Genomic DNA, 144,179 nt, shown 5'->3' with positions numbered 1-144,179 from the left:
TGTTTGAGAGGTGTGGGGCGCATGGAGGCTTTTCCTTCTCCTGGCCCAGGCAGGATGCCGTGAGTGTTATTGCAGACCCACCCAGCAGTTGGGAGAAAGCTGCTCTGCTTCCCCACCCGTGGAATGAGGCTAAGAATAGAAGAATGTAGGGGCAAGACGGATGGTCACACACTACAGCAACTGCGACATAGACAACAGCGTCAGTATGGGTGCAGGATATACGCACGCACACACACACACAAGTTGTTTGTTCTCCTTGATTGCTGAAACTATCAAGTGTGGCTACATTTACAGGGCCAAGTGATTGTTACTTTTCTTATTATGACAAAGTTCTCCATGATATCAAGATCTAATATAAGTATCACACATGGTACAGCACTAGCTCAGTACAGCAGATGAACTTTTATGGGCTATTACAGACATCATAAAGATTATACAAACATTTTAAAGGATCTTTCCTAACTGAACCATTTTATTGAGTTTTTCAGTTTCCGTTGCTGTAGTTTAAGGTATACCCTGAGATTTGCTATCAATCAAGGCTTATCTGACTCTTCATGTAAATCGCAGAGCCTAGATAGTCTCTGATTCTCTCCGACACATCTGACTGACTAAAGACTGTCAGTATCCACACAATGAGAAGTAGGAGAGAGATGCAGGAGAGCTGGCAGGTTGGGTAGTCCAATAAAATAGTATAATTTAAGCACAAGACACTATGGAAAGTATAGATAGTAAAATATAGTAATTCAAAATTAGATCATTGGTCAGTCAAGACATGAAGTATTTCATTTGTTTCAAGTTGCGCTTCCAACTCTGGCACTTTCCAACTCTCATACTGTACTGTGTATCTCATTAAACAGGAGAGAAGCCCAATAGATCAGTTGATTGGGTGCACAGACGGTATCATTAGTCATGCTGGAGTCTGCTTCACAGCAGAAGGAAACAGAGTGCCTGTAGCTACTGACAGAATATTACTGGTTTTACATGACGGCCCCGTCTAACATCACACAAAATAGGTCATCATCACAGAGCTTTCTATTTCCTCCCACCTCTGATGAGAGGCCAGCACCCTGCAGTCCACTCAAACACACGTACACACACACCACATACACATCCACACACACACGCCACACACACAGCACCCTGCAGTCCACTTAGTGCATGTGCACATGGAGCAGCGCAGTCACACAGTGACTGCCATGTGATCAGCACTTACACCTACTAGATAGCATCTGATTACCTGGGAAGATTGAATGTTAGAGGGACAGCTAACAGCCAGTGTGCTCACAGTGTTATCAGAGCAGTAGTAAGCTGAGAGGCATTTATATACTTCTTTTCTTCCCCTCCTTTTTTCACCATGGAAACTCTTTCCCTTCTATTCCATAGTGAACTCACATGTGATAGCAATACATTTATGGTTAAAATGGATAATAATTTAACTTCAAGACTGCTTTTAGTTAGCCATGTAACCTTCCTTGGTTTAAACAAAGACACCCTCCCCACCCCCAATGGAATGCTAATGTGCTGGTTAAGGACTATCAGGTACACAAGACAAAGGATGCTACCTTGATATATAATGTATCCATGCGTCATGAAATGTAAATGTATTCATGTTTGGTATCATTCTGATAGTCTCAGTACAAGGATTGTAATGATTTGTTTGTGAGAATGTTTGGAACATTCTATAAGTGATATTTCTGATATATATGATATCTCCCCTCATGCTATTCTGATAAGAATGCATAGGTGTGAAGTGGGTGTGAGTAGGTGTGTCTGATGCCAACTGGAGAACCAATCATGTGGGATTGTTCTTGGCGCCATTTTGTTCTTTGTTTAAAGCATTTAAAAGTAACTAAATTGCAATGTTTGTCAGATTTAGATTTCTAGACTTTGACTAAGGATGTAGCGGAAGAGAGGATAAGTTGGCTACAGGCCAACCTAGGCCTTTCAGGCCTGGGCTAGGCCTACATAGACCATAGACCTTTTTGTACTGTTGTAATAGAATAAACTTGATTTCTGAGTTTTTCCTGAAGTTCGCCAGTCTAAGATTAATATTAAGTAATTATTCACTACAATTACTTTCACATGGAAATCTTTCTGTCAACCCCACAAAATATCTCTCTGCCCTAAATTATATTGTAAAACATTTTCATATGGAACATTCTCTGAGGAAGTGATTAAAAAGTCATTGATGTGGAAAGAATTAAATAAACAAATTGTATGTTAAAGATTCTTGGCCCATATTATTTTCCTTAGGAACCTTAATCCACTGAATAATTTCTCTAAACTGTGAAATTACTACCTTTAAATGGATATTCCACCATTTGGGGAATTACACTCATTTTCCACCTCACCTTAAGTTAAACAATTGATTTTTACCTTTTTCCAGTTCATCCAGCCGTTCTCGGAGTCTGGCGATACCACTTTTAGCTCCAGCCTAGCATAGATCACTGAATCAGATTAGACCATTACCATCTCCGGTAATTTTCCTATTTAAAACTTGTCTACTCTCAAGTTAGAAAGTGTAATAAGACCAACGGAAAATGAAACGGCGATTTTTTTAGGCTGATTTGACATGAACTATACTCTCCTTCCAGCGTAATAATCAAGGAACACCACGGGCGCAGCAGCACAATGATATCATGCAGCACCTGAAAATAGTCCCTGCAGGCTAACTTCCAGCAACAAGGTTGAGCTGCAGCAGACGAATTGGTTAGTGACTGGATTGTTTGTATTTATTTATTTGTTGTGGATAAGATGAAGGGTCTGATAATGGAAGGCAGGGCTGTACAGTGCGACATATATGTCGCACTTGCTACAAAAAAATTAGTTTGTGCGATGGATGATTTACCAACGTAGCACTGGTGCTACAGTAGGCCTATACAGTTTTGCTTATGGCAATACAATGCATGCGTGTGAGACTGACAGGGAGGGTACAGCAATTACCTTCTACTGTGATCAGTGCAACTGGCTATACCAGATGTGATAGCGGCGCGTAGGCTACGTAAAAAAAAAAAAAAAATAGACCCGTCTTCTGTTTTTGTGCGTCGCGAACGGAGCTCTTCGTTACGCGCCCGGTGTAGGCTCCCGGTGAAACGCTTGTTTGTTTGTTTGAAGTGCGTATGTACAGACTACTTCTGTGAGAGGGGAATCGATGTAGGCTACTTTGATTTCAACTTAGTTGCAGTCTACGCGATTAAAAACTATGGGCCCTATTTTAATGGTCTAAAACGGAAGTGTCTTTGCGCAAAACGCAATTCACTTTGTGGGCGGATCTCGGGCGCTGATGCTATTTTACCGGCGGGATATTTGACTGTTGCGCCCGACGCAAATCTAAAATGGGGTTGTCTGAAGTAGCTACATTAATCATGGGTGTGGTTTGGGCGTAACGTGCAATAAACCAATCAGAGCGTCATCTCACATTCCCTTTAACAACAGGCACGCTTGTTCCATAGCTGATTGCTATTATGGTGGCGTATTTGCCAGGCGCAGCCAGGAGCGTTCACAGCGCTATAATCACTGTTCAGTTGGGAACAGTTAGCTATTGATTTTTCATCTTGACAAAATGTAATACAGAATTGTCACAAAGACATACTTTCCGATGTTTTGGGATCATTCTCACTGAATCACGAGGTTATGAATGCATGGTGATATATTTGCAATGTACAATGTAATCTAACATTACCTCTCTATAGACAATGCATATCTTCTGTCAGTTAATCTCTTCTCTCCCGTGCTGCCGCTGGGGCATTAGGGTTAAATGGCATCGGCATGCAGTTCAACATCACGTCTCCTTAAGTCCTCTAACATTTCCTAATTTATGTCATCAACACATCAGTGATTCGTGAAAATGTGTAGGCTACGCTAGATTTATGCCTATTTTTTCACATGGACACCACACTGATTTCCCTCGAGTGGTAATATTTTTCTTTGAAATTATGTATGGTTTACAGAAATGGGAACTACATTGTATAGATGAGAGGAGCTGCGTTGAGGTGTGCGTTGCGCAGCACAGGCGGCAAAGCAAGGGCTTCGTTTAAGTTGACCTAACTTTCAACTCTGCACAGTATCCCATTAACTGCGTGACAGTAGACTATTTACAATATTTTCTGTAAAGCAGAGTTTTTAAACACGTTATCATCAACTTAATTCACGCACAACATTTATTTGAGCAGGAGAGAGAATAACAATGAATGGATGCAGCAACTACAAAAAATTTTACAGAAATTGTAACCATACTTGCTGCTTTCTTGTACTATCTGTTGCTGGTTAACAGCACATGAAAAGCTGATTTAAGCTAATTCACTAACTCAAGACTTCAAGGCCATCATGGATATAAAACGTTTTTTGAAAATAACGAAAGGATGGAGGGAACATAGCAAAGCTTGGAGTTATTTCAGATGGGCTACAACAAGGTAGGCAAAATTATGGTGCTTAAAACCTTACACAACGGTAAATTGGAACAAAACTAAAAGTAACTTTAGCCTTTATAGGGCTGTAAAGTTTTCCAGATTAATAGGTCATAATTAGGCGTTGTTTTAGCCTAAAGATATTGCATGTAGATGTTGTACTATATAGGCTACTAAATATTTAGGTCACCAATGCACGAACAAAACCGGGAAATGGACAAATATTATCAAGGCTTTGAATGTTTCCGTCTGTGCACGGCGGTGTCTGTAGATTGGTGTGCAACGCATTCATTCATGCAGGCCTGTGGTCATGCATGCGCCCTTAAAATAGCATCTGCATTTTCGCCACAGACTTTAGACCAGGGAGTTCCTGGTCTGTGGCGGAATTGTTTTCTGAAACTGCAAAATATCAACAGTGAACGTTTGCGCCGGAACACGCCCCGTCTTTTCGCTGAACCGCCCCCGTGGGCGCAATCGAATTCCCTAATTTACAGGCATGTACCTGTGGAGGGAAAATTCCAATATGCGCTGACTGCAAAATAGGAAAGACAAACGCGCGAGTATACAAAGTCAATTGCGCCGGGACGGAAAATAGAGCCCTATGTCTACTTGTTTGTAGGCATAGTATCCAAACAATCCAACTCCAAATCAAACAACACCTTGCAAAATTATCCTCGCGAATCAAACAAGTGAGAGCTATGTTTAGCCTAAAGCGAAAGTATCTTACGACCGGGCCGGGCTGAGGTGATTAGATTAGGCAAGCAGAGGTAGAAGTTTGTGGCAATCGCCTTGTTGCTTTGCATTTTTAGTTCAGTTCAAAAACGAACAACTTATCCAAACAACACCATTCAGATCTAAAACTTAGAAGAAAAAAGTCCACCGGGACGTTCGCTTCTATCTGTCAAATATGAGCCCACTTCATGCGCAACAGTCTTGTTAGTGCTTAATAACCTTTACAAGATCGGTTCCGAAAAAACCTTCACGACACTTTAATTAGCCTACGACTGCGTTAGCCACAGACCTTCAGCTATCTTTAGTAGGCTACCTATTGTAGCCTATGTGTATGGAACAGTCTAGGGATGCATTTGACATGTCAGTTAGCCTACTCATTTGCACCACTGGTTAGATGTAATTACGGTATTTCACTCGTGCAATGAATGACAATAAGGTTGAATGTAGGGTTACACTAATCTAAAAACTTAGAAATATGAACAAAACGTGAATTAAATCTTAGTGGAATAAAATCTTCAGCATATCTTCTACTTATTCAAAAATAAATGAACTGACTTCCAATGCATGAATAAGAAAAATTAACAAAAAAATCAATGGCATGACCTGTCTTCCTGATACCCATTGAAAAGTCTAACTGCATGGAACTGTCATGGATTGTTTTTTTGTTTTTACGAAAACACAACAACCAAATAACATATCATGCTGATAGCTTTTGTTCATCTCAAACACAATGTAGCCAGGTGAGATGTTTACAACTACATGACCTTTTATCAATCCAGTTGCAGTAGGCCTAGATCGATCCCAACCACAATTGATGAACTGTGATGAACTGATTGTTTTTAGAGATTTTAGAGGTTTTATATCGATGCTACAGAATTTGTGGCTGGTGCTACAAAACTTTTAACCTCTGTAGCACCAGTGCTTAGGGCTGTAACGATATACGATTCGAAACCGAAATCGCGACATTCATATCAACGATACTGTGTCGCGGTGTGAAAAGGCAGATTCGCGACACACCTTTCTAGTGTTTCACGCAGTGCTTTCTTACGCGGCCGCAAAAGCAACCCACATCTCCCGCTTTACTTATCGGTAGCCTACGTTGTCCAAAAACAAACAAATAAATAAATAATAATTTCATACCTCTCCTTGCTTTCATTGTAGACTATGTGTGCAACTTTACCAAACAGTATAGAAGTAAACCCCCTCTCCTTGCCCCTCTCTCTCTCTCACTCTCCCTCCCTCTCCTGCTCAATGAACACGCGCGACTTAAATAAAACATTCACAATCGTGAAAGCAAGGACGCATAGAAGAAGACTAGCTAAATTACTATTAAATCCGCTTAACATCATTAGCATGCTGCACATATTTGTTTAAAACTCTTGCATTGAAGTTGACTGATCATCTCAATACCAACGTTTCCCAAAAGGACCTGTCCCAAGGAGAACAAGTATTACCTTGAAACTGAAACACACATGGGAAAACTGAACAGTCCAATCAGTAGACTATGATAGGCTAAGCTAGCCAACTATGCTACTTTGTTTACAATATTTCCAGGCTTCAACCAGACAGCTGAATTAAAGAGGTAGAGTTGTAATAAAAAATAGCAGGCCTAGGCTATAGGCTAATCTGCATAAAGTGTGCTGTCATAAATATCAGTCATTCAGAAAAATATTTTTATATCAGGATATAAAATAATAGATATATTATATTGTAATCCTCTGGTGTTCTAAGGGAGGCTAAAATGTTATTTAATAAAATGTCTAGCCCCCCCCCCCCCAAAAAAAAAAAAAAGAAAAAGAAAAATCGAGATTCGTATCGAACCGTGGGTCAAAAATCGTGATACAAACCGAATCGTGAGGTTGGTGTATCGTTACAGCCCTACCAGTGCTACTTGCAAAAAAAGTTAACGTACAGCCCTGATGGAAGGGGGTGTTTGCATTGTTTTATTGTGGTGTTTTCGGTCTCTTTAGATAACACAATCAAAGCTACCTCAGGCCACCTATTCTAACGGTTGTTCCTTACATAGCCACTAGGATACATGGTGATATAGTTCCACTTAGAAATACAGGTAATCCGGATTTCGTAATCCTGAAAAGGTTGTATCTGGATCAGGCTGATCCAATCCTCAGGCATAAAAGAAACATGGATTACCTGATCCTGGATTGTAAAACATGGGATTTCCAAATTCAGATCATTCTGATCCAGTTTAAACGTTTTGAACAACTGGGCCCTGGATACTGCAATTTTACCCCACTTGTCTTTGAAAAACTGCCAGATTGGAAGGGGATCGGATCGAACAGCTCTTTTTAAGTTACTGGAGAGTAAATCTTCTCCCAAGTCGTAGTTCTCTTGCAGACTGAATCACATTGTGAAGATGAACATCAGACAATTGTTTGAGAGGTGTGGGGCGCATGGAGGCTTTTCCTTCTCCTGGCCCAGGCAGGATGCCGTGAGTGTTATTGCAGACCCACCCAGCAGTTGGGAGAAAGCTGCTCTGCTTCCCCACCCGTGGAATGAGGCTAAGAATAGAAGAATGTAGGGGCAAGACGGATGGTCACACACTACAGCAACTGCGACATAGACAACAGCGTCAGTATGGGTGCAGGATATACGCACGCACACACACACACAAGTTGTTTGTTCTCCTTGATTGCTGAAACTATCAAGTGTGGCTACATTTACAGGGCCAAGTGATTGTTACTTTTCTTATTATGACAAAGTTCTCCATGATATCAAGATCTAATATAAGTATCACACATGGTACAGCACTAGCTCAGTACAGCAGATGAACTTTTATGGGCTATTACAGACATCATAAAGATTATACAAACATTTTAAAGGATCGATCTTTCCTAACTGAACCATTTTATTGAGTTTTTCAGTTTCCGTTGCTGTAGTTTAAGGTATACCCTGAGATTTGCTATCAATCAAGGCTTATCTGACTCTTCATGTAAATCGCAGAGCCTAGATAGTCTCTGATTCTCTCCGACACATCTGACTGACTAAAGACTGTCAGTATCCACACAATGAGAAGTAGGAGAGAGATGCAGGAGAGCTGGCAGGTTGGGTAGTCCAATAAAATAGTATAATTTAAGCACAAGACACTATGGAAAGTATAGATAGTAAAATATAGTAATTCAAAATTAGGTCATTGGTCAGTCAAGACATGAAGTATTTCATTTGTTTCAAGTTGCGCTTCCAACTCTGGCACTTTCCAACTCTCATACTGTACTGTGTATCTCATTAAACAGGAGAGAAGCCCAATAGATCAGTTGATTGGGTGCACAGACGGTATCATTAGTCATGCTGGAGTCTGCTTCACAGCAGAAGGAAACAGAGTGCCTGTAGCTACTGACAGAATATTACTGGTTTTACATGACGGCCCCGTCTAACATCACACAAAATAGGTCATCATCACAGAGCTTTCTATTTCCTCCCACCTCTGATGAGAGGCCAGCACCCTGCAGTCCACTCAAACACACGTACACACACACCACATACACATCCACACACACACGCCACACACACAGCACCCTGCAGTCCACTTAGTGCATGTGCACATGGAGCAGCGCAGTCACACAGTGACTGCCATGTGATCAGCACTTACACCTACTAGATAGCATCTGATTACCTGGGAAGATTGAATGTTAGAGGGACAGCTAACAGCCAGTGTGCTCACAGTGTTATCAGAGCAGTAGTAAGCTGAGAGGCATTTATATACTTCTTTTCTTCCCCTCCTTTTTTCACCATGGAAACTCTTTCCCTTCTATTCCATAGTGAACTCACATGTGATAGCAATACATTTATGGTTAAAATGGATAATAATTTAACTTCAAGACTGCTTTTAGTTAGCCATGTAACCTTCCTTGGTTTAAACAAAGACACCCTCCCCACCCCCAATGGAATGCTAATGTGCTGGTTAAGGACTATCAGGTACACAAGACAAAGGATGCTACCTTGATATATAATGTATCCATGCGTCATGAAATGTAAATGTATTCATGTTTGGTATCATTCTGATAGTCTCAGTACAAGGATTGTAATGATTTGTTTGTGAGAATGTTTGGAACATTCTATAAGTGATATTTCTGATATATATGATATCTCCCCTCATGCTATTCTGATAAGAATGCATAGGTGTGAAGTGGGTGTGAGTAGGTGTGTCTGATGCCAACTGGAGAACCAATCATGTGGGATTGTTCTTGGCGCCATTTTGTTCTTTGTTTAAAGCATTTAAAAGTAACTAAATTGCAATGTTTGTCAGATTTAGATTTCTAGACTTTGACTAAGGATGTAGCGGAAGAGAGGATAAGTTGGCTACAGGCCAACCTAGGCCTTTCAGGCCTGGGCTAGGCCTACATAGACCATAGACCTTTTTGTACTGTTGTAATAGAATAAACTTGATTTCTGAGTTTTTCCTGAAGTTCGCCAGTCTAAGATTAATATTAAGTAATTATTCACTACAATTACTTTCACATGGAAATCTTTCTGTCAACCCCACAAAATATCTCTCTGCCCTAAATTATATTGTAAAACATTTTCATATGGAACATTCTCTGAGGAAGTGATTAAAAAGTCATTGATGTGGAAAGAATTAAATAAACAAATTGTATGTTAAAGATTCTTGGCCCATATTATTTTCCTTAGGAACCTTAATCCACTGAATAATTTCTCTAAACTGTGAAATTACTACCTTTAAATGGATATTCCACCATTTGGGGAATTACACTCATTTTCCACCTCACCTTAAGTTAAACAATTGATTTTTACCTTTTTCCAGTTCATCCAGCCGTTCTCGGAGTCTGGCGATACCACTTTTAGCTCCAGCCTAGCATAGATCACTGAATCAGATTAGACCATTACCATCTCCGGTAATTTTCCTATTTAAAACTTGTCTACTCTCAAGTTAGAAAGTGTAATAAGACCAACGGAAAATGAAACGGCGATTTTTTTAGGCTGATTTGACATGAACTATACTCTCCTTCCAGCGTAATAATCAAGGAACACCACGGGCGCAGCAGCACAATGATATCATGCAGCACCTGAAAATAGTCCCTGCAGGCTAACTTCCAGCAACAAGGTTGAGCTGCAGCAGACGAATTGGTTAGTGACTGGATTGTTTGTATTTATTTATTTGTTGTGGATAAGATGAAGGGTCTGATAATGGAAGGCAGGGCTGTACAGTGCGACATATATGTCGCACTTGCTACAAAAAAATTAGTTTGTGCGATGGATGATTTACCAACGTAGCACTGGTGCTACAGTAGGCCTATACAGTTTTGCTTATGGCAATACAATGCATGCGTGTGAGACTGACAGGGAGGGTACAGCAATTACCTTCTACTGTGATCAGTGCAACTGGCTATACCAGATGTGATAGCGGCGCGTAGGCTACGTAAAAAAAAAAAAAAAATAGACCCGTCTTCTGTTTTTGTGCGTCGCGAACGGAGCTCTTCGTTACGCGCCCGGTGTAGGCTCCCGGTGAAACGCTTGTTTGTTTGTTTGAAGTGCGTATGTACAGACTACTTCTGTGAGAGGGGAATCGATGTAGGCTACTTTGATTTCAACTTAGTTGCAGTCTACGCGATTAAAAACTATGGGCCCTATTTTAATGGTCTAAAACGGAAGTGTCTTTGCGCAAAACGCAATTCACTTTGTGGGCGGATCTCGGGCGCTGATGCTATTTTACCGGCGGGATATTTGACTGTTGCGCCCGACGCAAATCTAAAATGGGGTTGTCTGAAGTAGCTACATTAATCATGGGTGTGGTTTGGGCGTAACGTGCAATAAACCAATCAGAGCGTCATCTCACATTCCCTTTAACAACAGGCACGCTTGTTCCATAGCTGATTGCTATTATGGTGGCGTATTTGCCAGGCGCAGCCAGGAGCGTTCACAGCGCTATAATCACTGTTCAGTTGGGAACAGTTAGCTATTGATTTTTCATCTTGACAAAATGTAATACAGAATTGTCACAAAGACATACTTTCCGATGTTTTGGGATCATTCTCACTGAATCACGAGGTTATGAATGCATGGTGATATATTTGCAATGTACAATGTAATCTAACATTACCTCTCTATAGACAATGCATATCTTCTGTCAGTTAATCTCTTCTCTCCCGTGCTGCCGCTGGGGCATTAGGGTTAAATGGCATCGGCATGCAGTTCAACATCACGTCTCCTTAAGTCCTCTAACATTTCCTAATTTATGTCATCAACACATCAGTGATTCGTGAAAATGTGTAGGCTACGCTAGATTTATGCCTATTTTTTCACATGGACACCACACTGATTTCCCTCGAGTGGTAATATTTTTCTTTGAAATTATGTATGGTTTACAGAAATGGGAACTACATTGTATAGATGAGAGGAGCTGCGTTGAGGTGTGCGTTGCGCAGCACAGGCGGCAAAGCAAGGGCTTCGTTTAAGTTGACCTAACTTTCAACTCTGCACAGTATCCCATTAACTGCGTGACAGTAGACTATTTACAATATTTTCTGTAAAGCAGAGTTTTTAAACACGTTATCATCAACTTAATTCACGCACAACATTTATTTGAGCAGGAGAGAGAATAACAATGAATGGATGCAGCAACTACAAAAAATTTTACAGAAATTGTAACCATACTTGCTGCTTTCTTGTACTATCTGTTGCTGGTTAACAGCACATGAAAAGCTGATTTAAGCTAATTCACTAACTCAAGACTTCAAGGCCATCATGGATATAAAACGTTTTTTGAAAATAACGAAAGGATGGAGGGAACATAGCAAAGCTTGGAGTTATTTCAGATGGGCTACAACAAGGTAGGCAAAATTATGGTGCTTAAAACCTTACACAACGGTAAATTGGAACAAAACTAAAAGTAACTTTAGCCTTTATAGGGCTGTAAAGTTTTCCAGATTAATAGGTCATAATTAGGCGTTGTTTTAGCCTAAAGATATTGCATGTAGATGTTGTACTATATAGGCTACTAAATATTTAGGTCACCAATGCACGAACAAAACCGGGAAATGGACAAATATTATCAAGGCTTTGAATGTTTCCGTCTGTGCACGGCGGTGTCTGTAGATTGGTGTGCAACGCATTCATTCATGCAGGCCTGTGGTCATGCATGCGCCCTTAAAATAGCATCTGCATTTTCGCCACAGACTTTAGACCAGGGAGTTCCTGGTCTGTGGCGGAATTGTTTTCTGAAACTGCAAAATATCAACAGTGAACGTTTGCGCCGGAACACGCCCCGTCTTTTCGCTGAACCGCCCCCGTGGGCGCAATCGAATTCCCTAATTTACAGGCATGTACCTGTGGAGGGAAAATTCCAATATGCGCTGACTGCAAAATAGGAAAGACAAACGCGCGAGTATACAAAGTCAATTGCGCCGGGACGGAAAATAGAGCCCTATGTCTACTTGTTTGTAGGCATAGTATCCAAACAATCCAACTCCAAATCAAACAACACCTTGCAAAATTATCCTCGCGAATCAAACAAGTGAGAGCTATGTTTAGCCTAAAGCGAAAGTATCTTACGACCGGGCCGGGCTGAGGTGATTAGATTAGGCAAGCAGAGGTAGAAGTTTGTGGCAATCGCCTTGTTGCTTTGCATTTTTAGTTCAGTTCAAAAACGAACAACTTATCCAAACAACACCATTCAGATCTAAAACTTAGAAGAAAAAAGTCCACCGGGACGTTCGCTTCTATCTGTCAAATATGAGCCCACTTCATGCGCAACAGTCTTGTTAGTGCTTAATAACCTTTACAAGATCGGTTCCGAAAAAACCTTCACGACACTTTAATTAGCCTACGACTGCGTTAGCCACAGACCTTCAGCTATCTTTAGTAGGCTACCTATTGTAGCCTATGTGTATGGAACAGTCTAGGGATGCATTTGACATGTCAGTTAGCCTACTCATTTGCACCACTGGTTAGATGTAATTACGGTATTTCACTCGTGCAATGAATGACAATAAGGTTGAATGTAGGGTTACACTAATCTAAAAACTTAGAAATATGAACAAAACGTGAATTAAATCTTAGTGGAATAAAATCTTCAGCATATCTTCTACTTATTCAAAAATAAATGAACTGACTTCCAATGCATGAATAAGAAAAATTAACAAAAAAATCAATGGCATGACCTGTCTTCCTGATACCCATTGAAAAGTCTAACTGCATGGAACTGTCATGGATTGTTTTTTTGTTTTTACGAAAACACAACAACCAAATAACATATCATGCTGATAGCTTTTGTTCATCTCAAACACAATGTAGCCAGGTGAGATGTTTACAACTACATGACCTTTTATCAATCCAGTTGCAGTAGGCCTAGATCCCAACCACAATTGATGAACTGTGATGAACTGATTGTTTTTAGAGATTTTAGAGGTTTTATATCGATGCTACAGAATTTGTGGCTGGTGCTACAAAACTTTTAACCTCTGTAGCACCAGTGCTTAGGGCTGTAACGATATACGATTCGAAACCGAAATCGCGACATTCATATCAACGATACTGTGTCGCGGTGTGAAAAGGCAGAATCGCGACACACCTTTCTAGTGTTTCACGCAGTGCTTTCTTACGCGGCCGCAAAAGCAACCCACATCTCCCGCTTTACTTATCGGTAGCCTACGTTGTCCAAAAACAAACAAATAAATAAATAATAATTTCATACCTCTCCTTGCTTTCATTGTAGACTATGTGTGCAACTTTACCAAACAGTATAGAAGTAAACCCCCTCTCCTTGCCCCTCTCTCTCTCTCACTCTCCCTCCCTCTCCTGCTCAATGAACACGCGCGACTTAAATAAAACATTCACAATCGTGAAAGCAAGGACGCATAGAAGAAGACTAGCTAAATTACTATTAAATCCGCTTAACATCATTAGCATGCTGCACATATTTGTTTAAAACTCTTGCATTGAAGTTGACTGATCATCTCAATACCAACGTTTCCCAAAAGGACCTGTCCCAAGGAGAACAAGTATTACCTTGAAACTGAAACACACATGGGAAAACTGAACAGTCCAATCAGTAGACTATGATAGGCTAAGCTAGCCAACTATGCTACTTTGTTTACAATATTTCCAGGCTTCAACCAGACAGCTGAATTAAAGAGGTAGAGTTGTAATAAAAAATAGCAGGCCTAGGCTATAGGCTAATCTGCATAAAGTGTGCTGTCATAAATATCAGTCATTCAGAAAAATATTTTTATATCAGGATATAAAATAATAGATATATTATATTGTAATCCTCTGGTGTTCTAAGGGAGGCTAAAATGTTATTTAATAAAATGTCTAGCCCCCCCCCCCCCCCAAAAAAAAAAAAAGAAAAAGAAAAATCGAGATTCGTATCGAACCGTGGGTCAAAAATCGTGATACAAACCGAATCGTGAGGTTGGTGTATCGTTACAGCCCTACCAGTGCTACTTGCAAAAAAAGTTAACGTACAGCCCTGATGGAAGGGGGTGTTTGCATTGTTTTATTGTGGTGTTTTCGGTCTCTTTAGATAACACAATCAAAGCTACCTCAGGCCACCTATTCTAACGGTTGTTCCTTACATAGCCACTAGGATACATGGTGATATAGTTCCACTTAGAAATACAGGTAATCCGGATTTCGTAATCCTGAAAAGGTTGTATCTGGATCAGGCTGATCCAATCCTCAGGCATAAAAGAAACATGGATTACCTGATCCTGGATTGTAAAACATGGGATTTCCAAATTCAGATCATTCTGATCCAGTTTAAACGTTTTGAACAACTGGGCCCTGGATACTGCAATTTTACCCCACTTGTCTTTGAAAAACTGCCAGATTGGAAGGGGATCGGATCGAACAGCTCTTTTTAAGTTACTGGAGAGTAAATCTTCTCCCAAGTCGTAGTTCTCTTGCAGACTGAATCACATTGTCCTCCAGGATTTCCATTATTTTACTGAATTCATTTTACTTTTACCTTTACCAGCCTTTCAGGACCTGCTGTCAAGAAGTATCCCCACAGCATGATGCTACCACCACCATGCTTCAAATTAGGGATGGTGCGTTTTTGGTGATGTGCAGTGTTTGGTGTCCACCAAAAATGGTATCTAGTCTGATGGCTCAATTTGAAAAGCTCAATTTTGGTCTCAAAGATCAGAATCGACGACAAAACACTGCCAAAATTTGTGTCTGTAAAAAAGTTTTGTAGCATTGTAGATCCAATTTGCACACGACCGATGTATGTCACACTTTTCCTAATTTCTGCCTAATTGTATGCACAAAGACATAAGTTCCTTTATTGCCTGTAACTATAAAGCTGTTCCACACATGTTCAAACTAAATCCCAGTGGACAAATGTTTTTCACATGTGCACAAAATATTTCTGCAGATAGGGCTTTTTTTTGCACACAGACAAATTAATTCCACAGCTACAAAACGGATCTACACATGTGCAAATCATATCCTCGAAGACAAATACTTTTTGCACATACACACAATATTTCTACAAGTACAAAGTTTCCGTGCTCAAGCACAAATTGTTTTATACAGCTGCAAAACTCTATTACACATATGAATAATATCTTTTCACGTGCACAAAATATTTATGCCGTTGTTTTGACTCCATATTGGGTGCGTCTAGATTTCTAGGCTAGTCAAGCGGTACAAAGTGGAAATTGTCAATGCATGTCAGAGTACTGCTGCAAGGCAACCAAATAAGCAGTTCCATGTCTTCTGATTGGATGATTAAAGTTTTCAAGAAACTTGAGGTTGGTATGGGGGAGTGTATTGTGTGTGTGAGTAACCGTGAGTACACGTTACTCATCTTGCACTGGATCATCTTCCTGAATCTCAATATTCTGCTCACAAAAACTCGGGGCCAATTATCAAGTCAACATAAGTCAGAGGCTGCATTCATTATTTTGCACTTTTGGACAATTGGTTATTTGTTTTACCAAAACCTATAGAGTCCCGAAGTGTGACGTAGCATTTCCATGACGGCAGAATCACTGGATCTAAAGAAACTTTCGAAGTGGCATAAATAGCATTGAATGTAGACATGTGGCATCATTTCTAGCTAATACAAATAACTATATGGGTCATTCCACGTCAATTCAACCAGGGCCCACGCACTTAGGTCTCAAAAAATTCTGAAAAAATTACCAGGTGTACCTATGTTACCCAGGAGACACACTGTAAAATTACTCTTATGTAAGATCAATACTTTCCAAGATACATCCAGTTTTACAGGGGGAGGGGGGTGTCGATTTTGTTCGGCCTCTTTTTTTTGTCAAAGTTCACAAGCCCACAGCGCAAGAACTAAACCATGTAGGAGGCCGGATGCTAATTTGCACATGTTGGGCAATTTGTGTAAATGAACTAATTAGCATAAATTAGCATAATCACCTATATTGATGATATTATAAGTGCGTGGGCCCTGGTTGAACTGTCGTGGAATGACCCATATCCGTTTAAACGTGTTTTACCTGCTAGGCAGCAGCTTAGCCACATAACACGAATTCCCTGGCAGGTGTAATAGAAAGAAACAAAATTCCAGTGGATATTTCACGTCTTCTCAAAGACTGGCGGCTGTTAAGATGAATTACACGTCCGTGAATTTAAGGATTTTAACCGCATGCTGTGAAGTTACATGCAGGTCTCTTTTACGGAAGAAACCCATGCTAAAATAAAACTCTGTAGTCACGAATTTGATCGTGTTTGTATGAATATATGTTGTAGTATGTGATTCCTACAGTTTAAAAAAAATATACTAACGTCTTAGAAACATTGTAAAATGGTGGTGGTCTGTCCACCACCCCCTGCAGACTCAGGCACTGCTCTTGTTTGCGTGCCTGCCTTACCCCCACTTTCCAGCCTCCCAGTCTCTCCAGCTCTGCATCCCAGTGACACCCAACAACCTAAACCATCATCACCTCACGCTCTGCCCCCGCCTGACGCCTCCTTGCCTGTGCCTGTGGAGGCGTCCACGACTCTGGCAGCCTTGACAGGGACATCAACGAGGTGGTCATCCCCCAGCCCCCACACCCCCTCAATACCAGTGCAACACTAACCCCCACTGGATATTGCACCCCTCCCCCACACGGTGATCACGAACAATGAGGCGACAATGACCTCAGTCAACAGCCATCAGACACACAGATCCCAGATGCACCCCTCCCCTCCCCTTACACCCTCCATCGTCACAGCAACTCAAGTGAGAGCTAAACTACAGAAACTGCACACGGGTAAGGCAGCGGGGCCTGACAGACTGTGTCCAAGGCTACTCAAGGCCTGTGCTGCTGAGCTGGGGGAGCCACTGAAGCACATCTTTAATCTGAGTCTACGCCTTGGACAAGTTCCAACACTGTGGAAGACATCATGTCTCACCCCTGTCCCTAAAAAGCCACATCTTAGTGAGCTTAATGACTACAGACCTGTCGCTCTAACATCACATGTGATGAAGACAATGGAGCGACTTGTCTTAGGTATGCTCAGACCCCAGGTATGCCATGCACTAGACCCGTTACAGTTTGCATACCAGGAGAAAGTGGGCGTGGACGATGCCATCACTTATCTTCTACACAGGACACATTCTCACCTGGACAAGGGGAAAAGTGCTGTGAGAATCATGTTCTTTGATTTCTCAAGTGCTTTTAACACCATCCAACCCCTCAGACTGGGAGACAAGCTCTTGCAGATGGGTGTGGACACTCACCTGGTAACCTGGATCACAGATTACCTGACGGAGTGACCACAGTTCGTCAGACTGAAGAACTGTTTCGCTGACACTGTGATCAGCAGCACCGGAGCACCACAGGGAACTGTGCTCTCTCTAGTCCTGTTCACCTTGTACACATCTGAGTTCCGCTACAACACTGAGTCATGCCACATGCAGAGGTTTTCTGACGACACTGCAATTGTGGGGTGTATCAGGAACGGGCAGGAGGAGGAGTACAGGAGCCTGGTGGAGGACTTTGTGCAATGGTGCAAACTCAATCATCTTCAACTCAACACTTCAAAGACCAAGGAGATGGTGGTGGATTTCCACAGATCTAAGCCCACTCTGCTACCAGTCTCCATTGATGGGGTCAATGTCGAGGTGGTAAGCACCTGCAAGTACCTGGGTCTCCACCTGGACAATAAACTGGACTGGTCAGCCAACACTGATGCACTCTACAAGAAAGGGCAGAGCAGGCTGTACTTCCTGAGGAGGCTGCGCTCCTTCAATGTGTGCAGCAAGCTCCTCAGGATCTTCTACCAGTCTGTTGTTGCCAGCGTCCTCTTCTATGCAGTGGTATGTTGGGGAGGAAGCACAAAGAAGAAGGATGGGGGGCGACTTGACAGGCTGGTAAGGAAAGCTGGCTCTGTAGTGGGAGCTGAACTGGAGTGCATCACTTCAATATCTGACAAAAGGACCCTGAACAAACTGATCAACATCTTGGACAATGAGTGTCATCCACTCCACAGCACTATTGTTAAGCAGAAGAGCCTGATCAGCTGGAGACTTCGCTCACTGCCTTGCACAACAGACAGACTGAGGAAGTCATTCATCCCCAGGGCCATTGAACTGTTTAATGCATCACTTAAGGGAAGAGGAGAAATAGACTTCTCTGTATAGTCTGTCTGCCTCTTCACCACCTCCAATGTCTTGAACTGTCTGTCCACTAGTCACTTTACATTTGTCTTCTGCCTCACTGTTTGCGTGCTGTATTAGCACATATGCACAACCCCTCCCTCCATGCCACATACCTTTCTTAATATAGTTATTTATATATAGATATATAGACTTTATTCTTGCACTGTTGCACTGTTTGACTTACTCATTTGCACCATCACCATGACACTCATTCACACAGAGCACCTTACCTTACCTTATGCACTGAGAACCACAGGCTCAGTCCCTGCTTCAGTCATTGCAAGCGCACCTGATTGATTATTCACCCACTATGTGGATACTGTTTTTTAGAATTGATTTTGATTAAGTTTTATTTAGTATAATTTGTATTTTGTATATTTAGTATATTCTCTATCTTCTACAGTCCTTATTGCTTAGTTGTGTTTTTTATATTATATACTTTTTGTAGGTCCGTTTCCAATAAACAAAACTAAGAGGAGTCCTATGGCTGACGCGTGTTCTTACAGAATATTGTCTTCAAGTTGTCTTTTGTATACACAACTGACACGGTCAGAAAAACCGTGGAACTCCTAACTTCTCACACCGTGCACCAACCTAATATGTTTAATCATGTTCTCATTTAAACTTACGTCCTTAAAGTGACATGCACCTAATTAAACAAACACATCACCATGGCCTACAGTGTAATCACACTATGTAAAGTGAATCAGAAAATTATATTAGAAAACACCAGAATCAGTAAACATATTAAGTCTTACATTTAAAATTAATTATTAATTAAACATAAATTCGATGAAAGACATTTGGCACCTACATTACCGGCCCCTAATTGTTCTAATAATGCAATCACTTAAGAACAATTATCACATTTCTATTGAATCTTGCCATACACAACATGAACAGGCATTCACTTTCACAAAACACCGTCCAAAAAAGTCCAAAACATGAAAAAGATGCCATCAAAAGGCACATTTTTGTCTTGTCAACAGCTTCTGAAAAGTTATTAAGTCCATTGGCAGTCCATCTGCAAAGAAAGAGAGAGCGAGAGAGAGAGAGAGAGAGAGAGACAGAGGTTGCTAGCACAAGGCTCGTCGTGGGGGCTTGGTCTTTACCACCTGCCCATCAAGATTCCACAAGTAGACAGATCTTCGTAATGGGTCTGTCCAAGATATTAGTCTTTGTCTTTATCCGTACTCTGCGAACAAGACCCTTCTTGTCTGGAACTGCTTCAATAATCTTTCCCATTATCCATGAGTTTCTTGGCACACAGTCATCCACGAGAAGAATCACGTCTCCTTCAGCGAAGTTTCTTGATGCTGTGGCCCAACGCTGACGCTCCTGAAGTTGAGGTAGGTACTCTTTTATCCATCTCTTCCAGAATAAATCGGACATGTATTGAACCTGTTTCCATCTACGTCGCGAGTAGAGGTCATCCTTGTCGAACAGTCCGGGAGGTAATGATGGCTTTGTTTTCAGCAACAGGAGGTGAGTAGGTGTCAGTGCCTCCAAATCATTCGGGTCACTTGATGCCTTTGTGATGGGTCGACTGTTGATGATCGACTCTGCCTCACAAAGAACCGTGTGAAGGCTTTCTTCGTCAAGAACTTGTTCTCTCACGGTGGAATTCAGCACTTTCCTTACTGATCTTATCAACCTCTCCCACACTCCGCCGTGATGTGAAGCTGTGGGAGGGTTGAATGTCCACTTGATTCCATGTTGGTGGAATAGATGCTGAAACTGTGATGCGTTCCAATCGGCAATGGCGGCCTTCAGCTCACGATTGCTGCCAACAAAGTTCGTCCTTCACTTGTCCTCTCCGTGCAATGAAGCGCCGGATAGCATGTATGCATGAATATGTGTCTAATGATGAGGCAAGCTCCAGATGCACTGCACGAACAGCTAAACAAGTGAATATAACCCTGTATCTCTTTATGAGGCTCCTTCCACGTTTCACCTCAAATGGTCCGAAATAGTCCACTCAGAGAGCATGTGATTGCGCCCTCCGTGCCCAGTTTCTTCATGGATTTGTTGGAGGAGTAGATTGGTGATGTGAAAGTCTCTAGACAAGATGACAGGCTGCTTACTACTTTCTGGCATAGCTGCCCGGCTAAGCCTTCCACCTACTCGCAACAGACCATCTTGAAGTATGGTGTTCAACTTATACAACTGGCTGCTGCGCTTCACATTCTGTCCTTTGAGTAGGGTTAAAATCTCAGAGAACTTCTCCTTCTGACAGAATTTGATGATATCAAGCTCTGCCTGATCTAGGTCTTCCACTGTAATGCGTGTGCACTTGAAGCTTAAAACTGTCCATTTGTCTTTGTCGCAGCTGTTGACCATTATCTAGGCCATCTTCCTTGTTGGCTGCACACAGCTCTCTACGCCTTTGACAGAGACCCAAAAGTAAGGCCTTTAGCTTCAAAAACCACGACACAGTTCTTTTCAACTTCATCCACGATGAGAAGTAGTTGATCAGTCTTTTCAATGGAGACACATTTTCTTCCACATTAATTAAGTTTACTGTGACTCTTTTAACTTCAGGATCGTTTGAAGTGATTTCTGTATTGCTCAATAGAGTCTTTGGCCAACACTGAACTGGAGTGCAGAGGAATTCCGGACCTGACACCCAACTTGTGTTCTCTAGGAATTCGTCCACCCTTTGCCCTCTAGAGGCGCAGTCGGCCGGATTCTTGTCGGTACGGACATGTCTCCGTTGTTCCACGTCAGAGCCTTTCAGAATGGCTGCAACTCTGTTTGCTACAAAGGTGCGGAAACGTGTGGTCTCATTCTGGAGATACTTGAGTACCACCGTATTATCCGTCCAAAATATTGACTCTGCAAGATCCAATTGTAGCTCTCTTCTCAAGACACCATCCATTTTCACAGCTACTGTAGCAGCAGTCAACTCCATACGGGGAATGGTAGGAGGCCTAAGAGGCGCCACTCTGGACTTGCCCATCATGAACGTGCAATGCGTCTCGTTTTTTATGTTCCGAAAGAGAAGGTAACTGACAGACCCATATGCATTTTCACTTGCATCGGCAAAATGATGCAATTGCGCAAATGCATAATCTCCAAATTCTTCAGGCTTAAAACACCTTGGAATTAAGAAATGTTCTAAAGCAGGCAGACTGGCTAACCAGTCAGACCACCGCTTCTTGATGTGTTCAGGTAAGTCATCATCCCACCCAATCTTCAGCCTGCACCAGTCTTGTAGGATAGTCTTTGCTGGCAAAACCACAGGTGCCAGAAAGCCCAACGGGTCATAAATTGAACCGAAGACTGAAAGAAGACCCCTTTTTGTGAATGGGCGGTCTGATGGAGATCTTAAACTTGAATGTGTCTGATTCAACACACCAATTGAGACCGAGGGCTCTCTCCATAGGGAGTTCATCCTGATCAAGGTCCAAGGTTTTCATCTCTCTTGCCAGCTCAGACTTTGGAATCGAGTCAAGCACTTTTTGACGGTTGCTTACCCATTTGTTGAGACGAAAGCCTCCGTTGGCACAGATTTTCCTTAAATCCTGACACATTGATATCGCTGCTTCATCTGTAGCGAAAGACTTCAGGCAGTCAACATAAAAATTCTGTAAGACTGTTTGTACAACTTCAGCTTTGAACTGTCCAATTTGATCTTCGGCGCACTTCCTCAAAGCGAAACTGGCGCAACTCGGGGAAGACGTGGCTCCAAACAAGTGTACAGTCATCTTGTGTTCAGTCAAAACTTGATTGTAGTCGCCACTTTTCCACCAGAAAAGAGTCATTATCAGGCACTTTAACCTGGTGGAACATTGCTTCCACGTCTGCCATGATTGCCACAGGTTCTTGTCTGAATCGTATTATGACGCCAATTAGACTGCTAGTCAAGTCTGGGCCTTGAAGGAGTTGATCGTTCAGTGACGTACCTTAATAAGATGCTGCGCAGTCGAACACGACTCTCAGTTTCTGCTTCACGGGGTGGTAAACTGCGTGGTGCGGTATATACCACACTTTCCCTTCCTTGAGTGTCACTTCTTCAGACACTTGCACTGCATAACCCTTTTGTATAAGATCATCCATGAAGTCTGAGTATTCTTGTCGAAAGCACTCGTTCCTGATGAATTTCCGCCTTAAGTTGCGTGCTCTCTGCTCGGCAACTGTGCGATTTTTTGGCATGTTGACCAATTTGTTCTTCAGAGGCAAACATATGTTGTAGTGGCCGTCCACTAGTTTGGCAGATTCCATGACCATGTCCATAAACTGATGGTCTTCCCTAGACATTTCCACTGCTTCATGTTTTCCAGTTGCTGCTACTGGAAGAAACTGTAATCCATGCATTTCCACAGAATTATTTTTGGAATCTGATCCCTTATCATACCTGTTCATTCTTACTCGTCGCTCGACTTATCGTGACTAAATTCAAGATGGCTGCAAACGCTAAACTTCGTGAAGATACTGTCTGTATAAATCGTCTTGTAAGTAAACTACCAGTGCTTTTTCAAAGTTCTCAATGTCTCGTTTTAAATGTCAGGGCCCTCGGAAGTCTACCAATGAAGTGTGGAGATACATTGAGCCTCGTAAATGGTGTAAAACAGTGATTTATTTGCATGGCTGTGCCGATGCCGAGGCACCACCATTGACCGCCTTGTTGGTAGCATCGGCTAACTAGCGCCAGATTTCGGAGTGCAGGGGACAAGCCGAGATGGGCTATGAGACATACGTTCACACTCGGTATCATGTTTCAAAACACTTTAGGTCAAAATCACACCGGAATTCTCCTTTAACATGGACTGTTAACACTCAATATGTTCTGAAGAAGTCCAGACAACGACTCTACTTCCTTCGTCAGCTAAGGAAATTCAAAGTTTCTACATCCATCATGAAGGCCTTCTACACTTCAGCGGTTGAGAGTGTTCTAACTGGTAGCATCATCACCTGGTATGGGAACTCCACAGTTAGAGATTGTAGTACTCTGCAGAGAGTAGTGCGCTCAGCTGAACGTACTATAAGAACAACTCCCTGCTCTACAAGATATCTATTCCAGAAGAGTACTCCTAAGAGCCCAAAAGATTCTGAAGGACTCTTCTCATCCTAACAATGGATTATTCCTACCGCTGAAATCAAGAAGACGCCTATGTAGTCACAAAGCCAGAACTGAGAGACTCAGGAGAAGTTTTTATCCCCAGGCCATCCGAACTCTGAACTCACACTATACTGACTTTGCACACATTCACTCCTCAGCACTCTCAAACATTTCCCAACTCTGAACTCACACTATAATGACTTTGCACTCATTCACTACTCAGCACTCATGACCCACCCCCCCCCCCCCCCCACACACACACACAAACACACCTACAAGACTTTTAGCACTTCTACATCCCTCTCCCTATGCTACAGACCTTTTATTTATTTTCTTAATTCATCACACGTCTGATAGCAATAAATTTATGGTTAAAATGGATAATAATTTAACTTCAAGACTACTTTTAGTTAGCCATGTAACCCTTCATAGTTTTAAACAAAGACCCCATCCCCTCCCCCAATGGAATGCTAATGTGCTGGTTTAAGGCCTATCACTTACACAAGACAAAGGATGCTACCTTGATATAATGTATCCATGTATCATGAAATGTAAATGTATTCATGTCTGGTATCATTCTGATAGTCTAATGTTTGGAACATTCTATAAGTGATATTTCTGATGTATAAGATATCTCTCCTCATGCTATTCATATAGGTGTGAAGTGGGTGTGAGTAGGTGTGTCTGATACCAACTGGAGAACCAATCATGTGGGATTGTTCTTGGCGCCATTTTGTTCTTTGTTTAAAACATTTAAAAGTAACTAAACTGAAATGAGATTTAGATTTTTTAGATTTGGACTAAGGATGTAGCGGAAGAGAGGATAAGTTGGCTACAGGCCAACCTAGGCCTCAGGCCTGGGCTAGGCCTACATAGACCATAGACCTTTTTTTTGTACTCTCGCTCAGCTTGTAACATAATAAACCTGATTCCTGAGTTTTTCCTGAAGTTCGCCAGTCTAAGATCAATATTAAGTAATTATTCACCACAATTACTTTCACGTCAAAACACACAAACACACACACACACACATATCTGACTTTCTCCAACTTTTGCACATCTCCATAGAACTTTTTATTTATTATTTTTGATTTCTCCTCCATCTACCCATGTCCTTGATTGCCTAGCCTTTCACTGTCATCACTCACATACATCATACAGTACTCTGCTTGCAATAGTAAGTCCCTGCCCCCCCTCCCCCCTACATACACAGCACATTATTTCATCAGGAAGCTTCTCCAACACACATCCCCAACATACTTACAGCACACTGCCCACACACACACTACACACACACAGTCACTGCTCCACTCCCCTCCCGCCCACACACACATCTTCACTGTCATCACTCACATACATCATACATACAGTACTCTGCTTGCAATAGTAAGTCCCTGCCCCCCCCCCCCCCTACATACACAGCACATTATTTCATCAGGAAGCTTCTCCAACACACATCCCCAACATACTTACAGCACACTGCCCCCCCCCCCCCCCCAATACACAGCACATTGTCTCATGAGGAAGCTTCTCCAACACACTGCCCTCTCCCCACATACACAGCACACTATCCCATCTCCCCTGTCATCCCCCCAACACACACACCAAGCCCCCTGGCAGTTGGGTTAGCCCCTTGAGCCGTGGATCTGCCCAAGGTTTCTTCCTTGGTAAGGGAGTTTTTCCTTGCCCCTGTTGCTCTTGGGTGCTCCTTGTTGGTCCCCAACCCCAATCCTCCCCCACCTTTTTTATGCAGCCCTTGCCACTTAATCTACTAAACCCCTCTTCTACTGCACTTTTTACCCCCCCCCCCCCCCACCCTTCATAGTTTTAAACAAAGACCCCATCCCCTCCCCCAATGGAATGCTAATGTGCTGGTTTAAGGCCTATCACTTACACAAGACAAAGGATGCTACCTTGATATAATGTATCCATGTATCATGAAATGTAAATGTATTCATGTCTGGTATCATTCTGATAGTCTAATGTTTGGAACATTCTATAAGTGATATTTCTGATGTATAAGATATCTCTCCTCATGCTATTCATATAGGTGTGAAGTGGGTGTGAGTAGGTGTGTCTGATACCAACTGGAGAACCAATCATGTGGGATTGTTCTTGGCGCCATTTTGTTCTTTGTTTAAAACATTTAAAAGTAACTAAACTGAAATGAGATTTAGATTTTTTAGATTTGGACTAAGGATGTAGCGGAAGAGAGGATAAGTTGGCTACAGGCCAACCTAGGCCTCAGGCCTGGGCTAGGCCTACATAGACCATAGACCTTTTTTTTGTACTCTCTCTCAGCTTGTAACATAATAAACCTGATTCCTGAGTTTTTCCTGAAGTTCGCCAGTCTAAGATCAATATTAAGTAATTATTCACCACAATTACTTTCACGTCAAAACACACAAACACACACACACACACATATCTGACTTTCTCCAACTTTTGCACATCTCCATAGAACTTTTTATTTATTATTTTTGATTTCTCCTCCATCTACCCATGTCCTTGATTGCCTAGCCTTTCACTGTCATCACTCACATACATCATACAGTACTCTGCTTGCAATAGTAAGTCCCTGCCCCCCCTCCCCCCTACATACACAGCACATTATTTCATCAGGAAGCTTCTCCAACACACATCCCCAACATACTTACAGCACACTGCCCACACACACACTACACACACACAGTCACTGCTCCACTCCCCTCCCGCCCACACACACATCTTCACTGTCATCACTCACATACATCATACATACAGTACTCTGCTTGCAATAGTAAGTCCCTGCCCCCCCCCCCCCCCTACATACACAGCACATTATTTCATCAGGAAGCTTCTCCAACACACATCCCCAACATACTTACAGCACACTGCCCCCCCCCCCCCCCAATACACAGCACATTGTCTCATGAGGAAGCTTCTCCAACACACTGCCCTCTCCCCACATACACAGCACACTATCCCATCTCCCCTGTCATCCCCCCAACACACACACCAAGCCCCCTGGCAGTTGGGTTAGCCCCTTGAGCCGTGGATCTGCCCAAGGTTTCTTCCTTGGTAAGGGAGTTTTTCCTTGCCCCTGTTGCTCTTGGGTGCTCCTTGTTGGTCCCCAACCCCAATCCTCCCCCACCTTTTTTATGCAGCCCTTGCCACTTAATCTACTAAACCCCTCTTCTACTGCACTTTTTACCCCCCCCCCCCCCATTAATGCACAAATAGGCTGACACCAGACATAATTCCACTGCATTTCTTACTTCCAGTAACTATATGCATGTGACAATAAACTTCCTTGTATCCTTGTATCTTTGTTCTCTTTGTGTGACTTGCCTCTAAGCTTAACACATGACTCTATGGCGTGTTCACCTTTACAGAAGAGACATGTCTTTGTTGCAGGTGTGACAGTGTTTGTATGCTCCATTGACCCTGTGTTTTTCTCTTGATTGTCCAACTGTATAGCAGTGGTGGTGAATGACTTCTTGATTACACCCTTTTTCTGCTCTTTGTAATTAATTTGTTTATTTGTGGATGCTTTAGCTGGTGTGCTGTCTTTTATGTCACCAAAGACTGGGTAAAGCACAATTTTGGCTTTAAACTCAACCAGATCCTTAAATCTGACTCTTCTGTCTCGTTGCTCTTGCATGCCACACACAACAGTTCTCCACCTTTCACGTAGCTTGTATGGAAGCTTTGCTACAATAGCCTTCAAGTTTGCAACATTATCAAGCTCTTCCATGTAACTCACTTCAGCCATTGTGTTACAGCAGGCTGTTAGAAAGAGTGAAAAGGCATTTAAAGCCTCAGAGTCTTCTGGCTTGATAGGTGTCCAATTCAAGACCTTGTTTGTGTAGGCTACAGGAATGTAATCATTTCTGAAATGCTCTTTGAGCAGCTGTTTGGCCTTGCAATAACCTGCATCTGGCTGCATATGAAGGCAACTCTTAATTAAATCTTTAGGCTGTCCACTAGTGAACTGCTCCAAGAAATAGAGACGGTCCTTAGAGCTTTCAGTGCGAGATTCTACGCCATGCTCAAAGGCTCTTACGAAAAGGTTATAATCTAGGGTGATCACCACTGAAAGTAGGGATGTCTAATGGTGGCAAAGTCATCATTTTCTGTTGTTTCACCATCAACTCTGTTATATTATTCTGGCATGTCATTAGGGGTGTCACGATTCTCCAAATCCTCGATTCGATGTAATTTTCGATTTTAAAGTCACGATTCGATTCGATTTTCGATCTTTTTCAAATATTACTATTAATGCATATGTTATTTACTCTTTTTGGTCTTTTCCTTTTCTTTTTCGGGGGGCTTTTATTTTGAAACCGCTTTAAAAACGATTTAAAGAAACGCTTTAAAACCGTTCCAACCGCGAGGTTGTAATGTAAACAGAATAACATTAGGCTAAAAAAGAGACGTACATATTGAAATGAAACAACACAGAATGTTAATTTGATTGTTTCAGCACACTCCGAAGAAGAGACCCAAGGTTAGTGTTCATGGAATATGTAAATGTGCATTTTAAGCCTTAAAGTAACTTTGGACTGTAATTAGACCATCTTTTCACTTGCTAAGTTAGTTTTAATTGACGTGAATTAACGAATACTTCCACACCGGTGATTTCAAAGTAGCAAGAGGGGCTTTGATTTCGGTAGGTTGATGTGTAGGCCTATATTTTTTAACTGGCTGCAGCCTAAAATTAGAGTGTTGACACTGCAGTTCAGCACGTGCATGTGTGTTTGTGCGTCTGGGCATACATGCTGGACGTGACATTGGGGGTGTGGCTGCATCATCGATTCTACTTTTAAGTTCGAAGTTCGAGATTGAGATGTAATTTCGATCGATTTCGAAATAAAATCGAAATCGTGACACCCTTACGTCATGACACTGCAGAGGGTGTCTACTGCATGATCATCAATTACAAAGTTAGAATTAGGTTGAAGTGGCTTGAATTCACCATGTCTATTGTCTATGTTGATGATTGGAATTTGACTTGCAGGTAACGGTAAGTATCCAGACTCAATAGTCATTCCACATGCAGGGTAGCCTGGCGGGCCATCCTATTTCATTGAAATGTATAGTCTGGAATCGAATCATTCACCTGCTTAATCCAAGGGGCGGGCAGAGAATTGTCTTTCAAACTGCCTAGGCATGCAATAGGCCAGCGCTACCACCATATCCGTATCCGGTCGGCAAAACGGCAAATACATCGTTCTTCGAAAGGAATGACTTAAGTGCATTGTGTTGCTCTACTTTCAAAGAAAAGCACAAGTCCAACTCCTCCAAAGTTGACGCCAACGCCAATTCAAACAACCGCTCTTCGTTCGCCATAGCCACCTTCCTTGTTGTTCACCGTCGCAGGATGTTGTTATCCTGTTAAGGCCGCCTTAAGACTCTCTAACGAAATAGAGCGCTGTGATTGGAGAACATCCACGGTGTTAAGCCAATAGAAATTCCTATGGTTCGATACTAGACGTACAGGCTGAGCAAATTAATTTGCCGCCGCTAGGGTGCGTCTAGATTTCTAGGCTACATGCAGGGCTCACTTGTGATAAGTGCTCGTTTTGGAAACTGTCTAAAACTTTGAGTTTAGCGTCAGAGACGGCAATAGCAGTTTGCAGATCTAGCTGCTCCATTTTTGCTTTCAACTGAGCTTCCTGACGTTCAAGATCTTGTTTTTGTTTGAGAGCTGCATCTTTAGCGAGCAATGTACCTCTCTCCACGTCAGCTTTCACGCGGGCTGAGGAAGCAGTAGACGATACTTTGCTTCCAATGGCTGACCCACGCCTTCTGCTCTTTGTGCTCGCAGCGACGGACACCATAGACACGCTGTCTGTAGGCTGTACAGCTGCATCACAGAGCCTAGCCTGTTCTGCGCGCTCCTCGGCAGCTTTAATCCACATTTACACTTTTTGCATAAATTTGTGAATATGATTTATATTAGGCTCATACCACGAAGTTTGATCTTTACTAAATTCTTCTTCATCCATTAATTGACTCAAACCATAATTTATCTTGCTTAATTCTATGAGCGAATCTTGATAATTCAAAAGCAATTTCTGTTTCACTGTGTTTACGTTAGCGTCATCTTCCATTAGCAGTAGACTTCTCCAGAATATATCCCGCCTCCTAACTTCCGTATCCATCCAACTTCCGGGCGTGGATTGTCTATGGGAAATAACATGGCGTTTTGAAAGATCGTACCTGTCAAACTCTGTAGGTGACAAATTAAAAAAAGCTGCTGGGCAGATTGACCTACACACTTCTGCCATCTAGTTTCCACTGGATTTTTTGATTTTCGGTGCCGTTTAAGTAGTATAGTCTATAGTATACTACTTAAACGGCACCGACAATCAAAAAATCCAGTGGAAACTATATGGCAGAAGTGTGTAGGCCAATCTGCCCACCCCCTTTTTCAACTTCGCTACCTACAGATGTTTTACCGGTATGATATTTCGAAACGCCATGTTATTTCTCATAGACAATCCACGCCCGGAAGTTGGATGGATACGGAAGTTACGGAGGCGGGACTTATTCTGGAGAGGTCAGTTCAAGCTGCCTAGCTTGGCTAGTTAGATGACCTAGCTTAGCTTTTCGAGATTGAGTTAACCTGTTAAATTTTTCCTCAACAGCCTTCTCTGTCATTTTCGTTTGTCTTTTTCCACAAATTAGCTCTTCGTAACCATCGTCCATTATGTCAGTTTTCCAGAATTAACAAAGCTAGTTTTCACTGCTTACCGTGCTGCTTTCCTTTCCTTTCAATCCACAGTGCGCGGGGTAATCTTCGAAGATCCAAGCAAGCTCCAGCAGTCCACAGTTTCCACGAGCCTTGTATCCTTTCCAGTATTCCCTTTTCACATGGAGCAGGAGGTTTTTCTGACTAAAATGTAGGTCCGTTTCCAATAAACAAAACTAAGAGGAGTCCTATTGCTGACGCGTGTTCTTACAGAATATTGTCTTCAAGTTGTCTTTTGTATATTTATTGTAACACATGCCACATGAACAGATATTTCATCCAAATATAAATGTCCTAATGCAATCCACGACAGGACACAACTGACACGGTCAGAAAAACCCTGGAACTCCTAACTTCTCACACTAGAGCCCTGCACTCCCGCGGGAGTCCCGCGGGACTCGCGGGACCCAACGCAAAGCAGTGCGACACGGGACAAATATTGAAAGCTCCTTGCGGGAGCGGGCGGGAGGGAGAGCGCACAGCGCGGGTGCGGGCGGGAGCAGTGATAAGCGGCAGTCCCGCGAATTAAAAAAGTGTTTTAAAATGTAAAATAAAATCATAAATTACCTATTGGTCAATGTATATCATATATATAACACAATGTGCTGGATATTATATTTGGTAGCCTATCTATTAATAAACATTTTTGAATGTAGATTTGCAGATGTGTAATCTCGCACACATTTCCGATTCCGTTCTGCTCTTCCGTATTCTGGCTCTTCCGTTCTGCTCTCCGATCATGGCAGAAGAGCAGAGCTCCTCTAGCGAAACAACACACAATGCTTCAGAAATAAGTGCTGGTCTAAAGAGAGGTACATTCACCGTGAAAAAATCGAAAGTTTTGAAATCAGATATTTGGAAGTCATTCTCACTCGTGTATGACGCAGAAGGAAATCAGTGTTTAATTCCTCAAACCAATGTCAATAACTGTCTTGAGCAGTAGGTGAACGTCGGAATCATGCGGGAATTGCGGGCGGGAGCGGGACAATGTATTACAGTTGCGGGCGGGAGCGGGACTGAAAATCATAATTCTTTGCGGGAGCGGGCGGGAGCGGGACTGAACACTGCGGGAGCGGGCGGGCGCGGGACTGGAAAATCTGTCCCGCGCAGGCCTCTATCTCACACCATGCACCAACCTAATATGTTCAATCACGTTCTCATTTAAACTTACGTCCTTAAAGTGACATGCACCTAATTAAACAAACACATCACCATGGCCTACAGTGTAATCACACTATGTAAAGTTACATTCTGACATCAGAAAATTATATTAGAAAACACCAGAATCAGTAAACATATTAAGTCTTACATTTAAAATTAATTATTAATTAAACATAAATTCGATGACAGACATTTGGCACCTACACTTTTAATTACTTTTTCTGCTGTTATTGAATGTGTGTGTGTGTGTTGTCTGTATGCTACTGTGACCTTGAATTTCCCCTAGGGATCAATAAAGTATATCTATCTATCTATCTATCTATCTATCTATCTAAAATTATTGAAATAGAGTAGGAAAGCCACCGCTATGGTGATTTCTAATGGTAGACTGATTTGTTTAGATCCAGTGAAATTGCTGCCTTGGCAACGCTACGTCATGGCTTCGGTACTCTATTGGCTATTGGTTTTACCAAAAATATTTGGCAGTATTTTTAAACTACAAAAATACACACCTATAAAGTATTTTGATACAAAATACAAAGCCATTTTCTTCGCCAAAATAATATACAAATGACAACATACTATTTTGTATTTGAAATACTTATTACTTATTATATACATGTATAAGAAATGCTGTCTGTTGGCTGCAGCAACTTAAGCTAGGTAGTACAGATTTTTTATGTTTTTGTTTTGTGTTTATGTCAATTTTGATCCAATTTGAGTGTTTTGCTATGTTGCCCACCCAAAATATCTACCAGCCCACCCAAATGTAGTAGGCTAGAACCGGCCCTGTATCCAACGGGGGTAAATACTTTTTAAAGCACTGTCAGTGTGTGTTTTACTTCACTGTATATAGGTAAACAACACATAAATGTAATTTTGTGAAAGTGGTCATTGCAATTCTTTTGGAGTGTTATTTAGGTTTAAACAGCAATTTTGGTCACCCAATTCTAAGCCCTTCTTATGTAAGCTGCTTAAAACCAGGCGAGCAAGCAGCCAGCTGACTTGTCTGTACCTTACGTGGTGGTGTTCCAGCATACAGCAGACATGCTGAAATGTAGCATTCATGCCTGGAAGTTAGTGTTGCACTTGGTTACAGAACTCGGAGTCAATTCATCAATTTGGGGTGACTTCTAGCCAAGAGGGTTGTGCAAGAGGCGGTCTGATTTGGGGTGCACTGACAAGATGGGGATGAAAGAGAAAGAAACAGTGTGCAAAGAAGAACATTTCACTGAGTCTACAAGACTGTGTGTGTGTGTGTTGGGGTGGGGTGGGGGGGGTAAGATTTGTATGCTTTTTAAAGGTTCCTTTCCATTCATTTAACTTCTCTCTTTGTAGACTGTGAATTTGATTTTTTATAGGAATTTTAACATGTTTCCCAAGTGACTGGGTTAATTAGATTTATTAACAGATTTATGTCTGGTAGAGTGTCTTTGATACTGAACAGTGATGCGTGTATCTTGCTTGTCATCCTGCTTAATTTTGATCTCTGTTCAAGCCACAGTTGCCACACACTTTTTAATTCAATATTGCTCCCAAATAGTAGTGGGGTGCCTGTTGTGTTGTTTAGGGTTGGGAAAGCAGTAAGCAGTCTGCATTGCAGCTGTCCCTTCTGTCTTTGCATTCCAGCTCCATCTGTCCAGCACTTCCTCCCTAATCCTAGTTAACTCAGTATCTCTCTCTCTCTCTCTCTCTCTCTAATTCTAGAGTAGAGTATAGTAATATAGAGTATGTCTACACTTACTATTTTTCTGAGCCCCCTTATTCAGAATCTTACCCCCTTCCCAATAAGGTAAACCCTTGAGTATTTCACCCCATACTACTTCCCTTCACAAAATTGGCTGTTTAATTATAGATGGATTCCCAAAACAAATGGCTGTACACCATGCAGACAGGAAGTGGCCCTTTGCTTTATATCCTCATCACATGTCACTGCTTTAGATCCTCATCTCCTCTCTCCACGTCAGCAGTATCAAGTTTAGCCTACACATTAAACTGCTGCGACTTAAAAATAGAGTGGTTTCAAGCATGTTATTTACATCAAAGCCTAACGAGAGACTTGACTTTAAATTACTCCACACACAATTATACCTTTGAAGTAAAATTCAGATTAATTGACTTGCACATGGGGAATTACAGTGCCCTCTAAGTGTCAAGTGTCTGAAATACTCCTCATCTACTTTTTGTAAGGCTGTGGGCAAAGTAAGACAGGGTACAGCTTCATTCTATTGTCCCAGGTTTCCTCGAGTCCGGCCAGTTCTTATGTAATGCCACACAGCCATCAAAGGCAGTAGCCAATCCATCTGCTCTCCCCTGCACGAGGCCCTGGTGGCGCTACACTGAAAAGCAACTTGCTTATTGGCCACGAGGGCAACCCAGGGTAGGCATTACTGAAAGGGGCCTCAGAAAAGCTGGTTGTTGCTGGCTGACACCAGCCCTCCTACCACTTCCTCTGGCTGGCCCCGCCCCTCCAAGTTGATCAAAAGACACTTTCTTTCCCCATCTTTTGTTGTGTTGCATGGAGGCGCATGGGCATTCCATTAGGGTGGGCTTGGGCTGGGGTGGGGGGTTGGGTGGTGGGGGGGTTGTGGTACTTGGGTCTACTGTGTACCCAGGGCTGGTCAGACTCACAATGTGGCATCTATGCAAGCCACTACCGGAACAGACAGAGAGTCCATTCTACTGGTCCAGCAGCTCATTGTCACCCACCGTGGCCAGTGAATCTGCTGGCCTCCACGCTTTCAGCCTCTCATGCCTCTCCACGTGCCACATACATAACAGTTCGACTCTCCGCTCTAATGCACTCTGCAACATTAAGATAACACGTGTGAATTAGAGGCAAGTGAACACCAATAAAGAGCTGGGAGTATGTTGGTGACCTTGGATTATGTAACTGTTTCATATTGGTTAAGGTTGTTTTACCAAAGGAATGGGTAGCCCCTTTCCTCTGGTTCGTTGGGTTAGCCTAGCTTAGGTCTAACCGAGCCTGAGTCTCCTTAGGCTATGTTAGTCAGATGATCAGAAGGCTGAAGCATATGTGTTCATGATCAGAGAAAACTCAAAGCTTGTATGCATCTGCTAAAATAAGACCCACCAACACTGCCTTCAAATAGTTGATGCACATTACTCCCCTCAGGCATGATGTCTTAAACAGCACATTCTGTGAGGCATTCATTCACGTTGGAGCCAACTGAACCCATTATCACTTCTCACGTGCTATTGATTTACAAGAGAAAGGTGATGTAAGGTGCTGGATCAGGAAGACAGCATGAGGTATGTACAGCTATGGGTAAAGCACAGGAAAAAAATGTCTTGCATGTACAATTCCTTATCTTTTTCACTTGCAACCTCAACTGATTTATGGGACAAAGTGTCTTGTTCTGCACAGTGGCCTGTGAAGTGTCTTGTTCTGCACAGTGGCCTGTGATCCAGGATAATGGTGGTTTGAGCACCACATCATAAGGCTCCTTGTGTTGCTTTCTTTTATGGTCCTTATTCCCCCCAATTATTTTTATACTCACAATGCTATGTCCACTTTCCCAAAACTCTTCATACTGTGTACAAACACATGCCTGAGGACATCAGTTAACGTTTGGTGCTAAATGCAGAACTCTTCATACTGTTCCCCCAGCGCAGTATGAAGAGGCAGCTCACTGCTCCGGGTTAGTGTGTGCTTCACCTCACTGTGTGCTCACTGTGTGCTCTGTCTCACTAATTCACGGATGGGATAAATGCAGAGACCAAATTCCTTGTATACGCAAGTATACTTGGCCTACAATTTACAATAACTATAACATGTTGTCTACCATAAACCTATTTTGTCAGTCAGTGTGTATAATTAACTAAAAAACACAAACAATTTGAACCACTGAAAACTGCACATATTATAAGTGCCAGTAAATTAAACAATCACTAGATATATAGCTTTAATGTTGATCCATAGTGTCCTCTGAATTTGGTGTCAATTTTATATGAAGCTGACATACACGGTATCACATCATCCCCATCGTAATTTTAGAAAGGAACATTCAGCATGTTTTATGTAAGGGATAATGTATTGTCCGCCTGTAATTATCAGAAAATAAGTCCCGACAGGGAGAACAGAACCCTGACGCGCAGCGTGGACATGTGTGTGTCCAGGTGAAATTAAAAGTTAACTGTTTTGAACAGAGTATCTAAATGTCTGCTAAATTTGCACCAGAGTTTTGATGGTGATGTATATTGACCTTAGAGTCAAGGTATTCATGAATTTTGGAGGAAGTGGTGATTGACATAGTTTTCTGACATGGTGAAAGTGTTTGCCTATAAGTGTTTCACAAAGATGGACATGGTATTTAGACAAGTGTGAAAATGACCGGGGGGTGGGGATGGTAACAGGAATCACCACTTCACCATGCATTCTTGACCAGCACAGAGGGTTTCCCCTGACATCTGATCTGTACTGTGGGTTCCTTGCATCAGCCACTATGGGTTTGCCCCACAGATGTCCAGTCAATGATACATGCCTTATCATCACTTTACACCTCAGCAAAGTTGCACTGTTACAGAACTTTCCATTCTGCTCTTAACTTTCTAGTGATGGTTTACCAGAATGGAACAGGGTGTATTTTTGGCTGCTCGTCCCCTCAGTGCCGTGCCGTGCCATCTGAGCCCACTCATTAGGATGCAGCCCCACAAGCTACCCTCAGCCACCTGTTTCTGACTCTTCCTGAAGAGCATGCCCATGCATGCCACTCCACCCTCTTTTTCCATTGCCAAGCTTCAACCCAGGCAGTGCTCCTTCACCTCAGACCGTCAGTCAGCTCTTCCACTCACAGGAATGTTGGGTTAGAAAAGGGCTGAGCCAGTGAGAGTGATGTGTCTAATTGAAAATACAGGGAGATCATTTCTCCTCATTACACAATCAGTTTATTCATCTATCTATGGCCCATTTTAATCTTTTACAAGTATATGCTAAACAAAATGTACCCTGAACCTAAACATGTTGGTGAGTCAAAGCTGACCTCATCTTATACCTTTTTGAACGATCTCTTTATAAACTTTTCTGATGACAGATACTGTATGTCCTTAAGGTAAGGGAGTGGTAATTCCCCTTCTGATGGCCGGCAAGCTGATATGCTCTGTATTGTGCTATCCTAAATCAAATCAAATGCATTATATTTTAAGATGAGCAAAGCGGTAAATTGTGACTCTCAGAGTTGACTTAAATATTTCTATATATTTCCCAAGGAAATATTTTGGGTTAAGACTCATGACTCATTGGGTTAGACATTATTTCAATGGCCATTTACTGGCAAAACACCTTATCTTGGACCTTGGGTTACTTTATGCATGTTGTCTTAATTAGCCAGTCCATGCATGACTGTTTCAAAGTCTGAATATGTGGAATGTTCCTAACAAATGGTAATCCTCTTGTGTTCCCCAACAACCCTGCCATTCGGGGGTGGTCTGATCTGATCACATGGCACTGAAAAAAAAAACACAGGACCCCTTCCCTGTAAATATGGTGTGATTACACGTGGAAAAAGCTACTGTAAATGCCATGAAACCTTAGCTGCCATTTTCCTTTCCTTAACTGCCGTTTTCCCATCTTGAAATATTTCTATGAAAACAGTACAAGTTCAGTGTATTTAGCCCATTACGGCTATTGAGTCTCAAAATCATCTCTGGCTCACATTATATCTTTTTGATATTTTTGTCATTGTTGAAACTGTATGTGAAAAAATATATATATATAAACCATCATTCTATTTGTTTGATCAAACATTTCATGTCTTTGGTCACCTGTTTTTAAAATGTAATTTCTTTGTTTTCATCTCGAGTAGGCCTATGTCTGTGTGTGTGTGTGTTTCTGTGCGGGTGTATGTGTGTGTTTGTATTGGAAAAAACAAAAAGATGGAGTTAGACAAATGTTTTTGTGCTGCTAAAAAAGATTAGCTTATTGTATTTTTTCAGTGTCAATTCAACAATCCCAACACAAGGGCAGGAAGGGACGTGGTCAGTTGCCCAAATTAGAGTGTTGATGACTGATTTCATGATGACATCTCTCAGGGTGTTCCCTCCTGGTGATCAAATCTACTCACTATTGTTATGGTAAATCGTAGACCTACAATATCTTACAAAGAGTGGGAAAAAGAAAAAGTTATTTGAAAATTACCTGGGACTTATTACGTCAAAGGTAACCATAAACCAGGTTGTCTTCTTAGAGACCTTTGACCATAGCCTGGTGAGCCAGACCCACATTATAATGTAGGGTCTGGGCACTCACCGTTCGCAGTGCTCAGTCCGAGGGTCGGGATAATCAGTTGTCTTTCAAATTCCCTCTGCACGCAATAGGACGCAATAGGATATTTGTTTTCAAGTAGCAGGGAATTCAAGCCAAACCGTTGCAACTCTGCCATCAATCATTATGTTAAGCCCAACAAACGACTCTATACACGATTTCAATGCCAGATTTAGTTTCGATTTCTAGAGCTCACAAGTTAATGGAGAGTTGCTAGACTGCCGCTAGGGGCGCGTCTAGACTTCTAGGCTACTTTGACCATGTGTACAGTAGGCTATGCTCAATTAATTAACAGTTATTGAAAGTAGAAATCTTAACACTTTTAAAGCATATTCTGAGCGATTTAACATGCCAAATATCACTTTGGCTAGTCATTATAATGCAATTACATCATAAAGCTAGGTAGCCTGATGTCTTTTTTTTTTATCTTTAACGTATGCAGAATGTGTAGGCTACATGCTAAAATATGACAAAATGTGCTTGTGCCAGGAATACATCCAGCCACGTAGAACACCTTTCCAAATGCAACACTGTTACAAATATGCAACACTTTTACAATAAAGCAAGCAGATAGTCCTATCATGTGTCTAAAGACATATAAAGAGTAGCCTATGGCACGTTGTGATTACGCATTAATACTTTTTAGTGATACCTGCTTGGGTCTGTCAAAACTTCGATTACAACACAAAGGATCAAAACTACAATACCCTGCAAGTATTGGCTGATATAATCAGGCTCTGTCACTTGACACCGATAAACCGAATAGCCTACTCTACAGAACTCTCTGATGAACTTTCGGATAAAGAAGTTCTGATGTGGCAGGCGCTGCTGGGCGCACCAGTACCGGTTGGTAATTCACTTGACACAGCTCTTAGGAGATTCACAGCTCAGCTCAGGCTATGCACTGGGTTGGTCTTATCCGTACACGTCACCACATCTCATAATTATTCAATAAGGAGGCAGCGGCAATAGGGAACTGGCTGCTTCTGGTTCCAAGGCACACATAAATACAAAGCGCAGCCGGAGACAAGGAAAACACAAAAGGACGAGAGCCACACTCACGTGTAAAGCTGAGGACTAACAGAGTCAGGTAACGGCCGTTTTACAGTCATGTTTATGTTACTTAAGAACGTTCCGTGTTAGTGTCATGGTCGCCTAGAATGTTTCTGTATTAACCGATACCCCATGTAAACATCAAATAGCCTGGTGTATTCCAAGCTGAGAGGGTTAGGTCTTGCCATTATTTATGCAACTAAATATCGTGTGTTAAATAAAATTACGATTTTAGAGATGAGCAGCTTACGCCAAGGCAGTAATTAAGTTTCAATGGGCTTATACGTTTTCCACTTATTTTACTGTGAAGATTGACTGACTGACTGCGAAGGTTCTGACAGACTCAATGAAAACTTTACACGACTCACCGGCTGTGAAAATAATTATTGCTGATGCTTCTTTATTTCTGCGTTTGTGACGACAAAGGGTTATTCGTCCATGGCATTTTCTGTCATGCTAACCAAATTAATTAAACTGAATTGTCTAAATCTGGGTTGCTCTGTACTAACACAACTTACGTGGCAGTTGTGATGACTCGACTTTATAGGCGATATTACCTCTTGTGCCTATTTTGCGAACTTGGAGAAGTAAGCCAGAGATTTCTTTGACTGAAGCGGTATCTTCCTAGCCTACTGTTTCCAAAATGTTAAACGTCCTTAGTTCATATGGTTCAATTTGCCACAGTGGTATATCTGCAATTATGACCGCTATGTCTATTGAGATTTACTTTTGCACATCTCATAGCCTATAATTAGGCATAGTTCTACTCTTACGCGACTGTACTATATTAATTATGGATCCGCTAAGTTTTGTCATAGACTAGGCAACCCCACACAGTCATCCTCGCGCTCACACAGGTGACGACCTCACTATGACATCGCACCAGTCGCACCCTCATGCGAGGTTTAGACTAAACACACAAACTACCTAGAACAGTGTCGGTGGGATATGAGGGGATTTTCAGTTTATTTCGCCCATAAGCACACGATGACTGCATTTCTGGATGCCATAAAAGAGAGAATCCATTACTACTCTGATAAACCAACAATAGCCCACTCTTTGTCTACTCTAGCCAGAGTAGCCTATATAAAGGGCGTATGGAGTATGTAGGTTGTAGTTTCTAGGTCATGCTAGCCCCCCACTCCACCCCCCTAATCTGGAGAGAGCAAGAGAGAGAGAGATAATACTCTTTACTCATTTACTGTACACAGTATGCAGGGAGCCGATTGCAAAAAACAATTAATGATATGTGGCCAAACCCGGCAGTTGTAGCCTAGCCTATCTTAAAAATCATTATGCTACTAATAGAAAACATAGCCTAATGGTTCTGATGACAACTGATCATTCCATAAAAGTCTGTAATGGGCAAATATTAGGATGACATTATGATAGATTTTTTCAGCCAATACTGACCATGGGTCAAGAGTTAAGACCTCTTCAAAAAAGCTTTAGTGGTGCCCTACGAATGTTTCTGGGACAAAAAATGGGTCTATTTTAGGTATTTTACCTTGTAGGGTGTCAGTGGGGAAGAATAAAAGGAAATATGCTGTTTCTTTATCTCTTTTGTTATTTCCCTTTCCTGGTCTGCCATGGCCTTCCTTGTATACTCAGATTTTGCCTTGAAGGAATGAATAGAATGAAGGAAACGTACCTTTTTTATATTAAACAACTCCTTCCACATACTTTGTAAAAAGTGGTTGTCTTCTGCCTGGTCCCAGATGAGATGCTGGCCAGAGTCAGGACTCTGGAGTGAACCGGTACAGCAGAACTTGGCCCAGAGAGTCAGAGAGAGAGGGTAGCAGAGCATATCCTGTTAGTGTTTCCAAAGGTGTCTGTTAAATGTTACAGGTGTCTGTTAACTGTTACATATTCTAGTCTGTTTAACCTCAAGCGTGCCTTTGAGATGGAACTCACTACCAGTTCTTACTAGAGCAGGGACATCCCTCTCCATCTTCAAAAAAACTCCTGAAGACCCAGCTCTTCAGATAACTACTCTCGTAGCACTACTTACAACTAGTCTTGCTGATCCTAGCACTTACCACCTGACTAAAACTGACTCTTGATTGTTTAAAAAACAGCACTCACTGATGTACTTATTCTTATTGTACTACTTGTTAGTCGCTTTGGTTAAAAATGCCAAATGTAATGTAATCTCTGTTAGGTGGTCATCAGTCACCCAAAACCACCACAGCCATCACTACTGCCTTGCTACTGAGTGCCACCGAGACACATTAAAGGACACCGTTGACACCAGCCCTCTTAGCCTACCTGCACGCTCAGCCTATGAGGACAGTCGCATATAGAGGATTATTGTTATTAGAAATGGGTCTCGTGTTTGACTTTTTCGTCCAAAGCCTTGGTTCTAGAAATTTATAATTCATGGTTGGTGGTGGGTCAGCCTGAATAAGGTTGCCAGTGAGCATGAATAAATGACAGTATTGCAAATGGAAAATCCAAGCATTATTATTCTTACGATCCCTCAGGTGGTTAATTGTTGTTGTTATCATGTAAGGTAATCTCCTTCTACCCGGATTTGTTGAAACTTGGGTTTGTTTAACACCAAAGACTGGTTTTTCTGGCTCCAGAAACTTTACACCAAGGGGTTGAAATAGCTAGCCTGGAGGAGAACATTACAATGTGTACTTAAGTATTTTTTCATTATGAGCTTGAAGTGTTGATCTGCTAATTGTTGATTTATGATGAAGTGCTCTGGAAGGATTAGACAAAGCCCTTATCTTTAAGTTATGCTCAGGACTGTCCATTTAGTGATGATACCGTAAACAGCTACACACAGACCAGCTTATGGTCATAAGCCTGTTTATTAATTTAATGCATCCATCTAATAGTCCAGTATGTCTTTGAGAGAGAGAGAGAGAGAGAGACAGAGACAAGGCTCCATGCCATATGTCTGTGTGTGCTGCCATGTGTCCAGTGTTGCTGTGGTGATGGTTTGGGCTCAGCGGCAGGATAGGGGTAGGCAGGGAAGAGTGGCATGGGTGGACCTCTCTTGACGGGCCTACGGAGACCTCTCTAATGATCGAAGGGGCCTACGGAGACATGTTTAGTCTTAGTTAAGCTCACTATGTCTCTTCCCCTTTTCTCTTACCATGAACCTCTCTGCTCTGTTGCCTGTGAATTGTCAAAGATGCCTTTTCTCCTGCTCAGATGTGTATGAATGAGAGAGAGAGAGAGATAGCTTGTTTCAGCTTGTTAGGATAAATAGGGGGGAGAGCCTCCCTGTCATTTATGTCTTGTTTTTTGTTATTTTGTTACTTTGTTTGGAAGAAAGATTATATTTTCCACATCAGTTCTTTCAGCCATAATGTGTGTAGTTTACAGATTGCAGCCTACAAGTTGACTGAGGACATGTCCTCATGTTTTTGACATCCTGTTTTCTTAACATGGTGGCAGCAAAGTGATAGTACATTTAATTCATGTCCTGGAAAACTCAAACAAGGTGGCAAAATAATCTGAAAGAGTTCTGGAAAAACAAGTAGATGCAGACTGGCTTAAGGTTTAGTCCTGGAAACAAATGATTGGACATTTTTGTTTCTTCAGCAGAAATTCACTTGAAAATACTAAAAATGCACTACTGAAATACACTATTGTATGTTGTTACACATTTGTATGTGGATGGGATGGATTGTGTTTTGATGCATTGGTTTATGCTCCTGAAGAGGTTGCTGTTGCATTGGAAGTTCCACTTCTGGTGTTGGCAGGGCAATGGCCTAACAGGAACAGGCCCACACAGTCTGAGTGAAGCCAAGCACTAAATCGCTTAATCTGGAGTGTCAGAATGTATCGATGTCATAAAGGCTTTGTTTGGAAAAGGGGGCTTGTGTGCTCTGCGGCCCTTTGAAATATAGACTAGAGTCAGTGGAGTGAGTCTGACCCACTGAAGCAAGCACTTACCGTTAAATACATTTGTTTGTGCATGTGGTAAAGCGCATTGACAAGAAAGCAAAACATTGTATTGTTTGTGTTCATCTCCCCTCTTCTTTGTCTCCTCTTCAGACGCACTAGAAGAGGAGCTTGGACGGCATGCAAAGTTGTGAAATATCTTCAGACAGCACTGATGATCCCCTTAGTAGTGGCTTACGACGACATCGACAACCACGAATAGTAGTGATTGGCGCTGGTTTGGCCGGCCTCGCTACTACCAAAACCCTACTGGAGAACGGCTTCACCAATGTCACGGTCCTAGAGGCGTCTGACCGAATTGGGGGCAGAGTGCAAAGTATTCAGCACGGTAAGGGAACATAAATAAAAGCAGATAGTGCCAGAAGAACTTATTAGTGCCTTATTTATTTTAGATTTGTAGTCATTAAGGTATCATCCTCCATATGATCTTCCCTTGTTTTTGCTTGGCTGTAAGACTCATTTACACCTTGTTTTAAGGTAAACGGCCAATGTTGAGTTTCTACAGGCCATAGAGATAATAGTGTTGCAGTACTTGCGAATAACTGCTGTATTACAGTTTGTTTGCTAAATGAAATACAACACATTTCACACAGGTAACGCAATTCTAGAACTCGGAGCTACCTGGATCCATGGCGCCAATGGCAACCCAGTGTACCACCTTGCGAAGGACAGCGGTCTCCTGGAGCACACCACGGACGAGGAGAGGAGTGTTGGCCGCATCAGCCTCTATGCCAAAAACGGGGTGGCACACTACCAGATCAACAATGGCAAGAGGATCCCCAAGGACCTGGTGGAGGAGTTCAGTGACCTTTACAACGAGGTTAGGGTGTTCACCAGTTATTAGTGCATAAGAACACTTGATACAGTTTGGTTGAGGCATGTTCCCTTATACAGTGGGAAGTGAATCTGTTGCTGCTGTTCAAAGTTGCAGTCTGTGATTCTGGTGAAACACTGTTGATATTGGAGCTCAACTGGACTGTATAAACACCAATTCAATGTGTCAGTACACACACTGAACGGACAACTAGGGGACTGTAGGGAGCAATGTGATGAACAAAAAGTTAACTGAAATAGAAATGCAGGCTGTGCCATTAACTGAGCTCTGCAATCATCACTGTCTTCTGAAGGCCATCGCACACTGGCGATGTCATTCGCATCTATGGATTTGACACTTAACAGATAGAAACATTTTCTAAATGTTGGCATCGGTGCGTGTCAGACGCCACCAGTGGGCTCTGCTCTGTTAAAAGTAATGGAGTTCTAAAGTTTGGCGTCACTTGCCGCCAGTGTGTGTTGGCCTTGAGGGTACTGCATAGTTGTGTTGGCCTAAATGTATGTTGCAAATGTCTTTTAACATCTTTTTAGTTTATATCTATTTTAAAAGAGAACTGTTGAAACTTAGTTGACGTTTGCAGCAACTCATCACAGACTTTTGGCTAACATCAGCACACAGTTTCATCCTTTCATGTCAATTTTTTTACAAATAAGTACTGGGTCTGTGTTTTGTCCAGGCCTTTGAAACTCGTGCCCATGGCACCTCACCTGCTCCCGCTGGCACCATGTAGCCAGGGCCTGACTGGGCACTGCTGTGCCCTCTGTCTTAGCTCGCTTTGACATCCGCTGACGCATCTGCTGTGATGCACTGCAGAATTTAGAACCCTTTCATGCCATCCCCGGAGCACAGGATGTTGCATGTGGCCCACTTACTTTACTGTAGGTAACTGTGATCATCCAGTGGCATCCATGCCCACAGATGGGGTCGCCTCTTGTGGCATCAGGGAGCTGTCCTGACACATTTGCCAGATCATCTTTATGCCTGACAAGACTCAATGTGTGGATCTGAACTAGCAGGTTCACCTCTGGTGCTGGGTCAATCCTTTTGATGTCATAACCCCTGTTATTCCATGCACAAAGCAAATCATGGTGTTATTACTGCATGATCAAGACCAAGCATATCTTCACCATCTACAGTATATATTTCATAAAGCATGAACATTATTGTTGTCAGACTTTAGTGGAAATACGTATCTATTATACCTTACTTATCTTAACTTATCTTCGTGCATATGCTGTGCAATATGTCACAATAGCAGTTAAACATATTTTGTGATTACTTAACCAGTTGAAACTGACAACCTTGTTTTGTGTATGGTAGATGTAAAGAGAATATGATATTAGATTGGACTCCACCATGATGTTAAATGTTGGTTATTGTCTGAGGCTTTGACTAGACAATAAAAAAGCCTTGTTCAGACATGTCAGTGGTGTGGTCTCCTAGGTGATAATTTTTCAGTTCATGTGGTTTAGTTCCATCAACAAAGGAGTTCTTTTCAGTACAACAGCACACCGACATATACATTACACTCTAACACAATTAGATGGAATATACATTTGCAGGGAATATCACTTATATCAGCATGACCAGTTGATTAAAAATGGAAATCAGAACATGACAAATTGCTGAAAAGTCACTGGTAAAAGTTTTTGCCTTTTCACTTTTGGTGTGTTCTGTGAGAAAAATGCCTAAACTCAGCTAATAATATCTAGCTTCAGATCCCTTTTTTTCCGACCACATCGTCTTGACTTATAGTGACCTCTGGCCTTACTTATTTTCCATGGAACAGCTTGCTCAATCAGTCTCGTGACCACCTCACGTGACAACCATACTTGCCCCAGAAACTGAATTTCTCAGTTTTCAGCTCAGCATTACCACTCTCCAAATCATGTTCCCACAGTGGGTTACAGCCACGCTGAACACTTTTCAGCTGTGACTCCATCAGCCATGAGATTTTCATGAGGCGAACAGCGTAGCTGTAGAGGTCAGATTGGTCTGTCATTGAGAATAATGTGTGTTCGAGCCACCCAGCTTTGCTACTTGTTTACAGGTCTGCAAAGCCTGATCTGGGTTATGAAAGCTGGTCGTGCTTAAATCAGGAATTTCAAATCTTGTTTTCCCTTTGCACATGCTTTCAGTCTTCTCTTGTGAACAATGTGTGCTTTGTTTTCAGTGTACAGTTTGTGGTATGTTTTTTCTTGATATCAGTCATTGATCAATATTTGGAAAGTAAAGGAGTAGAGTAAAGGAATTTTATTGCGTTCTCATTCATTCTCCTGCTCTCTTTCTCGCTTTTTTGTGTGTGTGTGTGTGTGTGTGTGTGTGTGTGTGTGTGTGTGTGTGTGTGTGTGTGTGTGTGTGTGTGTGTCAGGTGTATGAGCTGACTCAGGAGTTCTTCCAGAATGGGAAGCCTGTTGGGGCTGAGAGTCAGAACAGTGTGGGGATCTTCACGCGTGATGTTGTGCGGAGGAAGATCATGCTGGACCCTGACGACTCAGAGAGCACCAAGAAACTCAAGCTCTCCATGCTACAACAGTACCTCAAGGTGACGCTCACTCTCTAAAACTGAAGCTTATATACAATATTTTATATTGATCAGTTACACTATGGAAGAAAAAGATGACAAGCTGTGTCATGCCTACCTGTGTCATGCTAGGAAAAATTGCTTTTTGTTTACAAGCATGAGAAATATTGAAGCTCTGATGTCACTTCCTGTAAGTCTAATACCGGCATTGAATAGGAGTTGATCGGTTAATATGAAAGAATTTAGGAGAGGAATTCCTCCCTTATATTACACACCCAGGATGTCAGAGCACGATCAACAAGAGCAATTACCTCAATTTGCATTCGCCCCCATAGTTTCACTGACTCTCCCTTTTTAAAAAAATCTAACCTTTGTCCTACATCTGAGAATGCATGTTGCATCATGAGTCTTTTTACTTTTTTAATCACACATACTTGTGCGTAGTTCTGGTATTTGGTCTTGTAAATAAATACCAGTGAATGTGACGAGAGCAGCTTCTCTAGTAAGCCACTGTAGTTCCTCTGGGCATGTTTAGTGATGAGCAGCAACAGCAACAGGAAGGTGCTGCATATTGTTCAGATTGTCCATCGGGATAAATATGTAAACAGGGATGTGCGATTAATGTTGTTCATCGTGTTTACGTGCAGTTTTCTTCCATGTCTGTTTTTTTGTCTCTCTACTAACAGTAAAGCATCCTGTGATATAAACATCCATTTTCTAGTAAGCACCCTAAACATCCTGGTTCTTTGTTTATCCAGTGGTTGTGTCGATAAGTAATTTTTGAGTAAAATCCTAAGTATCACACATATGTTTGAAGTGTGTGTGTGTGTGTGTGTGTGTGTGTGTGTGTGTGTGTGTGTGTGTGTGTGTGTGTGTGTGTGTGTGTGTGTGTGTGTGTGTGTGTGTGTGCGCGCATGCAGGTGGAAAGCTGTGAAAGCAGTTCCCCCAGTATGGACGAGGTCTCGCTCAGTGAGTTTGGTGAGTGGACGGAGATCCCGGGTGCCCACCACGTCATTCCCGGCGGCTTCATGCAGGTGGTGGAGCTGTTGGCCCAGGACATTCCGTCCCGCATGGTCCGCCGGGGCAAGCCTGTCCGCCGCATCCACTGGAACTACAGCTTCCAGCAGGCCGAGGAGATCACCCAGGACGAGCGCGAGCATGACCACAACCGGGACTGCTGGCCCAGCCAGGCGCCCGCACACGTGGAGTGTGAGGACGGCGAACGCCTCCCCGCCGACCACATCATCGTCACGGCCTCGCTGGGCGTGCTGAAGAAGAGCCACGAGACGCTCTTCTCGCCCGGCCTGCCCCGCGACAAGGTGCAGGCCATCGAGAAGCTGGGCATCAGCACCACCGACAAGATCTTCCTGGAGTTCGACGAGCCCTTCTGGAGCCCCGAGTGCAACAGCATCCAGTTTGTGTGGGAGGACGAGGCGCAGCTGGAGCAGCTGTCCTACCCGCAGGAGCTCTGGTACCGCAAGATCTGCAGCTTCGACGTGCTGTACCCGCCCGAGCGCTACGGCTACATGCTCAGCGGCTGGATCTGCGGCGAGGAGGCGCTGCTCATGGAGCGCTGCGACGACGAGACCGTGGCCGAAACCTGCACCGAGCTGCTGCGCACCTTCACAGGTCAGAGGGGCAGCACACTGCTCTCAAAGGGGACAGAAGGGGTCTTCTACTTCTGATATTGTGTGTTCCAGGGTTAGTTTTGCCGGACCAGCTCTTTAATGGTTATTTATAGGCATAAGTGTTGTGAAACAGACAAGGGGCAAGTGACTACTCGCGTTGTTTAATTCCAATGGAGTTTACCTAATATCTTATTTATTGAGTGAAGCAGCCAGTCAGCTGTACATATACTGTCTCCGAGGTTGTAAATGTCAACCATCTCAATGGCATTTCAAATGTTCCCTCAACAACACCATGACACTCTCACATTTCACATTAGAAGATGACATACACAGGGATCAAATTACTATATCCACATAGTGGTTTTAGCTGTTATATATCAACATTCAGATATGCTGATGTTTTATTGTATCTTATATACTCAGCTAATTATTCAATCTACCTGTCAGCCAGTGATGAGATTCATTCATCATGTGCTTATGCAGTAAAACATTCCCATGGTTACACCAGTATAGATCACTGCCAGCACCAGCACTGCAGTACACAGTGAAAGGACATCTTAAAAAGCAATACTCATTAAGGTCGACATGAATAGTAATATATATATATATATATATATATATATATTATTACATATTATTATTATTACAATATATATATATATATATATGTAATAATAAATAAATAAATTGTATTTATTTTCTCCACTATGAACGGTTTACATGTACAAAACAGGTGGTAGCTATCCATATAATAATATGATAGATACTCCAGGTCGATATTCGCTATAAACAAAAACCAAGCTGCAATCTTCCACAACCTTTCACTGCAGACCACCATTGAAATGTTGTGGTCAAAATTAATCCAAGACAACTGGTGTGAGACTGCAGCTTTATTCACGACGCCGGGAGCATGTTACCCACATGAAATGTCAAAGTAACAAGCCCACACATCTGTGGGTGAAGTCAACTCTTATACCCTTACCCACGGAAAATCACAAGTTGTCACCCACCAGTGATCACTCAACCATCTGGTATTTTAACAGAGATAAGAAATGTTTACGACCCTGAGGGTTACCCACAGTTCGGTGACACAGGGGTTATCTTAACTTTCCTAAGTCAAAACATTCCAACATAGGAGTTTCAGAAAACACAAGAGTCAGAGTAAGAAGATGGCAATTAGATTTCACTGCATGTATATAAGGCATACTAAACATTCAATGAGAAAAATAAAAAATTATCCCACAATGTACAATAGTGAGCTGAGGAGTTGTCTGAGATGGTGGACGGCAGAGTGGGTGAGTCATGTTGGTGTAATTCCACTCGTGGGCCTCTAGATAGAGGAAATGATGTCATCGCAGCCTCTCTGAAGGCAGAGAGGCCTTTTAGCACATGAAGCGTATTTGCAGGTTGAGTCATGTATTACTAAATGCCTCAGGACGTATCTATACACATATGACTCACTCAGAACTTTGTTTACTAGACCGGGGTGAAACGCTGGTTTAATTTGCTAATGAATATCCTAATCCTAATGTGTTCTTATCAGGTTCCCAGTTTGTCATGCAGGCTGTAAAACTCACAGAAAACATCAAATTCTATTTGAAATGCATGCTTTCATTCTTTGCTATAGCCGTTGCCTTGGGCATAACACGGTTACATAAACCATTAGTCACAGTTCTGCTGTATGCATGCATATGTTTTCATGCCTCTGTGCTAGTGAATACACCAGTGAAATGTTTTGCAGTTGTCAGTTGTCCATCCCAATCTCGTGAACTTGATATCTCAATATCTCAACTCCACAAGGCACGTGCTTCAAATTTGGTAGGAATGTTCAATTGGACTCAGAGATGAACTAATTTGATTTTGAAGGTCAAAGGTAAAAGTTTAAGGTCACTGTGACTATGAAGTCCCAAGTCCCATTCGTGTGAACGCTACAGGTATATCTCAAGAATGCCTTGAGGCACGTGCTTCAAATTTGTTATGAACATATGACTAAAACTTCAACTGGTTAGATTCCTTGCAACTCCACACACATGTATGTCATCCAGACATTGACATCTGCGCGAGGCATACGACCACAACGCAATAATTCAGATATGATGAGAATTCACATTTAGGTTTTGTAATTGTCTCACGTTGAAACCGTAGAAATGGATGAGGTTGTCCAAGAGTGCTGTAACTGTGAAAGAGACCAGATGTGACTGGAGTCAGGGTGGTGACTAGATTATCAGATTATCTCCCCCCTCAAAGCAGGCAGGCACCCATCAACAAGCATGCCCTTCTTCCTTTGTGAATGGGCTTTATACATCACTGTGAAGAGAGAATGCTCCACATATGGGAGCATAAAGAGCTGAGGAAGGTTACTGTAAAGTAATGGCTTTAGGGAAGCTCATAGCTTAGCATGCAGGTCAGCAGTGAAAGCCCCTGGGCATCACTTGGTTAGAAGTCAAGGTCCTGTGCCTCTCCTCCCCTCCTCCCCCCCCCCACCCCCCCGCTCATTGTCTTTATTGAATGGAGAGGCCAGGGAGTCAGCCTGCCAATGACACGAGGCTTAGGCGGTCAGAGTGGTCTGTAGTGCAGTGGCAGGCTGTCTGTGATGTAGGTCAGGCCGCTGTAATCCTCCTCTGGGGCCGACTCATCACTGCTATCCCCTTGGCCCGGCCCACGACTCCCCCTGCCAGTGGGGCTGCACTTAATTAGTGGCCTGAAATTGGATTTGGATTACTGCCTGCCCATGGTTCTCTGTTCACATTCACTTCACCTGGGCAGAGAGTGGAGAGACAGGTGTGTGATGAAACAGCCCTGCCTCTAACGCATCCATCAGTACAATGGCTCCTTATGAGCTGACTGCCCCTTCTTTACCCATCTTGACTCAGAGAGGGAGCTGGATGGCTGAGCTCGGTTGATCCAAAGAGTAATCGTTGAGATCGGAGACGAGTTGGAAGCCTCTTTGAGCAGTTACTAAATATCATCTCAGAGCTGCAGGCGGACTGGGTAATGGGATCTGCAAGATAGGTCATGGACTGGTTGAGGGCTCCTGATGCATGCTCAGGCCATTGATATGTTGACCTGATAACATGCCCTATTCTCCAGGCAAGCTGAAAGAGCTCTCTGCTTGGTTTCTAGCGTGTTTATTATTTATTAGCAGGCAGCTTTGTTCATTAAAGTGAAGTGTGTGTGTGTGTGTGTGTGTGTGTGTGTGTGTGTGTGTGTGTGTGTGTGTGTGTGTGTGTGTGTGTGTGTGTGTGTGTGTGTGTGTGTGTGTGTGTGTGTGTGTGTGTGTGTGTGTGTGTGTGTGTGTGTGTGTGTGTGTGTGTGTGTGTGTGTGTGTGTGTGTGTGTGTGTGTGTGTGTGTGTGTGTGTGTGTGTGTGTGTGTGTGTGTGTGTGTGCGCGCGTGCATGAGTGTGTATATGTGTCTGTGTATGTGTGTGTGATGAAATTTATGGCAATATTGCTACTAGGCTCTTGTCTGGCTATGAGGGAGTTTCTTGGCCAAGTACTGGGTCTTGGCAGACAGTCTCTCGCTTGGACGGAGTAGAAGGGACACCTGCGATGCTCTCTACTGCTCCGCAAGATCCCCCTCCTCCACTGTTAGAGAGAGAGAGGAGGGAGGGAGGGAGACGGCTGCATGGTTGAAATCTCAGCAGAATAGTGGGATGTGCCAAACATGATAGAAAAATTATTGAAATGAGAGAGGCCCTAATCTCTCTCCATGCACACACAGCCATTACTGTGATCAGCAACTGACTTTGCCTCATGTGCCCTGACTCGAACTTGGACTTGGACTCTGACCGCATGCTTTGCACTCTTCCCCCTCTTTAAACCCCAATAGGGAACCCCAACATTCCGAAGCCGCGGCGAATCCTGCGCTCGTCCTGGGGCAGTAAGCCCTACATCCGGGGCTCGTACTCCTTCACCCGCGTCGGCTCCAGCGGCGGAGACGTGGAGAGGCTGGCCATGCCACTGCCTTACGCCAAAAGCACCAAGGCTCCGGTAAGCACCACCATGAACACTTTATAAAGGACACAAACAACTCAAAGAGTGTCAGAAAAGATTAACCTATACAGTGTGAGACTACATTTCTCCTTGGAAAGAATGGCAAAAAATAGTTTCAGTTTTTGAAAGAAGCTACTGTGAAGAAACTCTCTGGCTGGTGTTTGTTGATGTTTACATGTCTGTCATTGAGCCATGAGAGGAAGGCTGTTGTTGACATCCATACGAGGGCCTGCTAAGTATGTCTAAGGGGATCAGATAGTGTGGTGGGTCTGGGATGCTGGTCTGGCTGCCAGTGGAACGCCTGTAACCTGAGTGGAGAGGCGGCCCAGCTCTGTGGCTTCCTAGCGAGGTGGGAACGCACTGTGGCCTATTACGGTTCTGAAAGGAACAGCCTGACCTCACAGAAAGAGCAAAGCAGTCTTCCTCTAGAGGTGCTTAAGCTGAAAATAGCTTAGTGGATGTTGTACTTCATATGTAACAGAATACAAACTTAATCATCCTTAACTGAAAACAACCCCCCTCTCTTTTCTCTGAGGATTCATTTTGCTTTTCATACACATCTCTTTGCCTTGCTCCTGATAATCAACTGCTCCTCAATATTCTCTCCTTTGCCCTCCCTCCCCTTTCCACTCTTCTCCCTGCTGTGTTTGTACAGCCTCTGCAGGTGCTGTTTGCTGGTGAGGCCACGCACAGAAAATACTATTCCACTACCCATGGTGCTTTGCTGTCAGGCCAGAGGGAAGCCTCTCGCCTGATTGAGATGTACCAGGACTTATACAATGCAGAAACCACAAAGCCTAATATGTAAAACGAACCACTGACTAGTGAAACTACCTTTCTGTTTTTTTTATGCTTTCTGTACTTAAAATTACTTAAATTATATATATGTGTGTTAAAAAAACTTGTAGGGGCATTAAAATGACAATTGTTTTAAAATCATGTTTTTATTGTATGTAGATTTTAGGTCTGTAGATTTCACTTTGATATGTACATTAAGAACCTGCCAAGTTGCTGCCATTTTGTTCTTAGCGGATTTTTTAAATCAAGAAATTGATATGTTTATAACACATCTATAATTTAACCTTTTGTAAGTGCCTTCTGTATTAAATGTCATGTCAATGAAGCAACAACAGTACTAAATTAAACTGTATATTAATGTGAGAGGTTGTGTGCTTTCTCCCTCTTGTACTGGCCCCAACATTGCTGATAAAGAGGATGCCCTGTCCCCGTTGCATTAAGCTGCCGAGTCTGTCTGTTTGCCAAAAAATTGGGATTTAGATTTTATCCTCTGTAAAGACTACTATAATTTCCTATAGTCCATATAATGGCATTGTTTTACCTTGCATCACAAGTCAAGATTGCTGTGAGAGTAAGAGATCAATATGTTTTTTGTCACATTCTTTCCTCGTATCATTCCATCTCTTTAAGCCTGCATTCACACAAATTAACACCTCTGGTGTCAATCTTTCTTCCCTTTGAAAAAGAGGGTTGTCCTTGCTGCTGCACCCATATGCTTGCTACTAGAAGCCTACAGCCAAAGCTCAATGATTCTCATCATTAGCACTAAAATTAAACCAGCTAGAGTAGTTTGTGTGTGTCACAGAGCGGAATGCTGTCAGCATAATCATTCCGAAACAGAGTTATGTAGATTCCTGTCCTGGTTCTCAACACTGCTGTTCTGACACTGAACTAACTACCTCATAAGTCCCAGCACTGCTGGTGGTGTTGATGTCTGAGCATGTCCTGTCCTCATCTTACTGAGACTGAAGTACTGTGAGTGGTCTGCCCTCCTGTGGCGAAGCGGTTGAAGTGCAGTCTCTTGGAGGTCAGACTTACCAATTAAATCCACCATTCACAGTTAAGTGAAGATTGACACATGAACCCTTGAAAAACATACACCCAGCTTACTCACACCTAAAACACAAAAGCCATTTACAGACTGTCTAAGCTGTTCCTCATCACTATAAAAGGCGTATTGATCCCTGATGATCTGATGGGTCCTAAATCTGCTCTTAGTACAGCTGAACTACATGTTTGATGCTCAAGAAAAGTGGCATTAGCGAGAGCATTAGTACAGTCTGTTACAACCATGAATGTTTCAGTCACAGCCACTAGAAATTGATCTTGTTATTTTATCCCTGTGGAAAATGTATCATTATAGTCTAGTTGACAGAAAGGTGAACCTGAAAATGTTGAGTACACCAAAGTTTTATGATAGAAATATATAGTATGGGTCCCCAGCATGCAGAAACTGCAGGATGCTAATTTGCATATGTTGGGCAATTTGTGTAATTAAGCTAATTAGCATAAACTAGCATAATCGCCTATATTGATCATATTATAGGAGCTGCTTGGCCAAAATGGACAATGTTAGTATGTTTTTAGGGGTTACTGGAGATGCTGAGTCCATATCTGACATTTTCAAGACTCAAAATCACTATTTAAACATGGTTTGGTCACGTTCTTACTCTCATTAAGCTGATTTTGCTGAGTTTTTGGGGGCGATTTAGACGGATTTTTGGAGGATAAAAATGTTCAGTGTTCAGGAATAATTTCATCCCTGTCCTTTTGCTCTTTTAGCTGTGTATATATATATATATTGCAACATGTAACATCACTGCCTTTGCAGAAACAATAATTAGCACTTTCCAGATACATGTATACACAGTTTTAACCCAGCTTTGCAGTTACAGCTGATAACATCTAACAAATCAGGAGGAGCAACAGGACTTGAATCAAGGGTGGGCGAGTTCCTCTCCTTTCTTAATACCTGTCCTCTTACTCTATCCAAACGCGGTGATATCCACAGCCGGTGGATCAGGGCGGTCTGCTGCTTTCCAAAGCAGCACCTGTAGATTGGCACATTTTCCATGGAGGAGTAAGTTGCGTTCTGTAGGAGACAGTGTCTTCAGTGCTGGAGGAGTCGGGAGTGGGAGGCCTCACCGCCAGGGATGGATTACTGCACGGGCCTACCGGGCCCAGGGTCAGGGGGGCCTGAAGCCCAAGCCTTTGCATGAAATCATTGCCTCAATATCAACACATCAGGATGTATAGTGTATGAATCTGATTGAATTTAGTCCATCCCCAAAATGCACCAGTATACAGGAAATCACATCAAACAAATTAAAACATTTCTGAGGAAGGACCCCCAAACCCCCCTTCCACATGCGACAATTAGTGGGGGGCCCTTAATACATCTGGGCCCAGGGGCCCGAAAGTTCATAATCCGTCCATGCTCACCGCTAGGTGGAGGCCCATGCAAAAGGATCCGAAGAGAGCCCTTGTAAGGGGTACTAAGAAGCTTACAGAGGCCTTCAGTAGAAGCTGCGGGAGGAGACCAGCCGTCGCCTGGGCCTGGCTACGGGAGGAGTGCTAGCCTGAAGAGGATCTCGATGCAGTGGACACGGCGGAGAAGGGCTTCACGCGACCGGGAGAGCGGCCTTGGAAGATGAGGTGGTGACGCCGACCTGGGTGCTGACTTCACCGTGAGAAGACCTTGAGCCCCTGGCCCCGCCAGGCAGCTATAGGTTGGAATTGGCGGTGGCCCTGTCTGCGGAGCAGAGCAGAGGTGGAGCGGCAAGGAGGTGGTGCCTTGAGGATAGACGGTTGGCGGAGCCATTTGAGGCACGACGGTTGGGCAGCTCCGGCGGATGGGCCCTCTGAAAAACGGAACTCTAAGCCTTTGGGTGCGTGTGGGAGGCACCATGCTGTGCGGGCGCCTGTTCTTGTTGGCCTGTTCGCCGGCGCTCTTAAAAATAAAGGGAAAAAAAGTTTGTTGTGAGAAATCTATTGGCACGAGCCAGAGAGAAGGTCTAGGCCTTGGCGCAACTGTGGCGGAGTGGAGCGGCCGGGAGCAGCGGAGGACCGCTATGCGATGAGGCAGCAGAGGAGGGATGCCAACGTCGGTAGCTGTAGCCTGATTGCGCAGCGTGGTCCGGCTACGATGGAGCTGGAGTCTGCTGCCTCAACTGGCGAGACGACGGAGCAGAGCGTCGGAAGTGCGGTGCCAGTTACGGTGTTCAGTGGTGGGGAGTCTGTGCCAGTGGAGGCTAAGCCCCTCCAGGTGTTGAAGGAACGTCGTGGTGGTGCACACTGCGAAAGTGCGACCTGAGGGCGTTCTCTGAAGGGAGTTGGGGACAAGCGGCGACAGGCCAGGTGACTGCCAGCACTACCCGCATTGGGCTGCTGGTGGTTGTGGTTCCCCTGGGTGAGTAGGGCTCTTGCGGTGTGTGCACCCCACCTGCTGTGTGGCAGTACCAGAGACTTTGCTGGACTGAATGTGCCGTGGACGGCAATGGCTTGTTGGGGGAGCTGTTTAACGTCAGCTTGCTGGACTGTGCTTGAGATTCCAACAATGTTTCGCGCTGGGGATTCTGGGAGAACTTTGGGGTTATTATGCATGCTTGTGCCTGTACTGTATAGTGCGGCTGCGTCCAACCCTATGTGTGTAAGATGCCGGTGTTCTTGACTTCCCTAGCGTGAGCTATGTTCTGTGCCGATGTCCCTGATCCCGATCAAAAAGCTTTTGATTAGACAACGCTGTCTCATCAATCATTACACTATTAAATCTGCTTAGCATCATTAGCATGCTGCACATATTTGTTAAAGCTCTTGCATTCAAGTTGAGTGATCATCTCAATACCAATGTTTCCCAAAAGGGCTTGTCCCTACGAGAAGAGTATTACCTTAAACACACATGAGGAAACTGAACAGTCCAATCAGTAGACTATGATAAGCTAGCCAACTATGCTTCTTTGTGTACAATATTTCCAGGCTTCAACCAGACAGTTAAATTTGTAATTTGTAAAGAGTTGTAATAGAAACAGTAGGCCTAAGCTATACGCTAATCTGCATAAAGTGTGCTGTCATAAATATCAGACATTCAGTATTCTCTCTTTTAATATCAGGATATGAAATAATACAGATATATTATATTGTAATCCTCTGGTGTTCTAAGGTAGGCTATTGAAATGTCTAGCCCGACCCCTCCAAAAAAATCAAGGTTCATATCAAACCGTGGGTCAAAAATCGTGATACGAATCGAATTGTTAGGTTGGTGTATTGTTACAGCCCTACTGTATATCGCTACAGCCCTATCCTCCAAAAATCTGTCTAAGTTGGACCCAAAAACTCAGCAAAATCAGCTTAATGAGAGTAAAAACGTGACCAAACCGAGTTAAAATAGTGATTTTGAATCTTGAAAATGTCAGATATGGACTCAGCATCTCCAGTAACCCCTAAAAACATACTAACATTGACCATTTTGGCCAAGCAGCTCTTATAATATGATCAATATAGGTGATTATGCTAATTAGCTCAATTACACAAATTGCCCAACATATGCAAATTAGCATCTGGCAGTTTCTGCATGCTGGGAACCCATATATATTTCCATCATAAAACTTTGGTGTACTCAACATTTCCGGGTCCACAATGGGGCTCTATGGGCTGTCCACTGGACTATTACAGCATTTAGTGTCAAATGTAATGTAATGTTCTTCAGTAAATTGTTTATTGACAAGTATCAGATGACCTACATACTGTATATACCAGAGCAGAGGTCATTGACACCAGCCACTGAAACCTGATTCTATACTAATTATGTATGTTTGTGTACATTCCCATGTTTTTCATTCAGTGGGGCCTGAATGCAGCATCAGATGAGATGCTCGTGCTGGTGTCTGGTGTGGAGAGTTGTTAAGTCTTTGCCTACGTGCAAGAAGTCCAGCTGCAGAGAGAGGGATCATAAGCTACATACTAAATGCTGAGCTTCAACATAAACAAGATAGTGAATTTAGAGAGAGGATATCCTAGTGCCCCAGAAAATTAATGTTGTCCTTACACTGTCCAGACATCATTAGTCTCCATCATGGAATCAAGTGTTGCTTTATTTAATTTATCAAAACCAGGAGCTTTCTTTGGCCGGAAGACCTAGAAAGTAGCATTTCCCACGATGCATTTTTTCCACCAATGTTGAGCCCAACTCACTGCTGCTTTCTTAATAAAGCACAAATATTTGATATATTTATCACTTCATGTTCACTTTGTGTTGATATGCACTGGAAGCCTGCCTGTTCACGTAAATAAACAAAAAGGTTCTGGAGAGCGCTGTGATGAGATATTTCATATAATGCTGTACCAATGAGCTCACATTGTCTCAAGGATGTAATTAGTCTATTACACAGTGAACTTTTGAGCTTCTAGGTGACAAAAAAACAGGAAGTAAAGATCTAAACATTCAGATAGACAAACAGTTATTTTCCCCCCTTTTTTCCCCTCAGAAACAAGCCTGTGTTCCCAGAGTCTTAGCTATCACTGTTTACCCCATTCATTTGATAAACAGCCACACCAATTCCAAATCGGTCCCCAGGGGGACTGGGGGTTTTTTAGGGTCAATGGAGCACCTACAGTTTATAACATATGCAGAGGGCAGGACTCTCTACTTGTACAGTACTTTTGCACTGAACACCATACCACGTTTGTTTCTGCCCTTGAAGTTCTGATACTGTCTTCTTATATGAGAAATTCTCCTGATGAATTAAATTTTTACATGTCTTCTCAAATCATGACTGGTAAGCAGAAAACATTTATTTTATCATTTTAGTCTTGCAAAATTTGTATTTTGCTGTGTAATATATTTAATCTTGCCTTGACAGTGAAAAGGTCATATTCTGAGAAAAGTCATTGTTGTGACTGATTTTTATCCCAGAAAATACTATTGTGTCAAAGCGATTTGTTGCAACTTCTGTTACTTCTCTCTTAATGCCACATCGTTTTTGGGTTAAACTGCTTTGGGTACCTTGCAAGTAAGAGTGTTCAGATTTTCAAAGCTGTCACACATCAGATTCCTGCAAGGAAAACACTATTGTGTTTTTTTCTACATTAAATTCTGAAGCTTATGTACGGAACATGCGTTTGCTTGTTGGTTTCTGTGGGCACAGTCATATCCCTGGTGCTGCTTGTCTTACAGCTTTGGTAGGATTTGTCTACAAAACAATTCTCCTTCTACTGTTGTGTGTGCAACTGAGTTCCAGCTCAAAGTTCACCCTGCTGCTGTCCATGCCCAACACCTCCATACCCTTCAGCGTGGGGCGCATGGGGGCGGGAGCGCTCATCGCCATAGATACCATCAACAGCAGGCCAGACATACTGCCAGGTCAGTCGCCTAAGGCTACGGCAGTGAGGACAGACATTTGTACATAACTGGACAGAGATGTGTTAAAAACAATGCAAGTTGTGTTGTTTTTAACTCATTTGTTTAAGAGTGTACTCATAGTAAACAATAGCCTAGTAAAGAATGGATCTACTACCATTTTAAAACAAAAACAGCAACGTTTCAACGTCTGAAATTCATGTTGCCTGAAGAAGACCCTGTCGGGTCGAAATGTATCTGCTTTTTATCCAAAATGTGGGAGATACATTGTTTGGTACAGTGTTTGGTAATTTTTTATATGCTTTTTAACCGAGGGTTTGTGACACGTGTTCATTTTTAGGTAGGCCTATATATTGGATTTCTATGTGTACTTGTTCTCTAGGTAAGGACTTCCTTTGAAATCAAGCACTTACGAAAAAGAGTCCTTTTGTCCTCCAGGTCATCAACTGGACTACCAGTATGTGGACGATGAATGTAATGATTTGACAGGTCCTGGGAAAATAGTGGAGCTTCAGCACAAACACAACTACGCTGCCCTCATTGGCCCTGCCTGTTCACAGGTGTGTGTTTTTCCTGTTCATTCCATCCATGCCCTCACATGGCAAAGCCAACACATTGTTAAATGTAGGTCAGTGCACAGTACTTTAACAGTGGCTTCTGGTATAGTAGGCCTGTCTTTAGTGCCGTGAAATGTAAGGCATTGTGGACTAAATGCCAACTAATTACTGTTCTGTCCCAGGTTTGTGCAGTGACCTCCAAACTGGCTGCTTTTTGGAACATCGCTGTAGTCAGCCCTGTGTGTGCAGAACAGCAGTTTCTGGACAAAGAGGTGGATTATAAAAACACTATACAGAAAAATATAATGAAAATATAATTGAAATGATGAATAAAATGGACATGAAATGATAGGGTAATTGTATTACACGTGTCACAGAAGTTGAAAATGACTTAAAGGCTAAACATCTACCCTTCGTGATGCAAGCTGTTTGAATTTATACAGCCTAGTAAGGTTTTGCACCTACATCATAATGTCATGCGACCGTTTGTTTACAACTGAAGTGGTAGGCAGCGCGGTAGATATACAGCCAGGTTACATATGTTACACATAGGCTTACTGTGACAAATATCTTCAAAATTGAATTTTATTATCGAAACACTGACTGAAAGATGCCGACCACTTGCGTAGCAGTTGGTTGCTACAATAGGAAGAAAAAATCCACCCAATTCACTTTGTTGTGGAATAACTTACAGGATTGCAAATTTGGGTCACTATCTATCACTTTAAAGTGTGTAGTAAATCATTAATCAGGTATTAAAGGTATACTATGCAGGTTTAGGTATTTTTGATGAGTTTACAGTCGTGATATATTTATATGTTACTCTGCTATTGTAAATAGCAAACTTCTTGCGACTTATCCCTCCTGTACACAATGCAAATGCTTTTGTTGTGAAGATGAAGGATTCTCCAAAGAGCTATCTACTGACAAGGTATTAATTACAGATTCTTGCGAGTTTTGGCGGGGTGCCACTCTTAGAAGTTGCATGGCTGGTTTTCCTCGGTATGCTGTATAGCTATGCTAGGTGAATGATTCGCCTGTACAATTTCGTTTACCATCAAATTGGCTTCATAAAGGTGAAAATCTTATCATAGTGTGTCTTTTAAGCTTTGTCTCTCTGCCCTTCAGCACAGCAATTATTCACTTCTCACCCCTGTCCTTGTCTCTGAGCTACAGGCTTACCCCACTCTCACGAGGGTGTTTGGGCCCTTCACAAAGATGGGCTCCTTCTTTGTTGAGATCTGTAAGGAATTTGGCTGGCGGCGAATCGGGATCATCCATGAAAACGACACTGTTTGGACTATCCCTGCAGAGGGGATCAGGTAGGGAGAATGAACATGGATCCAGCTGAGGGGTTTCATCCCAATTATATGTTCTGGGTGGACAGAGACTTTTACGTTTACACTGTCAATTTGACAGGCACCTGGTCCCATGCAAAGATTTCTGGATTTGTTGTGTTTGCCAAAGGTACCAGGCAGAGATCAGCAACATCACAATCGCCAAATCCCTGGAGCTGAGAGGGAATTCCTCCCACACCTATGCTCTGGCTCTGGCAGAGATGGCCGAAGTTAGCAGGAGTTTGTGAACTCTGTCATCAACATCGTCACCACACAATCAGACCCTTGTTGCTTTGGCTCTGCATGGTGTGGGATGATGTCAGAGGTGCTCATGCTTTTTTCTCCTTTGTGTGCAGTCATTGTGATTTCAGCTCAAGGAAATGTTGTGCGGAGGGTTCTCATAGAAGCCCATAGAAAAGGTCTCACCAATGGGGAGTATGTCTTCTTCTGCTTCGAACCATACAAGCATGAAGACCTGTTTGGCAACTTTGACTGGGAGCGAGGTTTTGTTGCACATGCATCAACATTATCATACATATTCCCATATATACACATCAATATCATAAAGCACACATCCAGAAATGTGCATTTTTCTGAACCTTTGTTTCAGGAGACGCGTATGATTCTATGGCCAAGCAAGCTTACCAGGCCCTTTTCCTCCTCTCCCTCTACAAGCCCAGCAATGACAAATACAAGGAGTTTAATGAGAAGGTCAAACTAAGGGCCAAAGAGGACTTTGGCTACCTGTACTCTGAAGAAGAAGAGGTTGGTAACCTTCAAAATATGATTTTGAAGGTTATGAAGGATATGAACTTGATGCTTCATAGGGAATGTTGCTGTTGTCTATTTGATTTTTTTTTACATGATTTACAACAGGTGTCTGTTTTGGCTGCTATTGCACATGATACAGTGTGGCTGTATGCACAGGCACTAAACGAAAGCTTGGCAGAAAATGGAAACCCATACGATGGCTTCAATATTACCCGCAAAATGTGGAACAGGACAATTACCGGTCAGCAAGGCGGCTTCTTTCAATTCGCTGGGATAAGAGGAATGTTGCTCTTAATAAATTTGAGGTCAAAATTGAACTTATGTTGAACATTCAATTGCTTTCAACACAGGTATCCAAGGAGATGTGACAATTGATTCAAATGGTGACCGTGAATCTGCATACATGATGAAACATATGGAAGGCAGTGGAGAATTTAAAGTGAGTTTCCAGAAAGAAATGAATCTTCTTATGTCTAAATTCCAGCCCTGTATAGCAGAATTAGATGTGAATTTACTTGCCATGGTCAATTGCTGTTTCCTAAACCTGAGGAAAACATACTCTGATTTTAGGTTAAGGGTTGACACTATAAGGTGCATCCGACCTTCCATATACAGAATATGTTCTGTTCTACAAAATGCATTCAATTACAAAATACAAATACAAACCAATGTAACATATGTATCTTGTCTAAGGGCAACAAACATCACATTGTTACATAGCCTAATATTGACACCAAAGGTCTGTTGGGCATGGCACCCCCTATGGCACTAGCTATATAGCCTTATAGTATAGCCTATATAGCCTACTATATAGCTATATAGCCTTAACCCCTCAGGACATTGCTGAGTAATGAATTTCATGTTTGATTTGTCCTTGCTTGAGTGGTGATTTTCCCCCTGTGCAGGTGGTTGCTAACTACTCTGGGACAAAGAAGGTCTATGAGGCAGTTAGAGGGGTCCATATTCTGTGGCCTGGGAGCCAGGCAATCCCGCCCGAGGACACACCTCAGTGTGGGTTCAGAGGGGAGCTCTGCATCTACACTGGTACTGCCACTGTCACTGACTACATAACTACACTATCATAGTAGGAATCAGAAGGCAGAATGAGTGGTTTGTGTTGGCTGATAAACATTTTGGTTGATTTATCTTTTCAAATCTTTAAGATAATGTTCTCGACTCTGGAGTATTTGACTGACACTGCCATTTCATTCTGAACACTGCAGTAAGAGCCACTGAATCCTTGTTCTACCTGCCACAGTGATAAATTAGTGTGTAATGTTTCAGCTGGCAACATCAGCATGATCCCAGTAGAATAATCAATCAAACTCTTATGAACCAGCAGGGTGAAGACCTACAACATCATTTCCCTACAGGGAGATCTAGGATAACATCCCGCTAATGTCAGCACATTTATCTACGTAGGCCTAGCATCTCATAACCTGTATAGGCAGACACAGCCATTGTTGTGAGCTGATTGGTTATCATATCAAAATTGCCTTTCTGTCACTTGACTCCACATAAACTGTTTAAAACAGCACAACACAAAGGTGAGCAAAAAGATTAAGGTAAATGTGCTTAGCAAATTCAGATGCGCACATCTTATCCCATTTAGAACAGAATGCAAAGATCAACAAACATGTTTGCCATCTGCACTCTTGCTCATTTCTGTTGCTTAAAAACTATTTTGTTTTGCTTTGAAAATGTTTCTATTTTTACTATTTTGTTCGAGTTGTGGTAAGGACTCAAAAGTGAGGGACAGGTGCAAGTTAATTTTTAAAAATGTTGAGTTATGATTTTTTTTCTGCCATTGTAGCATTATTGGCAATAATGTCATTTCCACACTATTCTTCACTGCAGCAGCCTAGGAGGAATTCTACTTGACTCTATGAATGAATTGTTGTGGTAATTGGTAGGAACAGATGATGAAGCCATTGACGCATATAAAATATTTAATGCTATACATTTTGTGTATTTTATGTATTACATGTGATGTTTAGAGAGAGAGAGAGTGCGCAAAAGTGAGCGCAATTGCAGAAACACCGGGTATTCCGTGGCCTACAATAGCATATCAAAGTAACAACTAATGTGGCTTTTAATGTTTAAAACAAATCCGTCACATTTGAAAAACTTCTGCAGTGTTAAAAGGGAGACAGTAGGGGGAGCTGTTGTTCCACAAGGTGTGTGTTGGGCATGTGGTTAACTACTGTAATGCATGCTCTCCTGCACGGACACACCACACACCTGTGTTTTCGGGGTCAGCACTGGGGTCACGGAGCTCATTACAGCTCTGTCCCAGACCCCCCTTAAGAAAGAAAAGATAGAGCAGCCAACACTGACTGAAGCCACTATGAATTATTCACTGGTGCCTGCCAGACCAAAATCACTCTCTGTGCTGATATGTGTTTTAGGGCAGGCCTTTATTGAAGTCCTTGCTGATATCTAATAATATCCTTCAGGAGATTACAACACTGTTCTTTTGTCTTTTGTTGGCTGGGGTTGTCATTGTCATTCTGAGTGTTCTCTTTGTTGACTGAATTTCAACTGACTTTTCGTTGGGATAATATTCTCTGGGATAATATTCTCCTCATAGATTTGTAATTAAAAACATCTGCCACATTCCACACCCTTCCACATTAAGGCCAGTGACTTTGGATGAGTGCTTAAACCATATATCTAAATGACTGAGTTATTTCATCTTCACCACAGACAGAAAATTTGCTATTGCTGTGGGGCTGATATCTGGCTCACTGACAGCGGGGATTCTTGCTGTCTGTATACTGTACAGGTGAGATAGCACTGGATCATTATGTAATTTTCACTGGTTTATTATTTGCTCTAATTCTTGAAAAGAATTAGCCACAAGATGTTGGGAGGAATTTTATATTATGTTAATAGGCAGATTAGCAATTGGTATTGAAAAAAAGCACGAAGGTGTTCAATTTGAATATGATTTAGCATATGTGCCATGAAATCAAATTAATTCTCATTTTAACTTTGACAGTTTTTCCTGTCCTATTTCGAAAAGTCTCACTTTTTGAGAATGTCCTAAAAATTCATTACCTTCCTTTGTAATTGAAGTCATATGCAATCACTGCATATCCTTCACTGCACTCCTGGTTCACTCCTGCTCTCTCTGCAGGAAGTACAGGCTTCAGGAGGAGGCGTCCATGATGCTGTGGAGGGTCAGCCCTGGTGAAGTGAGCCTGATGGAGCTGCATTCCCCTGCCACAGCAGCTAAGGTGGGGCTCACAAGGGCTGTGCTCCCAACACCCCTCATATACTCTTTAGCATCTTTAGGTCTCCTCTTCAGGCCTTAAAGGACTATGCCAACTTCTTGGAAATGTGCTTATTTTCTGGAAGTGGGTATCTTCTACTGTCTATGGTTACACCAGTTAGCCTATAGCTAGGCTATATTAGCCTTTTATAGCTAAAAGGAAGCTACAGTATAGGCTAACTGGTGTAACCCACTTCCAGTGAATTATGCTAAAATAGGCTAACAATGGCAGACTGTGTTGTTGCACACACAGAGAAGAGAAGGGTATGTATCCTTTTATCTAGCTCAGCTAATAAGCTGATTTCCCAAAAAGTTGATGTAAATCACTCCATATATCCAGTTTTGGGCACACTAATGGTCCATTGTGACTATTTGCCATTGTTACAGTGTTAACTAAATATATTCAATAAAGTGTCCACTTAATTATATATTAATATGAATAAAGCTGTCATTAAATGATATTCATAAATAACTAGATGTTTAAAAAACCCACACACATTTACATTCATTTACATTGTTCGTCTCCAATAACTTAACATTCATGTGACACATTATTTCTTTAACCTGCAGGCATGCGTTGGAGAGTTTTGAGGTGGTAAATGGAGTGTAGTGAACTCTAATCATAACTTTCAATGGTGGTGTACAGGGGGGAGCATACCTATGTTCCCCGGGTCCTAAGTTCCCTGGGTCCTATGTTCCCCGCTTTGTAGGCTATGGGACCGGGGGAACATAGGACCCTAACCCTAAACCTAAACCTAACCCCGAGCGGGGAACATAGGACCCGGGGAATATAGGGATGACCCCGTACAGGGATACTTAGCGTGAAGCAACAAAATCATTAGCACTGAATACCTGCCTACTCAATATGCTGCTCAGTGAAAGATAAAGGAATAGTTCAGAGAATATTTGTCGATGGAAAGATGTGGAGGATTAGCAGCGGTATATTTTTATACATCACTTTGGCTGCATAAGTTAATACCAAAGATGTTAGACCAGAGCTTAGCACTCTAGAATCTTATACCATTCACTCCTGACTATGACCAAAAATGGCCATATAGTTGATAAGTAGGAACTGCGTAAGCAGATCTGCACCCCTAGTTTCACCAAAACCACACTATCATTAATGGGTCATTAGGTCTTGAACGTTCGGAATTCTTTGGTAAGCACAAGAGAGCAAGCAAGGACACAATGTAAACTCATCCATTCATGAAACCAAAGGTAGAACACAATGTGTTAGTTGGAAGATTTAAAGGGATTTGTTGTTGTTGTTTTCATGTGTTATGCCTTTCTTTTGTAAGGTTCCTTACGTGAGGTCCAGAGCCTTGCAAGCGTCTGTGGAGTCCATCATTGGCCATGTGCAGGACCACTGCTCCTCTCACAGGCCTGCTGTCTATAAAGTGAGCGCACCACCTGGCCCTTTGGATAGACAGACTTCCTCCCATGGAAACAGGCATTATTTTAAAAGATTTAATAGGCTATGGGCCTATAATAATAGGCTGTGTTCAGTTTTGCCGCATTTCAGCTAAGTCTGTTATGTAGTTAATTAGGTGTGCTGTCTTGTGGATGTGGGTATTGGAGTCCTCTGAGCTCATCTGTGACGTGTCTGTGGCTCTCAGGAGAATGTGTGTGCACTGCGTCTGCTCCACGTGAGGAGTGTGAGTCTGAGCAGCGAGCTGCAGACGGAGCTCAGACAGGTGGGACACGGGGGACACCCCACACAACACATCGCACCCACGTGTTTTTCTCACCTCACCCTTGTTATTGCCACTAAGGCCAGGGATCTACTTGCTTTTAATAACGTGTACACGAGCGCATGCACACCATGGCTGCCACACATATCCTGTGTCCAATTCGCGACAGCGAGATGCAATATTCACATGAGTTATGGGGCCGATAGTATGGGTGCAGTACATGAGCATGCGAGACCGGATTTATTTACGACTCTAGGTCAAAATTCTGTGGTCTGAACTCTAGTGGAGTCATCCAGTAGCACTTGTAGTGCTTGCATAGTACTTGGGCAAGGTGTCGTTCACAACACAGCCATTTATATACGTGAATGTGCACAAATGTTTTGTCAAAAAACAAGTATATCCCCAGCCAAAGAATGTTATGCTCTGTCAGTGGAACAAGCATCTTGTATCCTCCCTGAATTGCCATTTTGTGTGTGTGTGTGTGTGTGTGTGCAGTGTAGGGATTTAACGCACCGAAACATCTGCAGTTTCATAGGGGCCTGTCTAGAGTCTCCCCAGCCCTTCCTCCTGACTGAGTACTGTCCCAAAGGAAGTCTGCAGGTAGGGACCCTCAGTTATTCGGTCATTCATTTGACCGATGCTCTTATCCAAGGCAAGTTACAAGTCTCTCTTAAATTCAGCCCTCTTCACATGCTTGTGTGATTTTATGTACTGGACTAATGTTTGTTTTTGTGGTGTCTTTAATCTCCCAGGACATTTTAAAGAGCGAGTCAATCAAGCTAGACTGGAGTTTTAAGTACTCCCTTCTGCTGGATATTGTGAAGGTATATAGCTCTCACAACATTCGGTCATTCACCCCGATTCTCCCCTTACTTTTAAGTGGGGAGAGACAAGCTGCCATAAATTGCAGTTTGTTTTGGAATGACTCACTGCTGGGTTGCATGTCTCTGTATTGGCAGACGGCTGTCTAGAACGCCTGTGATTGTGCCTCTCTCTCAGGGGATGGACTACCTGCACTGCAGCCCACTGCGCTCCCATGGTCACCTGACCTCCAGGAACTGTGTGGTGGACAGCCGCTTTGTGCTGAAGGTGACTGACTTTGGCATCAGCCCCCTGAGACGGGTGAACTCCACCATTTCCCCTGACAGCCCTGGATACCACCAGGGTAAGAGCCCTCACAGGCCACCTCACTTTAAATCTCTAGGCCACGTGACTGTTAGTGTCAGTGAACACTGCATGTCTGGAGTACACCAGATTCTGAACCCTCAAACCTTTTTAAAATTCAAGTCTGTATGGCAAACATCTGTCGATAAGTGCAGTTAAAGAATAGTATGGATGTAGGTTATATGCAGTTGTCAAGAGCAGTGTCCTCTCTCCCAGCCCTGCTGTACAGGGCCCCAGAGCTTTTGAGGCAGACGATGCCTGCTAATGGCACCCAGAAGGGAGATGTGTACAGCTTCAGCATCATTGTTCAGGAAGTTGTGTACCGCCATGGGCCCTTCTACATACCAAACACCAGTCTCAAGCCCATAGGTATACACACACACACACATATACACACACATAGTGTCTAATGTTACCTGGTGATTAATAGTAGTAGTAATAGTAACAGTAGTGATATAGCATATGCATGTGATGCAGGTAATGATTAATGATGTGTAATACCCCATTCTCCATCAGTGTTTATCTTTATCTGGGCTCTGTCTCTCTCAGACATAGTGGAGAGGGTGAGGGCCGGAGGCAGAAGCCCACTGAGACCTCACATAGACAGGGTTGAGTGCCCCGAGGAGATGGAGGCTCTAATTAAGAACTGCTGGAGAGAGAGGCCTGCTGACCGGCCAGAATTCTCCTCCCTCAGAGTGACCATCAAGAAGCTCAGCCCAACTGGGTCAGTACCATACCAGTACTCAACTGGTTTGAAAAGGCAGGCAAATCCAACTCCAGCCCAACTAGTTACTGGAAAAATAAGAATAAACCAGATACTGAATCTGTTGGGCTGCATATAGATTTGGCTTTAGATGCAGGCTCTTTCTCTGCAGTTTAGATGCATCTTTCTTTATACATTTTTACAGAAGCATTTTGAATTGAAAATCAGTACAGCCTGGACTGTGAGATGCAAAATGCTATCAAAAGAGACAGCAGTTTATTTCAGCTTAGCCATTATTTGATTGTCTCAGAGATTCAATTGCTGAGCCTTGTTTTTATTTAGCTTACATCAATCATGGGTCGGCAGGAGAATATTAATGGCCTATTATTTGAGTTTGCTCGAGACAGATAACACAGTCTTACTTCAGAGTGAGAGAGAGTGAGTCAGCGAGAGAGAGAGAGAGAGAGAGAGAGAGAGACAGAGAGAGAGATGGTAAGGGTGTGCGTGGGTGCATGTTTGTGTGTTTACCTCACACATTCCTGTGTGCACCACCTTGCCACCTCCTTTGATGGCAGCCCAGAGCGCTGGCTCGTGTCTCCTCTCTGAGTGACACACTGAAAGCAGGTGATTGGCGGATACCTGTTCCTGAGTAGCAGGTGACAGACTTCAGTGGAGACGCACAGCCGAGAGGCCATCGAGCTCATTAATAACACTTAGCGATGACAGCTCCTAATCAGCTACACAAACACGGCGGCGTGATGACCAGGCTCTGGGGAGATGGCTGACACGCTGCTCAGCGGTGAGACCCGTCCCCTGAGAGAGGAGCTGTCAGCCTCCGGGAGCACCCACATTAATCTGAGAGAGTCGACACCACACACTTATGAAAGCAGAGAATGAGAAACACTGACAAGGAGATAAAAAGAGAGGAAGAGGAGGTCGCAGGGGCGAGGCAGTGGAAGGGATGACACAGTGGCAGGAGAAGAAAGAGGAAGAGGAGTACTATGAGAGGATGACAGAGGAGGACAGGAAAGGGAGGAGGGAAGGAGGTCCACATTCCCCTCTCCCACAGACCATCATGTAAATCAGTGGTTCTCAACCCCCTGTGAAATATTTGTTTAGCCAAGTACCCCCTAATCAGCGCAAAGCATTTTTAGTTGAGAAAAAAAGACTTAAAACAGAGCACTGTGCCATCAGTGTCTAATTTATTAAACTTTGGAACTGATAAACACATACAAAATTCAAACATTTTGAAAAAAACTATTTTGAACATTTTCAATTTTAATAATCCATGACTAAATTTATTGCAAATGATTCAAACTAATGTAGTGAAAACAGTGACCATATAACCATTTAAAACTATAAAATGAAATATTTAAAACTCTATAAATATGCAAAACACTTATTTGTAGTGTTCTCTCTTGAACTATAAATAATATCTAATATGTATTAAATAATTGTTTTAAAAGTATTTTTGCATGGATTCTACTTTTTAAATATATGTATATTTTAAAATCTCACATACCCCCTGGAGTGCCTTCACGTACCCCTAGGGGTACGCGTACCCCCATTTGAGAACCGCTGATGTAAATGACTACTAATCCTTGATGCATTTCATCTTCATTTGCTCCTCTGGGTACCACTGGTTGGGTGTCCCAGTGAACTGGACGTCAGTGTTACATGCTTACTGCCCATGACGCAGCACATGCTTACTACTGCATGCTCATATCGATAGGTTAGATGTATTAATGGTTTGGCACATAAAGCCACACAATGGAAACACATTTATCCTTTGACAAATAAACATTCTAGTTGACTCTTCATCAGGTCAAACTAACTTCCACCTCACTGAAACACTGCTAAAATCATCACATTTCATTTACTACATTTTGTAAATTGCTAAATTGTGTGTGCGTGTGTGCGTGTGTGTGTGTGTGTGTGTGTGTGTGTGTGTGTGTATGTGTGTGTGCTCCAGGGGCAGTGAGCACATCATGGATGACTTGCTGTCCCGTCTGGAGCAGTATGCGTGTAACCTGGAGGAGGTGGTGAGTGAGCGCACCGCTCAGCTCCTGGAGGAGAAGAGGCGGGCCGAGAGCCTCCTCACGCAGATGTTGCCACGGTAACACATTAGCTGCGCACCCGGCACTGTCATCTGCCATGTAGATGAGATGCTTGCCTCTCTAAAGCCCCTCTTTTTCACTCTCTCTTTTCCTCTCATAATAGTGTTGTATTTCTTCTTGTATTAACTTTCTTTATTGTTTCCATAGTCCTCTTCCTACCTGTATACAAATGTGCAATACAAGAATGTACTGTATATAAGTACATAAGTACACATATACAAGCGATTCTCCGATGAAACATTTGTATACAGTACATGAGTACCCCTTGTCTGCTTTGATGTTGGTATATGTTGCAAAAGATTTCATGATGCCTTTGGTCAGGGGGCAACACTGTATTACACGGCAGCCATATGCACATCAAAGAACTTGGATATGTTTATTTTTGTGTCTCTAAAACAAGTGTTTTGTTTCTGTATTTTTAGGTCTGTTGCTGTACAGCTAATCGCTGGAGAGACCGTGCAGGCTGAGACGTATGACTGTGTCACTATTTATTTCAGTGACATTGAGGGTTTCACCGCCATGTCTGCTACTCTTACACCGATGCAGGTGAGAGACTTACCCAGCTACTGTGGCAGAGAGAGGTGCTTAGAGAGATGTGAGATGTGAGAGAATGCAGAAAAAGAGAGCAAGGGAACATGGCACAAACAAACATGATGTAACACAGGAATCCTCCTCTTTGGTAGTTACACACGCTATTGTGTATCTCACATACTCAGTCAGTGAGTTGTTTATCGGAATGCATGTAGTGTACCATGGTAACTACAGTACGCCTACCCAAGCCCTATTCAATGTACGAGCACTTAGGAGCTCCCCTATTGGAAGAGAGTTTGTTTTGAACTGTGGTTGTTGTTTTGCTACATGGCAACAGGTATGTGTTGCCGGATGACCTACAACACTGAACATGATACTATGGCTGTTAATGGATCAATACGTCAAAGAGCAAAGGATAGATTGGTAGATGGGCAGATTTATGGAGTTGCAAAGAAAGAAGTGATATATTTGGACAGGTTCTAAATTAAGTTTGGACAGTTTTTTAAACGCCTTTCATCATTTATCACCTAGAGGTTTCAGTGAAGTGTCTGAAATTGCTGACCAGGGCCCAGCACGGTGGACTGAGCCTCCTCCTGGCTCCTGTGCTGTGGCGGTGGTTACTGGGCGTCTGCCTCTGGGCACTGTGGCGTGAGGGCCTCTCAGCACTGTGTGTTGTGGACAAGCTTCTGTGTGTCAGGTGTGCATAGTTCAGAGGCGTGACTGGGGGCCTCAGTGGAAATAATGCATTGTCACATGTTTATTTTGGTGCCTTGAGTGGAGACACAGCTGTGGCTCATTGGAAAAATGTTGTCTGTGTATGTCTGTGTGTGTGTGCGCGTGCGTGCGTGCGTGTGTTTGTGTGCATGTGTGTGTGTGAGTGTGTGTGTGTGTGTGTGTGTGTGTGTTTATGTTCATGTGTGTGTGTGTGTGTGTGTGTGTGTGTTTATGTTCATGTGTGTGAGTGTGTGTGTGTGTGTGTGTGTGTGTGTGTGTGTGTGTGTGTGTCCATTTTGTTTTTCAGGTCGTGAATGTACTGAATGATTTATATACATATTTTGACAACATCATTGACAACCACGATGTTTACAAGGTAAAGAAATTCCAGTCTCAGACATTCAGTGATCATTATGAACAAAATGCTCTGCTACAGTGGGCTGCTATATCATTTAAAACACACATAAAAGGCACTTTAGAGCATATGAAAACACTCTGCTTTGCACTTTACAGATAATTGAATAGGTTTCATTGTGATAGTCTCATTTACGCTCACCTCTGTTTCACCCATAGGTTGAGACCATTGGCGATGCCTACATGGTGGTTTCTGGTCTTCCTATTAGGAATGGAGATGCTCATGCTAAAGAAATAGCTGGAATGTCATTAGCCATAGTGCAGGGCATGGCCCAGTACCAGAGTCCTCATGTGCCGGGGCAGCAGATGAAGGTCCGCATCGGGCTGCACTCAGGTACCACCCCCCTCAGACTGCAGTGCCTTTGCTGTAATCATGCATATTGTTATGTTCAAAATAAAAGCAGATGAAGACGCATTCATTAGAGTAATTGCTGAGGCAACCTTCCTCTTATTTATTCCAGTCATTCTGCTTCAGGTCCCTGTGTAGCAGGTGTGGTTGGCCTGAAGATGCCACGCTATTGCTTATTCGGAGACACAGTGAACACTGCCTCCAGGATGGAGTCGCACGGTCTGCGTAAGCTCATTTGCAACTTGTGTCGGCTGTTTTATCTCCATTTCATTTAACTCAACAGATCATCAGCAGAGTATAATAGCACAGTTGACAATGACTAAGTTGACTGTGCCATCCAGCTAACTTTTTTTTCTTTACTCTAGCGCTGAAGATCCACATCAGCGGCTCCACGAAGGCTCTCCTGGACACGTTTGGGACGTTCCGCTGTGAGCTGAGAGGAGACATCCTCATGAAGGTGCCTGTGCCTGTGCTGTATTCCAATCCAGTCATGCTGTTCACCCATTTTATGTGGGATTTATTACATAGTGAAGTTTGAAAGCCCCTCTTAAAGTGCCCTGTGTATAGTTATATTGACAGGTACAATATATCTCATGTATTTTCACATGCTGTAAGAAGTGTGCTGCATAGTTATGACTAGGATAGGATTAGAGATTGGTTCATGGTTTGGGCTAGTGCTTTGTAATAATATGTGCTCACATGAGTGTTACATAGTGGCATAAGGATATTTTCCCATTCAGTTAGTGTTTTCCTCATCTCAGTAATAATGGCACATAGCACGCCAATTTATTTCATGGTAAAATGAAAGATTTTGTATTCAGTAGGTATTTATAGTGAATAGAGCACAGCTGGTGTGGACGTAAAAATAGCAGCCATTTTCACAGTGTCTTACTGACAGACTCTTATTGAAAGCAATTCCAAAGTTTCTACACGGCGCTCATTTCTTAATTTGTTTCCATTACAGGGAAAAGGGCTTGTGAGGACATTCTGGCTTTTGGGAGAGGACCAGTAAAAATGTTTTCCCAGCGTAATTTCATTTTCTATCCATCGAAAGCAATGGCCTGTTTCTTTTTTCCAGGGACCTAATGTCTTATAAAGCAACTTCATTAGTTATCTATATTAGGTTTGGTGCACAATGCAATGGTCCAGTGAATGTTTTGCTAGATTGAAGTGATTCAGAGCTGTTCTGAAAATTACACATTTTTTCTACTCTCTTTCACTTTGAGATTACTGTGCACCTGATTGCATAAAAATCTAATTACAGTTCACCTTGAAATGATCAATTTCTGTTTCATGCTCATTAAAGACATGAAGGAATAGACATCAACTTTGTCAGACATTCGTGTGCTCATAAACCCACACAGAAAATGTGAATTGAAAGTAACAAGTAGAACATTATAATCAATAATGAATAGACAGTTCGGATTTGTGTTAGTCTCATTAGTCCATTACCATCACAAAACGTGTGTACTGCCTATCTGCACTATGCATCAATGATTGATGTCCTCTGATTGCCCCTCCAGCTATCATGACAAACTAATTTAGGAAAAGTTGTTGGAACATGTTGACTGCTTTGGTGGCGGCGCTACCACCCGTTCATTTGTGCACAGCTGCTAGGGCAGCCCCTGGAAGCTTTGAAGGCTGCGTCCTCTCAGAGCCACTTAAGAGGAGCCAGATAAAATCCTCAGATTGCATTGTTGAAATGTGTGCCAGTTTTCATGTGTTCACTTGCTCTAATTCACGTCTTAGACAACAATTGTTTGGTTATCAGCGTTCTTAATCAAGCAGAGTAGCTAGCTGTTTGCTTTGAGTGAAGACAGTATGAGTAACAGGTCATTAGTACAAGAGCAATCACACACAACATGTGGCTCTATGGAAAGATGCTGGTGTTGTTCCAGAGATTCATTTCTGATCATTATCCTGCCTTGTTTTGTTGTACCCTCCACAATACTTAGCAACATTGAATGGTGTTAACACTGAAGCCCAGATGTTGCCTGACAATCACTGTTGAATGCAGACCTTCTACTTTCAGGGTTACAGGCTTATTAAATATAATTCACTCTCAGTTATATATAAAAAACACAATTTACTTAAGTTGAAAACAATTTAAAAACAATTGACTTAAGTTGTTTTTCTACAGTTGCTCTCTTTAGGGATTAAATAGTAAAATAGACGCTTTATGTCTGCACAATGCTCTTTCATTTATGCCAAACACATTCACTGCATTGCCATTTTGAAACCCCAAGCCTGGTCACTCAGCACATCACCTTTGTGCTGAGAAAATGCTATATTCAGTCACATGACCATAAGTTATACATGACATTACTGAGGTAGCAGATGGTGTCTGTTCTGCAGTCAGTTGTTCTCCAGCATGCCTTACCTTTCTGTGACTGCACAGCCTGTCACATCTTATTGTTGAAATACTCATTACTATGATCCAGTGGTGCAGAGGCAGCAGAGCCTGGTCTGACCTGGTGTAGTTGACATGGTGTTGATTCTCAGGGTTGGAGAGAGGCTAGAGTGTGTAGGCTTGGCTGTGCTGCTCTCGGCCTCTTGAACTGGCTCCATCAAGGACCATCAATCTTCAGCGGCTGTCAGATCCAGTCTCGCTGTAAGGATTGATGGTCATGCAACAATTAAGGTTTGTCTTTTTTTCTGGAGGCTTTAGCCACAGATGGCTGTCATCAGTAGCTTGATCATGCCGAGTTATGATCAGACAAGCTACTTAGGCAAATCCTGATTAAAGGATATTGTCAGTGTTTAAAATAGTCTTAATAAATAATAAGATGAAGCTGTGTTAGAAATGCACTTTCACAAGCAAGGATATTCAAGAAAAGGGGTTTAAAGCTGCGATGGAACAGTATAAAGAGGGGCAGATTCTCAGCATGCTGCACATCTTGGGAAAGAGATCCCAGCTAAACAAGTGCTGACCGCTGCATCCAGCCATCCAGAGGGCTGGCGCCGCCCCCAGGTGCCAAAACAGCCACTGGCTGACCTCCTCACCTCAAACTGAACCCCGGCAAGGCGACAGGCATCTGAACACTGCGTTCATGCAATGGCATGCGACGTCAAGTCCATTCAAGTCATTTGGCCCAATTCCCTGTTTATCATTTGGTCATCGAAATATTTCAGATTTAAAGTGATATTTAAAATACCAAAGGAGGTTAGGAAACTAGAATGACATAATTATGTCAGAATATTCTGAACTCATAAGGAGAAACCAAAAAAGCTACTTGATGTATGATTAAAGTAAAGCACATATTTTTCTCAATATTCTGTCATTTCAGTTAATTGAAGCTGATACAGCAGTCTTAGTTGTCTTGCCAGATATGTATTATTTTACAAAGGGAATAAAAACATTATGTGTTCAGAAACAAGTGAATTAAAATACTAAGCGAATAAATGAATAAAGCAAAGCTGAGCATATGGCTTCACTGAATTAGAAAATCAGGGCTATTCAATTTCTGTGGGCAATGTTTTGATTATATTCTTGATTAATTTAACAAATCACTGCAATCTATCTCCTCACCTGTTATTCAAAAACCCAGATGTGCTCTAAATGAATGCTGGGTTAGGAGACACTAATCAGCCAGTGGAGGTCCCTTTCATGTTGGGTTTAATTAACGCTCCCTCATGCCTAATCAAAACACACCCTCTGCACTCATGCAACTGATGATCCATAAGCTGAAGCTTGCGGTATTTTAAAAGCTGTTATGATATACTGAGAAATGAGAGGAGTTGAAGTGGATCTTATGCTAGAAGAGCTGTTGAAGTAACAGAACACTCAGAAGCCTGGTAAGTGCCCACTGTGTGTGCTGAAACAGTGAAACAACTTCAGCAGGGAATCAGTACTGTTTCAGAAGGTATTCTTTAAGAAATCTTTTGGATCATATTGTTACATTTTCAAACTATATTTTAATCCATCTATCTATCTATATATCTACATCATGTATCTATATGTATGTATATACTGCTCAAACAAATTAAGGGAACACTTCAGTCATACACTGAACACTTCAATCATACACTGGATCAGTACTCTGACACTGTTTGGTTCTGAGCACAAGTAAAACTTTTGAGACGAGTATTTTATTTTGCAACAACTGTCAGACACTCTGTGAGTGCAGTTTGAGAATGGAGAAAAGGGTGGAAGGTTTCAACTGTAAGTGTTCCTTTAATTTTTTTGAGCAGTGTATATTATTATTAATAATAATCATAATTTCATATCTCTTAATGATATTCATAACTTTAATAGAAGTGGATATACTAAGCACTATATGCAGTACTTGTTATGTCCACTTACATACATATACATATATTTAAAAAAACGACTAACGATTAAAAAGGAGATCACAATAGTTGTCAGAACTAAATGAATCTCATGCAATCATATATGTTGACATTGCACAACTCCAACAGGCATATAACAAGACATTGTTCAGGTTTACAATGAAGCTAGTCCTCTGAACAGGACTTCTAATGGTTCCATTAGTGATGCAGACAAACTAATTCAATGTGGATGAGCAGTGCTTCATTTGCATCCCAAAGCCCATCATGCATGCCCCCCCTCACCCCCTTCCACAAGCTCCATGAAGAGGACTGGTTCAGATGTAATTAATGTAATAGTGGCATACACACTCACCAACAATTACACACAACACACACACACACACTCGCATCTCCTCTCCTTGCCAGCATCCACCTACCATTCCATGGAAAGGATTGCATCAGGCAGGTTAATTCGTCTCTGTGGCTATCACAGACAATGGAGGAAAAGGACCGCAGTCACACTATGGAGACATAAAGCATCTAGACGTTCATTGATGTACTGAGGTGAGTGGATCTCAACTCATCCCATCACGCCACCTCATCTTATCTTATCATGACAGATGAATACACACTTGCTAACACTGATTAACTGAGAGACTGATTTGTTTAAAATGTCTGTAATGTTTGCAGACCTATTCCAATGAAAATTCAGATGTAGCTCTTTAAAATCATGTTGATGTAGCTTCTTTTCTAAAAAAAATCCATGTATTTAATTTTTCTGTCTGTGCTTCGTAAAAGCTCAACTCAACTTTATGGCTCAGTGTTAGGGCTAATGGCTTTACACATTTGAAATGGTTCCGAATAATAGTTCTCTGTTGACCTCTGAGTTGACCTCTGATTCCTGGCTCGTTTTCTCGGTGTAAGGATTTTTGTCTGTAGGTGATGCTATGCTTTAGAAATAGTGTAAGTGGATACCCATGACAGGCTGGTGAACTGTGCTTTCATTTTCTCCACTTCAGCGTAGTCTGTCTCATTCACTGAGAGCAGGAACAAGACATACTTTCAGTCTCCTGGCAAAACAAATAGTTTAAGTGACTCTACTATCTGTTTACTTTTGGAATTGGAGAAGGTGAATTGGTGGAAGAGTGTGCAGTTGCTGTAGAGACTAAGCCCTTCTCCTCTGAATGAAGATTAGAGGGAGAAATCCATTAGTATCAGTCAGATGAAGCCAAATAAATGAATCAGACATGGGATTAAACTCTGCTTTCAAACAAAGCAAATCTAAACGTTTTATAAATATGCAGTTTGGTGAATTGAGTCAAACACATTATCCAACACAGCCCAGTAAAGATACACTTAAACTGCAGCACAGTGCATTATGTCTGAGGTCATCATCCTGTATGTCTTTACCGCCTGTCACTAACAATCTCCTGCTGTGTCTGAGTGGTCAGGTGTAGGGGACTGGAACAGGAACTAAGGAAGAACTGTGTATGTGTGTGTGTGTGTGTGTGTGTGTGTGTGTGTGTGTGTGTTCGTGTGTGTGTGTGTGTGTGTGTGTGTGTGTGTGTGTGTGTGTGTGTGTGCGTGTGTGGGCGGGGTGGGGGGTGGGGGGGTGGTCTAGAGTCTATGTGCCTCTGTATGCCAAAGGGCCAATTTTTCCAATAATTTCAGGAGCACAGACATAATCTAAAGTATGTTATCCGTTGTCTTCTCTATTCAGACTCACAGCCTGAGGCTGAAACCGTTCCAGCTTGTATCTTGTCCAAGTCCTGACTCTGTGTAGCTTCACTCTCTCTCATCAGACAATGGATTCCAGCATATCCTAGTGACAGGTTATGTGAGGTTTGTGACAGGCCACCTCATTTTTTTAGTCAGATATGAATTTTAGACGAGGTTGGAAATTGTATTAATGTCAGCATCTAATAATACTTTGAGCAAGAACCATACTGGAGGGCAATGATATGGCTATTTTCTGCTGTGGCCATCAAGATAAATTAATGTGAACCACTTTCATTTTTGTCTAAATTAATTTTACATGAATGTGAGCAATTTGTTTGGTTTTTTTACCACATCCATATGCTTCTCATCACTTGGATAAGGGAAAGGTTAACGCACCTTTACCATGCACCATAAACACCCATCGTCTGTTGCACGACCACAGCCTGGGAGCGATGAGAAGAGTGATCACTCGGAGCCCGTCTGAGGGAGCAGTGGAGAGCATCACTCGCCTCAGTCCCGCTGGCATTAATTAAGATTCAAATGGTACTGAAGGAAGACCGTTTTGTTTTCTTCCTCGGTCACACTTGCCAGCTCTTATCTCCCATCATCCTGGCCTCGCCCTGCCGTTCCCTCACAGGCTGAGTTCCAAAGCTGCCACTCATCCAACCCTCTCTCACAGAGCCAACTTACAGCTTCTGCCACACTGGATTTGACTGCTGTAAACTGCTGTTAACAAAACATATTTATTTTGTTTATTTCTGGATGAATTCATACCAAAGCCCCAATACGCTTTTTATTGATATGACCAGATGATCACCAAAATCACAACTTCAGTCACAACAATCCACCATCAGTTATTTAAATCCCATTCCCTTAATAAATGATGATATAAATTGTCCCAGTGGTTACTGTCATTTCTGTCGGGCGAAAAAATGAAGCGGTTCTAAAATGACTCAAGAGTACATGTGATAAGTACAAGAGGGGAAGGATCCTGGTGAGCTCTATCATCAGGTTTGGGGAAGACAGCTGGCTTGACACCTGACCTCGTCCATATCAGCAAAGCTTATGACAAGTATACTCAGCGGACTATTCTGGAAGGAATGGTCCTTTTGGGGCTTACTGAGAAATCCCAATCAAATTCAGGACAGAGCCACTCTGACTGACTGAGTGTTTTCCTTTTGTTTAACGGATTCCCAGACTGGCTGGATCCAACCCACTGCCTACTGAAAAACACTCCACGGAATCAAGTGACATGTTGTTTGATTGTTTTGCTTGTGCTCTAATGCCTGCAGCAAAAAACTGCCTTAGGGTTTATGTGACCTGTTGATAAACTCTAAGCTGTCTGCTTTTTCTCACTGGACTGACTAGATCTTTGTCAGGATAAAGCTTAAAAACATGTATTACATAACATGGTGAGCCTCAGCCTTCTGATCTCACCAAATACTTGAGCCAACAAAATCTCTTTGCCCAGACCAGTTAATTTCTTTACTGGGATATATGAATACAGAATCTCAATAGATTCTGTCTCTGTCCTAACCCACCATCAGTGTTCTAATTCAATGAAACAAGGAAGGTGCCTGCTTGATAACCCCAGTGAAATACTCACAACATGTGTTTTATTGGTGATGTGCTTTTCTTCTATTGTGGCTCTTTGATTAGGCATTCAGGCAAATGTTAGCACACCACTGGGGCATAGGCACTTGCTAAAGAAGCGTATTTGTTGCTTTGTTGATGATCTTGTTTTGTATTGATGCTGAATCCCGCGTCATGCTATGTGAATTGGGCTTTTTGATCGGCCTGCCTACTGTATACTACAAGGAATATGACTCCTTTCCTGTGTATGTCTGAAATGAATGACCCTTTTCAGAGCACTTTTCAGACTCTAAAAAAATATTTGTGTGGTGACATAATTATTTGTGTCCAAATGTTTCTGTGTTTTTTGTCTGCTCTCAGGTCAAAAGACACCAAGATGAATGTGTCCTGGCAGGAGGAGTTCAATGCCTCTGTGTCAGGTGAGCCAGAGTCCTGTGCCATCTTGAGAAACCCCAGCTCACGTATCGCCCTCTACACCTTCCTCTTAGCTGGCATCATCTGCACAGTGGTGGGCAACTTTCTGGTGGTCCTGGCCATTGCGTATTTCAAACAGCTCCAGTCTCCCACCAACTGTTTTGTGATGTCACTGGCGGTGGCGGACTTCCTTGTGGGGCTGCTGGTGATGCCCTCCAGCATGGTCCGCACGGTGGAGGGCTGCTGGCACTTCGGCGCCACCTTCTGCCAGCTGCACTCCAGCCTGGACGTCATGCTGTGCACCGCCTCCATCTTCCACCTCAGCTGCATCGCCTTCGACCGCTACTACGCCGTGTGCAACCCGCTGGTCTACTCCTCCAAGATGTCGCCCGGCCGCGTGGTCCTGCTCATCGTGGTGTGCTGGGCTGTGCCGCTGCTCATCTCCTTCGGGCCCATCCTCCTGGGCCTCCACAAGGCCGGGGTGGCCATCCCGCTGCCCGAGAACGTGTGCGTGTTCCTGGTGAACCGCGTCTACGCCGTCATGGCCTCCATGGTGGCCTTCTACTTCCCCATGGCCGTCATGCTGGTGGCCTACTGGAAGATCTACAAGGCGGCCAAGCGGCAGGCCGTGCAGATCAGTGCCATGGAGTCGCAGATGGCCGCCGGGGTGGGCAGAGACTCCAGTAAGAAGCAGCGTCACCGCAACTCCCTGAGGCGGGAGCGGAAGGCAGCCAAGATTCTGGGCATCATCATGGGCGTCTTCCTGATCTTCTGGCTGCCCTTTTTCACCCTCAACATCGTGGACCCTTTCATAGACTACAGCACGGCGGGGGTGGTGTGGGACGTGCTCCTGTGGCTGGGCTATGTGAACTCCTCCCTGAACCCGTTTCTGTACGGGCTCTTCAACAGGTCCTTCCGCAGGGCCTTCTTCATGATCATGGGCTGCAGGATCTGTCTGCCTGGATCCAACCCCAGTATGGACCTCTCCCACTCGAAAAAAGACGGGAATGACCATCAGTAGATACAGCCACTATCAAGGCAGCACTGTTATTGACATGAATCTTATGGAGGATGTGTCCTTGCCACTCTTGTCAGTTACATGTTGTGACACACCTTTGTGAAATGGTAATGTTTAGGTTTCGAGGTCACAATAGTTTTTCTACTCTAATGTAAAGGTGGTGTGTCCTGCACAAATGGATTTTTTTTATCAAAAGTAACAAGCAATGTTATTAGCCTAAACCCGTTTTTCTGAACAACTGTGGTTAGAAAATGAATTTGTCTTCCTAAACCTCCAAACAGTCTGGTTTGAAGCAGTGCAAGAAATTAAATGTGCTCATTTGGTGGTGGTCTTCATGTCTAAATGCATGCTTTCTTGCTTCCTGTTTGTGTTCTCTGTGCAAATAAAACAAATGCTAATATGTTTTTTTCCCTAAATCTTAATGTTCCCATAAAAAAACTGCATTGGCTTCTGACTGGTTTGAGTGCCATCTGTGTGATCCCCTGTGCTCATGGCACAACAGCCCTGCTTCGGACATGTTATAAATATGACTGGTATGGAATTGCACTTCACTTGTTTTCATCACCCAATGCACCCAATGCAATGTTTATCAGATTTATGTGTCTGACTACATTTTGGTGGCAAAAACAGACACTTGACACTAACTATACAATTTCACAGTAAATTGCATTTCCCCATTCTCCTTAATTGCTGTACATGAATAATTAGTAAATAACGTAAATGTAAATGCAAAATTTGTTTAACTTTGTTCAACTTTGTTTCTTTGGCAACCCTATATTGTCATATGCCTTTGTCTACAGTATATATTGCACTGTGATGTTAATAATAATATATAAATACAATGTGATCTCAATTTTTTGTGAAGGTTTTGTGGTTGTGAAATTAATAGGATAAGCCAACCATAAGCATGGCCAGGAGAACAGGCATGTTGCTGAGCAAATAAGTCTCTTCTAATCTTGACTCGGGTTTAGGACAAGAACAATAAGGTTTAGAACTCGGACTTACTTGTTCCTTGACTTCTGACTTAATCATCAGGACCTCAGACTTGTTGCTTGCCAAAAAAATATACCAGTTATTTCATCAGCTTTTTTTGCCATGGACATAGTAATTGTATCCTTACACTGTGAAAGTGTGAGGACATAAAAGCAATTACAGTACATACATAGCTAACAAACTTCATATACATGTCTGTTGGTGAACAATATGTTGTACTCTATAACTATAAGTGTCAACAGAAAATTATACAAATAAAAAAAGTTAAAGCCTTGTCATTTCATCTGTCCCCATACTGGCAAAATTAGTTGAAATATTTATCAAAGTATATTGGTATGTGTTGTGTTGCGTTAATGCATAGCCTTAGAACACATAACATCACATGAGGTCCCACTGAGAAAAGATCTAGAGGTGTCTCTCATTTCACGCTCTGATGGGCAGACTTCTCCCGTGTCCATGCTGGCCCTCACACAGCATTAGAGAGGTGGAATAGTTCTGTAAAAATAGAATTTGACACACAGCCCTCTTATTCATGCTTATGAAATTATTTTTGTCTAAAACTGGAGAGACAGGGTCAAACACTGGCACCAGCCTGACCAGCCGACCGGAATAATGAGGGAGGGGGTGGGGGGGCAGACGGAGATGGAGACAGAGAGAGAGAGGGACAGAGGGTAGGAGGATAGGAGGGTGACTGAAAGGGAGGATAGAGTGAAAAAGAAAGAAAGACAGCAGGACAAAATTATAGAAAGAGAGAAAGGGAGACTAAGAGTAGCTGAAAGGGCAAAATCAGAAGGCAAGAGATGTGCTGAGAGATTCGGTTTGTGTTTTGGTCATGAATCACTGTGTTTGGCCCCCTCTCCCAATGATTGCTGCGAAACGGCTTCATGGGTGTGACTACTTTCTAGTTTCCAGTGTGCTTACTTGACCCTTGCATTACGTTACAGGAAATGGACTGACATGCCCTGCTGTGTTCCTGTGTTTTTGGACGCGAGCTGGACAGGAAGTCTTAGCGTGGAGTATAAACACATGTGTTTTTGACCTATCTAGTTCACTCATGTCTATAATGATGAGAGAACACAAAGCATAGACAAGATGTCTCTAATGGGAGAGACAGGAACAAAAGGTCCAAGCTTTTGACAAGCTGTGTTTTTTAGATTGAGCTGTTTTCAGATTAAAATGCTCAGCGTGCTTCATAAAAAAAGCACCACTATTAAAATATGATGGAGCAGAAATTGAGCAACAACCATGGCAATGCTCTGTAGATGATTACAGCTGAGGCTGTAAGGTGCTACAAAAAAACATTATGATTTCAATTAGAATTGCATCAGATTGAAGACTAGTGGGATATAAACAGGAAAATAAATGGCTAACTTTAAGGTCAAAAGAGCACTTTAAAAGACAAGTGTGCCTGGGGACCTCAACTGCTGTTGACTAAATTGCATGAAGACTTTGGAGGGCCATTTGAACAATTTTTTATCACCAAGCACTATGAATTCAAATGATCAACATATTTCAGTTGGTTGACTTGATAACTGTTTTAAGGCTTCATTACATGTTCAACTATCAGTGTTGGGAGGGTTACTTTCAAAACGTATTCCGTTACAGAATACAGAATACATGCCCAAAAATGTAATCTGTAACGTATTCCGTTACGTTACTCAATCTGCGTAACGTATTCTGAATACTTAGATTACTTCCGCATTGAATTGGATTTTATAAGTGTAGGAATGCGGCCATCAAATCCTGCTTAGGCCTACTAAACAGGCCTATTCTGGTGTGTTCTTCTGTTCCAAATGGCTGAAGTGTTAGGCCCACAGGAGAATGTAAAGTCAACTAAGCTACCTGATACAACTTTAAAATAGCAAGGTGACCACTAAAACTACTGTACAGCAGGCGACTAGGCTAATTAAAACAAACTAAATAAATAGGCTACTTTAAGGGCGTAGCCAGAAAATATATTAGTGCCTGTGAGATTTTTCGGTGGCATCAACCCAGTACAAGTGAGGGGCGCATATGACAGGTGGAACGCAAATGACCTGTAAATGTAAACACTATCTAGGCTACTGTATATCAGTGCTCTCAAAATGAACGTGATTGCGTAATGACAATCAAAAACCGCACGTTAAAATATGCTAGCCTACTCGCAAGAATAATTCTTCAGAGGCTCCACCATATAATTCATTTTAAAACGTAGGCTAGATCTAATTAGAAGGAAAAAAAATCCATAAAGCTATTTTAAGTTAGAATAAAAAACTTAGAATGCAGTGCCTATTTTAGAGATTGGTTTAATTGTAGGCCTAGGTCTAAATCAACACGTGAACTATAGGCTCTGTTTATTGATTAGCAAACTGTGTAACCGATTGGCCGAAGTAGCCTGAGCTATTAATACTTGGGAAAATATCCTTTGAACAGACATCAGGAACCGCGATCAGTGAGGAACAGGAGTTACCTCCACTTACTTTACTCCTAATTTGCTGTGCAAACAGTCATTTCAGGGTCTCCGATGACGCGTCCATAATGCGCGCTGGCTGCGTTTTGAGGCTAGTGCAAGACGGCGGGGCTTGGATTTAAACATGGAAATCATAGATTGCTTTTACGAGCTTCTGAGTTGCCTTTATTTATTTAGAGAGTGAATAAACTTATGAAACAGAGAAGTATCGTCATGTAATCCATTAGTTTCAACAATGTAACTGTATTCTAAATACCAACTATTTAACTTGTAACTGTATCGGAATACAGTTACTCATAATTTGTATTCTGAATACGTAACGCCGGTACATGTATTCCGTTACTCCCCAACACTGTCAACTATAAATCACATGTATATGGTTCCCATTGAGCAAAAATAGACACTTTCAAAATGGTAAATATTTAATTTCATCATAATACTTTGGGTGTGTGTGATGGTAATGGCATACAACATAGACCCATAGCATATTTGATTTTTTAGAGTTCTGCTATCAAAGACAATCTAACAATACTAGATTTACGTCATCCACTGTTTAATGTGATGTTACAAGAAATGCTATCATCTGCAAAGATCAAGTGGCAAAATACTACTGACATCTACTGGGGACATCAGGTACTGGGTAGACAGAAACTAAAAAGCACAATTTGATTGATTTATTTCACTTTATATCAGACACAGACAGACATCACGACATTGGAAATACAAATAGAAAGCATCATTTAGCAATTTGATATAACTGAGGAGTAACTGATGCAAGAAATGAATCTGTTGCTCAGCTTTCATACGGACAGTACCACTCTCACCAATGGCTTTGTGGACACAGGGTTCTATCCAATAGAACATAGCTTGTGTGTTGAAATGTCTGTCCACAGTGTGCCACATGTTGATTTGTCTATGTCTGGTGCACAAGAGTTTGTTGTTTGTGTTTGTTTTTCATAAAGAGTTGGCTTTGTGTGGAAAGACAGATGATATCATTTCCACTCCGTCAAGTTACTGGTCAGTGGTGGAACTCTTTAAAGGCCAAGAGTCTGTCTTTACATCAAGTGGTGATAGTTTTTACACTGTATTTTGGCAGTGTAAATTGGTGATAGCATTTACAAAAACATTCAGTTTTTCTCATTTGAACATATCCTAATCCCACTCTGCTCACCCACAAACACATCGCTGCAACATTTTGCTTCAACATTTTACACACATCACCATCATGGATACCACATTGATATCACTTGTGCTTTTATCAAAGTGACCGGTTTACGACTTTACCAAGGAGGGAAGTTTTCTGAAAGACACATAGTTTATCTGAACATTTAAAGGCAAAGTTTGTAAATCAGTCTCATTTGCCTACTTGTCTCACGGCTCTGCATCAGCTTCAAAAGCAGCCCCCAAAAGCAGCAGTTTCCATGGCTTAAATATCAGTCTCCTTCAGGCTGTAGCAGTCAGTGAGGTCGTATATCTGATAGCTGCTCTGCTCTGTACAGTCATAGATGCCCATGGAGACGGTGTCGATCTCAGTCCTGCCTAGCGCTGGCGTGGCGGTCCGGCCTTGGCCACTGCGGATCTTGTTGGAGATGTTGTTCATCTTCTCCTTCAGGTGGAAGGAGGACTTCTGCAGCGGTGGGAAGAGGTTCCAGCCCCTCACGCTGAAGCTGCGGCCCTTGCTGCGGTAGGAGAACACAGAGCTGCTGCACGTCTCGCTGACCGAGAAGCCCGGCGGCCGGTACTCCCCACGCGGGTCCCGCCCTGGGGCCCTGACCGCCGTGCGCCAGCGCTGGTCATAGAAGCGGCGCAGGACGCGCCTCCGTCGCTGGCACTGACAGCGGAGCAGGCGCGTGAAGGCGCGCTGGAACTCCTTGCTGGAGCAGGGGTAAATGATGGGGTTGATGCAGCTGTTGAAGTAGCCCAGCCAGAAGATGACTTTGAACACCATCTCAGAGGGCTTCACCTTGGGGAACAGGGAGCCTGCGATAGCGTAGAGACAACGATAAGACCCATTAATGCTGGCAAAACACTGATCATTAACACTCTTGCTCAAGAGTGCAGATTAGTTCTCCCTGAGTATCATGACATTTGTTGTGAAATCTAGCTTTGCTCCCACACTGCTCCGATTTCTGGAAATAGCAGTGCTAAGAATTTCTTCAGTGTACAAGACTGATATTTAAATGGAGACAACATGAATGATTTGGAAGCACTAACCAAAAATGAATGTTAAGTTTTTAACTGGAAGAGAGTCTGAAGTATTACTAATTAGATGTCCAGCAACTTTGTTCTTTCGATTTTTATTTGACAAGAGAATCTTTCTCCAAGACTCTTTTTCTGTTCAGGCACCTGGGAAGACCACAAGTGTGTTATATAACAGGTCAGTTATCAGATTCTTTGGAAAGTCATTTGAGTTTAGGAAAGTCATTAAATGTGTAATCATCCCTTGAGTTTTAATCATTACCCAGTTCTAGAGAGAGTAACGAAAAACATGAACAAATGATAAAATAATGAAGGAATTCTGGCTTCAGGGATCAAGCATGCACTGGGCTCAGATAACTGTTTTGGTCAGTGACATTCAGCCTCTATCTCTCTCTCTTTCTCTCTCCCTCTGTCTCTCTCTCTCTCACACACACACACCTACACACACATGCTCATGTAATCACACTCTCTCCAGAGCGTATGCTGCCACTTCGCCTGTCCTCCTCCCTCCTTCCTCTTTAGAGAGGCCAGGGGACTTGCGTGACACTATCTCACACATGAAACAGATGTCATCTCCTCGCCTCGGACACCGGGCTGCAATTTTAGGCATAGCGCCGGCCCAGAGTTGCTACTATCAGCCAGGCTGCTATTAATAGAGAATTGTGTGGCTGCAATGGGTCTGGGTGGGGTGGGGTGAGGTGGGGTGGGGTGGGGTGGGGTGGGGGCCTGAACATAGTGCTGGGAAGGTACACTGGAAAATGAGTGAAATGCCTTTGGGCCTGGCCAGTCAACTCCAGGCCAGAGAGTGATCCTGTAATTAGATGTAATTGTCTGTCTGAGATTAAACGACTTTCCTACAGGGAGATGCTCTGTGGCAAAGTAATTGTGGTGTTTACGCATCTCCAAAACCACTAGAGCTCTGGATATTTGGCAGAAGAATAGAAAAAGTCTTGCTAACTGAAAAAAAGTGTAATATGCACTGATAATCTGACGGATAAACCGCCAAATGTGTTGTTTTCTTGATTCGTGATATTTAAGCTTTATTTTTAAAGGGTGGTTGTGAGACACATTTAATGAGCTCTGCTGCTCAAAAGTTGCATTCCTTCCTACATATCTTCTTTGGGTTCTGTATGTTTATTTATTTCCCCTTTCCTCTAAGTAGAACAAAAGGCTACCCAGCATGTGTATGCTTCAGTTTAACACAGACACGGGGGCCCTCTTCCAACTACCCAAGGCTAAAAAACAAGTGGAATCACCCACACACGCCCAATGGGAGCACACAGGTTTGTTTTTGGTGTGAAGGACAGAGGCTGTTGATTGTAAACAGTGTGTGCCCTCCACCGCTTATTTTCCCTGACAGCTTCCCCACCCCTTGCTGTTCCACTTGCCTTTCATCTTTCCTAACACTCTTAGCCGTATTTAATACGTGACTTTCTCAAGCGAGCTCAAGCTCCTGAGAGGAAAGCACCTAACCTTGTTAGACTCCGCTGATACATTATTCAGTATAAGCTTGTTAAATTGAGCACCCTCGCTTAATTGAGGTAATGATGTGTCATAGCTAATTAGGGAGGCATCAGGAGCTGTGACTGATTACTTCTATCAGATGTATACTAAATCTTCAGTGTGACTCAGCAGATAGATGAAAACAGAAACCACGGTGCCAGCTTGGGAAATAACACATTATGCACACAAAATAAATATCATTCCAATGAAAGGCTTATGACATACTTTGATGTTGACATACTTTCATACTTTGAGAGGACAGGAAATGTGTTCTGTGAGATTGGATCACATCATTCAAATCCTCGACATGGCAGTTTTACTGTGTTCTTCTTCTTCATAAGAATCAACAGAATCTGTCAATCAGGCCGTCAGTCTGTCAGTCAGCTCGTAAACATCACTTGCCCTCTGCGTCTCTCCACAGAGGTGGAGGCTCAGTAACATGACCCGGGGCATGCCAGCTATGAGGAGCGCTGGATGGTGTGTGAAGTGGGATGGGACTGCTTGCTACATCCACACACTTAACTCACACGGAGGTTTGACATGCATCACCAGTGCCACACGATCCCTTCAGTTTCTCTGCCTGCTCTGCTCGCTCCCAACTTACGCCTGACTGCTTTAATATCCTGTCAACCACTTCAACTCACCACGTCTCTTTGTCACACAAGGCTTAACAGGCGTATTTCTGGAGAGGATTCTTTTACCCTTTGAATCTTTGCATTCTCCCTTCCCTTTTCCTGACTCAGCGGCTTCTGTTGTAGAGCCACTGAGGGGGCGAGGCAACTGCTGAGGTCCAAGACCAACAGGACAATAGTCCCTGGCGTCGGGCCTCTTTGCCCTGCCCTTCGAGAGAGCCAGGAGATCAAAGCCCGCTGCAGCTCTGTGTCTCCTGACAGTTTGTGATGAACACTCCCAGCCAGCTTACTGTACGTGAGTCCGGGGGGGGGGGGGGGGTGCAGCATGACGATCTGAAGTGGCTCAGGGAGACTCAGCAGTACAAAGACTACAGCAGAGTACAGGCAGCTCAGCTTCGAAATTCCACATTTAGATTTGATCAGTGGCGCAATGGATCAGCCAGGAGGTCTTACTTCAAAAATACCCGTAGCCAAGCTATTAAGGTGGAGATGGGAGCTTTGCCATGTGCTACTTAAAACAATGAGAAAGCAGAAAAAGAGGAAATTCAGTTAATGGAGAATCCAATTAAACAGGAAGCATAGGAGGAAATTTCACGGGGCGAAAAAATGTGTAACACAAGAGGGCTCAGTCACTAGAGAACCGGTTGTTTATAGATAATATTATATTCAGCAGTGCAGGGGCACAGGCTGCTGTTAATGTTTTCTTACAAAAATGTTTCCCCTTCAAATATCAAATGATTATGTCTTCATGACCTGTTATCTGTCAGTGGTGAACAACACCACATTTTTGGGGGCCAAGCAGCGAAGCTGCGAGGCAACCATTGTGTTTCTATGATTTCTTATTATTATTACAGTGCATGAAAATGCACTGTACTGTTCTTCCTAGGCTTCTTCTTATTCTTCTTCTTCTTCTAACGCATTTAATGCAGCTTCAACCGTTTAACGTAGAAACTTCATTCAAACTTTGTTACGTAGGTCTTACTTGGGATAAGAGTGCTATGTATTTTTCATCTTTGTAACTTTTATACTTTTTAAACTATTAATTAAAAACTATCAAAATTTCCCCATTGACTTAACATTGCCCTTTATGACATCACAGCAATTAGAATCCTGTGGCAGGTGTTCGGGCCACCTGGATCAACTGCCACTTTCAGGCTTTAAGCATACAAACTGGCCCTATTAAGACTACACATCCTGTCCAACTGCTTCCTCTGCCAAAAACTGTTTCAAAATAAAAGTCCTCACTACAATATTTCACTGTTAAACAATTTAAGCCTTTAAACTACTGAACTTTTTAACTGTTCAGCCATTGTAACTGTTACTTGTCATCAACTATGACTCCTACCCACTGTAGCTAGTTAGCTAAGTTAGCTAAGTAACTTGGTTAGCATAGTTAGCATGCTAGCATGTTAGCATGCTAGTTAGCATTTTTTTCAAAACTGCTAAAAATGATTAGCTAAGTTAGCTAAGTAACTTGGTTAGCATGCTAACATGTTAGCATGCTAGTTAGCATTTTTTACAAAACTGCTAAAAATGATTAGCTAAGTTAGCTAAGTCACATGGTTAGCATAGTTAGCATGCTAACATGTTAGCATGCTAGTTAGCATGTTTTGCAAAACTGCTAGAAATGATTAGCTAAGTTAGCTAAGTCACATGGTTAGCATAGTTAGCATGCTAACATTTTAGCATGCTAGTTAGCATTTTTTGCAAAACTGCTAAAAATAATTAGCTAAGTTAGCTAAGTCACATGGTTAGCATAGTTAGCATGTTAGCATGCTAGTTAGCATAACTGTTAAAAATGTTTAGTGAAGTTAGCTAAGTCACATGGTTAATATAATTAGCATGTTAACATGCTAATTAACATAGTTATCATAACTAATAACAATGATTAGCTAGGTTAGCTAAGTCATATGGTTAGCATAGTTAACATTTTAACATTGTTAGCATGCTAGTTAGCATGGTTACTTGGTTAACATTATTATCTTTGTTAACATAGTTAGCATAACTACTAGCAAACATTGGAGCCATTCCAACTGTTAGTTATCGTCAACTATCTGCCTAAATAATTTAACCATTTCAATTATCAACCTATTTAACTGTTCAGTCATTCCAACTATAGTAAACCTTATCTACCAAGCAAATAATTTAACCATATGAACTCATCATATTTTTGCGTTTTCATGCACTGTATTTCCTTCAGGAAATGCTTTTCTAGTTATTATTTAACATCTTTCTTCCGCCATTGGAGTCTATGGCAGCCCATAGAACCGTCTGGTGAAAAGTTGTGAAATTTGGCACACTGATTGAGGACAGTCTCATGGTCAATTTCACCAAGTTTCATGTTGGCACCTTGACCGCTCTAGCGCCACCAACAGGCCAAAGTTGGACGTGCGTTCACGCACGTAACTTCTGACCCGTATGACCGATTGTCAAAAATGAGGTATCGTTGGATTCCTTGGGCCAAGACGAGTTCAACGCACCCTATGACGTCATTTTCCGCCATGATGGATTTTCCGCCATTTTGGATTTTATCAAAAACACTAAAACGGCTTCTCTGGTCACAAATTTTGTCCAATCGACACCAAACTTCACACACATCATCTACAGAACACGCTACTTTAGCGCATTACTTTTTGTCTTCGGAAATAAAACCGTTCGCCCGTAACAGCCAATCAAATTTTGTGGCGAAGCCGCCAAACAGGAAGTGAACTCATATCTCAGCAACCCTTTCATGTATCATAACCAAACGTAGTATATAGACTACTGACCCCATCAAGAGGACGCTCAAAAATTTTGGTAACCTTTGACCTCTAGGGGGCGCTGCAATTAAGACACATGCCTTTTGGCCTTTAGCTGCTGTTGTGCTTAGAATTAAAATGCACTAGTGGTATCTGACAATACTGTGGAAGGTCCTTAGGTCAACAGAGGACAACTTGTGACATCAACATAATTGATTTGGCCGCCATATTGGATTTAATCAAAAACATGAATAAGTATTCGCAAGTCACAAATTTCAGCTGATCCTCGCCAAAATTGGCAGAGATCATCTTCAGACCATGCCTTATCAGTGTATTTTTTTCTGGAACAATTGACTGAAGCGTTCGCCTGTAACAGCCAATCGAAATTTGCGGCGAAGCCGCCAAACAGGAAGTGAGCTCATATCTCAGCAACGCTTTCATGTATCAAAAACAAAACTTAGTACATGGTCCTCAGGACCCACCAGGAGGACGCTCAAGAAATTTGGTGACCTTTGACCTCTAGGGGGCTCTGTAATTTTATTTTTGATGTGAAACTGATGACACCGAGTTCCATCAAGTTCATTCTAATGCGTGCGTGCAAGGGTGGGGCGGGGTGGGACGGGCAGTGGCGGTGGGTTGGCTGGGTGAGGGGGCGGCGACTCTCAGCCCTGGTTCAGCCCCACAAAATCAGTTATGTTTTGATGTGAAACTTGACCTTGTAACTCAGCCATTCTTGGGTTGTTTGACATGGAACTTGCTTTGACTGCTTAATGCTATATGCCTGATGCCACGGCATTGAGTTGCATGGCAAATCTGGCCTGCTGAACAGTCTGCTTGGCCCCCACATTGCTGCTTGCAGCTATATTATGTATTTTTATTTCATTTTTATTATGGTCACTTGAATTCTATTAACCAAACGTATTTCCAGAATCAATGAAAAAAAGCCCTTAAAATAACGTTGGCCTTGCTTTCGCCTGACTTAATTGTTTCCTTTGGCTGGGTCTGCCTACCACAGAGTAGTGGGGTATTCTAAGTGGCATGGGAAAACACATGAAGACATATTAGTCATGCGCCACAGGAAAAAAGTGCAACGTGAAGGAATCCACCGAGAAATGCCTCGCACTATCAGTGAGTCATAGAAGATATCATCGCAATATTCTACACACACTGATTATGTATTGCTCCCTCTCTTATAATCCTCTGAGCATTTTACAGCAACATTACACAAATGAATCATAGGTATGACTTCTCCGACAACAGCATGCTGAGAGATGTTCTGTTAAATGAGCCTGGGAGGACAAAGAGATGTAGCAGATTTCATACGATATCAACACTATAATCTTTAAAGGCCACTATTTGTTACTCTCCGTTGTGATGTGAGCAAGTATGACTGTGTGCTGTTTTGACTCACTAACTTGACTAACTTGTGCATTTTTATCATTCAGTCTATTAGTCAGAATTTTAACATTTCCTAAACTTACTGAGTATAATTATAGTACTAATTTATAATGTAATTATGACCATGATGCAGTTTTCATACCACAATTTATCTTTGTAATACATCTGAATCAGCCCCATGCCTGCACTTGACGTGTGCATGTGTATGCACGTACGCACTCAACCTCTTTACCAGCCCAGTTTACCCTCATACTTTATTACTGACTTAGTGCATTAACAAATAGGAAGCATAGAATACATATGTGTGTGTACACACACACACACAAAATCATGCTACACATTGTGTAAGAGTACATTTCTAGTACTCTTACACAAACACTATTGTTCTCAAGATGCACAGCTCTGTAAAATGAACAAACAGTGCCAAAAAGCAGGTGATGTTCTGCCAATGTAATCTTGTGCAAGGCTATCTGTCATAACACATTCCTGTTGCAAGGTCTTCATGTGGCTGTGAAACCCCACGGCTTGGACAATCGTTTTTGTAGTGCTTCCTTCCTCATCAGTCCGGAGATAAAGCGAGGGAGGGAAGAGGATCGAGAGAGGTAGAGAGAGAGGTGATAGATATCCGCATCTCCCCCTCCATATTGTACGTGTGGAACCGAGCCATCTCCATTCTGCTGATTGGGGGCATGTTGCTGGCTTCAGGAAAAGGAAAACACCTCTCTTTAACTGTGCTCAATTACAGTGCTCATTACTGCAGTCAAGCATGCTGCACTGGAGGTCAGAAGGGCTTCTTGGGAAAGCCAGGGGCTGATCCCCTCACCCACGGCATATGGAAGTCTGAGCCAGGAGATGTTATCTGGTTTACCATAATGGTCTATGCACATGTGAGTGGAGAAAAGGCAGGAATTTGCCTAATGGAGGGCTTTTTCTTGATTGTAGAGGGCTGCATGTGTCTGTCAAGACTGGGCCTGTTTACATTCAGACAACTTGCAGAGGAGGGAAGCACTAGGAGCACTAGAGGAATTAAACAACTTCAAAGATGATGAATGTTTTTATGAATCACCAAGCAAAACAAAATGCACCCAACACACTGTGCTGTGTTGTTTCTGGCCCCCTTCCTGTTTTAAACCAATGAATCCTGGTTGGCATTCGCCTGAACGGTCATAAGCACTGTGGGCTCGAGTCCTGCATGATCGCTAATAACAGAGAGGAAGACAGATTTGCGGTGAGCAAATCCACAGGTGACACCAACTATCTTTACTGTGGAAAATGCTGTTTTTTAAAAATTTTTAGATCTTTCCAAGAGCCAGCCTTAAGGACTATATTCCCAGAACTCGGAGCATCAGTGCTACCTCAGTGTGAATTAGGGCAGCTTTCTTTGTTTACCGTTTATTTTCAGTGATGGACTGTCTACCTTTAATGAGTCTTATCTGAGAGCTTTGTCTAATGGCAAGAGAAGCACACCCTCACACTTATCATTTTTCAAAGCAGGTCTTCCATTTGTACCCAAAATGAGGAAATAGCATCTAAATGTTTGCTTTCATCTTAGCTGCCTTTCATTTCCTAATATAGTCCTTTAGTGAATTAACACAACAACTACCGATACCCATTATGTAACCACTATGTTTAGGCTACCTCGTACTTATAGTGCAAAAACAACAGCTACATTTATCCATGATACTGTACATTGAATTCATATATTCCCATACAACTAAAAACAAATGAGCTAAGTAGAACAATTTGATTACATTACATCTTTCATGCAACTATTCCTTTCACAATGTAATGGTGTGTGTGTGTGTGTGTGTGTTTGTATGTGTGTGTGTGTGTGTGTGTGTGTGTGTGTGTGTGTGTGTGTGTGTGTGTGTGTGTGTGTGTGTGTGTGTGTGTGTGTGTGTGTGTGTGTTAGGGGGAGGGGGGTTGTTGCATATCTAAATTGGCCCTCTCAAAGAATTAAATGCCTTAAATTCTCAGCCCTGCAACTCCATTAGCCAATGTATATGACGCTTCACACACAGCAAAGCCCACCTGTGTTAATTAGCTCTGATTGGAGAGTGTGTTTGGGCTTGTTTTGAGTGCTCCAGCTGTGAACATTGGCCAAATGTCAGTCTAGACAGACAGCATACTCTGAAGGGTTGAATATGATTATGGGTGAATGCAATAGAGGACTTGAGATCGCTTACGGTAATCTTTAAGCTCTAGGGGTGCCGTTACAACTGTGTTCACCAAAGGAAATATCTGTTATGGCAGGAGCCTATTGACATATTTCAGCATGGAAGAAAAAAAGAGGGGTGGTGATTATGAAAATACTTTTACAGGCATATACACTTGTTGTGCTCATTATAGACACCTGAATATAATGTTATAATGTTGAATTAATTTGGGCCGATATTAGATTTTAGTGCTATTTTAAGAAGCCATCATACTGTAGATCAAAAAGCACATGCTCTCACTCAATGACAGTGATGAATACCAAGAGCCTTAGATTTCAGCAGTGTTTAAGTCAGGCTGGGGTTTAGGGTTATCATTAGTCAGTTAAGAGTTAGTTTAGAATAGTTATGATTAAACATTTAAACTTTGTTGAATATTTGATAAGAAGCTACTGACATTTTTGTCACAAAATACATTTTGTTTGACACGTTTGTTTGATTGATTTTAGATGGAATTTCATATCTTATACTGATTTTGCATACTGTAACAACTAAAAGCTAATCTACTTTATATGTAACTGTCTGAGGAAATGGTGTTTTATTTTTGTGTTATTTTGACCAGGGGTGGAAATGTTGATGATGTTATTAAATTATAAATCAAGGTGTAGGCTTACTTCTTCATGCATTTACAACCTTGTTAGCCCTACATCTGCATGACATTTAGCCATCAACCAATGTCACCTCATGATGCTTCTATAGCTAGTTGTGTGAAGCACAACATTGCCTTGTTTATGTTTATGTCCTTTGCTTCATGCTGGTGATTTACACTATAGGGCAACTTTGCACTGGATTGTGTATGCAAAGCACAAGTATGATGGATGAAGAAATGTAAAATAATCAGAATCCATAACTACCAAATAGCATCTGTATTCACATATTCATTCTATCACTTTTAATATGAACCACACATAAAATATGCCATTCCTGGATCATCATCAATTTCTCCCAGGAAATGTGGTTGCGCAGTAGTCCATTATTGGTCAGTGCAGTGTCCTGTACTGCACATTTATTAACAATCACTACAGTTGGCAACTATTAAACCAGTTAAATTATAGTACTGTGATAGCTGGCATTATATTTTACCAGTCAGATTTCAGTGATGAGAAAGGCTTTTCAAACCTGTTGTAGAAAGCTATATAAACTAGGTTGGAAATAACACAGAACATTTTACACATGCTTGCACCAAGAGTGAAATCAATCATTAGCCTATTTGCATTTTTAGTTTATTGTCACACCATACTACATTTTAGCAACAGTTATCTTTAAATCGAGGAACCCTAAATGAAAGAATATGATGCATCTGTCATGGCTTGCATGAGCTCACGTGTTTGAAACTTCAGATCAGATCAGAAAATCAGGATGAAAACTTACCAACGGGTAAAACGAAGAAGAATGGCAGCCAACAGAGGATGAACATCCCAACCACAATGGCCAGAGTTTTAGCAGCCTTTTTCTCCCTGGAAAACTTCATCAACCGCACGGAGAGTGAACTTCGGAACGGGTGGTTTTTACCCTTTGCGCTCGTGACAGGGTCCTCCGGCACACTCCGACAGTGTATTCGTAACACCACTTCCATCGATTTATTTCTTTCCCGTTTTACGCCCGCTTCCAAACTTTTGGTTGTCCTGCGGGCTACTATATACACCCTGAAATACATGACCAGGATGACCATGAGCGGGAGGTAGAACGAAAACAAAGAGGAAAAGATGGCATAGCCCGGCTCCTCAGTAATTTTGCAGATGCTCTCGTCCAAAGGTGGCGGTTCCTTCCATCCCAGGAGTGGACCGATCGAAATGACCATAGATGACACCCATACCACTATTAGTATCACTCCAGCTTTTCTCTCTGTCATAATGGTCGGATACTTCAGACAGTGCTTCACACCAATGTATCGATCTATAGAAATGATGCAAAGGCTTAAAATGGATGCGGTGCAGCACAACACGTCCACGGCTGCCCAGATGTTGCAGAAAACCCGGCCGAAGACCCAGCATCCCAAGATCTCCAAGGATGCAGAGAAAGGCAACACAATAATGCTGAGGAGTAAGTCCGCAATGGCTAAGTTTACTATGAAGAAGTTTGTGACAGTCTGCAAGTGTCTATTGCAAAGAACTGAAAGAATGACCAATATGTTTCCAATAATTGCCACCAAAATGAATACTGCCAGAAAGACACCAACACCGATAACATCCAGGGTAACGTTCTCCAGGGTAACGTTCTTACAGGTACTGTTGCTGGTGTTATTATAGAAGTGGTCCAAAATGGTTGCGTTGCCCGCTTCCACTGAGTAAATTTCTTCATTGCTGGCGTTCCGTAACTTAGAATGTGTCATTTTGAAACTCCATACAGAAAACTTTAAAGGTGTGTTCCAGCATAAAATATTGGCCAGTTCATGACATCCTTAACATATACTTGCGTATTTATACATATAAAAATGTGCAGTCACTGACGTCCTCTTACAGTAGGCTAAATATTTGTAATAAGCAATTCCTTCGCAGTTTGGCAAGAACATTGTGCGTCGTCAAAATATTAATGAAAAAAAAAACTGTTTCAAGATCTTCGCTGACAATTGATGAACATTCTTATTCATTTTAAAAGGTAATTTCTTGGCATACCTTTATCAGTGTTGCTCTGTCATTTGAGGTAGTCACAATCCTCGTAATTCAAGCTTTAGGAGTTGTATAGCTCATTTAAAGCCCACCGCAACGCAAGATTGTTGATACTCCACTGGTGGCATCTTCAGTGATTTTACGAGAAACTGGATTAGAAAGTCTTTGTTTGGAGTCTGACTGAGTAAGGTCCCCTCCTCTGCTGCAAGTGAATTCGATGACGCGTGGTGTAATTATTGTCATTCCAACAATGTCCACAGGAGAGAGCTGTGTTTCTTGTTCTGTATTGTATGGCGAAGTGGCTTTGTAGGTACGCGTTTTCAGGATACATTTTCGAGAGTTTTGAATATTATTGAATCTTATTTAGTTGTCATTTAATTTCGTGTTGATGAGGGAAATCTGTATAGCCTAATAGTTGCTTCCATGTAGCCTACAAATGATCTGTTGCAGTGAGGACAGCAGCATGGTGCGCCAAGGTTTTGGAACGCAGAAGTATTAATTATTATGAAGAATTGTTCAGTAGATGTTCTATAGCATTACTTCGCCAAATATTTAGTTTACATGAATGATCGTCATACCATATACAGTATTCACTCTGCATAGGCCGTTTTCCAGTGCTTCAATGATTGACAGTCCTGTTGAAGAAATCTGTTTTACCGCAAAAAACAGCGCAATTGATGAAGAGACCTCGATGGACAGAGAGAGTTAATGTTCGAGACAAGTGCAACACTCACGGATGACCTCAGTGGAGGGGAGAGGTGAGCGTTACCAGATAAAAAGGATTTCTGTGATCGTGAATGGATTTCTGGGACCATGAATGATAAATATGTTCAGGGAAAGTCTTTAAAAAGGATGACACTTGGTAGATAACTCTAGTAGCCTAGGCCCACCCATAGTTCGAATTACGGGGGGTCTGACCCCTCTGGACCCCCTAAAAGTGATAAAAACAACAGTCTGGTGGGAATGCACTATTCAATATGTTCTTTTGTAATATACATTGCATTTCTGTTCCTCCCAAACTGCGTTAAAATGGTGTGTTTAGCAGCTAATATGTACATGCAATTTTGTCAGTAAAAATGCCTACTGTTGGCTACTCATTCTCTATTAATAATCATGCTTACTTGAGTGTGTGTTGATGCAGCATACCTTAGTTAGACTCATGGTGTTCGCTACATTTAATACAAGTGTATTACACTGCTGACATTTAAGTTGAAAAAGAACACTGCTTTTTAATACACACATCCAGCCCCCCTGATTGTCTTAGTGTAATTTGAACTCTGGGTCCATCACTAACAAAACACATCTCAGAAATAATATGTACTTGTTTAAGAACATCAAGTTGCATAGGATAATAAATCTGTCAGAATCAGAACAATCAAACGTCCCATCAGTTTCATTTTACTTCTGACATTTCCCTCGATCACATTGCCTTTAGTCAATTGAGGAAGGGCTAAATAATATAAGAAATTATTTCCACAAGAGACATTCAGCATAGCCTACAATATACTGTATGTGGCCTTATAGGGACATTCATTGCAATTACATTTATTGTAACTACCAAACAATATGATAAACTCTGGAAAGTCAAAGCAGTACTTGATGAACCATGTAAGGCAATAAAAAAGTACACTGTGAAAAGCATATTTCAGTAATTACTGATCAGCACTCTTGTGTGAACATGTGGTCTTGCAGCGGTCATTACACACATTTCTGCTGCAGAACCGAGTTCCATCAACAAAGGAGGATCAAACCCAAGAGTTTCAGACCCCCTGTGGAAATGAGTTCTTGAGTTGTTACATAAGGCCCCTTTGGTCACTCATATGTTGCTCTCCCCTAAAGACGCACATCAGACTAACTGGACACGAAAGAGCTCAGTGCACAAAAGAGAGGCTGATGGTAGGACTAACTGGGCCTGATTCATCCTGACATTGCCATTTGGAGTCCAATCTGTTTGAGGATAGTCAGCTGTGTAGGCCAGGGGTGAGTGTGAAGTGGGTCCATATGACCCATGGGTCAGACCTTACCAAGAAGTTGTATATGGGAAACATATAAAATGCCTTTCACCATCTGGTGGAATATAGTGTGTTGACCTTGAGAGCGGCTTGACATTTCCCATATATTATAGCTCTTGATGCACACTCTCAGTGGACAGTCTTTATTGATCTTCTATTGTGTGGTTGTTGTGACCATTATTCCATGCCCAACGAAACCTCTCAGTTTGATTTATCAATATTAGTTAATGTATGATTTATGTGGAGACTAACTCAATTCCTTATATTTGGTTTTCACTGTTTTATGACATTTTCTTATTTTCAAAATTATGTTTGATTTCATTCAGGTTTGTTGTAATGCATGACTTGAAAGGGACTGGTATATATGTCTACATCAACTGTAATGTTTTTATTTGTCATTCAATTACCTAACAGTCCCCTTCTCCCGACACACACACACACAGCCTTCACGCTCCACAACCACCACCACAAGCAAATCTCTCCATAGTTATTTATTTTGACTGTGATTTTCTGCTGCAGTAGCAGCAGACACGGACAATCTAAAACAGATGATACAAAGATGCCCTCAAATGTTTCCCGCGCTAATCATTCAGTTATTGCATTTCTATTTGAAAAGCCTTAAGGGGTATCCCCTAAAATCAGTTAAATCTGTGACAGCAGTGTGGGGAGATGAGCTATATTTTTGGCCTTTTCTAAACCAGTTTTCTCTGCCTGCCCTCTGTATTCTCCAAAGCCTGGCGCATTACGGGGCCAAGGAAGCCTCTGCTACAAATCCACAATCGCTGCTTCCTGATCTTATCTAGTTTCCCATGACAGAGCCCTAATATTGTAGACATATATATTGGGTAATTCGGCCTCTGTGTGCATACCTGAGATCGTTGTGACAGTGAGAGTGTTTGCTCAGACACCGTGGAGATAGATGTTCCATTAGCCACACTTTGGGGGATGCTGTGAAGTTAGTTTGCAGAATAGTAGATTGCTGCCACGGCCATGGCGTCTAAATATTGATGGGTCTGGTTACATTTTCTTTCAAAGTAATGGCGTGGAAGATTTTATATGCATGCCCCTTGGCGTCAATATTCAACGCCATTTAGCGCAAAGATGGTTCCTACCAGTTTGTTATGATTTTGATTGCACACTGACTTATAATAGGGAGAACAATACACTATATAGACAAAGGTTTTGAGAAGCTTGCCATTGCACCCACAGGAACTTCAGTGATATCCCATTTAAGGTCCATAAAGACATTGTTGGGTGGGTTTGGTGTGGAAGAATGTGCCTGGCCCACTGAGAACAGGTTTCTATATGCCTTCAAACACCTTTGGGATGAACTACAAGAGAAATTGTTAGCCAGGCCTTCTTATTAACATCAGTGCCTGACCTCACAAATATTCTTTAGAATGAATGTGCAAAAAATTCCATAGACACTCTAAAATCCTGTGGAAATCCTTCCCAAAAGAGTGGAAGCTGCTACAGCTACAATGTAGCAGGGCAGTCCAATATACTTTAATGGAACCCTGCACATTGGAAATTAATGCCAAAGGGGTAAATGCCAATTCTTACAACATGTTGCTTTAAGACATCCTGCTCTGGCATGGCACAAGTTCAAGTACGGTGGTTATCTGTACCTGCTCTGTACTCCTGCATGTATTCATGGATCAAAGAACTTCTCAGTTTTTAAGGCCTACTGTATTTAGAGCACAAGTGACTATCCTGTAGGTGAGGCTGATTTATATGCAAATTACAGACATGCCTTCGACACATCCAGTCGAGTTTCCTGGATTCTTCTTCACTGACTCCCTGCGGCCCACTGTGGGTGTCCTTGTGTGAGTAATTCCTGGCATTTCCTTTCTGATAGATGATCTGTGTCTTTTGGGGGCTTAGACAAGATCCCAGGCACATTCTCAGCTACGCTCAGTACAAGTGCAGCATCCTGCCTCTTGATGTTTACAATTGCCAACGGCCCCTCTGGTTCTCCAGATGCAGGCGATCTAAGCACGTACACTAGATGTTTATTGTTTTTTATCTATTATTTGTTTAATGATTTGGGATTTGAAAAACAGCCAGAGAAAATTAGCTCACTTTTATTATGAGACACGGCATGAATCTTGTCAGCAGAGTTCCTTGTCAGCAGAGTTGAGCTGAACACTTGGCACTGAATGCTGCGTTTCAGGATCAGTCTATTATACCTGATCATAAGTCTGCAGTCAGTGGCATAAACAAATGGACCAGTGAGGCTAAAATGTCATAAAACTACATGCTTCTAGGTGTGACCATTTTACTGTCATTTGCATCATCAAAGTTATCCTTTGGGTTGTACCTAGACTGTGTAGTATACTGTGTGACTTACTTGTCTGCCCTACTTTCACAGTTCAGTGCAAGTCTCTGGCTGATCATCCCAGACATCCAGTAGGTCAGGCCCCTATCAGTGCTGCAGCAGCAAACTGTCAAAATTAGGCCCCACAGAACCTCCAGTTGTATGCAACACTCGGCAAGCTGCAGTGGCCACCTCAACCCTCCACCCAGCTGAGCTTTCATTTCAGCTCCTTGTAGAGTGACAGAACGTTTTTTGTTTTTTATTTTAACAGAAAAAGCGTGCTAGGAACACAAGCTGAAATAAACAGATAGCAATCAAAGTTGACATCACATGTAATCACATTTTGTGGAATTAGCAGATAATGTATGCACTTTCACCATGGAGACTTATTTGTTATCAAAACATATTGGAGGAGCATCAAAGGTCAAAATCCCTGTGCACAGCCCTTCTTGCTCCAGGTGCTGATGGTGTGCAGTATAAGTATGGAAAAGTCAAAAGAGTAGTATACATCGCACACTGGAGGGTATATTTTGCTGACTTTATTTGGCGTGACCCTCCAGTGTGCGATGTATACTACTCTTTTGACTTTTCCATATTGAAGGAGCATGTTCGAAAATCCCTAGACGTGTGTCATGTGATGTCATCCCCAGCGCCGAAATGTCGTCAGATGTGCAGCTGGGTCCCGCTCGCTGGGTCACCAGTGGTCCAGAGCAGCCCTCTGTGGGACGCTGTGGTCCACAGGGTCACACGTTTCACAGATCCCTCTCTGCAGGCAACATCCGCTTCCACTGAGTGTGTACAAATCATCACATGCTGGGATAGCAGATGTCACACCTCATTCAGGCCCACACAGACACACACACAAATAAACAAGTATACTTATACATGTTCATATAGAAAATAACAGTGTTTCCCACAGAATTGAATTCCATTTGTGGTGGTTGGTTTGCAGAATTAACTTGAATACAATAGTTTTTAACAAATTAGCACAGTGAGGTGATGATGCTAACCAGATTTAAGCACAATTTAGTACAACCTGGAAAATCATTGTGTGGTGGTCAATGTTGATATTGTGGTGGGCCGCCACAAATAAGTCAGTGTATGGGAAACACTGTGTTAGATAGACTAACATGCAGGACAGGGTGCTAAGCACTAATCCTATACCAAGTAAGAGAAGTAAACTAACTAATACATAATATCAAATCTAAATCAGCAGGCAGAGTAGAGAGCAGTGTGCGCTTATTTAATGCTGAGAGGTGATTGGGACCCCACACCAGACACACTGCACTCTTCATCTCTTCTTCCACTGAGAGAGTGAAGGAGGCCAGGGGGCCTTCCAGCCTGCTCTTGTCTTCAAGGCTTCATGGCCTTATCCATGTGAAAATGGTGTGTGTGTGTGTGTGTGTGTGTGCGTGTGTGTGCGTGTGTGTGTGTGTGTGTGTGTGTGTCTGTCTTACATTCCGCATTTGCATGCCATTGATGCGAATGAAAATGGAGGTTGCAGGTGGACTGCAAATGACATGGGGTTACATAAGACCTCTCTGCCCTTGTGCCATTAGGATGCCAGCTATTGTCTGTGTGCACGCTGACCTGAATGCAGCCAATTTAATTGACAGAGGGTGGTTGATGTGGAGAAAATTGCACCTTAGGCTAAATAAATGTTATTTTCTGCAAATAACCAAGTGTCTGTGGCATTTGCCTCCGAGGCAGTTGTTGTTAAGTTTTACACAGCATTGTCTGTGGTGTGGAGATTTATGTATGGCATTATGGTGTTTATTTTGTTGATTTTATGTTAGACAGAAAATGAGTGTGAGAGGGAGATCTTAAATCACAAGGTGCCTCAAGCTGTTCTGCCTGTTTAGTAGTCACTGCTGTTTATTATTTGTTTCTTAACCAGATCAAGTTTGACATGCTGCACTGGTAGAGAGGTGGAAACGGCCCTCATGCGCTCTCTTTGCTTTGCTGTGTATCTAAGACGCAATAGTTTAGGCATTAATGCAAATGACAAATTAATTAGGTGTTAGAGTAGAAGCTCACATTAATTGACAATGACCCTTGTGGTTAAAACCAGTAAAAGTGCCATCCATCACTGTAGTGCAAAGGAAGGGTGTATACATCTTAATTTGTGTTCAGCGGTCTTGATAGATTGTTCTTGTCACCCTGAGAGGGTTAGTGACGTCCAAGGAGAGGACATGGAGAATCATCGATCTGAACTCAGAAGGAAGTTCATAATGCTGATATGGACAGTATAAACTCATTAGGGCCTAGGGCTTGTCAGAGCAAGGCCACTTGTTTAAGGAACTTAGCATGTTTATTTTACTTGTTACATATTTGTGGTAATCCGCAATTTTGATGGATTTCCTCCCGCCAAAATATTTGAATTGGCAGTGCAGTACGTTCCTTTTGCTATTGTACATTCCTTGCAGGAACTCTGATTTTGACTCTGATTCTGAGTAATACAAGAGAAATAACTGTGAGGGTAAACTAAATGTATCTTGTGTCAACTATTCTGTTCCACTCTGGCATAATTGTGGTTGTGTTTTTTCAAGGTGGAAGCAAGTGATATACAGATATAAGGAGAGAACAAACTCACAAAGTATATCACAAATACACCATTCTTAGCCCATGGATTTGTAGAAGAAGAAGAAGCCGAGGAGAGAGAGAGAGAGAGAGAGAGAGATGGCATTGTTTGGGCATCTTTGGACATTGTCCATAGTTGAGTGTTTTAGGCCAGTAGCCACGTTGGCATCTCCCTGCTGGATTATCTTCCCTGCTGTTCAAACCCCTCCTTCCTTAGACATGCAGAGGCACACAAAGACGGACAAATGAACATGTCCCCAAAACACAAACAAACTGAGCCAAAGTAATTTAGACAAATCAGCTTCTGAAGACACATGTGTGCCATTGTCTCAGAGAGACACTGTTTGTTTGCTTGTTTGTCTGTTTTATTCTTATGAACCTTCACACATTCAAGCTGGCTGTGAGGACCAGGCATAAATATAATGAATTTGTGGAGAGCAACAGCAGCAGTGGGGCGAAATCAGTCCTGAGGTGTAAGTTTACTGGGCTCTGTTCCAACTGACACCAACAGATAATGAATGTGCCAACAACTAATACTACAAGCCCCCAAAAAAACACCAGATTATTGTGGTTAAAAACAACCATGCTCACGTCTTTTTTCCTTAACATGTTTAAGCCTTTCCTCTCTGATGGACCGGAGATATAGATTCCATTTTTTAGCACAAGTGCTTGCATCTTGAAGCCTCAGTTGGGACATGGTTGTATTACTCTGCACTGACCGTATTTGTCATTGATCATGTAAGAACCAAGGTCCATTTTGAGGTTTTACCGCTGGGGATATTAGGATCATTTTAGCCATGGAGTATTTTTGTGTCTGGATCAAATCTGACATAAGGCAACTGAAACTGGTGTCTTTAAGCTTTCTCATTGAATTAATGAAATATAATTTGAATTAGGATACAGTAATGCAACAGACATGGAAATGTGACATGGTCTATATAATGCACAAAATAAATGTATGCAAGTCTTAAATTCTCACTCTCCTGCCCAGAGATGAGAAAGTAAACCTCTCTGTTCATCTGCCTGAGTCCATACATTTGCCTGAATTTGGCTTCTGGTTGGAAGGTAGACACTCACAAAGAAAGTTGATGTATGAACATTGGTATCTTTGAAAGTGTATCTGCATTAAGATATTTTAAGCACATACAGTATGACTCATAAAGTATGAGTGGATATATCAGGATATCATTGCTGTGCAGCGAGATTTTTTGTCAGACACCCTTCTATTTTTGTCTGTTTCTATTTTCTTTCTGTTGCTTTTGCTTCTATTTTGAACGAGAAATATGACGCAATAGACTGGCATATTTAACAGATTCAGTGTGGATATAGAGCGTTCAGCAAGCAGTTAGGATTAGCTGTTAGACCACTGAGCAGTGCACTCTGCATGACTATAGCAATCTCTTTATGCTCCCTAGTACCCTCATGAAAATAACTGTGAATTGTACCAGGTGAGGTGATGTTCATGAAACGTACTTTATATGGGAAATTACATGTGAACCGTGTCGAAGATCTTATCCCAGTGCATAAACGTTCCTCTCAGGAGCAGGGATATGAAACACATGTGGCTTTGCACACAACACACCTCCATCGACGTGTCTAGATTTCAGGGTGTCTGGGGTAGCTAAAGCTCCCTATGTGACCCGTGAATGTCAACAGGATTGACTCCTGCTCCATCAGACAGGAAGGTATGAGATTTTCCATCAAGATTAAGGGAAATGCCAAGAGCTATGATTTTTTTTGCATGAGGTTATGAGAAGTGTATGAATGCAGAGTTAATCTGGGTGTCTGTTTGGGGAAAACATGCAGGCAGCAATGAGACCCTGACAACCTCAGGAATCACCACTTTTCATCACTTGGGGTCTATCAATTTTATTCTGGTAAAACTAATGCTTTGACGAACCATGAGAATGTATTTGGTATTTCTTCCAGCTATAAATATATATTAATTTGATATTTATCCATCTTGGAGCTGGTACTATAGTGTTTTGTTCTCTTAGAGTGACTGACATTGTTGACATAAAGTATGGGATGTTTGTAATCTTCTGTCAGAGTAAGATTATCTGATTATTGTTGTGTTGAAACACACACACACACACACACACACACACACACACACACACACACACACACAAAATTCCATTCACACACACATACTTAACCACTGCACACACACACAGGCGCACACACAAACAAAGAGAGACACACATGTGCATCCTCTTGGCCTCTGGTTGACACTGTGTATAAATCCCAGTTGATTACTAAACAGGCAAATTTACATAGAGAAGTCCCTGGGGGCCAGCTCCCACTGTCCCCTCTCTCCGCAGAGGGCTCGGTCAGCAGAACTGTCTGTTCTCAGGCTGACTGGAGTGTGGACGCAGGAGTCACAGCCACAGACTTTGGACGGGTGTCCCTGTGTGAAGAGCCAGCCCCCAGTAGCGAGCAGAGGGACATGCCATCTCCAGTGTCTTGAGCTGAAAAGGCAAAAATGGCATCTGTTTATTGTATTAGTCATGAGTTTTGGTTCAATTAGAAAGAGTCTTAACAGTACACTCTGAGATTCTTGGAAAACTGGAAAGTGTTGATATTTTAGGTCAACAGTCAATGAATATAATTCACTTATAAACAGCATGGCCTTAACAACTCACCTGCTCTTCATGGCCAAGTGTCTCTCTGGAAATCTAATTCATCACTGGATCATTTGTTTTGTTCTCACATATGTTTGAGTAATGTGTATTTGTGGGCTCCTTCCAGGGGCGCTGCTAGAAAATTTGAGCCCTATGCCAGACAATAATTCTGCCCCCCCGATAATATATGATAATATATATATATTTACTTATCTGAGAGCCACCTGAGAAATGTGTGCACATGGATCTTACCACAAGGACACACAATTAGGAGGGAACGCTTCCATTCCCCTAATGTCCTCCCAAATCGATGGCTGCCACTTTACACTTTACATCGAACATTTTAACGTAATGTGCAGCAAGGTGCATTTAAAAATTAAATCATGGCGGTGGCGTCCATTAGGGCATTATTTCTGAATGTCCAAGGTGAAAGCGGAGTCACTTAAGAGACTGTCCAGTCAGTCCTGGTCCCCGTAGATTGCATATAAGCTCAGTAATGCAGTCACATTAAGTGCGCTGACCTTAATGGCCTGCAGACAGACAGAAAGAGAGCGATGGAGAGGGGAGGCTGATGGGAAGGTGAGGGAAACAGTCAGGGATGGAGCAGTGATGCAGAGATGCTGATGGAGGGACCGCAGAGACAGCAGAGTAGAGAGGAGAGGACAAACAGAGAATGGAGAGTGAGTTCAGAGGTGAGGAGTTGTGAACTGATGAATTAAGGAACTTGCTTTAAATGAATTAGACTACAAGTATATTGTGGATTCCAGAGTATTTCAATGTTTTACTTAGATGGCGCATTCTTTAAATCAGGTAAAAATGCCCCATTTTTTCTATCTGTTGTCCCACAATGTATTTAGCAATTCATTTGAATGACTTTCCACTCTGTAGCGAGCAATAAAAACATGCTTAATATATAAAAAATAAAGTAAAGTCTGACCCTCTGACATGTGTATTTATATTTCCCGAGGTGGGTAATTTTCTGTGATTTCTCACAAGCTAATATGTTTAAAATAGCAAAGAGACATTTCTCTTGTTTGTTTAAGTTTACATTCAAGTGTCTTGCTCTCCCAGTCAGGTTATAGAAGGGACTTTCATCATGTCGGAAGCGCTAACCAGTAGGCCACGGCTGCCCCAAATTAGAGCCCTAAGACTTACTTTCAACCTCACAAAACCTCACAGTCATAGAAATCACTCTGGCATCCAATTTGATGAAAATTTTTGGAGATATGCCCATACATGGTCTCTGTGTTTTCTTCCCTTTTAGCGTCTGTCTGTGGAGCAGCCAAGGGACGTTCAGTTCTTCCCAGACTCCGCAGGTTTGTAAGCTGTTGCATAATAAACCTGACTCTTTTAATCAGACTGGTCTATAGAAACCCTTAGCATTGAAATGCTCTCATTGGTCAAGAATATGTTGCGATATCAGACACCAATAACTTTGACTTTAAAATTGGGACTATTAAATTCATACATTTTCCAAGGGCTCATTATATGTTACCCAGTAATGTTGCATTTGGGTTAAGATTTACAAAAATTAGGAGAGTGACTAGCACAGGACAATTATTGCAATTATGGGTCATATCACATGTTTCAAGAAAGGAAGTATCTCTAAATGAATGACCACTAAAAGATTAGAACTGAATAACTATAAGTAAGCATTACTCTCCTGCATTTTAAGGTTTGTTTAAATTGTTCAGTATGTTCAGAATTTCATCATGTCCTATTCAGTTGAAAGTCCTACAAAGAGGGTTTTTTTTCCCACAAATACCATGGTGTTGGGCTTCTGCAATAAAATGTGAATGTTGATCAGCAGATCTCTCCAAAGGTCAGTGTTCAGCCTTACTAAGCTTCTCACTCCCTTTTTTGTTTAAACTCCCATTACTTAGATAAATAAAAAACAAACTTTCCTAAAAGTCTGTTTCTGTGTGTCCTCATGTCCAAACATCCCATACACATTTTTTCTCCCCATAGCACATAATTCCCAACAGGCCTCTCTGGTGGTCCGCAGCCCAACCAGGCACGGCCCCTAATTAGAATAACAGAACACCACATTTTGCCGTAATTACTGATCCAACTCTGCCAGATTCACGCTTGTGGGCATTAGTGACCTGTGCTGCATGAAAATGAGATATTAAGAAATGGAAGAAACTGGCCAAAAAGAATTCTTTGTTCCTTGCAAATGGCCAGAAACCACAGCCGAGTCTGTAAGTTAGCAAGCTGCTGGCATGCACCGTCATCCTGTGAAAATGCAAATTACAGCTTGTTTATTAAGTGGTTTTATAGTAATTCACTGTATTAGGTTTTCGTAAGTATTTTTTTGTCCTCCAGGTTGTTAAAATATTCTTAACACTAGTACGGTGACTCTCAGAGTCCAGGTTACTGTATGAACTTGGAAGTGTTACTGAGCACCAACGGCGGCCTCCATCAGCCCTTTAGATCTGGTGTTTGTACTCATTTGGTGTTTATACCCATGCCAACCTGTCTGCGCAGCTGGGATTAGCGGTGAATCCTTCCAACCAGCTTGATAAAGTTCAAAGTCAAAGAGCATTCTAAATGCAAATCTTACCCTTGACCTTTGGTAAAGAGACCACACTACAAACGACATTTTGTAAAATGGGCATGAACAAAATTAAAAGCAGCAGTGCTTAAAAGCTTTGCATGGCCCAGGGCTTTACATAAGGTCTGACTATAACAAAACAGACGTATGGAAGGGATTTGCAGTCTCTCTGTTTCAGCTTTATAGTCTGAATTCACTTTCTTGGCTAATCCCTCCACAGCTAACTTACCTGCTGGTTTAGTTTAACCAACACTCTCTAGGGAAGCGCTATTTCACAGTCTCCAATGGCATACAGCATTTTCTTACGTACATAAGGGCATGAGCGAGGAGGAAATATAAAAGTGTTTCCACTAAAGGTGGTTGATATCTCATTGAGTTGATTGGTGGTTGAGTTCAACAGCCAGTGAAATTATTATGGGGAATGAAGTGAAACATGATGCTTTCATTTATTACAGGACACGATAATGCATTTTTTAATGAACATGTTAAAATTGTTTCCAGAAAATGTTAAAGAGAGCACATTCTTTCATGCACAAAAAAACAAAATGGATTATTTATGTTATTGTTGATCATTTTAATTTTTGAGTTGATCATTTTGAGGACAAATGGTGAAATGTAAATCTATCACCTTATGGCCAAAAGATCCTTATTGAAAAGACAGAGGTAAATTCTGCTGTTGGGGTACTCTGGAAAAGAAGGTTTTATTCAGGCCTGATTAACCTAGAGGGAGGTGAATTAGCTCGCCTACACGGCCACTTAAGGGGTGCTGTCCATGTAAACAGTGCTGAAATATCCCCTAATTTTGTTATATCGACTTCAAGATGAAAAATAAGTGGTCTTATTGTCATATTGTCTTAGAACAGCCTAATCCAGATGTTCAACATAATGCTTGCTTTTTGCCACATGCAAGCTTGTCCTAGTGTGTGTGGAGTGGTCTCTGAGGAGTAGTGTTTTGGGGCATCCTTGAAGAAAGAATTTCAAGATGAGGAAGATGTTAAGTGAGAAAGTGAGGAAATGACTGGCCTAATATTGTAGGAATATGTCTAATGTTGACACAGCACAATTAGGCTAGAGCGTGTTTATTTGTTATTAAAACAATTTCGCCATTTTCTAATTTCATAACATTACCAAATACCTCACATTTTTATGAGCATGAAATGGCTTTTCCACCAAAAAAGCTGAAAGATGATTCACTACAAGTAAATGTGATAAAGAACGGGAAAGTAGCTTTGATAAACTTACTCTGAGTCATGTCTGTGTGTGTCCTGCTGATGACCCCAGTGAAACATTCCAGTTAAGGAGCTCTGGCATCTAAAACTACTGTGGAGTACATGTAAATCTCTCAGTCATCTAAAACTACTGTGGAGCACATGTAAATCTCTCAGCCATTTATGACTACTGTGGATCACATGTAAATCTCTCAGTCATCTATGACTACTGTGGAGCACATGTACAGTAAATCTCTCAGCCATTTATGACTACTGTGGAGCACATGTACAGTAAATCTCTCAGCCATTTATGACTACTGTGGAGCACATGTAAATCTCTCAGTCATCTATGGGCCTGTCCACACGGAGACGCTTTTTAGGTTAAACGCAGAGGTTTTGCTTCATCTTGGCCGAGCGTCCAAACGAATCCTGTAAACGCACTGCCCGAAACAGCACTTTTTTGAAACCTGGTCCCAGAGTGGAAAAATCTGAAACCGTAGCCCGTTTGAATTCGTTTAGACAGCGAAACCGCACATCCTGCTTGCTTATCGATGATGTCGTCGCCACACCTCAGCTGCCCTGGACTTGCACTTATAGTATTGCCTAACAATACTAGTTTTCATACATGACATTACCTACGATTACACTCCGTAAGATAAATATCACAACTGGTGCTGCGCAGCGCCGATAGCTTATGACCTGGTGGACTGAACACTGTTTTTCCCGGTGTTTTTTTTATGCATTCTAGCTACTGTCAGTGACGCGAGAGAACTTAAGTTATTAGGAAAGTGCGGTGTAAGTTTAGGCTACATTAATTTGTGCGTAGTGCCAGTGTCATTCATTTATTTTACATGTCTTACAACATACATGCATTCACAGTCGAGTGAAATCAGATATAAGCATACAAAGACGCTTAGAACTCACGTTAAGCCGATGGTAGCACACTGAATGCAAATGCGCGATTTGATGCAGGCAAAAGTATTGACTGTTACTAATGAAGGTTTTATAGCAATATTATAAATGTGGCGACGGAATAGCCTAGAACTTGGGTACGCCTATCTTTGCACTTGCGGTGATAACCAAAACTAATGTGAATCGCGGACTATCCTACAACCAAAGAAAGTAAAGGAGATTATTTTTACCTGCGTTAGCCAAATGAAGGACGGGACTGCACCCTTCACAAACCGTAAAAATTAAGTTTATTAGTTTTACAGTTGACTACAGTTGACAGTTCACTATAAGTCCACACAAACAAGCAATTCTGGTTTCCTTGCACTAGCCAGTTTTGTCGTAGCCTACTCTGTTGTATGGCCTACACAGCGTGCAAGCTTTGGTCAATTTCTGTAAGAAACAGTGACACCTATAGGCCTGGGATATGAAGTAATGTGTTGAGTCGTGTTGAGATGGATCCTTTTAGACGCAAATATTCTTGATACGGTTCGAGGGAAGACGGAGGAAAAAAAGGTCGGTTTGGTACGTGTGGCCGTCTATGACGGTGGAGCACATGGAAAGCTACCAGTGTTTCCTGTACAAAACAACGGGCTCTCTTGTATTTCATGTTTGTGTTTTTGCTATGGACAAAATGCTATACATTATGGCTTTATGTGGTTTTGTAATCAGTATGCATTTCATGGTCTGTCCATGAAAAAAGGTCTGTTATACTTTGCGCTACATAAATTGCAACACTGTCCTCTACGCTGCTGAGTGTTAAGAGTCACTGTGCTCGTGTCCCATTAGAGCCTGGACTAAGTGCAGAGAGCAGAGTGGTTTTGGGAACATGCTCTGAATAGACAGCTGAAGGACCATGAGGAACAGTTCACTGAATTTGACAAAAAATGCATTGTATTAGAATCACTCTGACAGGGGAATAAATGGAATCTTGGTCCATTTAATTGGCCCTTTTTTACAATAATTTACTAAAATCCCCTTGTCAATATCAATAGCAAATGAGCATAGAGCATAGAGCGGTATAGACTGTACATATAATGCAATTTGATTTAATTTCATGATTTTTAAAAATTTGAATCCTTTGTCGTACAGACAAGTGCCTAGTCTCATTGGAAAGCCCCACTTCTGCTCTGTAGCTGCTGCGCTGTGGCGAATAGTTATGGAGCAATTTACAGTAAGAGAGAAGAATTGGTGTGTTTTGATGCACTTTGCATCAATCAAAAGTAAAATTGCAGTATCCAGATGTGCGAGCCTAATTGAGACCCATCAACACAGACTCCATACTTTAAGTGCAGCCAAAGGTGCATCTACTCAATGCTGACTTGAAGGGGGTGAATATGTATGCGATTTGCATTATTAATTAACACTATTTTGTAGAAATCTGCTTTAACTTTGACAATAAACAGGGTTTTTTTATATAAATTATTGTAAAAAAAAAGGCCAACAGCCAATCTAATTATCCACCTCATTGCTCCACCCGCTTTGATTCTATCTTAATGATTGAAATGTGCCCCAGCTGTTAACATTAATACAGTACCTTCCAACACACAGCAGGTTACTTAATTGAGCTGGTCTCTTGACGACTGCAAATGAAGGCTATTCCCAAATGAATGCCGATGCTGGCTTATGGCTAAATGCTTCAATAAAATGACTCATCATAGCTCCTCTCCTGTGGTATCTGACTGCAAGAGGCCCAGGGGGAGAAACAGAATGGACAGAGAGGTAGAGGGTCAGAACTGACCAAGCTAATGAACCTTACGGAGCGGAAATGAAAGGGGAGGAGAGGAGAGGAGAGGAAAGGGGACTGAGAGATTGGAGAATAGGTCTATCCATCCACAGCTTGCTACTGATAAGAGAAAACTCCTGATGTGAGAATAATGTGGTATGGCACAACGAAAGAGGGGAGAAAAGAACCGAGCAGGGAGGGTATAAGAAGAACTCACACGTGCTTGATGTGTATGTGAGGAAAAGGAAAGGTGTTTTTGGTGGGAAAGTGTGAAGTGTCCATGGAAAGGTGTGTGTGTGTGGTGTGTGTGTATGTGTGTGTGTGTGTGTGTAAAAAAGAGAGGATGTGCTCTTTCATAGAAGTTTTAAGTTTTGAAGGGACTCAGATCAAAACACTGCCATAAGCGATAAGTGTGTTCTCTGGAGTCTGGGGCATTTGAAAGCTGTGGGATTTGAACGTAATTGTGGGCTTACGCTGAAGAAGCTTGTTATCTGATGGAAGGCCTGTGTGTGGGGACAGGTCTGAGAGCAGGGTGGTGATGCAGGAGAGGGTTTGAAGACAGAGGAAATTTGAACAGATCTCAGACCTGAATGTGGTCAGTCTAAGTCTTATTTCACATGTCTCCACATGTGCACATTGTGAGCAGTAGTTAAACAAGCCTTGTTTTATGCATCGGGAGAACCTATTTTTTTATGTCACATTAACCTTGTGAAAGAAGCCATTAACTTCAACTGCTGACATACAGTGATCTTTAATTTATGCCAGATTGATGGTACTGTGATGCCCTCTCTAGTAAGGGTTACTGTAGTTCAGTGACATAATGTAATTACTACATAAATGACTGCCTGTCAGTGGGAAATGCTGACACAACAGCACTTGATTTGTTTTAAGACTGTGAAACACATACTGTATGTACAATATTGTCATATGTTTATCATCAGCCAGACAAGCCACATGCATTAGTAATGTTTAAATAATTTTATTCATCACATTAGCCTTCAGTATTCAGTTGACGGAAATTAATTTTGTCATTAGGTACTTAATCACTGAAAATTGAAGTCTTTGTAAAAAAAAAAGACAAGCCTTTCAGATAACAGATTACAGATAACTACCTCTGATGGAGACAAAGTATTTTTCTAAAAAGTGTGATAGATTTGCAATAGATGCAATAGATGGAAAAGTGCACATTTAAAGGAGAATTCCGGTGTGATATTGACCTAAAGTGTGTTGAAACATGATACCGAGTGTGAACTTATGCCTCATAGCTCACCTCGGCTTGTCCCCTGCACACAGAAATCTGGCGCTAGTTAGCCAATGCTACCAACAGTTTTTCGTTGCGGTGCCTCGGGCTTCGGCATAGCCATGCAAATAAATCACTGTTTTACACCATTTACGAGGCTCAAAGTAGCTCAATACTTCATTGGTAGACTTCTGAGGGCCTTGACATTTATAACGAGACATGGAGAACTTTGAAAAAGCACTGGTAGTTTATTTACAAGACGATTTATACAGACAGTACCTTAAAACCCTTTAATGCCGTGCGTATCATATTTCAGACATGCATTTCTGAGACCCATTGCATCACCATGAGATATAAACTTTGCATAAAACCCTGTTGTATACAATCTAATACTTGTCCTCTGCCCCCTGTTGGATACCTTTTGCACTACAACAATTCTGACATGTAGTTTGTTAAAATTCAAAATTGTGGAATCTCATTAGTACCCTGCCGATTATGTAAAGGTCAAGGATATTGGTAATTTGATAATTTTATGGTGAGATTTACTTTTACATATTTATCAATATTTTAAGATTAAAAATTACTTTGTTCAAAAAACTTAAAATTTCCAAAAATTGTAAAATGTAGTTGGGTGTAAAATCGAGCAGAAAATGTTTGTATCACAATTGATACAGCAGGTATTTAGTGGTAAATCTTTCAATGGGCATAGTTATTTTTTTCTGGATGTTATATGTATATTATGTCTTCCATAGTCCATAATACAGTGTTTTAATGAATCAATTACACAATTTACAGATTGAAATGTGATATTCACAACACATAATTAATAACTCTTATTCATAATTCATAAATATCTATGGCTAATTTATAGATGACTAAAAGGCTAAAAGGAAGTTCTCTACTGAATATGTCCTGAATTTCCTTGATGGCAATTTGAGCGACATACAGGGCCTTGTAGAGACAGATGATGAAGTGGAAGATATAAATTGGACTTTTGGACATCACTCCCCAAGGTCAGGTGAAACACTGGGATCGGAAGACGTATACGTTATGGTTCCCAGAACAGCCATTGTGGAGACCTACAACAAATTTATGGGTGGTGTTTTTGGATATGCTCTCTGTCCTGTAAAAATACAGTTTGAAAACCAGGAGATGGTACTTGGTAGGCCACTGTCCTCTCCATCACATTCCCCTTCGCCACACTCCTCACCATCACAAACACATACCCCACCACAGAAGAGGCCACTATGCAGTGTTCCTCCAGATGTTAGGAGAGATGGGGTTGACCACTTCCCTTCCTGGGCACGACAAAGGTGCAAGCACTGCAAAGAAACTCCTCACTTCTCCTATGTGTTCGGTATAAAATGCAATGTCCACCTCTGCCTAAACAAATACAGGAACTGTTTCCTTGCTTACCATTTGGCAAAGTAAAGGAAAGAAAAGACTGTCGTTTCAACGTTCAAAGATCCAGATGTTATACAAAGAAAGAGTTTTTGAAGTTCAAAATGAAAGAAAAGGATGGAAAAAGCCAGCTGTTTAAAGAAAAAAAAGATTTGAATGTTATGGATATCCAAAGATCTTACAGATTGCAAAGTTCTTGTTATTGCCCAAATTGTGTGTAATGCCCAAAGTATCAAATATGATACAAACAAAAATTGTGTGTAATGCCCAAAGTATCAAATATGATACAAACAAAAAAACACACTTGCAAATGATTTTTGTTATTTAGTTTTTTATATTTTGTTAAAGGGCCTAATTGAGACTTCAGATTTAAAAAAAAAAAGAATTTTCTGTCCATTATTTCTTGGTTTAGGCATTAAAGGGAATTTTACCGTTCGACGCCATCTTGAATTTAGTCACGATAAGTCGAGCACGAACGAACAGGTATGATAAGGGATCAGATTCCAAAAATAATTCTGTGGAAATGCATGGATTCAGTTGCTTCCAGTAGCTAGGCCGATGCCCGAGGCACCCCCAACAAAAAAACTGTTGGTAGCATTGGCTAACTAGCGCCAGATTTCTGAGGGCAGGGGACAAGCCGAGATGAGCTATGAGACATACGTTCACACTCGGGGCCAGATGTACGTACATTTGCGAACGTAATGTTATCAGCGCCATGGACAAACCGCAGACTGCGAACGCTGACAGACCCAAGTTTCCGTTGTAGCCTATTTATCAATCGTTCAATCCTTGGTGTAAACTGCGCCTTTCTCTGCCTCTCTCCGCCCATAAACGCAATTTACCAACGTCCACAACTGAATGGCAGAGCCTACAAGCGCAGTTGAATGAAGTTAACTGATGACAACATTAAAAAGAATCAAACGTTTAGCGATCATGAAATAATACCATAGATGATAAGATGTCAACGAGCAGGGAGATAATGAAGATCAGTAGTTCTACTCAAACTACTTGTGAACGTAGGCTATGGAAGATTGGTCAAATCTAGCAAGTAGGAAAGTTTAAGTGAATGACGTGAAAGTGAAAGTAAGACATTCGAAAGGCCAACGAAAGTTAATGTTGCTTTTGATAGTAGCCTACAAATACTTGCAAAACTGGTGCTCTAAATAGCGATTCTGTTGTCTTTGAAAGGTTCTCTTATTGAAACATTGAACTTCAATTTGGATTAACACCTGCTTTTACAAGTATTTAGGCGCAGAATAGACGTGGGCTTTCAGGAGCAGTCTTTGTACATACCGCGGAATACATAATTAGGCGCTCTTTACTCTTCCCCTCCCATCTTTTAACGCTAAACTCCCACTTTCCCCTGGATCCTCCCATGAATGCATATGCATGACATGACAATCGCAATCTGCCACTTTCAGCTCCCGCGACAGGCAGTTTGCGCTTTTACATCATTGCGGCCTGTTTGTACATACCTCGCAATGATTTTACACGCACGTTGCGAAACAAATACGCCTGAAGTGGGCGCAAAAGCGTTAGTACATCTGGCCCTCGGTATCATATAAACAATGAAGGACTCCACCAGGAGGGAGATGTGGCCACATCCATACCACACGCAGGTCCAGTAGCCATGAGGACGCAGGCTCAGGTCTGGCCTGAGGTCATCTCTCAATCCCATGCTCCTTCGCCCTCCCACTCATTTCCTGTCTGCTCTTCACTGTCTTAACAATAAAGACTCCAAAAACCCATAAATAAATCTTTATAAAAAGAATGTTTAACTGGCATCAACCAGTGGCTCAATTGTTTTGCACATAATGATAAATTCCTATCTCAGTCTTACATGTAAGGAATTTTAACATGACAAAATTGCACGCTGTGAAGCATAAATCAAGTTATTTTAGAATGTGTTTCATTGTGGAAGAGGGAGAGAAATTCAAGCTATCAGAAGCCTTTAGATTTCAGTCTCTTTCAACAACCAGGCTGGACACCCTTTCTGTTTTTTTAATAAGAGAAAGAAAAAAAAACATCTGGGTCCTTTCAGTCCTTTTCTCAGCTTTCCTTTCATCGACTGCACAACATCAGCAACACGCAACACCAAAACACACAACATCAACAACACACAACACCAAAACACACAAATTCTGTCCCCTGACCTCCGCCAGTCTTTTCCTAAACAGCTCGAACTTCAGATCCATCTCTTTGTTGTTCCAGTGCTTCTGAGTAATGTTTTTTTCAGTAGGTCAGTTCACATAACCCTCCGTTCCAAAAGCAAACAGAAATCAAAGTGAAATGAAAGCTGCCTGCTCTGTGCATCCCACATTTGTCCACATGTTGTTTTTGTCATTAATCACCCAGCATTCCTCTCTGGCATGTTGGCGGATCGAAGAGAAGCCTGCAGGTGCTGTGTTTGTGGTGTCCCGTCTGTCTGTCTTAGAGAAGAGAGAAGATAGAGGGAAAGGTTTTTAATGTGCTTAATTAATCAAGCGGCATCGTGGGTAATGCAGTGCACTTGGAGGAGGCTCTCCATTGTAGTGTCTAAAAGCCCACAGAGTGCCAGGATGTTGAACTGAGAATGCTCACTGTTGAAGTGAGATGAAGAACAGTTTAAAAGATGTGGTGATAATAACCCCCCCCCCCACCCACCTCACAGAGCTTCATGCTTCTAAACATGTTTCAAGTAAATTCTTCAGAAAGCCATCAACCTGTTTCATGGTCCTCTTTTTTTTTTATGAATTATTCATTAGCCGAGACAACAATTTTAACCATGTACATTAATTTCAAGCATTTTCTCTAGTCTTGATCTATCTTAAATCTGAGCATGGCATTGAATTCCCTATATGTGAAAAGCTATAAAAGCACATTACATTCAGGTTTTTACCTAGTACAGTCAGAGAATTTCTAATGAGGAGACACAGCACTCAAAAAATCCTCCATAGAAATGCATGGGCTTAGTTTGTAACCCCAATATGGCAGCGGTCTACGCATATCACGCCCCTTCCACGGCAAAACGTCGACATGTGAATACATTGAGCCAATCATGTGCTGTGTTGTGATATATTGAGCCAATAATGTGGTGTGTTGTGAAGACATTGTGCCAATCATGTGTTGTGATCTCGCCGCTGGAGCAAGATTGGTGTCGTGAAGCCTTGCGCACGCGCATTTCTGCCGAAATGGATGCCCGATGAGTGCCCAAAAAGCGTTACAATATGGCCGCCGAGTGGAGGGGCTTGCCTAAAAGGACTTTGGTACAGTCCAAAAGATAAGTGATTAATTAGATTTTGACCTGGCAACGGCGGCCATATTGGATTTCTCCATTTTGAGGCATTATGGGACATTTTTGAGCCTACTGTGGCTCACTATGTCAGAAAAATGAGGCAAGTCAGGGTGACATACTGTAATCCAGGTTTGCAGATGAATGTGGTTGGTTCCAGGCTCCACTGTGGCATACAGAGCAAAATAAAAAGGGAAAGACACCATCACAAAATCTGCCTCTGTTTACAGTAATGGCAAAGGAAGATCTGTTCATAGTGTTGAGTCCCACAGAGAGACCAAGTCCAACTGTGCTCGGTTAGTGCCCAAATGCCAAACAATAGTTATAATGCTTTTACATGTCTATCGGCTGTAATGCTTTCAGGTGAATCAGAGGTTATTTAGCTGGGCAGACAATTTAATCAGTGAAAGACACTAAATTAAATTATGCCTCTAAAAATATCCATAGTTGTCCTCTTGCATTTCACCTCACTAATTACTAATTGTGATTTTAATTATGTGCCATAAACATTGGAACAAAATGCAAGGCTTCTATGCTAGTAGTGTTATGCCGTATCCACAGGGGGGAAAGGGAGGGCAAATGCTTTCCTATATTTTGATTTACATAATTTATCTGCCTGCTATGATTGCAAAATATGCAAATGTTCTTACATCAATTTTCTTTTATGAGTTCCTAACATCAGGAAATAATGAAAGCAGAAAATAATGCATAGGGAAAAAACAGACATATATAGTATATAAATATGACTAAGATCTGACAAGGGGAAAATCCTTTGCTAATGTTCCTCTTTCTTTGAAAGAAAAGTGAAGCTTGGTGTGAGGAACAATTTTGTGGAAAAGTTGCTGAAAATAGGCACTGAATGAATCAATGAATCAGCTACTTGCTCTAATGCCATGGCCTTTCTGAAGGGTCTAACAGTGAGGGGCACTGAGTCCAAACCAATAATTAGTTCAGTGGAGATCAGAGAGAGCCAATCAGCAGTGGCCTTCTAGTGCTGGGGAACTGACTGCTATCAGTGATGAGGTGTCAGCAGGAGGGGGCTTGTAATGGGGAGATGAGAATGGATTACACAACTCTCTTCCCTTAACCGTCATAGTTGAGTCACCACAACTCTCGGGGTTCTCTAACACATCAGTGATGAAAAAAGTTTTACTATATCAGTATTTCAACACAGTATTGTGATGTGTGTATATATATATACTGTGGATTATACATTTGTTTTCAAGATGTCATGTCATGAATGTCTTGTTAATTCAGGGTGTTACTCTGTCTCACCTGAAAATACTGTATCTCATTGTTAAGACTCATTGTTTTATCACTTGAACACACTCTTTTATGTGTGGCCGTTGACTCCAGCTGCTACCCATAGTGTTGTGATGTGCGATGTGCAGTCCCACCTGCATGGTTCCATTCTCCTTGCTATTTATACCACCCCCTGAGGCCCGGTTATCTGCTCGTGGCCTCCTTCACCACTGCTATGCTGGTAATACCCACGTCTACTTGCTATTCCCCGCTATTGACTACACACTCTTGGTGTTTCTCAAGACATTTACACAAGCATTAAGGAAAGGCACCCAAGGATCCTGGCTAATCCCCCCTGCCAACGCCTCAGCATACAGACAACCTCCTCATCTGTCACACCAATCAAAGTTGTGGAAAACATGGGCACCTGAGCATCTTCTGAGCATTTTTCTTCCATTTGCACTCTACTTTCCACTCTACTACTCTACACTGCGCAACACATCTGGTCCTGTGTGCTGCTTGTGTCCTTGTACAGGCTCCAGTCATCTCACACCTGGGTTACTGTCTTCTCACATCTCTGTGTAGGTCTCCCAGCATACACTGCCAAACCCCTTAAAGAGATAAAAAGGGCACCTTCAGTTGGCCCTTACAATTTACCTTTAACGCACAGTTTTGATACAACAAGGAATCAGTTTGTCCTCAACGGTGACCACACTTTTACTCCTTCATGAAATGAATTGCACATCATCAAACCCTTACTGTAGGCCCCTTAAATCAATAAGACAAGCTGTATTGATTGGTTGGTTTGGATGGTCTCTCTTGGTTAATTTGGATGGTATCTCTTTTACAGACATAGGACAGTTCAGTGAAACTGCTCTTTCCTCTTTTAGTGTTTACAAAGCCTCTGAACTCCGGCAGAGCTTCGCCATTTCCCATTCTGTAGATTGCCTTTCGCAAGCACAGGGCTGTAGACACACTAATTTCATCCCTCGTAGTGCAGAACGAAACAAAGAGAAGAAATTCTGTCACCTTCTCAGCTAAATTCATTGAAGAGATGTTGTTCTATAAACACATGCCTGAATGGTCTGGATATTGGGTAGTGTTTTATGCTCCTGTCAGGATAAAACAAGTTTTTTTTTCTCTTCAGACATATTTTATACCAAAGACTTTTGCTTTTAGTCTCAGCCATTAAAATGCATGATAATGCATTCCATCTCGGTAATGAAGACTCATGGCGTCCTTATGAGGTGCAGCCTCAGGCTGCCGTCACAAATATGTTGCTTGTCTCTTTGTCATCTTCCTGACATGCATAATGACAGACAAAAACATTCTGGGAAAGCTCCCCAGAGATACCTTGTGTCATCCCTCACCTGTTCCCTGATAAAATTTCAATCCATCAGTGTCATGTTGCAACTCCTCTGTGGGTTGAATGAAGATTTGGACTGGGGTGTTGAAGTAAGGAGGCTGGAACAGGATGTCTGTCTGGCAGCCACCCATGTGCGGTCGCTAAGACTGTGACACTGTGGGCAGCATAAGGCTTTACATGTGATACCTCACTATATATTCATCTAGATGAGACATGTTTGCATAGTATTTTTTTCATGAGTTGGATCAAGATATCAAATGTGTGGCCAAAGGGGAAAAAAAACACCACTCTGTCCTTAGCTATTCAGTGATTCATACAGATGCACTCAAGATGCCAAGATACAAATGCTGTTGGCTAGATACCATTTCTTCTTAGAAGTTCAATTCATGCATCATTGTCAGTGTTGTCTCAGCACCTCCTGAAGGTGTACATTTATGCTGCGATCATGCTCTGTCAGCAGAGCAACTGCCCTTTGGAAAAAGATTATTATCTGACCACACACAACCTATGGATGGAGGTGATTAGTCATGGCAGCTTGACATTTTTTTTATTCGCTCTCCAAGAATTCAGCAGTTTAAACTGTGTTAGGGGAATACTTCCAACACCCTGACAGAATGTTTTTCTTTGGAAAACCTACCAGTAATTTCCCATCTATTAATCAAGGTTTATATATTCATTTTGCCAAATTTGCGCGAATCTCTGCGAGACACCCTGGCAAAGAGCAATGATGCACATTACTTTTACCCCAACATTCCGGGGAACCAGCTAAACTGATGAAGACAGCGCTGCAACGTTGGAGGACAGTACACATTGGTCGTAGTGTTATCCGATTGCGTCGAAGTCCGAAATCATTCAGAGTAAACATGGTCTAGTGTTATCCAATTGCGTGCAGTGAGATTTTTAAATGCATGCTTGTTGCCGCCCCTCGAGTTGGGCCATTACATTGTTCTTGTTTCCTTAATCTTTCTAGATTATCAGGGTCTGGATTTTCCAGGCTATGGCGGGCTATACATGGGAATACTTTTCTTTTTTAAAAGAAATGACTGTAGTTAACAGTGCTTATCTCTCCAGGAGGTGGACACCCCACCTGCTGTTTGTCAATGTTCTCAAGCATCAGGCAGTATCTGTGACAAGCACCTGGTGCAAGTGAATATGCATTATACTTGTAATACACATTGATCTATTACATTTATAATATATAATGTGTCAATGAGAAATAGTTGTATATTTGACACAGCTGAATCACAGTATCCTTTGCTTGGTGTGCAGTTACAGAATAATGACAATAGTCTGCCTTCTCATAACTTTTCACAACAAACAGACAGCTTTTGGGATCTATTTATTTGTTGTATGTTTGTCTTATATTTATGCTTTCCCAAATCAATGGTATTAAAATGCCTCTAAATAACTTAATGTGCTGAACTCCGTGGGTAATATTCTGAGATTATTCATTTATGCAATGGCTGCAGGGCTACTTTAGACTGCAAACCCAGCAAGGTATCATTGGTGAAAGAGTCTTTAATTAGGGCCGAGCACTGAAGGTGCAAAGCCCTATTGTGTCTGTAAGGATCATTATTATTATAGATGATGTTAGCCTGCACCTTTTTGAGGTGGTCCCCTGAGTGAAAACTGAGTGAAAATTGACACACAACAGGTGTCAGATAAAGCTGTCATGGACAAAGACTCAAACCTCACATAAATTACTATGGTAATGATGATGACGATGACGATGATATTCACTTGGCCACAAACAATAACCTTATACACTCGTTGCCTTCAAAATTTACCCCGTGTCACTATCAAAGATGTACATGTCTTATTAAGGCCTACTCAACTACATCAGTTGTAGGCAGTGATGTAGTGGTAAAATAAGAGGTGGGTAAACTATCATTTCTGTGATCACGGTGAGGTGGACTGCACCATGCGCTTTTAAAAAGGCATTCAGAACATGTTTGATGATGGTGGAGGCTATTGTCCAATGTTTATAACAATATCAGTGGTATTAAATGGTTCCTAGAGTGTACATATTGTGAATGTGGATAACCCGACAAACACAGGACGTCCCCCGGACCTTATGCCGACATTCACGACGTCCCCGATTGGTCCCGAACGTCATGTTCTCTAGCGCACGTTCCGGTGACCTTATTGACGTCCGGAGCAAGTTATAGTTTGGTTATTGCGTGACGTCCGGTGCAGGACTTTCTGGGGACGTCACCGTCAGGTCCCTCGGATGACATTTGCATTTGGTCATTTCAAATACCTCCTAAGGACCCGACAATAACGTTATACCGGGGACATGGGGGGGACGTTTGTTTATCCACACATGGCAGCGGAGTTGAGAGCGATCTGGCTACCGCCTGCAGGACGGAGACATCACATCCATGCACGACTTCACGTTACACGTCTGGGGATGACTAAAGTATCTATCTATCTAGTCTCTAGCAGTAGCTGCATTAGCCTACCGTAGTCTAAGGCAACATATCATACAGTTTATGAAGTTGTGCGTCTATGAGCAAAGTAGAACCATATGTCTACTTTGCTCATAGATGCACAACTTCATAAACTGGGAAAAGGTTTGTTAACGTTAAACTCAAAATGTATGAGCTACATAATTCAGCATGCATGCATGCATGCTGAATTATGTAGCATGAATTATGAATTTTGAGTTTAACGTTAATGTATAACGTTACAAACTAGGGAAGGGATTTTATCAAATTCATGTTAGCTGATGTGATGCTTGGTGTAACGTAGCAAAGTCACTGTTCTTAGCTTCTAGCTTAGCCTACAATGCGCATTTCTTCAGATAACTGTCATTACGTGATGCATGTAACATGCTCTAAATAGGCAGTGGTTTATTTAAAGGGAAACTTGGCAGGATTTCCCCCTCTGCTGGAGAAATTGTGCATTATGCTATTTCAAACTGTGGAAAAAGGTAACTATAAAGCACATGGATTTGTTTACAAGCTAGCAAAACAGTTAGCATAAGTTTGGCAGACAATGTGGATGTTACAAGGTAAGAAACACGATTTAAAACTAGTTTCTTGTTTCTCACTTATCTTTTCGGGACGGTAGTCTCAATGTTGCAAGGTTGTTTTTCCGCCTGGGGACGCTAGGGGCAGCGGGAAAAGTCACCATTTTCACCGGAACAGGTCATTTAACCATCCAAATGATTTCTAAACGGGTTTATTACGTTGAAATAGTTGCCAAGTTCCCCTTTTATTTAACGTAGTCACGTACTTATCTGTTTTATTTTCAGAAACCCACACACGGCCGATTGGGACTGAACCGACTTTTGGAGCTGAATACGATGCAATAAAACTAGAGAAATGTTAAAAATAGACCACGTAGCATTTGTTTAGGGTTGTCTAGCAACAGAAGTGACTACTTAACTTGTAAAGCAAAACGATCTAGCTCTCCATTGCAGAAGAATTAAGGATACCGCTTCTTCATGACTTGTTTAAATGTCATTGTAATGTATTTGACGCATGCTCGCGTTGCGGGTCGTGTTCATTATCGCGGCAAAGCCCACCGCGCCGCACATAGCCCATTAATTTCCTATGGAGAGCGGCAAGGCGGGGTTTACGCTTCCGCAATGCACCTTGGGAAGAAGTGAAGTGGCGCGTCAAGAAGTTGGGCTCGGCTGAACTTTATGCAAATGAGAGCGGCTAACGCGAGGCGGTTAGCCAATGAAAAGTACATCTTCGGTAAACAAGTTCTGTCCTTTGCTCTAGTCTTCCGGTCCGGAACAACAGCCTGCCAGAAATATTTGTTCCGCCTGATAATCGTGTAGGTTTTATGAAAATATATTAAGCTATCTAGTGGTGAAGAAGTTAAGTTTAGAGCAAGTTCGCCACTGCACCCTATCAAAAAGACCTTGTTGGCGACTTGAACCAAGACAGAATGTGCTTTGGAGGAACATGTCAGTGATATTTGTGAGTGTTTCAATAAAATATGTTAACAGTAGTAGGCGACCTCCACTTTAGTAGCCTACGTTAGCTGGCATTGTGTAATTATAAAAAATAAAACGTTACACCATACACTTTAGCCTATACACGCCCACAAGCGGCGACGAGAGAGAGGGCTAGGCGTCTGCAAGCGTCTACGTGCCGCAATAATGGACACGAGCCGTAAAAGCCATACCAAATCGCGATTCATGTTTTTTTTTTTTTTTACCATCGCGGAAATATAAACGTTGCGCGCATAACGTCGTGGTAACCATTACAGGACGTCCTCTCAAAGTCTCGTGGACGTCCTTTAGACCTCCCGAACAGAGGTCCGCGGGACGTAAAGGGAACCCTACACAATGTCGAGGAGGTGACGTTCGCCAGGGGACCTTTAGGGGACGTCGCCAGGACTTTATTTTGTTTACTGGGAATACAGTGTGGTTTTTGAGAGTAATTGCAATTGGTGAATACATTCTTTTGAGAGGTGGATGAACTCTAACTAGATGTACCGCAGAGCGGTACAAAATATGACCGCCGCCCAGTCCAGCACATGTTTTCCACAAAAATAAGTCACGCTGAAAGGCATATATGATTCTAACTGTCTCACTGAATTGCATTATACACACTCAATTTTCACTGGTATCTGCTAGACAACAAGTACCAAAACATAATTAGTTCATAGATTTCACATGTAATATACATTTTATACAACCCCAACCCCATCTTGCCTGTTCATAATTCTGAAAAATTCTTGAATTGTGTGCATGTGTGCGTGTACATGTTTATGTGTGTGTGGGTGTGTGGGTGGGTGTGTGTGCGTGCATGTGCTTGTGTGTTTGCCTGTTTATGTGCCTGTGTGTGTGCATGTGCATGCATGCGTATATATGTCTACTGTGTGAGTATGTGTCATGCGTAGGATGAATGTATGTGTGTGCATGTGTATCTGTTTATGCACATGTGTGCATATGGAATGGGTTTACATGACCCCTGGAGGCAAACATATGCAAAAAATTGGTCATCCAAGGCCCTACGGTTCTCAAGATATTCACAGAAAACTGTGTCTGCCCTACCCTCCTTTCAGGGGGTCCAGTCCAGCGGGGGGGATACAGATCAAAACGAAAAGCGATGGTTCCATGCTATCCATGTGGGGTTACATGCCCACCAAGTTTCGTGTACCCCGGTCTTTCAGTGTCCCAGGAATCCTTGTTGGTGTACGGTCACTAAATGTACACATAAATTATTTTATTGTAAGGCCCCCCATGAACGAAAGTCCACGAAACTTGGCATGCATTCGGAGGGTGTCATAATGATCCTACACTTTCAATTTCGTGCAGTTTTGACCATGTCAGCCAGAGATGAAAACAGTGATGAAAACACCTAATGTTTTGCTTTTTAATTTTTAACTAGGTGGCGCTATACCTGAAATAAGTGGTAATGGGATAGGTTGACATGCCCCCTTAAGACCAACATACAAAAAAAGGTGGACCTCTTAGGCCCTACGGTTCTCGAGATATTTACAGAAAACTGTCTCCGGCCACCTACAGGCCAGTTGGTGTATAGTAACATAAATTAATTTATTGTGTGGCCCCCCATGAACGGAATTCCACGAAACTTGGCGTGCATTCAGAGGGTGTCATAATGATCCTACACTTCCAATTTCGTGCAGTTTTGACTATGTTAGGTCACAGATACCTGCGATTACAACACCTCATTTTTACTTTTTTGTGTTTAACTAGGTGGCGCTATACATGAAATGAGTGGTTATGGAATGGGTTGACATGGCCCTTTGAGATCAACATACAAAAAAATGGTCCTCCTAAACCCTACGGTTCTCGAGATATTCACAGAAAACTCTGTCTGCCCTACCCTCCTTTCGGGGGTCCAGTCCAGCGGGGGGGCTACAGATCAAAAAAAAAAAAACAAGAAAAAAAAAAAAATCTGACTAGATAGTGGATAGTACACTATTGCTGAAATTGCAGAGGTGGATAAACTGCGTTTACTTGCGTTTAGCCTCCACTACTACATCCCTAGTTGTAGGCTTCAGTATAGCATAGCTCAGGCGCAGTACTGACTGGAGTACAAAGACTGTGGAATAGTGATGGAGATAATATGATTACTTGTAGCCTACTGTTGTGTTTTGTTTTGCTCATTGGATTGACATTAATTCAACCAAAACCTCATCATTTTTCATTTCTCATCATGTTTTTGATAAATGTCCTATCTCAACTATTTAGTTACCAGGGCAACAAATCATTCCCTGAGAGAGTTTGAGTGTTCCTGTTCATTTACTATTCATGATAAATTATCCTAGTTTATGTTATCATTTTCACAAAAGCTGGGCAACTGAAAAGCAGATTTTAATTACATTACATGAGAGACTTTTGCTTAGCTATCTCTTGACAGAAAGAACATTACCATTTACCATTAAGATTGCTTGGAATACAAATCCATTTGCATCCGTTAATACAAGGTTTGCTTTGTCTCCCATTCACTTCTAAAAACTTATTTGCCTTAAAAGTTTAGATAAAAGTTGACATTCCTTAGAACTCTATAAGAGGGGGGCAATCTTTTATCTTCTCCACTCCCACACAGTAGTCTAACACCCTCTCTCCCAGTAATTGGAATCACTTTGAGGCATAATGAATGAACTTTTTTAGATTACACACACACACACACACAAGCACACAAACACACACACATTCTCTAACTGATTACATTGTGTTGTGGTGAGGTGAGGGGGATCCTCAGTCGATAAAAATGAAAGCAGGAGGTCTAGACTGCTGCTGTAAGCTTGATATCACCCAGCATGTGGTTAACAAGACCGCATCAACAGCTGCGAGCAAGCAGGTATAATGACGAATTTATTGGTGGGAGGTTGACCAACCATGATTCAAACGTTCAAATCCATTGCAGGCCTAGTATTTCTGTTTGTAAAACAGTCACCTCTAGCCTTCTGTAAATCACAAGCCATTTATTAGGTATGGATAGATATAATTGATCATTATTATCGGCATGAAACGCCACACACAATAAATTATAAACAGGAGCTGTTTTTGGTCCGGGAGTTATTATTTTTTCTGATACCCCATTTGACAAGAAATACAAATTTTCTGATTGGCTGACACGGGGCTATTCATCTTTTGCATTGGGACGCCAATGAGATAGATCTGGTAAAAACATTTAATCACTTTAGTCATCATTCCATATCAATGCTCTTTTTGTAACCAAAGTAAAGAACTGTGTGTGTGTGTGTGTGTGTGTGTGTGTGTGTGTGTGTGTCACGTAATGGAGTTCTTTGCCTCCATCTTGTTAATTAATTTTGTAAATCAGGACACCATGGTGGCTGTTATCGCTTGCATCATTTAAACTCTGATCCTATCTACAAATCCAATAGCAAAACCCTAAGTGACAGTTTGTGCCATGTTCTTTGCTTGAGTGTCAAAGATTTGTTTGAAAACTTTTTTACTTACAGTACACAGGACAATCCAAACACAAAGCCAAATGTGTGACTCAGAGGAACATCCATCACAATTGTCCTTTGTATGAGAAGGCACAAGGGACCTATTTGCCTCCAAAGAAAAGGCTGCGAGCTCCAAGGTTCGGGCTTAAAACGCTGGCCTCAGCTCAACAGATTTATGTTGGTGATTTGTACCTTGCCAGCTGGACACTTTCATATTCCATACGTATGAACTTTCATAATTAAAGAAAGCAGTAGCTCTTCTCTTTGCTGCAAGAACAGATAGCGATCAAAGCTGCATTCGCCTGCCTGTAGAGGAATGAGAGAGTGAACCTCTGATCCTCCCGGACATAAAAATAAAATGAGTGTTAACTTAGTGATGTTATGTGTTTTGATGTGTGATGTAAATGTTATTTCTATCACAGTTTGATATCAATCCTGTCTCTTGCATGTGTGTGATGTATGGGTTTTCAAAGAATTTTCCCTCTGAGCACAAAACAAATGGTCTTTCATCAAATACAGGAATGCATAAGTTTACACACATTCAAAAATCAAAATTATATTGTAGCACGCAGTTGACTTTTCCACCCAAGCCTGCTGAAACATTAAATGAACATGCAATGAATCACATACACATGAGAGAAATAAATTAGCTGCCGTGCAGCTGGGAGTAAATCTGGTGTGTAATTGCATGAAAGACTCATAATTCATAAGCATGATTAAGTGTAATTATGATCACTGTGATCATTTCGTTATCCAGATAAGAGTAACACTAGAAGCTTGAAGCTCTGCACCTTCTAGTACATGGGTTTCCAGACATCTGGACTCCAGAGCCAATGCAAGAACAGATACCAGAGACAGAAAGACAGATGTGAGAATTGCTGTTCATGTTATTGCGTTCATTTACCAACTGGAACACTGAAACCACAGCCAGTGAGTAAGCACTTAGAGAGAACATTTAGACTACAGTACAAACTGCTATTGAGGACTCAAAACTTCACTTAAGGACATTACAAGACTTTGACTGGCAACATATCAATACGAAGGACATATGAGATGAATGAAAAGGATTGTGATGTAGGTCACATCTCTTAAAAATGGCTTTCAGTTATTACAGAGAGGTTCAACTGAGGATGACAAAGGAAAAGCAGTGAAGAAGGAACAGCTCTAAAGTCATGACAAATGGCCTTGTCTGCTGTAAACAAAGACGGATGAAACTAGTTGTTAGTTTTTACTGAGTTGTTAGTCTGTGTATCCTATTTCTTGTGTCTATACTGTACTGTATATCATCCATGCTTACTAAGACATGATACATGTTGTATGTTAGATGTGGGATTGGTAAGGATGTACCCACGGCTGTGGTTCGGCCACATGAGGTAATGGTTACATCACAGATGACATTACAGGTAAGACAAGCTTTATACTTTATACTAAATTGATACATAGCTGTAAATACTTAGGCTATGGTGTCAGGCATACAGAGGGAGTAAACAGAAACGGTAAACAGAAACGGAATAAAACGGAGAAAACAGAAAAATAGGAAGACAGAAAGGTGATCCCGACAATGACCAGCTTAAAGCATTTCTGGTATCAGGGTTAGTCATTCCGTCTGTAACAACTCGTGTCCTCTATCACTGTAATAGTGTAAGAATGCTCAGGATCGGGCACCATTCAAACGCTACATTCTCGGCTATCACCACACGGGGACATTCTCTTTGAGCACTGATCCTTGGCAGTGTGTGAATAAAATAAAATAAAATATTCTTCACATCTTTTATTCAAGTTCATCTAAAGCCACTCTTCTGAGCCTGGGGATGCATGCCAACACTGACCAGAAAGCCTCTTGTTAAACCAAAAATATATGACAAAAATAAAAGAGACCAAGGGATGCTAAACAGACACACATTTCTGAAATGCTAATGCACTGAGAGAAATGAGCTGATCTATGTTTGGGAATCACTGCTTTCATCACACGTCATGATGGTGAAGTTGTTATGTCAATAACTGTAACCCGAACAAGACAACATAAAATCACGGTGGGCTTGATTAGCCATTAGTGAAGAAGCTGGAATGCTGCAGCTTGGCACCAGTCTCTCGTTTCCATTTTCCCTCGGTGGCGTCAGGCTATTTGTGGTCTAATCATACTGTACGATTCCCCCTGAAGAGAATGTAGAGTTGCACAGGATAAATTAATAATATATATGCAGTTTGCTTTTAATTCAGCAAAACTGACACCCTCACATATACTTTCTATTCTCAAAATGCTATTTGTTTGTGTGTGTGTGTGTGTGTGTGCATGTGTGTGTGCGCGTATGTGTGTGTGTGTGTGTGTGTGTGTGTATTTGTATGACTGTTTGGTGTAGTCAGACATTATTCTAAGTTATTGTATTGACAATGAAAAACATTTTTTTATATTAAATTAAACTGACACAGGTAATATGGACCACACTGACAATATAGTGTTTTTATGTAACTGAATAACTTAGTTATATCCAGGAGACATTGCCTGGCCTTTTCACCAGTTGTTTATTCTAAAAACTTCAAAACAGTTTACAACACTATATCTATATTTCCCTGTCAAAAGGTAAGAAAGGTTTTCATTCTTTGATGTAAAATTTAGAATAAAGGAAGGGTTACTGACCAGACCTGTGATTAAGTTGTGGGGTGGTAGGAAAATGTGAATGAATAGGACATTCATAACATGGGAAATTAAGTTAGAGTAGGTTTAGGGATCATGAATTTCTGAACTGAGAGAATAAACTTGCTAATGCATGTTTGCATGCCTGCCCTTGAAGGTCAGAGGACATCAAAGTCTTCTTATCTTGGCTTCTTAAATCCAGCCAAGTTCTTTCAGGCCAGCTGGAAATGTGTTAGGACATTACTTTGAACTAAGGCATAGACAAAATCTTTAGTGGAAAATTGATATGCTTTCATTTCATCAGTGGATTTTTCTGTTTTGCCTCCTGTCTCTGTGTGTATGCAGGTGTGTGTGTGTGTGTGTGTGTGTGTGGAGGGGGATAATCCGGCACAAAGAGGGTCTGACAGGTCAAGTAGATCCTGTCAGAAAGGAAATCTGGCTCAAAACTAGATGTACCGCATAGCATCCCCCACTCTTGAAAATTTTTGTGTATGCTTGTTTGGAATGTGTGTGTGCGGGCCGAACACAAAGTCGCCTACTGGCAATGCAAAGGTGAATACATTTGTAGGACTTGCCAAAAAATTTGTAGCATTGTTATAAAACTTTTAAAATGTCTAAACAATCACAAGTAGGGCAGTTCATCACAGTCCATCCATTGCAACTGGACTGATGAAAGGTACACCTGTAGGCTACATTGTATTTGGGAAAAGCAGAAGGTAGCAGCATAATGTATTTATTTATTTATTTATTATTAAACAAAACAATCCCTGTCAGTTCCATGCAGTTTTCAACAGCTATTAAGAAGAGAGGTCATGTCATGGATTTTTGTGAATGTTTCTTCTTCTACATGCATAGGTTTAGTCATCTAGTTCATATGATATTCAGCTTTATTGTCAATGCACAAATTAAATACCAGTAGTCTAAAACAAAATGTAGTTTTACCCAGTGGTGCAAATAACTGACATGTCCAAAAGGGCCTTCATGAAATGCGTTGCTAGACTGTTCATACACATTTTAACGGGCCAAGTTGAAGAGCTACCGTCCGTTATTGTTCGTGCAAATAATAGGCTGATTCATGTTCCCTTGCAATTTGCAACTATGAGGTCCATGGTTAGTCTGGCTTTCGCCAGACCAAGCTCAATCTTTTAAGAAATCGAAAAAGAAATAGCCGGCAGATCTGGCTGAGTTCACCCAGCCTAAAGTCCATGGTAGGCACCCGATAGAAATATTATTTAATTTTGCGATTGAGATATCCACGCACTGGCGCCCCCCCCTGCGACGTGTTCGCCCCCCGGTTTCAGAGCTATTCTAAATGCAAAAATGCAAAGAGGAGTTATGACAAAACCGTGACTGTTGGGTCCTTATGTTAAGAATAAAACCCTTGGAGTCCAACGTATGGTGAACACTGTGTATGTGACTTTTATTGTCTCCCGAACTTGTGCACTGACACCAGAATCAGCCTTACATATCAATCCCTGATACAGCCTCTAGGTGCCAACTAATCAATACACGATCTACAGATCATTCCTACAATATACTACATCCTCCCTTTTTAAGCATGAGAGTCATCTTTGACTTAATAACTGAACCTGAACTGACATCTATATAGACAGTTAAATGATCTCCTTACATTGCTCAAAACATATCCTTTTAAACAAATTACATCATTCCAATCTCACCTTCTCCACAGCTGTCATTCTGTTGAATATCAAAACAAAGTCAAACACAACTCAGAAAACTCCCACACATATACACACAGAGCCTGAACTTGACTCATCAGTGGGCTAAACTTCAGCTTTAGCTCAACTCGAAGTCTCTGAACTTTGTAGGAAGCTTTACGTGTCTCCCACTTCTGGTGCTGCAGATGGGAGTAGCTGAAGTAGGACTGTTGTCTTCACAGGCGGGTGTGCCCTGGTCTTGCATGGCCTGTGACCCGGAATCCTCTTTTTGTGAATTCACTGGTTCCTCCAGCAGCTCAGCATTATCTTCTCTCCGCAGACTGGGGTGGATTCTCCTCAGATGACGTCTGTTTCTCCTGAAAGTGACACCACTGTGAGTTTGTACATCATATGCACGTGGTTCCACTCTTTTGCTTAAGACTGTAGCTGGTTCCCATTCACGCCGTGTTGCCATGTGAACGGTGGTACCAGGAGCGAACTCAGGCAAAGGCTTTGAGTTGTAGTTATAGTAGTGCTCTTGTCTGGCTTGTAGATGTTTTAGCCTGGAGTGAAATCCATCTGGGATAGCCGGTTGTAGGACAGCTGTAGAGCTCGGCAAGGTGCTTCGTAGTACTCTTCCCATCAGAACTTGTGCTGGTGAAAACTCTGTGCCAGTCACTGGGGTGTTTCTTAGTGATAGGAGAGCTAAGTGTGGGTCTGTACCCAACTGTGTTGCCTTCTTAAGTGTGTGCTTTACCATCTTCACCATCCTCTCTGCGAGGCCATTTGATTGTGGATATCCAGGACTAGAGTGGATAAGCTTTATGCCCCATGAAACTGCAAACTCTTGCATCTCACAGCTCGCAAATGGAACATGGTCGCTTACCAGCTCTTTCGGAATTCCGTGTCTGGCGAAGACTGCTTTCATCTTGCGTATTGCGTAGGCAGTTTTGTCAGGTAGGTGGAGCACCTCTGGGTATTTCGACAAACAATCCACCATCACAAGGTATGACTGTCCATGAAGCTCCAAGATATCAGCCCCAATTTTCAGCCATGGCAACTCAGGTACCTCATGTGAAATTAGAGGCTCTTTATGATTATGTGGCTGGAGCTGTTGACATGGAGCACAGCTTTCCACCATGTGCTCAATATCATGTGTCATCCCTGGCCAGTACATCACTTTTCTTGCCTGCGCTTTCATCCGCTGGATCCCTTGATGTGCAAGGTGCAGTCTGTCAAGCATCATCTGCCTCGCACTCTGAGGAATCACAATCCTATCACCAGTCATCAGTATGCCATCCCTGATGCTGATGAAATTTTGCATAGGCCAGTACTGGTGTAGATTGGTGGCGATACTGCTTCGTCTTCTAGGCCAGCCTTTGTGGTGCATTTCCAGTACCTGTTGCAGTACATTGTCTCTAGATGTGGCTTCCTTCAGCATTGTGAAAGTGTCTGTGTCCAATGCAGCTGTGGCTTCCATTGTGTGGACCACTCTCTCCTCAAACAGATCCTCTTTCGCGTCATCTTTACAGTCAGACACAACAGCACGGGACAAGGTATCAGCAACGTGCATGTCCTTGCCTGAAGTGTAGGTTATCTTCAGATCATAGCGTTGGAGCTGCAATAACATGCGCTGTAGCCGTGCTGGTGCCTTGCTCAGATGCTTCTTGAAAATTACTTCAAGCGGTTTGTGATCTGATTGGACAGTCACTGTGTTGCCATAAACATACTGGTGGAAGCGTTTCGTTGCAAAAGCTATTGCCAGCAGCTCTTTCTCTATCTGAGCATAATTCTTCTCAGATTCTGTAAGTGCTCGTGAAGCATAAGACAGCGGCCTACCTTCCTGAAGAAGACAGGCGCCAAGCCCATCTTTTGATGCATCGCATTGTATGGTAAGTGGCTTGGTCTGATCATAGAACCGGAGCACTGGGGCCTGCATGAGAGCGGATTTAAGCTTGTCCAGTGCAGCATTGTGTTCATGATCCCAGTGCCAAGCAGCATCCTTTCTCAACAACTGCCTGAGTGGGCTGGTTATGATGGCTTCGTTTCGGATATACTGGGAGAGATACCTTGTCATTCCCAGTAACCTCTGCAGCCCTTTCTTGTCCTCAGGCTGTGGCATGTTCTTGATGGCCAACACCTTGGATTCGTCAGGTTTCACACCTTTGGCAGTGACGACATGCCCCATGTATCTGACTGAGTCCACCTTGTACTGAATCTTTTTTTGGTTGAATTTGATATTCGCTCTTTGTGCAGTGTCCATGACTTTCCATAGGGTATCGTCATGCTCTTCCTCAGACGCAGCGGCGATTATCATATCGTCTGCAATTATATGCACTCCATCGATATTTCCAAATGTCTCACAATTTTTCTGTTGGAAAACCTCGCTGCCAAAGGGAAGTCTCTTAAAACGAAACCTGCCCCATGGTGTACTGAATGTGCACAACATTGATGACGGCTTGTCAAGTCTCACTTGCCAATATCCATCCTTTTCATCTAAGATGGTGAAAATGGATTTCCCTAACAACCAGTACAGGACCTCTTCTCGGGTGGGTATTGAGAAGTGCTGCCTCTTAATTGCCTCGTTCAGATCACGAGGGTCCAGACACACCCTCAGAGACCCGTTTTTCTTCTCTGTGATGATGACAAGGCTATTTACCCACTCTGTGGGCTCTGTCACAGGTTCTATGACTTCTCTGTCAATAAGGTCTGTGCAGTGTTGTTTTCAATCTGTCCATGACAGCAATGGGAATTCTTCTACAGCCATGTACAACTGGGGTCACATCGGGGTCAGTGTGAATGTGATGCACCCCTGGAAACTGGCCCAGGCCACTGAAGACGGACGGATAGGCCTCCACCAACTCCTCTTTCGTGGCTGGTGCCTTCACTGCAATCATCTCCATTCTCTTTACCAGTCGCAGCTTCTCGCATGCTTCTCTGCCTAGGATCGGAGTGGAGGAGTGCTTGGTGACAAAGAACTGTAGATTTGACTTTGTCCTGGCCGTTTCACAGGTGAAACTCACAGTACCTTCTGGTTTCAGGCGTGTTCCTCCATAAGCTACGAGAACTACTTGGGTGGGCTTCAGATGCTTGGGACCTGGAATCTTCTGAAACATGTTCAGCGGTAGCACATTTGCATCAGCACCAGTGTCCAGTTTAAACTTAACAACAGTGATTTTTATGTTGGCTGTGGTATACCATGCATTGTCACCAGTGGCGTAACATGCCAATGGTGGGCCCAGGTGCGAGAGCGCGCTACGCGGGCCCCATATCGACGAACTTTGGCCCAGGATGAATTAGCTCTGATACATGCAATACACATTAAGGGTGACTTCAATTGTTTATGCAAAGGGCCTGAGGCACCGAAGTAGTTTAGTAGTTACATATTACAATTTCAAATAAGAAACACACGACTACATATCCATTACATGTGAAAACATTAAAAAATAATTGTATTAACAGCCTGCAGGCCAGGGTAATCTAATATTACTGCATTAACATCAACTCGCATGGAATTATGGGAACACTCAATGCGCCTCTTCAACCCTCTGCTAAAACTGCAAGCGTAAATTGCTTGCTTATAAACTCGCACTGCGCAGAAACAAAACTTAATGTAACCTACCGTATTTAACCGTCCAGAAACCAAATAAAATCATTCATATGCATACAATCCCCAATATGCGTGAATTAGGCCATTAGAAGAAAGCCATCTTACGAGCCTTTCGTTGTGCAAAATCGTCAACGATGTTCCCAATATTTAATCCTCTGGCTCTCGTATTTTCAATGGACAGGATAGCTAACCCACGGAGCCTCTCCTTCCCCATGCTGCTCCTTAGGTATAGGTCTTAATAAATTGGAGTTTGGAAAAAGATCGCTTAGCTGTTGCCACAGTCACAGGCATTGTCAGAAACAACATGAGTACACACTTCCCCGAATGTGGATGTTACACTGTCATAATCTACCACCAGCATTTTGGCAAGTTGAAAAATAGATGACTTCTGTGAAATCTCTGCTTTAAAGCAAGACCTGAATGAGAGGAGTTGTGTTGGGAATGTCGGTGCAATCACCTGCGAGTTGAAGGGTCATAGGATGTAAAGACTCAAACACATGACAAGTTTCCGCATACTTGCAAATCTTTGGGAGAGCTGACTGATTATGATGTCCAGAGTTGCATTAAATACCTGCACTTTGAAGTATCTCTCTGCATCGGTTAAGCGCTCATCTTCCGATAGATCGTCAAAGTGATGCTTCACTCTCCGTGCTCTAACATTCTAAAGTTCTAAAAAAAAAAAGGAGGCAGGGCGGGGGTAGCGACGGGCCCCGGGAGGTCACGGGCCCTGGTGCGACTGCACTTGCTGCACCTACTATAGTTACGCCACTGATTGTCACCCAGCTGAGCCGTGTGGTTTGATCCTACACAGGACATAGTGCCTATGAAAAGAGATTCAACCTCTCTGTCAAGGTCATTCACACCTCTCACAGCGCCTGACTTGTCTTGAGATGAGGTACACACTTTGGCGAAGTGATTTCTTCTGCTACAATTATGGCATATGACGCCAAAAGCTGGGCATTGTCGTGGTTTATGTGTCCCGCCGCAATTCCTGCATGCATTTGGACTGGCTGCTTGTGCTTGTACTTTATCCGGTGGTCTTGACTTTCCGTTTATGTATGCTTTCTTTCTCTCAGAGCTAGCCATCACCTTGCGTAGTGCCTCCACTGATGCTTCTGGCTGCGCTGTTCCCATTACACGCATTTGAGATTTAGCAGCTTCTGCTGCTCTGCTCTGCTCAACTGCTTTATCTAAAGTCAAGTCCATTTCTCTTAACATTCTCTCCTTCACGCGAGCATCAGGCACGGTAAACACAAGCTTATCTCTTATCATTTCGTTTTCACTCGCTCCAAACTCACAATTTTTACATTTCTGGCGAAGTTCGGTCACAAACTTGTCAACGGTGACTCCTTCAGGCATGGGTTGCGACCAAAACTGATGGCGCTCAAACACAATGTTTTTCTTTGGTATGCAATATTTTCTGAATGCATCCAAAATCTCTTCTAACGTAGCTTGTGCTGCAGCAGACTCAACGGTGAGGGTGTTGTATACCTCTAGAGCATCCTCTCCAACCGTGTGCAGCATGATGGCAACCTTCACCGGTTCATTATTGTCATCCGCTCCTGTGGCTGTCATGTACAGCTTAAAACGCTGCTCCCAGCGTCGCCAATTCTCACTTAAATTGCCGGTGAGCACGAGCAGTGCAGGGGGCTTGAACTGTTCCATGCCAACTTCGGTTCGTTCGACGCAAACTCAACAGTACTTTTCTCCTTTCCACAGCAGTTACAGCGTAGAGCAACGTTGTCTCGCGTCTCACGTGGATGAAGAAAACACCACTTCTGACACCATGTTGTGTCCTTATGTTAAGAATAAAACCCTTGGAGTCCAACGTATGGTGAACACTGTGTATGTGACTTTTATTGTCTCCCGAACTTGTGCACTGACACCAGAACCTGCCTTACATATCAATCCCTGATACAGCTTCTAGGTGCCAACTAATCGATACACGATCTACAGATCATTCCTACAATATACTACAGTGACTGTTAACAAACTATATAAGGTAGGCCCTATGCTAGGCCTATTACACAACATAAATGGTCACTACGCTATACTGGCGACCCAAATAAAATCTCCTTTGGGAACCAATGGCTTACAGTATCAAGCGGACTTAAGGATACTTCACACACACGTGTTTTTTAATCGCATAGACTACAACTACCAAGCTGGAATCAAAGCACATCGACTCCCCTCTCACACCCTAAACATGCACTTCGAACAAACGAAAAGCATCTCAGTCTCGAGGTAGCCATAGGCAAAACTGTATCGGACCGGTGTAACGTTGGTACGTTGGTACGCCGTAACGTTGGTCGCAAAGAATGATTTTTGTAGCACGTGCAACAAATATGTGTAGGTACAGCCCTGCCCTGGATACATCTCTCAACGTGCGCTCTAAAACATTTGGTTTAAATGGAGATGTAGATCATCACAGGTGCGTTAATAAATCTACATTGCGGCAAGTTGACACAAATGATTCACTTTGACGAATTTATGTAGTTTCCGTCCTAGTTACTTTACTTTGGGCCATGCTCTTCCTTACTTGAATCACCTTTGAAAGTAGAGTAGGCTAGCCTATATATGGGTGTTTGGGAATGAACATTGACTGCTTTTTGAGACTTTGAGCAGAAATGTCCCAGCCCGGTGTTTAGGATGCATCATAGACAGGTTATCTTTCAGGTAGCCTATATATTTTCCATTAAAAAACCATCACGTAGCTAACTCACTTAGCTCCTGTTAGTAGCAGGGGCGGAGCCAGACATTTGAAACATTGGGGGCTTAGCCCAGTGTCACACACAGGAAGGCTAGGGGGGTCCGAGGGCATGCACCCCCGGCAGAAAATTTTGAAATTTTGAAATAATGACTTCTAATGAATTCTGTGTAAACGAATGGACACATTGAGACTTTAAAAATGTGAGACTCAAGGTATATCTGACTGGCACTTTGGGTCTTTCAAGAGGGGTCTATAGGCATAGCCTATCTGATCAACAGGCACTTAGTTAATTAAGCGTTTTTTATGAGTTATGGTTTGTATATTATAGGCTAGTACAGGGATTCCCAAACTGTGGTACGCGTACCCCCGGTGGTACGCGAGCTGCCACTAGGGGGTACGCGAGATGAAAAGGGCAATGGCGGAAAGGAGTTAAAAATGATGAATTAATTAATAATCTAATTAATTCATAAATAATACATAATTTCGAATCGGGTAATAATGATATGGAAACGTGAAATTAAAGGAAATCATTTGTAAACTCTATAATAGGCTATGTTTTCACAGTTTCGTTGAAGTATAGGCTAGGTAGAAGGCTGCGTAAACATGGAAAACTGGCTAAAAACAGGGACACTGTCCAAAAGGCCTAATTAAAGCGGTCGAAGAGGAGAAGCGAGAGACAAGCAGGACACAAGTAATGATGGAATGGGATGGGGGGCAGACTAAGGTGGATATGGAGCACAGGGGATAAAGGAAAAAACGAGACAGAAAACGAAAGTATGATGAGGCATATAGCCCTCGGCTTCACATGGATTGGGAGACAGACTGCCCAAAGCCACAGTGCGTGGTCTGCAGTGAGATGCTATCTAACCATTCTAATGTGGTTCTCCACACTGTTTTTTTAGTGTGAGAGCTCATAGACCAGTTGCACATTTTGATTTTGTTATCATGTAGGGCGGCTAATTAAACATGATGCCTGGAATGCGTCAATAGAATGTGTTACTTTTTTATGTGCTGGATGGTGGGGGTACGCGAGTCGAGTCAGGATGTAGAAGGTGGTCCGCGGGGAAAAAAGTTTGGGAACCGCTGGGCTAGTATACATGCTGAGATAACCCTGATGGGATGCTACCTTGTCTCAATACATTGTTACTTTGAACTCTGGCCAAAGTAGCCTTATGGTCAGGTTTAGCACATGCCCACACATTGTGAACCCACTTGTTATAATAGTGGAACACATGAAGCTAAGTTTAATCCAGGGCTTAAAATTCATTTTTCAAAAGGGGGGGAATTCCCCCCTTCAGTGCTTCACATAGGGGGACTAATTCAGTTGGGGAGGGGGGGGGGGGATACATTTTACAAACTGAAATCACATTTTCCTTATAGGCCTACAGGCATCAATGAGAGAACACTTACACTTACATGATTTTGGTTTCGATTTTCTAATTGGAGTAAGTCTTTGTGACAACACATCATGATACATTTGATAATGTTTGATCGTTGTTTTGGTATGAAGCATCTTTTACGTAATTAATGCGCACTCTAGAAAGTGAAAGTATAGCCTAACCTAGGCCTATACGCTCTGTATCTGTGCACGTCCGTATCTGTGCAATTGATTATGTTCTTCAAATGGAGAACACATCAATCCCATGGTATTGTTTGCCCTAAAATGCATGAAACATGCACGTTCAAAATCCCGCCGGTAGCCACGTTACATCTCCGTTTCATATTTGCCTAGGCTAGGCTACTACCATAAATTAATTGAACGAACTCAACTGACAACAGGCAAATCTACTGATTCGGTCATTGAGACTCTATGAATACAGTAGGCCTACAACAAACTTTCTGTCTTTCTGAAGTTTATTTTTGTATTCCGGGGTACAGTAGCCTAATTGCCTAATGTCTTGACAATAGCTTTTCTTACCGGCTTGCTGTTTAAACTGACTGCGCCGCTCTGAACTTTCCTGCCAGGTTTATGACGTAGCCTAAACCGCTACATCTCGGCTCTGGCATTGCCCATTGATTATCTGTCAATATTGGGCTTTGAAAATAAGGCATAGCCTATTTGCTCAGTAATAGTAGCCTACATTTTGTAACATTTATAGAGAAACCAAGGGGAAGTTAGAAATTAGAATCGTTGGAAATTGAAAACACATACAAAAAAAGATTCAGGGCTTGAGCCCCCGAAGCCACCCCCTCGCTCCGCCAATGGTTAGTAGTCTAGGTCATAAGCAAATGAGATGACAGTCGAAAGATACAATTAGTGCTGCTATCAATTTGCTTGGTATAACCGCATAGTTTTCTACAAATGCAATCAAATTGGCCTCCATCACTCAACCAATGCTAACGGTAACATTATTGTACCTAGGTCCTATAGCTATTGATATTATAAGATTAACGTACCTGCAGTAAAAACCAAGCATGTCCGATAAACATTCTCAGATTTATTTCGGCTTCAAGAAGAAATGGGAATTACATTTCATGTGAAAATCGTCCTATCGTCCTATCCTTCTATAGACATTCTCTGCGGTAAACAACAGTCCTTGTAGGACGCATCCATTGTTTTTCCGACCCACTTTAGATTAACTTCCAACAAAATTACGCCTCACTGCAACGATGCGCCATCTGGTGGACAAACGACTACGTATCGCCAATACTGGAAATGCAGCCATGATGATGAATATTTGGTTTTCCTTTAATCCTACTGAATTTGTAATTATGTATCAGCCGTTCTAATTGCCGATGCCGATAGTATGTGCGTGTCTGTGTGTATGTGTGCGTGTGTATATGTGTGCACCACCATCTACAGGCCAATGAGTGTACAGTCACTAAATGTAAACATAACTTAAATTTTTTAGACCCCCCCCCCCCATGGATGAAATTCTACGAAACTTGGCATACCCCCAGAGAATGCCAGGTTAATCATACACATAAAATTTGGTGCAGTTCTGAACATCTTAACTGAAGAGAGGGGCGATTAAAGCAGAATAATATTGAATTTTCATTTTTTACCGGGGGGGTGCAAATCACAAATTTGATTGATTGATGATTATGGGCTAGGTTGATGTGGGCCCTTGAGACGAACATACCATAAAAATTTCTTCATCCTCGGTGCCACGGTTCAGGTAGTTATTTAGGAAAAACTGCATTTTTTGGGTTTCGCTTCGCTTCGCTAGCGGCGGTCATAATAATGACTTTGTAGTTATATATATAAGGGTGTAT

The 144,179-nt window shown here is 42.1% G+C and overlaps 4 protein-coding genes across 4 annotated transcripts; 3 read left to right on the top strand and 1 right to left on the bottom strand.

The window, feature by feature from the left end:
* Nucleotides 1–38,814: 38,814 nt before the first annotated feature.
* On the top strand, nucleotides 38,815–53,096 carry smox (spermine oxidase). Its single transcript, XM_076294725.1, has 7 exons — nucleotides 38,815–39,070; nucleotides 43,048–43,282; nucleotides 43,548–43,774; nucleotides 46,161–46,334; nucleotides 47,234–47,942; nucleotides 51,772–51,932; nucleotides 52,591–53,096. Exons 2-7 carry the CDS (start codon nucleotides 43,075–43,077, stop codon nucleotides 52,741–52,743), a joined length of 1,632 nt encoding a protein of 543 aa, XP_076150840.1. The 5' UTR covers nucleotides 38,815–39,070; nucleotides 43,048–43,074; the 3' UTR covers nucleotides 52,744–53,096.
* A 2,713-nt stretch (nucleotides 53,097–55,809) lies between these two features.
* LOC143133476 (atrial natriuretic peptide receptor 1) lies at nucleotides 55,810–73,722 on the top strand. Its single transcript, XM_076293237.1, has 27 exons — nucleotides 55,810–56,035; nucleotides 58,906–59,091; nucleotides 59,527–59,648; nucleotides 59,828–59,917; nucleotides 60,822–60,967; nucleotides 61,113–61,222; nucleotides 61,339–61,485; nucleotides 61,593–61,747; nucleotides 61,859–61,994; nucleotides 62,104–62,192; nucleotides 62,659–62,797; nucleotides 64,460–64,538; nucleotides 64,893–64,992; nucleotides 66,326–66,424; nucleotides 66,644–66,721; nucleotides 67,214–67,318; nucleotides 67,471–67,542; nucleotides 67,718–67,883; nucleotides 68,099–68,251; nucleotides 68,432–68,606; nucleotides 70,558–70,701; nucleotides 71,125–71,248; nucleotides 72,255–72,323; nucleotides 72,521–72,695; nucleotides 72,837–72,935; nucleotides 73,076–73,167; nucleotides 73,675–73,722. Exons 1-27 carry the CDS (start codon nucleotides 55,810–55,812, stop codon nucleotides 73,720–73,722), a joined length of 3,324 nt encoding a protein of 1,107 aa, XP_076149352.1.
* A 6,371-nt stretch (nucleotides 73,723–80,093) lies between these two features.
* Nucleotides 80,094–81,726, top strand: LOC143133475 (5-hydroxytryptamine receptor 4). Its single transcript, XM_076293236.1, has 2 exons — nucleotides 80,094–80,110; nucleotides 80,652–81,726. The coding sequence occupies exons 1-2, from the start codon at nucleotides 80,094–80,096 to the stop codon at nucleotides 81,724–81,726; spliced, it is 1,092 nt and encodes a 363-aa protein (XP_076149351.1).
* Nucleotides 81,727–85,569: 3,843 nt separating this feature from the next.
* adra1d (adrenoceptor alpha 1D) lies at nucleotides 85,570–98,590 on the bottom strand. The gene is made up of 2 exons (XM_076294724.1): nucleotides 97,220–98,590; nucleotides 85,570–87,145 (listed from the first exon to the last, which is right to left on the bottom strand). Exons 1-2 carry the CDS (start codon nucleotides 98,178–98,180, stop codon nucleotides 86,592–86,594), a joined length of 1,515 nt encoding a protein of 504 aa, XP_076150839.1. The 5' UTR covers nucleotides 98,181–98,590; the 3' UTR covers nucleotides 85,570–86,591.
* Between the last annotated feature and the right edge of the window lie 45,589 nt (nucleotides 98,591–144,179).

The sequence above is a fragment of the Alosa pseudoharengus genome, unplaced genomic scaffold, assembly GCF_046254945.1.
Source record: "Alosa pseudoharengus isolate Yale_2024_CS ecotype anadromous, Long Island Sound unplaced genomic scaffold, YU_APseudo_1.1 YU_APseudo_1.1_scf_2, whole genome shotgun sequence".
Taxonomy (NCBI): domain Eukaryota; kingdom Metazoa; phylum Chordata; class Actinopteri; order Clupeiformes; family Clupeidae; genus Alosa; species Alosa pseudoharengus.
Note: the sequence above shows the minus strand (reverse complement) of the source record. Positions and strands in the feature narration are given on the sequence as shown.

Coding starts and splice junctions, on each gene's coding strand:
- LOC143133476 (XM_076293237.1), top strand. CDS start 55,810: ATGAGGCAGCAGAGGAGGGATGCCAACGTCGGTAGCTGTAGCCTGATT. Junction 61,748..61,858: donor TGTACTCTGAAGAAGAAGAG/GTTGGTAACCTT, acceptor GATTTACAACAG/GTGTCTGTTTTGGCTGCTAT. Junction 72,936..73,075: donor GATGGAGTCGCACGGTCTGC/GTAAGCTCATTT, acceptor TCTTTACTCTAG/CGCTGAAGATCCACATCAGC.
- smox (XM_076294725.1), top strand. CDS start 43,075: ATGCAAAGTTGTGAAATATCTTCAGACAGCACTGATGATCCCCTTAGT. Junction 43,283..43,547: donor AGTGCAAAGTATTCAGCACG/GTAAGGGAACAT, acceptor CATTTCACACAG/GTAACGCAATTCTAGAACTC. Junction 47,943..51,771: donor GCTGCTGCGCACCTTCACAG/GTCAGAGGGGCA, acceptor AAACCCCAATAG/GGAACCCCAACATTCCGAAG.
- adra1d (XM_076294724.1), bottom strand. CDS start 98,180: ATGACACATTCTAAGTTACGGAACGCCAGCAATGAAGAAATTTACTCA. Junction 87,146..97,219: donor CTTCTTCGTTTTACCCGTTG/GTAAGTTTTCAT, acceptor ACGCTATCGCAG/GCTCCCTGTTCCCCAAGGTG.